We start from the raw sequence: 144179 nt of genomic DNA on the forward strand, positions 1-144179 counted from the left end.
ACATTTTTCTTGGTTGAGATTATTTCCTTTTGAATTTCTGGCCAAATGTAAAATGTTCCTCTTTTGATTCATTTAATAGAGTGAGTGAGGTCTACTCTATATCAAATTAGCATACCCCCCGAGTCCCTTCCCTGTTTCACACTTGGTAGTTTGGTAGATGGGACTACCAGCTCTCTGTAACTTAGAGGGCAACCAGTGGGTCCGTCTCCTCTATACCATGTTTCTTGTAGGATTACAATGTCTGTATTTCCGATTTATTTGGTGAAGTCCAGGTTCCTGATCTTTAGGCCAAGGCAGATGACCTCAGGCCTTGGATATTCCAGGATGAGATTGTGAAGGCTTTGTGTTCCATAAAGTGTCTAATGTTGTTGGTGGTGTGGTTTGGCCTCAGGCCAGTAATTGTGAGCAGAGCCTGCTGAGCATCTGGTACATCCCATTGGCTTGGGCTAGTGTAAGAGTGGGGGTTGGGCCTGTTTGCCTGTTCACGGCCCTCTTTGCGGGAGTGGGGGGAATGGGTTGGGTAGAAGGGGCATAGGTCTGATCTGAGGGGGCCTAAATGGGGTGTGGGCATGGTTGACTTGGGGGGGTGTTAATTGGTTGGGGGGGTCCCGCAGGTCTGGGAGAGTGTCTCGCTGGTCTGTTGCTCTCTCGCTCTCTCTTTCTCTCTCTGTGTGTGTGTGTTTGTGTGTGTGTGGACATTGGCAGGCTATATATCATTTAACATTTCAAGCCACCCTGTAGGCTACTGTAAATTGCAGTGAGATAATATTGCAACTTGATTTGGATGTTTTCAGTGGCCTAGCCATTGGCCTAAACTACACGTTTTTTAGAGCAAGTGCTACCTTGCTTTATCCTGACCTCTGCTGGTTGGTCTTTGCCAATGCCTTCCTAGAAAAGAGAGGTAGGAAGCAATAAGATGTTGATTACAGTTTTGCACAATGTCAAGAAAAATACATTGGCCTTGCAAAATATGTAAGAGTAGGCTATTACTCAATTGTCATTAAGTGATACAAATATTGATAATGTCGTTGTCTTCACTGGGCTTATTGTCAATAAGTCATCCTTCCCATCCATTCATCATTCAGTTTCAATATACTGTATGGTCAGTGTGGTATGCACAAACATGCAGGGATGAAGATTTTTTTTTAAGGGTGTAGATGTGTATTATGTGTCAAAGATGGACTAATGCATGTCAAGTACTTCTGTGTGTAGTTGTTATAGCCTAATATGAATTGGCCTACTGTATTCATACTATAACAACACAGAAGTCCTTGACATGCAGAATACACAATTGAATAAGAGGTCATTGTTGCCACTTGCCAGTTAAAGGTATTAGGCAGATCTACTTGCTTTCAATTACTTTTGCTGAAAGTGGGTCAGTAGACAGTGGTGTAAAGTACTTAAGTAAAAATACTTGAAAGTACTACTTAAGTAGTTTTTTGGGGTAACTGTACTTTACTTTACTATTTATATTTTTGACAACTTTTACTTTTCTTTCACTACATTCCTAAAGACAATTATGTACTTTTTAGGCCATACATTTTCCCTGACACCCAAAAGTACATTACATTTTGAATGCTTAGCAGGACAGGAAAATGGTCTAATTCACACACTTATCAAGAGAACATCCCTGGTCATCCCTACTGCCTCTAATCTGGCGGACTCACTAAACAGTGTGAGTGTTGGAGTGTGCCCCTGGCTATCCATACATTTAAAAAACAATACAATTGTGCCTTCTGGTTTGCTTAATATAAGACATTTGAAATTATTTATACTTTTACTTTGAGTTTTGATACTTAAGTATATTTTAGCAATTACATTTACTTTTGATACTTAAGTATATTTAAAACCAAAATACTTTTAGACTTTTACTCAAGTAGGATTTTACTGGGTGACTTTCACTTTTACTTGAGTAATTTTCTATGAAGGTGTCTTTACTTTTACTCAAGTACACTGCTCAAAAAAATAAAGGGAGCACTTAAACAACACAATGTAACTCCAAGTCAATCACACTTCTGTGAAATCAAACTGTCCACTTAGGAAGCAACACCGATTGACAATAAATGTCACATGCTGTTGTGCAAATGGAATAGACAACAGGTGGAAATTATAGGCAATTAGCAAGACACCCCCAATAAAGGACTGGTTTTGCAGGTGGTGACCACAGACCACTTCTCAGTTCCTATGCTTCCTGGCTGATGTTTTGGTGACTTTTGAATGCTGGCGGTGCTTTCACTCTACTGGTAGCATGAGACGGAGTCTACAACCCACACAAGTGGCTCAGGTAGTGCAGCTCATCCAGGATGGCACATCAATGCGAGCTGTGGCAAGAAGGTTTGCTGTGTCTGTCAGCGTAGTGTCCAGAGCATGGAGGCGCTACCAGGAGACAGGCCAGTACATCAGGAGACGTGGAGGAGGCCGTAGGGAGGGCAACAACCCAGCAGCAGGACTGCTACCTCTGCCTTTGTGCAAGGAGGAGCAGGAGGAGCACTGCCAGAGCCCTGCAAAATGACCTCCAGCAGGCCACAAATGTGCATGTGTCTGCTCAAACGGTCAGAAACAGACTCCATGAGGGTGGTATGAGGGCCCGACGTCCACAGGTGGGGGTTGTGCTTACAGCCCAACACCGTGCAGGACGTTTGGCATTTGCCAGAGAACACCAAGATTGGCAAATTCGCCACTGGCGCCCTGTGCTCTTCACAGATGAAAGCAGGTTCACACTGAGCACATGTGACAGACGTGACAGAGTCTGGAGACGCCGTGGAGAATGTTCTGCTGCCTGCAACATCCTCCAGCATGACCGGTTTGGCGGTGGGTCAGTCATGGTGTGGGGTGGCATTTCTTTGGGGGGCCGCACAGCCCTCCATGTGCTCGCCAGAGGTAGCCTGACTGCCATTAGGTACCGAGATGAGATCCTCAGACCCCTTGTGAGACCATATGCTGGTGCGGTTGGCCCTGGGTTCCTCCTAATGCAAGACAATGCTAGACCTCATGTGGCTGGAGTGTGTCAGCAGTTCCTGCAAGAGGAAGGCATTGATGCTATGGACTGGCCCGCCCGTTCCCCAGACCTGAATCCAATTGAGCACATCTGGGACATCATGTCTCGCTCCATCCACCAACGCCACGTTGCACCACAGACTGTCCAGGAGTTGGCGGATGCTTTAGTCCAGGTCTGGGAGGAGATCCCTCAGGAGACCATCCGCCACCTCATCAGGAGCATGCCCAGGCGTTGTAGGGAGGTCATACAGGCACGTGGAGGCCACACACACTACTGAGCCTCATTTTGACTTGTTTTAAGGACATTACATTACAGTTGGATCAGCCTGTAGTGTGGTTTTCCACTTTAATTTTGAGGGTGACTCCAAATCCAGACCTCCATGGGTTGATAAATTTGATTTCCATTGATAATTTTTGTGTGATTTTGTTGTCAGCACATTCAACTATGTAAAGAAAAAAGTATTTAATAAGATTATTTCATTCATTCAGATCTAGGATGTGTTATTTTAGTGTTCCCTTTATTTTTTTGGTCAATGTATGTACAATTGTGTACTTTTTCCACCACTGTCAGTGGGCCTACTGCCATATTTAAATCAAGTAAGTTGGTAGGCTACAAAAAAAATTCGGAACACACAGATATCAGATAGACAGGAAATATGTAAACACTGCTTATCTGTAAACAAAGTCAATCTCAGATTTTATTTTCTTTCTCACGGATTGAGGGCGGGTCCCCTTTGCGCGTCATCATCAAGCATGCGCGCAAGCTGACAGTACAGACAACATGGCATAACGAAGGAAGCAAGCGTACGAAGAAAAAAAACGGAGGAAGACACAAAAGGAAAAGTTTACTTGAGTCTGAAGAGTGTGTAGCACTTCAAAGTTTATAATGGACCCTCGTTTGAAGTTAGTTCCGCGGTTTTGATAGGGACATTTCACCCTGGAGTGCGTCTCTAGAAACGTATTGGTGCAGAGAGGAGCGAATGTTGATACAGGTAAGATAATTGACCTAAGCTAAATATTAGCTCGCGAGCTAGCTATCTTAGTTCATTAGTTAGCGAGCAATCTGCTAACGTTACTCATTAGCTAGGAGGCAGCCTGTTGTTTTGACTGGAACAAAACTGCACATTAATCTGGCAACGCAACAAGTACCTCCGGTACGCCTTTTCAACCGGGTAGGACTCGAACTCATGTAAACTATTTTGAGCATGGCTATGAAAATGATCAGGCATAAAAGTTATCCGTTTAACTTGCGTGCTAGCATCTGATGTAGCCTACATTTAGCCCAGGCTACTGCTAGTTGTCGGGAATGCAGCATAGAAGAGGACACCACTTTTTTTGCACCTTTTGAAGCTTTTTTTGCACGTTAAAATGATGTACGTCCACGTTTTTAAATAACCGAGCAGCGTTCAGTGCAGTACATTATTTGAAAGTTTCAATTTGAGTGTCACGAGTCTTTTACAAAGTTTGGCTATGTTCGAAGAACTTACTACAATGTTATGTTGCAATTTGCCACTTACTTCACGATCCACAAAGTTTGTCTTGCTTTCTACTTTGTTTCCAGTAGGCAGGGCAAACCGGTTTAGGTGATTTCTGGGCCATCATCAAAATAAATAAATCACAGCATGTTTTTGGACTCAATCAACAGTTTATACCTGATTAAGTACAATTCCATTGGAAATTAATGTTTCAAGTTCTGTTTATATTCCTAACACATACGTTAGAAATGATACTGTCGCTGCTTCCTGTTAACAAGACATAATCATAAATTGCCTAAACATCAGACTGTTACTCCATGGTCTCAGTCTAAAAGAAGATGCTGTAAAAAATACACAATAGTCTCTAGGTTGGTTCTGTCGCTTGTATTTTCAATCTCGACGCATTGCATGTGATGCACAATATGTAAACAATAGCCGGGTGTAACCGAACATAGTCAACAGAAGCACGTTTCCTCGCAATCAGCTGGAAGTGTTTGCCATTCGGTCTGTTTGTCACATGTGAATTGCATTAGTATTAAAAATAAAAACCGGAAGTACAAACCGATATACATACCAGGGTCCTGAAAGTTGGGTTAATAACACTACCAGTTGAAATGTTGTCAATGTTTGTGCAGCAGAAGGACAAACCACACAGATAACTGGTATGAAACTATCACAATTCAAAAACGACCACAATTCAAAAACTGTTTTGTCAATCACTCCGACTATCTCGTGGAAATCAATTGCGCAAGAGATGAGGTTGCACGTTCTCAAGCTCAAAAACGACACAGAATCAATTAATAATGTGTAAGTCACTGGTTAGAGGACAATTTGTAGAAGACTGCTAGCTGCGTTTTGAAGTGTTGCATTTTGATTCAAGTGGGTCCAGGGTTCTACACAAACTTTTGACATTTTTCAGTTGGTGGCACCAGCACATTATTTGGTCGCACCAAGTTTTGTATATATTTTTATAAATAATTGATAACCTGGCCTGTGTCCCATAATGTGCCTGCATTTCATACAAAACCAGGCTAATAATGACTAGCCATCTTTTAAATGAGTATGCCAGTGTGTTCTTACGTTAATTTGGATTAGGGTTGGGCGGTATCCAGATTTTCATACCCTGGGATTTACAGTATGACCGGTTTAGTACACAAGGTGGCACCAAAAAGCCCATTTGGCGTCTGTTACCAGAATGGTAACAAAATTAGCACAAGTAATAGCACATTTTCATTAGAGAAAATAAACAAATTGCAAAGACAGGCAATCCAGCTCATAAAGTTTTACATGTATACACTGAACGAAATATAAATACAACATGTAAAGTGTTTGTCCCATGTTTCATGAGCTGAAATAAAAGATCCCAGAAATGTTCCATATATACAAAAAGCTTATTTCTCTCAAATGTTGTGCAGTAATTTGTTTACATCCCTGTTAGTATTTCTCCTTTGCCAAGATAATCAATCCACCTGACAGGTGTGGCATATCAAGAATCTGATTAAACAGCATGATCATTACACAGGTGCACCTTGTCCTGGAGACAATAAAAGACCACTCTAAAATGTGCAGTTTTGTCACACAACACAATGCCACAGATATTACATTTACGTCATTTAGCAGACGCTCTTATCCAGAGCGACTTACAAATTGGTGCATTCACCTTATAGCCAGTGGCATAACCACTTTACAATTGTATATATATTTTTTTTTTTTTTGGGGGGGGTAGAAGGATTACTTTATCCTATCCCAGGTATTCCTTAAAGAGGTGGGGTTTCAAATGTCTCCGGAAGGTGGTGAGTGACTCCGCTGTCCTGGCGTCGTGAGGGAGCTTGTTCCACCATTGGGGTGCCAGAGCAGCGAACAGTTTTGACTGGGCTGAGCGGGAACTATGCTTCCGCAGAGGAAGGGGAGCCAGCAGGCCAGAGGTGGATGAACGCAATGCCCTCGTTTGGGTGTAGGGACTGATCAGAGCCTGAAGGTACGGAGGTGCCGTTCCCCTCACAGCTCCATAGGCAAGCACCATGGTCTTGTAACAGTTGCGAGCTTCAACTGGAAGCCAGTGGAGTGTGCGGAGGAGCGGGGTGACGTGAGAGAACTTGGGAAGGTTGAACACCAGACGGGCTGCAGCATTCTGGATGAGTTGTAGGGGTTTAATGGCACAGGCAGGAGCCCAGCCAACAGCGAGTTGCAGTAATCCAGACGGGGAGATGACAAGTGCCTGGATTAGGACCTGTGCCGCTTCCTGTGTAAGGTAGGGTCGTACTCTCCGAATGTTGTAGAGCATGAACCTACAGGATCGGGTCACCGCCTTGATGTTAGCGGAGAAGCGACAGGGTGTTGTCCAGGGTCACGCCAAGGCTCTTCGCACTCTGGGAGGAGGACACAACGGAGTTGTCAACCGTGATGGCGAGATCATGGAACGGGCAGTCCTTCCCCGGGAGGAAGAGCAGCTCCGTCTTGCCAAGGTTCAGCTTGAAGTGGTGATCCGTCATCCATACTGATATGTCTGCCAGACATGCAGAGATGCGATTCGCCACCTGGTTATCAGAAGGGGGAAAGGGAGAAGATTAGTTGTGTATCGTCAGCGTAGCAATGATAGGAGAGGCCATGTGAGGATATGACAGAGCCAAGTGACTTGGTGTATAGCGAGAATAGGAGAGGGCCTAGAACTGAGCCCTGGGGACACCAGTGGTGAGAGCACGTGGTGCGGAGACAGCTTCTCGCCACGCCACTTGGTAGGAGCGACCGGTCAGGTAGGACGCAATCCAAGAGTGAGCCGCGCCAGAGATGCCCAGCTCGGAGAGGGTGGAGAGGAGGATCTGATGGTTCACAGTATCAAAGGCAGCAGACAGGTCTAGAAGGACAAGAGCAGAGGAGAGAGTTAGCTTTAGCAGTGCGGAGAGCCTCCGTGACACAGAGAAGAGCAGTCTCAGTTGAATGACCAGTCTTGAAACCTAACTGGTTTGGATCAAGAAGGTCATTCTGAGAGAGATAGCAAGAGAGTTGGCTAAAGACGGCACGCTCAATAGTTTTGGAAAGAAAAGAAAGAAGGGATACTGGTCTGTAGTTGTTGACATCAGAGGGATCGAGTGTTGGTTTTTTGAGAAGGGGTGCAACTCTCGCTCTCTTGAAGACGGAAGGGACATAGCCAGCGGTCAAGGATGAGTTGATCAGCGAGGTGAGGTAGGGGAGATGGTCTGGAGAAGAGAGGAGGGGATAGGGTCAAGCGGGCAGGTTGTTGGGCGGCCTGCAGTCACAAGTCGCAAGATTTTATCTGGAGAGAGAGGGGAGAAAGAAGTCAAAGCATAGGGTAGGGCAGTGTGAGCAGGACCAGCAGTGTCATTTGTCTTAACAAACGAGGATCGGATGTCGTCAACCTTCTTTTCAAAGTGGTTGACGAAGTCATCCACAGAGGGGGATTCAGCAGGGGAGGAGAATGTGGCAAAGAGCTTCCTAGGGGTTAGAGCCAGATGCTTGGAATTTAGAGTGGTAGAAAGTGGCCTTAGCAGCAGAAACAGATGAAGAAAATGTAGAGAGGAGGGAGTGAAAAGATGCCAGGTCCGCAGGGAGTCTAGTTTTCTTCCATTTCCGCTCAGCTGCCCGGAGCTCTGTTCTGTGAGCTCGCAATGAGTCATCAAGCCACGGAGCTGGAGGGAGGACCGAGCCGGCCGGGAGGATAGGGGACATAGAGAGTCAAAGGATGCAGAAAGGGAGGAGAGGAGGGTTGAGGAGGCAGAATCAGGAGATTGGAGGGAGAAGGATTGAGCAGAGGGAAGCGATGATAGGATGGAAGAGGAGAGAGTAGCGGGAGAGAGAGAGCGAAGGTTGCGGCGGCGCATTACCATCTGTGTAGGGGCAGAGTGAGTAGTGTTGGAGGAGAGCGAGAGAGAAAAGGATACAAAGTAGTGGTCGGAGACATGGAGGGGAGTTGCAGTGAGATTAGTAGAAGAACAGCATCTAGTAAAGATGAGGTCAAGCATATTGCCTGCCTTGTGAGTAGGGGGGGACGGTGAGAGGGTGAGGTCAAAGAGGAGAGGAGTGGAAAGAAGAAGGCAGAGAGAAATGAGTCAAATGTAGACGTAGGGAGGTTGAAATCCCCCAGAACTGTGAGGGGTGAGCCATCCTCAGGAAAGGAACTTATCAAGGCGTCAAGCTCATTGATGAACTCTCCAAGGGAACCTGGAGGGCGATAGATGACAAGGATATTAAGCTTAAATGGGCTAGTGACTGTGACAGCATGGAATTCAAATGAGGAGATAGACAGATGGGTTAGGGGAAAAATTGAGAATGTCCACTTGGTAGAGATGAGGATTCCTGTGCCACCACCCCGCTGACCAGATGCTCTCGGGGTATGCGAGAACACATGGTCAGACAAGGAGAGAGCAGTAGGAGTAGCAGTGTTTTCAGTGGTAATCCATGTTTCCGTCAGCGCCAAGAAGTCGAGGGACTGGAGGGTAGCATAGGCTGGGATTAAGTCTGCCTTGTTGGCAGCAGAACGGCAGTTCCAGAGGCTGCCTGAGACCTGGAACTCCAGGTGGGTGGTGCGTGCAGGGACCACCAGGTTAGAGAGGCAGCAGCCACGCGGTGTGAGGCGTTTGTGTAGCCTGTGCGGAGAGGAGAGAACAGGGATAGGCAGAGGCATAGTTGACAGGCTGCAGCAAATGGCTACAATAATGCAGAGGAGATCGGAATGAAATGAACTAAACATCTGGGAAAGGAGAGGCGAGGCCTCCCTCACCACAACTCCCAAATATAACTCTCCCAACTTCCACTTTAGAAATTATAATTGTTGTAAACTACAGCGGTTCAATGTTTCTAGGAATAGACTCTAACTTACTTTATTCAGCTAGCTAACTTGGTACACTATTCTTCCATGGAAAACCGCCCAGGGCACCGTATCCTATGACGCCATAGCTAACTAGCATGCTAGCATCCAATAACACACGGTTTAGCACCAATACTTGGTTACAACAAACTACCGATAGTGTGTTAACACACTAAACAGATAATTCGTGTCCGTGTCTAGTTCCTTTCATAACGCAGCAATAATTAAACGTTGGCTAGCTAGCACAAAGTCAGTCATGCTAGCTACACAAGTGGACTACACATCTAGAATGTTCAGAAAGGGAAGCTTTATGTTGCAAAATTCTCATTGACTAAAATTATATTGTATTTAGCTGCTACAGTGCTGGTAGTGTTGGCTAGCTAGCAATGGCTGTGGTGTTGACTTTGTTTGAAAAACGGCGTCGCTGCGAACGAATGTAGCTGGCTAAAATGATATTGTATTTAGTTGCTACAGTGCTGCTAGCTGGTAGTGTTGGCTAGCTAGCAATGGCTGCTGTGTTGACTTTGTTTGAAAAACGGCGTCGCTGCGAACGAATGTAGCTGGCTAAAATTATATTGTATTTAGTTGCTACAGGACTGCTAGCTGGTAGCGTTGGCTAGCTAGCAATGGCTGCGGTGTTGACTTTGTTTGAAAAACGGCGTCGCTGCGAACGAATGTAGCTGGCTAAAAGGATATTGTATTTAGTTGCTACAGTACTGCTAGCTGGTAGTGTTGGCTAGCTAGCAATGGCTGCGGTGTTGACTTTGTTTGAAAAACGGCGTCGCTGCGAACGAATGTAGCTGGCTAGCTAACCTCGATAGTTTCTCTATACTACACCTTTATCTTTGATACAAATACAACTATGTAGCTAGCTAACATTACACTAATCAAATCGTTCCATTGTAATGTAATGTGTCATATTACCTGCGGAGCGAAGTACAGCATGACTACTCACCTCGCCATCCTCATCATGACCTCATCATGAGATATCTCAAGTTTTGAGGGAGGGTGCAATTGGCATGCTGACTGCAGGAATGTCCACCAGAGCTGTTGCCAGAAAATGGAATGTTCATTTCTCTACCATAAGCCGCCTCCAGTACGTCCAACCGGCCTCACAACCGCATGTAATGTAACTGTGACCAACAGATGCATATTTGTATGTCATGTAAAATCCATAGACTAGGGCCTAATTTATTTATTTAAATTGACTGATTTCCTTATGAACTGTAACTCAGTAAAATCTTTGAAGTTGCTGCATGTTGAGTTTATATTTTTGGTCAGTATGGGTAGGAGCTACCGAATGTCATTTTTGGTGAGTTTGGACATTTTACAAGCAGATGTGCAAATGAACTAAGTTTGGACGCATGCTTGTCTGAAGGAAGAGCAGTACTGGCTCTCCAGCAGCATGTCTATACGCTGTGTCTGTGTGGAGTCTGAAGTCGCTAGGGCAACAGGCCAGCCTGCTCAGAGAAGAGGGGGGATGATCAGACTGGCTGAGAACGGAGAGGATGAAAAAACACAAGGAAATCAAGAAGTCAGTGGCAGCTGTACAAATAACTCATCCAAAGGGATTTGACTTCTCAAACACGGCAGAAAGCGAACACAATATGATGCCCTGTCACCTTATTAATTCAGCCACTTACTTAGAAAGCAAGTTAAACTTAGGGGCCGTGTTAACACAGAGTTCTGGGTTTTTCACGCAGGAAAAAAAGAACGCATAAATAGCTTGCTGTGTTTTGTAAACACAGATCTAAAATGCTTCTTATTGTAATTTCTGCTCTGCATCAGACTAATATTGTGCTTCAGCTGCACTTCTAAACTCGGATGAGAATTCACGAACGGGCATTCTATCAGCAGACAGCGCTCTAACTGATGTGTAGCTTCTTTTCTCTGGTACTTTTCTTGGTTTCTCCTGTAAAATGAAGATTAACTTCAAGCAAAACATTAGCAAATGTAGCTGGCTACGTTCTTTCTATGATAGGCCTAAACATTGGAAATATGTCCATGCATTGTTTTTGCAAAACATACCTTGCTTTTTCATTGTAAGTTTGTCTACTGTGGCTGCTAGCCAAATAGCGTTGCACTTCTGTTGTCATCTGATGAAAATGAAGCTACTTTTGGCCAAATGTGTATTTTCTGTGAACGAAAACTATAGTTTCACTTCCCTGATCACTCTATTGAAGCAAAAAAAACACTGACTTTTAAAATAAAACGCAACCCCTGTCAATACACAGCTGGAGGGGCTTTCTCCCTTTGTGCTATTTACAAACAAGTTGACTCCAGGTATTTACTTAAAAAATAGCTACAAATATTAAAATGTTTTGGAAAATCTTCAGAAATACTGTCGTTTCAGTGGTATTGGAAAAACCATTCCGTGGCTACTTATACATTCCCTGGTATACTGTGTATACGGTATACCGCCCAAGCCTAATTTGGATATATTTACTCTAACAGCAAAGAAAAGAGACTGTTAAAATAATGTATTTATTGCAGATTTCAAAGGATTTAGGAGATCAGGTTTTTGCTCTCAAAATCACACTATTTTTAATAGAGCATCCAATTTTGTGGTTTTTCTAAATCCACAACAATGCTTAAACCACGGGGGACTCTTTGAGGTCTGGGAAAAATCAGAGGAATATATATATATATATATATATATATATATATATATATATATATATATATATATTACTACCGTTCAAAAGTTTGGGATCACTTAGAAATGTACTTGTTTTCGAAAGAAAAGCAATTTGATTGTCCATTAAAATAACATAAAATTGATCAGAAATACAGTGTAGACATTGTTAATGTTGTAAATGGCTATTGTAGCTGGAAATGGCTGATAAAAAAAAAAAGGAATATCTACATAGGTGTACAGAGGCCCATTATCAGCAACCATCAGTCCTGTGTTCCAATACCACGTTGTGTTTGCTAATCCAAGTTTATCATTTTAAAAGGCTAATTGATCATTAGAGAACTGGCCAATGAAAGATTAAGATGGGCAGTCTGAGATATGGCTTTTTCTTTGCAACTCTGCCTAGAAGGTCAGCATCCCGGAGTCGCCTCTTCACTGTTGACGTTGAGACTGGTGTTTTGCGTGTACTATTTAATTAAGATGCCAGTTGAGGACCTGTGAGGCGCCTGTTTCTCAAACTAGACGCTCTAATGTATTTGTCCTCTTGCTCAGTTGTGCACCGGGGCCTCCCACTCCTCTTTCTATTCTGGTTAGAGACAGTTTGCGCTGTTCTGTGAAGGGAGTAGTACACAGCGTTGTACGAGTTCTTCAGTTTCTTGGCAATTTCTCGCATGGAATAGCCTTAATTTCTCAGAACAAGAATAGACTGACGAGTTTCAGAAGAAAGTTATTTGTTTCTGGCCATTTTGAGCCTGTAATCAAACCCACAATTGCTGATGCTCCAGATACTCAACTAGTCTCAAGAAGGCCAGTTTTATTGCTTCTTTAATCAGCACAACAGTTTTCAGCTGTGCTAACATAATTGCAAAAGGGTTCAATTAGCCTTTTTAAAATTATAAACTTGGATTAGCAAACACAACGTGCCATTGGAACACAGGACTGATGGTTGCTGATAATGGGCCTCTGTACGCCTATGTAGATATTCCATGAATAATCAGCCGTTTCCAGCTACAATAGCCATTTACAACATTAACAATGTCTACACTGTGTGTCTGATCAATTTGATGTTATTTTAATGGACAAAAAAAATTGCTTTTCTTTCGAAAACAAGGACATTTCTAAGTGACCCCAAACTTTTGAACGGTAGTGTATATTATTTTGTGTACAGTAGTTACCCTTTAATTGAGATGCACACCAGCCAGCCAGTTGTTTGGCTAGTTGTGTTTTTGTAGCACACAATTTTTCTAAACAAATGGCCACTGGATTGATGATGATAATCATTATTTTGCCAGGTAGGCACTGCCTACTTTGTAGTTACCTTTTTAATTTCTTTCCATCTACTTGAAGAAAGTTAGGCTATCATTAGCATCTCTAATGGCTACACAAAATGGTAGACGTATAAGCCCACACAGGGCTCGACGTTCAGGTAAATTTACCAGTGGCACACCGGGCCAGTGCCAACTGAAAGCTACTGGCCCGAATGGGGGAGAAAATACTGGCCTGGGTCAAGCTCTGACAGGAAAGCGAATGATGCGTTCAATAGCAGGAGATGTTCTTTAATTTGCGGGGTGAGCAAGTAGCCTATACAGGGTTCATACAGACATTGGCGAGTCAAATTCAAAGACTTTCCAATAGTTTTTCAAGCACTTAATTGTAATTTAAGGACCTACATTTTATATGTAAAAATGATGCATCAATACTCTAAGAATAGTGCATTTTTTAATAGGCCTACGCAATGGCATTATGCATTGACATTTACATTTTTTAATTCTAAAATGACTAAATAGACAGCATGCTCCCGACACACACACACTAATGAAGTCCTGTCTATGTGGTAGCTAGACAGTCTCGCCATTTTGAGATGTTATTGTAACATGTTTTTAAAGCGAGAAAGCTACCAAAAACCGGGTGTCCTTTGTAATGCACCGCTTTGTATGGAAAACCAAGTTGAAGCCAACATTCAATATTGTTTTGCTCATAATATAACTGCACATGGCTTTTACCGCAACAACATTTTAGCGGCGGGAAACAAACGAAAGCGGCTGCTTATCTCAAACTGATCAGAAATGAAATCGCAGAATCATTTATATTAGAGCAGTAGTACTTCTAAATCGGCTACCATAACTTCAATTACTTTTCAAGGACCAAATAGCCTAGATAAAATGTCAGCTTTTCAAGGTTGGCTATTCCATGATGACTGAATTGCGCGTTCCAAGTATTCAACCAAGACTTTGAACTTTTGAAATACCTGGTTTGCATACCTATTCTTGCCTTAGCATTTACTGGTAGTTATCATAATTTGGAACATCTTTCCTACCCCTACTGGTGATCAGTCTTCGGTAAGCTGCTCCACGCAACAACCAGCTGTTTGAGAGCTGCACGCTTTCTCTGCCTGACAGATTATCTATAGCCCCCATACTCAACTGGGGGTCAATACGGACTGCGGGTCCTGACTACAAAAAATATAATGATAAACTTTTTTGGGGGCGGTGGGGGAACTAGGTCGGGCTTCGACCCCTGGTATCATATCATATAAACACACAAGACAAAACATTTGTGGAAATGAGCTTTAAAACAGAATAAAAAAAATCTCTGCCCCATTCAATATTTGTAGAAACTTTAAAACTGCAACATTTTCTCCGCCAACGACGGGTGTGAACAGTTTGGGGTCGCATGGGTTGCGAGGTGGGGGTATGTTACTACGCCAATAAATGACAATATACATCTGAACCTTTCCCACCTAGGACATTTTTGTGACCGGACCTTCTGAAATAGTAATTGAGTACCCCTGAGTTATGTGTGCAGTGCGCTTGTGATAAATAATCGACATAAAGAACAGCTTTTCTAATCCATCTTATTATTATAATTATCGGGAGGCGAAGGTCGAGTCATGCATCCTCCGAAACATGACCTGCCAAACCGCGTTTCTTAACACCCGCCTGCTTAACCCAGAAGCTAGCCGCACCAATGTGTCGGAGGAAACACCGTTCACCTGACGACCGAGTTCAGCCTGCAGGCGCCCGGCCCGCCACGAGCGCGATGAGCCTTGTAAAGCCCACCCGGCCAAACCCTCCCCTAACCCGAACGACGTTGGGCCAGTTGTGTGCCGCCCTATGGGACTCCCGATCACGGCCGGTTGTGATACAGCCGGGATCGAACACGGGTCTGTAGTGACGCCTCTAGCACTGCGATGCAGTGCCTTAGACCACTGCGCCACTCGGGAGGCCAATCCATCTGTTTTTTTTCGCACTGCCAAGTACGAATCAAACGGTCGGAAATGCGACTGTTTTGGTCGAAGTATCGAACCCTGGGGTTGCCAACGCGGTAAGTGGAAGGCAACACTTTTTGTTAATCACTTCCATAGACATCACACTGAAATCAATAGAACAGGGGGTAAACATTTGTGGTGTAGGTTTGTTTAAACTAACACTATTCAAAGGCCACACAGAAACTTGGAATAACCTATACATGGTTGGTTAGATAACTTTTTTAGAAGGCTTAGGCCTATATCTATATTTTGGAATGGTGGATGTTGATTTTGTGAGGCAGCCATCACGGAAAAGGAAACAACTTTTTCTGTTAACTTCAATGAATCACGACCCGCCATAGGATGTCAACAGTGACAACGGTTGGCTGCTATTTAAGTAATAGTTTGACTGTCAGATCAGGGTATTGGTGTGTGGCCAACGACTTTTATAGAGAGACTGCCCCGATTTATTGGTGCCATTTGAGAAAGAAAATGATAGCTGCATTCTAAGTCCTGTGACCCCCCCAGTGTGCATGATAAAATCAACAGTACAAAACCAAGATATTGATCTTGTCATCGTGTTGGCTATAAACGTTTATACTAACATCACCCAAATTCAATGTGGTCGAAACGTCAGCTTGTGCAATGTAGTAACACGTACTGTCCAGATTATGGAAAATTGTGTAACATAAGTTAATTAGATATGTCAAAATAATTCAATTTCTTAATTTAAGATCATAGTAAATGAAGCAAATTCACAATTTTTCAATAATCACGTTTCATTAGTTTAACAATTTTTAGAGAAATGTAAACGCTTCAGAAAAATCTTTCTGTGTTTTGTAAATGCAGATCTAAAATGCTTATTGTAATTTCTACTCGACATCGACTCATTTTGTGCTTCAGTTCCACTTCTCCACTCAGATGAGAATTCAGCAGACAGTGCTCTGACTGTGTAGCAACTTTTCTCTGGTAAAATGCAAGATTAACTTCAAGTAAAACATTAGATTAGGAAATGTAGCTGGCTACATTCTTTCTATGATAAACATTAGAAGTATGATGCATCGTTCTTGCAAAAAAGACCTTGCTTTTTCATTGCAAGCTTGTTTACTTTTGTGGCTGCTAGCCAAATAGCGTTACACTTCTGATGAAAATGAAGCTATTTTCTGCAGAATATTTGGCACTAATGTATTTTCTGTGAAGGAAATCTATAGTTGCACGCCCCTGATCACTCTATTGTTGCCTGAGGTAAGTAAATATGGGCAGTTATTCTAACAAAGGCGGCGCGTGGGTTTCAAGTTTGGGGAAGGTAATTTTCACCATGGAAATGCACCTTTATAATAAAGCATTCCATGTATCCTCGCATTTGCTGACTTATTTAATATAGCGTACTATTTCTTATGTTATGATTAGATTGGAAGTCATAATTTAGGCTAATATAACTCAATTACTGTTCGCAAAAAAGACTGTTCAATGCAGCGCGTAGTGGCTTGGAGTAGGCTATATCAGCCTGCATTTCTTCTCCTTTATTTGCAGAGGATAAAAAAATAAAAAAAATAAACACTTCATGCAATTCAACTACACTCTATATGACTGGAGACATTAGCAGAATCTTTTTTAATGCGACAAAGATTACTCTGCTGACACTGAAAAATAGATAAATAAAAACGACACCAGATCCGTACAGTGCATTCGTAAAGTATTCAGACCCTTGACTTTTTCCACATTTTGTTACGTTACAGCCTTATTCTAAAATGGATTAAATCGTTTTTTACTCTCATCAATCTACACACAATAACCCATAATGACAAAGCAAAAACAGGTTTTTATAAATTTTTGCAAATGTATTAAAAATAAACGAATCACATTTACATAAGTATTCAGACCCTTTACTCAGTACTTTGTTGAAGCACCTTTTGGCAGCGATTTACAGCTTCGAGTCTTCTTGGGTATGACGCTACAAGCTTGGCACACCTGTATTTGGGGAGTTTCTCCCATTCTTCTCTGCAGATCCTCTCAAGCTCTGTCAGGTTGGATGGGGAGTGTCGCTGCACAGCTATTTTCAGGTCTCTCCAGAGATGTTCGTTCGGGTTCAAGTCCGGACTCTGGCTGGGCCACTCAAGGACATTCAGAGACTTGTCCCAAAGCCACTCCTGTGTGGCCTTGGCTGTGTGCTTAGGGTCATTGTCCTGTTGGAAGGTGAACCTCCAGTCTGAGGTCCTGAGCGCTCTGGAGCAGGTTTTCATCAAGGATATCTCTGTATCCTGACTAGTCTCTCAGTCCCTGCCGCTGAATAATATCCCCTCAGCATGATGCTGCCACCACAATGCTTCACCGTTGGGATTGTGCCAGGTTTCCTCCAGACGTGACGCTTGGCATTCAGGCCAAAGAGTTAAATCTTGGTTTCATCAGACCAGAAAATATTGAGTCCTTTAGGTGCCTTTTAGCGGGCTGTCATGTGCCTTTTTTACTTAGGAGTGGCTGCCGTCTGGCCACTCTACCATAAAGGCCTGATTTGGTGGAGTGCTGCAGAGATTTTTGTCCTTCTGGAAGGTTCTCCCATCTCCACAGAGGAACTCTGGAGCTCTGTCAGAGTGACCATCGGGTTCTTGGTCACCTCCCCGACCAAGGCCCTTCTTCCCCGATTGCTCAGTTTGGCTGGGTGGCCAGCTCTAGGAAGAGTCTTGGTGGTTCAAAACTTCAATTTAAGAATGATGGAGGCCACTGTGTTCTTTGGGACCTTCAATGATGCAAAACTTTTTTTGGTACCCTTACCCAGATCTGTGCCTGGACACAATCCTGTCTCGGAGCTCTACAGACAATTCCTTCGACTTCATGTTTTGGTTTTTGGTCTGACATGCACTGTCAACTGTGGGACCTTATACAGACAGGTGTGTGTGCCTTTCCAAATCATGTCCAATCAATTACATTTACTACAGGTGGACTCCAATCAAGTTGTAGAAACATCTCAAGGATGATCAATGGAAACAGGATGCACCTGAGCGCAATTTCGAGTCTCATAGCAAAGGGTCTGAATACTTATGTAAATAAGGTATTTCTGTTTTATTTTTAATAAATTTGCAAAAATGTCTAAACCTTGTTTGCGCTTTGTCATTATGGGGTATTGTGTATAGATTGAGGAGAAACATTTATTTAATCCATTTTAGAATAAGGCTGTAACGTAACAAAATGTGGAAAAAGTCAAGTTGTTTGAATACTTTCCGAATGCACTGTATATTAGGCCTACGAAAAGGGGTGAGACAAATACAATATGACGTCCATCTAACCTGGAGGAGGAAATTATTTTTCAAAAACAAACAAGTGGCACTGACCCAATGATAAAGACAGTGAATATGCACACTTACCGGGGATATGGCCGATGTTCTCTGCTGGTACTTTTCGCTCAATTAAGTTGAGAATTTGTATAACTAAAAGACAGATTGGAGTCTTTTCATTGTCTTCTCTTTACAGCAATATCTATTTGTTTTCCAAACTGTTTTTCCACGGTTGTATTTTTTAATACTGCGATATGCCTGACTGGGTCTCAGATTTTCACTGACAGTTGCAAATAATCTATTTGCCACGCGCTCTGCCCAAATTACGGGCCCTTCCGACCGTAGGTTATGCGATTTTAAAAACAATCCAGAAAAGAAAAAAGTGAATAATCCTCTGTGGCCAAATCATGCTTTCTTGTGTAGTAGCCTATTTTGAATTATTTGTATTTCTTTATAGACAGGAGTAAGCTAATTAGGCTATAATTTTGGCAATTTACTTATGGGAAAGCTTCCCCTAGCCTTATTGACGCACCGCCTATGTATTCTAACATCTTCAAATTGCTCATCGGAATTCGGTAAGAATGATGCATGCCGTTGCATGTTCTCTTACCATGGATTACCATAAACTAAATTAGATTTCTGTCATTCTGAGAACCGTAGGTGGACACCCTAATCAGCTTACTCACTATGGGTACGGTACATTTCTTAAATATCCTGTAAATTAAAATGCTGCCTTTCAAATGTCCGGCACCACATTTTTCTAACGGAAACTCTGTTACAGTGGCATAGTAGGAAAATAATAGATTATGTATACAAAGGAAGATACAGAGGAAGATTTTAATACTCAAATTTGGCAGCTGACCATTGTGGTTGTAAACATCTTCAGGTTAGTACATCTAATGTACGTTGAGGGCATTCCACTTCTAGGGTCAATATAGGCTAGTTAAGTCTGTTATTTTTCTGCTCAATTGCCTTGCTCACTGTTCAACATCAAGCACTTCTAGTCTTGCATTGTGTAGCCCAGTGTTTCCCAACAAAACTCCCAGCTGGCCATTCCACATATTTGTTCAATTCTACCACAGGCACACCTGATTCATACTGACTAGTTGAATCAGGTGTGCTGGTGGTGGAAAAGAACATGTATGGAATGTAGCTCAGTTGGTAGAGCATGGCGCTTGCAACGCCAGGGTTGTGGGTTCGTTTCCCATGAGGGGCCAGTATGAAAAATGTATGCACTCACTAACTGTATACTCTGGATAAGAGCATCTGCTAAATGACTAAAATGTAAAATGTAAAAAATGAATGTCTGGGGGGCCAAATAAGTAATAGTCCCTCCAATGTTGCACTTCTCTGCGCCATCTGGTAACTTTGGTGGTCACCTCAACAGCCACACCTTCTCCTGTCTGGCCTATTTTGGTGAACACAGACACCCACAAGCTATTCAGGGTATAATGTTTATTGCATTAAGTTCTTTCCATTTTTATACATTTTACATTTTAGTCATTTAGCAGACGTTCTTATCCAGAGCGACTTACAGTTAGTGAGTGCATACATGTTTTCATACTTATAGATGACTACTTTATATTATCATGACATGTTTCTGGTGTATTACATTGACTCCTGTTGAAACCCCCACCAGTGATGGTGAGAAATTAAAATGTTAGCATTGTTAAGCCATAGGCTTATATCTTGACAAATGGGCTCAGTTATAGAAATGACTATTATGCACTTTGGTACCCCACAATTGAGTTGACTGGGTGGGAGGACTTTCAGGGTTTTGTCTCCGAGATATCTTTAGCTCTGAAATTGAACATCGTCAATTAAACATTCTTCCCACACACATGGGAGAATGTATGTGTGAACATTTTACTAAGGACAACAACACCACCAGTGAGAGAGGGGGGACCAGGCCAGCCAACAACGGTACCCTGGCTGCCAACGTCTGGCTTCCCCTGGCTCTTTCACAAACATCCTTCATTTGCATGAAAAAACCTGCATTCAGAAACACTTTTTCCTTTTCCCCTCTTTCTCTTTTCTTTCTGGTGATACAGGGCATCTATTCAGATCTAGAGAGAAGGATAGAGAGAGCAGGCAGTAGAAAGAACAGCAAAGCGAACATTGAAGAGTAGCTATGATTTAACACTAACAAGAAGCTCATTCAGATGTCTTCATTTCTTAGCTGTTGAATTGAGATGGTTAAGAACTCTCTTCTACAATGGTACTGTGGTGATGTGAATAAAAGATGGAGGAGACAGGGAAGAATCTCAGCTGACCTTCAAGAAGGAAGCATTTAATATACCACACTAAAATTGTGAATCAAAATTAGGAATCACATACAATTGGACGCGACCCACTAATGTCATATTGACTGCTCATGGATTTCACTTGATCTCAATAGGCTACCTAGCCTATTATTGAAAATGTTTGTCTGGGAGCATTTACACGCCCAGTTCTAGACAATTACTCAAAGCCCTTTTTTATTTAGTAAATCAATAATTTTGCATCTCAACATTGTAGAACATCTGTCTATCAGTCTATAACAATATCAGCCTATAAACACAACACCGACATAGCTAATGTCCTTTGGTGTAGTAGACTACTAGTACTATTTTCTGCTTGGTTGTAATATGAGCTCCTCCTGACACGAACAGACTCCTGAATCCAGTTCCTGCTGTGAAGGCTGGGACGTCCACTGTTTTCTCTGTGCTCCTCCACTCACATGATGGGGATCTATTGAGTGGAGCATGGGGCTGCTATTGTTATGGAATTACATCTCATAGTGTAATGGGTTTGACTTCCAGGCTAGCGGCATCCTTCCAGGCAGTCAGTCAGTCGAGGCATTTACTCTCACTCCCATACCCAAAGATTTAGGGTATGTGAAATTTTTATTGGATATATATTTATCTACTCAGTTGTCAATTGTTCACATTTTGAAACGTGTTATGGTATAAATTCTGGTATATTTTGAATAAAGGCCTACTGAACCCCATTGTCTTACATCAGATAGCGTGATGATTCCGCCAGCACTGTCTGTTGAGGGACGAGCGTCGCATGGGCGTGACGCCACCTGTCGGAAGACCATGACTGAACCCATTAGTGATTACGGAGGACTCCCCTAGAGTAGAATTGACCCTTCAAATGAAAATTGTTTTATCTATAATTGACCCAACCTCAGACAACATTTTTTCCGGGAGAAAATCCCCCCACAATGATCTCAAACTGTGGTTTTAATACACAATAAAAAAATTAACAGACTACCCCTTGCTAAACAGGAGACTCTCGGGTATGTTGTGGTGGACTGTCATAACAATTGCTTCATGGCTAAATTGCGTTTTTAGTGTGGCTAGCCACTGGATGGCTCTGAATGCACTGTCAGCGTGCAGTCAAAGCTACTAACTGGTTTTGGAGCTAATAAAGTCTTGTTCACGCTGGCAGTTAGAAGTGACTCAAATCATAAAAAAAAATATTGCATATCCAATTAGAATCTGATATTTTTCCTGCAGTCTGAACAGCCAAAAAGCACATCGACTCTGATATTTCAAGCCACATTTTTAAAAATCGGATACAAATCTGATTCCTAGCATTGTGACTTGTCTGAACTGTCAAATCTGATTTATTTGCTCAAGTGGTTTTTAGACTTATTTGGCATATCTTGTTGCTTGCTAGCTACTCTGACAGTTTGACAAAAACATGTGGTAGCTAACTACCTTGTTAAGTTACAAACAAATGAGTGAATGTGCTAGCAGGCTAGCTAGTTGACTGCTGTGGCTAGCCAAAAAGGACTCTTTTTTTAAAGTTGGAACATCTTCTCCTTTGAGGCTTTAATAAAAGTGTTCTTACACTATGATTTCAAACATTCAAAGCAATGGGAGACTTCCATGGCAAGCATTGCCAGTCACCTTAGCTTACTACACAACTTGAGTGCGAGGAAGCACGAGCACCACCAGCAATCAACCTTTTCTTGGCCAGGGACCCCCTCCCAGGAAAACCTGCGACCCAAGAACCCCCCATCATACGTTAGCCAATTGTTTCTTTCACGTCTTCATCAGGTGAATAATGGCAAGGAAAAGTAATCAACATTTTAAAATGAATGGATTTGGTAGATAGTTTTCCATTATTTTGACCTCTCCACATTATAAATAGCCTATTAGCTAGAAAGGTAACTCCAAACTAGTGTTGTCAAGATACCATAATTTTGACTCCGATGCCAGGTTTAGTATCATGATACTCAATACCATCACTACTAGCTACCAAAATACCACGTCAAAAAAAGGCGTATTAGTCAAAGGTACAGAATGGTACTTGATGCAGACAGATCTTTTGAGTTCAGTGTCATTACATTTGAAATGTTTGATTTGAGTGTATGCATTAATGAATCAATCATACAATCAGTTTGACTTTGCTAAAAAAATATCTAACTACATAACAATAGTAATAATTTGTTTTAATGGTAAATCTCTATTGATTAAACTGGGTAAATCAAAATGTAGCCTAGGCCTATTTCCAATACAAGTGAATGCATATTCAATAGGAGTGTGTGCATGAATTGAGTTATTGAGCTTGTTTTGGCTGATTTTCATTGTACTGTTCAACAACATTTGCATAGAAGAAGCAATCTCTTATTTTATTGAAGTACACACTGTCTCTTTTATGACCCATAACGTCATTCACAGTCAGTTCGCGGCTCGAGCAACGATGATCTTGACTGGGAGAGACGTGAGGCGGGGGGAGATGAAGTGAATGAATAATGTTTTTGGTGACATTCAGCTTTTGTAATCAGCAATATTTTGCATGATGGTTTGCATATCACAAACAAGGTACTAGGGTAGTGAATTTATGTTGGCTTCAACTATAAGCTACCAAGGAAAGTTAGCCTACAAAGCTGGAAGCTACCAGTATTTTCTTGCATTATAACGTTTTCTAGCCTGTACTGGACATTGTTTTGGGAACAGTAATTAAGTTTCAACATTTGCCGTGTTGCATTATTCAAGTGTGTTAACTTCTGTGCAGCATAAGTGGTGATGTCACCCAGATTCCCAGTGAGTTCAGTGGTTCCTCATGGTAGGCTAGAGCTAGCACTGAGTAAGTGGAGCAGGCACAGTGTTCTCGCGCTATAAGGAGACATCAGCATAGACAGACTTGATCCTTACGTGAGACACGTTTGACAGAAGTACAGAAAGTGAAAAGAATTCTAGTATCGAACAGTTTTTCATGTTCTAGCATTGAAACAGTACCGAAGTTTCGGTATACCGTGCAACACTACTCCAAACACATTTTCGCTAAGAGCAGCTGTTTAGCTGATAAACAAAGGTTCGCAATGCTTTGGCAAACATGTATGTCCAAGTAAAAATAACCTGCCAGCCACACTTGCAGCACTGGTAGCCTACTCGCGGGTACTTTTGCAAATCCTATGTAAGATACTCCAGTGAGTGTAATTTGCTTAATATTAGGAGTTAAGAAAAAACATTGAAATAAAAAATTAAAACATCTGCAGACCTCGGGTTTAATACCCCTGGCCTACGCCACTGCGCACACACACCCGCCATTACCATGACAACTAGCGTAGCCATGTCAGCAAAAGACAACAGTCTGAACACCCATCAGATTTGGTCACTTATAACTTGCTTTTCGGACAGTCAGTATTCCAAAAACCAAACTGATTTGAGCATTAAGGCAGTGTGAACAAATCTCTAGTGCTCTCAAATCGTATCCTGATGTCAACAGCAGATGAATTATATTCATAAGCTAACTTAGCTAGCTAACACACATTTGGAGAAAACTAGTTTATATTAGCTAGATAGCATTAGCATCGGTTTTAATGGTGGCCAGTTTAGCTAGCTAACCCAGCTAGCAAACAATGGAACAAAAGTATAATTTCAGATTAGCAAAGTAATCCAACAGCAAGTACCCCTGGTGTACTGATTAAAATATTTAGCCATATGTTTTTTTTTGTTGATAACCTCAGTTTTTGCCACTGGTGTAATTAGCTTCCTTGCATTTGAAACGTGAGCTTGTCCAAGGCTGGTCAGACTCGTGCCTGGTTAGTAACAGTTGCTATCCAACGGAGCGTTGCGATTGGTTGCCCAAATTTCAGGGGTTGGGTTTAGCGAAGGGTCAATTGTGGGTTCTTTTCAGTTTCTTTTGGGTCTTTGGCTATTCTATACATTTCTCCCTTTGTGATTCAACGTTGCCGATTTGGATTTTTTTTTTTGGGGGGGGAACACTAGGCTAATTTGTTTAAACAGGATTGTTTTCATGTTCATGATGAGATCCTTTCTGTCTCTAAATTAACAGGATCATGTCTAAGCTAATAGTCCATCTCCTATTAGCTTAGGGAGGGTTAACCCAATTGTGCAGGTTGTTAAATCATTGTTTGATTTTGGTCCTGTGTGTGTGTTTGCCCCATATTTGTGTTTGTCATTATTGATTCTCTGAGGGTTGGTTTTGTGCTACTGTCAGTGTGCATTGGTTCCCCCTGCTCCCCTCCTAACCTCCGCCCTGGTCAGTGGTGTGACCTTCAGGGCTCTCTGACCTGCCATTCCAACCCCCCTCATCACACCCAGTCAACCTGCTCCCTCCCTGGTCTCCTGTCCGGTGCCTGGGGCTACCACCAGCACCACTCACAAAAAGAGCCCTAATTGAGTCGGCCGGGAGAAGCAGCTGTGCCATAGAGCTGGAAGGCAGCCAGACAGCATCGGTCACTGCGGAACCAACCACGGAAACAGCAGAACAGGGCTGTCCCTGGTCTCGCTGCCAGGTGATTGGCTGTACCTGGTGATCATGTGACCAGGTGCTGGCTGGATGTGCTTTCAACATCTGACACAGTTGAGAGGGAGATGGGATGGAGACTGTCACTGCTACCGAAATGGGGTAAGGTTTTCCTTTCTTTTTTCTTTTTTTTTTAAAGACCCCCCTCTTCCTTTCTACGATGGACAAAAAATGGAGAAACGTTTTTTTTTATTCTGTCTGTTAATGGGGATTAGGGGCAGGCAGGGAGCTCCTAGCGGGAATAATGGTGTGTTTGTGTGAATAGCGAGGCATAGCCACTAAGCCTTTTGTTTTGATGGTTGGTTGGTGGGAGCGTGAGAGGCAGAGAGTGAGGGAGGCAGGGAGAGAGAGGAGGAGAAGGACAGGGAGGGTGTGGGGGATGTGCATTCATTGCATCGATCTTCTCTACTCTCACTTTATCATCACTGCAAGGGCTGTGTAAAAAAGGGCTGCATTGTGCTTGAGGAGGAAAGAAAAAAAGGATTGGGAAAATGCCATGAAGCAGTGAAGGAGAACCTGCTCATGGCCAAATGCCCAAAATGTCAGTGCTGCTGGTGTGTGTGGTGTACTAAGATGGTGGAGGAGAAGAGAGTGGGCTGGTCCTTAGGATTCTGCTGGTTAGCCTAGTTACTGGTTATGCTCAAACAAAGCAGACTTGTCATTGTGGGTGTGTGATGCTGTCTTTCTCTGGATGCTGTAGGGTTGCTATGGGGTTAGTCTGTCGGTGGTTGTGTTGTCTTAGTCTGTGTTGACATCGCCATTCGTTAATCCCTGGTTGTATTGTGCAGTGTAGCGCCGGGTTAGTTGGGCTAAGTGTAGGCTAACGCCACTAAGTGGCTGCCTACTGTTTCTTTGTGGTGTCAAGGGAAGGGTATTTGACGCTCTGCAGCTGACTGCAGGATTTTTCTGGTCTAGCTATCTGCTGAGGGGGTATCCATCCATACAGTGTCCCACACACACATCCTCACCCACATACACACACCCTCACCCACATACACACCCTCACCCACATGCGCACATGCAGAAAACCTTATCCATCCAGTGCAGTGCTACATTCACTGCCAGTGTCAGGCGAAAGGGAAATGTGAGCTCCTGCCTGGTTGTTTTATCGTGTCAAGATGGAATCCTCATTTGGAGAGAGGAAGACATTTACACGGTGGGTAGGATGCAGAGGCTCTGAATTGTTAACCATTATTGATGGACTGACACAATGATGATCTTTCTTTTTCATTATTCATTATAATGCACCAGCAAGCATCAACCGGTAAAATTGATGATTTTAGAATTTGCTCAATTTAAGCAGTGGATGCATTTTGAGAACATTGATGCAATATTCATGAGGTAGAAAGAGGCAGTCCTCTTCTTCCTCAGCCGCCTCTCTGTTTGTTCTTTCATTCGTTCTTTCTCCCCTTTTGCTTCTCCTCGCTCACACCCCCCTTAAACCCTTTGTAGGCTAAATTTGACAGGTTTATATGGTAGTGCTATTAGCGGTTTGCTTTGTTCAATGTTGTTGCTTTGTTTTCTCTATCTAGAGATATGACTGGTTTTTAGTGGGCTGAATTCTGTGGGGGTATAGATAAGTATGCAGAGGGAGTGGACATGGTAAGATTATATATATATATTTTTTTTTTACCTACATGCTTTGTGTGTATTGTGCAGATTGGCATTAGTCTACATTGTATTTGTCGGTTAGATTAGTCGTAAAAAAAGATTAGCAGTGTTTTCATCCATGGCCTAGCCTAGAGTTTAATGCACACTATTTTCACCTAGAAGGGAGATCAATGTAGCCTACTAGCCTAATTCAAATATCAGTGCATTAGCCTAATATCTGGAGGAAATGAATTACTTAATCTTGAGAGGCTATTACACTGTACATTATGGGGCTGTACAGGAGAAGTAGACTAATATGGAAGTAGTGCGATGATGGAGATGCAGATGGGCCTAATTTGATAATTTGATTAGGAACTGATGTGGATGTTGACGTAATTGCTAATGCAATTATGGACCTGGGAAAAGGAAAGGGTGATACCTAGCTAGTCAGTTGCACAACTGAATGCATTCAACTGAAATCTATCTTCCACATAGAGGCTTGTGTAATTTCTATTACAATTTGTGTAATTATCTGTCAGGAAGGTAGGCTATCTATAACACCATCAGCCATATTCACTATAATACAATAGTTTTAATGTTGATACGACACTGGGGTGCAGTGAAACAATCATCCCAGCATTGCAACCTCATCATCCCAGCACCCTTCAGAGTCAGCAGTATACTGGCTGTTAAATTATGGCGATGATAAGTGCTCTCTCTATTTTATGGCGAAGGCTGGAATTGAATCTCCAAAATGGCCGCCAATTGAACTACCTCAGTCTGCATCTGCAAACAGGGGCATGTCTTTTGGCTCACCTGCAGTTCTCCCCTGTATTGTAAATGCATGAAGTGGCAGTGTATCAATAAAAATAAATGGCCCTCCCCCGATCCAGTTTTGGTGATGGTGTAGATTTACACGTTGTTTTGGTTACCCCTGCGCATCAGCCAGTGCATTGACAGAATTCACAGGATGGTTCAGGAATGTTGAATATTAGGCTTAGGTGGTTCTGGAATGCTCCTGAGTGTTCTTCTCTGCTCATCCTGTGTATAGGATCCATCCTAGTGAGGGCAATATTGACATTTTGGGACAGACTCACTGCCCAATCAACCCAGTCTAATTGACTCATTGAATTCAGTTGGATCAGCATTGGAATTGCTTGTCTAGAACTTTGGCAAACAAATACTTTTAGCCTAGGCAACCAGAACAATGTTGCAACCAATGCCATGGTTCAGAATTACTAATAGGGCACTGTGAAGTTGATTTGATTAGTCAATGTCGACCAGTGGATAATATAGGCCACTGTGTGGGCTAGTTAGTTAGGTCTATGCTATATGCTCACAGATAAAGCCTTCTGCCACACAGAACTGGCAAAGGTAGAGATCCCAAAAGGCCTACATGCCAAGGCCATTGCTGATATTTAACATGTCACTAATAATTTAGTAACAGAGTGATACATTTTTCCACCGCAGTGATCTAGTTACTACTCGCCCGCTTGCTGCTTCCCTCCACCCTCTCCATAATGGATGATCTAAAAATACAAACTTTTCCTCAGCAAGACGCGTGAGCCCCCCTCTGTCGTGTAGAGTTGTCTTCACATGGCAGTATGGGGCTGTTTGGTGCGTGAGTAATGGTGTTCCCTTGGCTGCCCGACCCATCTTCTGTCTTCTAGAACTCCTCTTCTCAGCTGATATCCGCAAGAGCGAGGTTAACACATTAATAAGCCTGCCTTAAACGTGGCCTAGTTGGAATGCACTGTATGGTATGTGGTCCTTAGTCAGATACATCAAGTGTATAGCCCACATATTGGCCCTAAATTGCAGAGATTTTGATGTCAGTGGACATGGCCTATGTCGTATGGAATATCAATATCGTGTTGTAGACTGTGCTTAATCTGTTTATCGTTATATTATATATGTTTTCTATTTGATTAGGTAGTACTGCTTATGGCCATGTACATTGAGAATGGAGTGGATGGCATGTCTGTGGTAGTTGGCAATGAACCACTTGACAGGTGGGATGGCACCATTCTGCTCTGGCTGCTGCTGCTCTTCCCATCAGTGTCTGCCTGTGGATTGGGCTTCCTTTGCAGTGAAGATTATCAGTTGAAATAATTTGACCTTTTATCTTCTTTCGTTATATCCTCTTTCTATTCGTGTGTCTAAGCAATATTGTTTTAGAATACATTTAGCTAAAAGTTAGCCTAATAACAAACCTACTACTGTACAATTTAAGGTGAAAGCCAGAATTATCATAATTATGTTCACTTCCATCAAGTTTCATTTGTTCAAAATACAAAAAATACAAAATCCTAGAAGAAAAAACCGACACTGCTTGCAAAATCTGCCCGGGCGTGAATTATTCATAAGCCTAGTGTGTTAAAACCGGTGTGTGTGAAAATTGCTCTTATCCCAAAGCTATATAAATAATTTATGGTTCTGATTCTCTAGATCTGACCCTACTTTCTCAGAAATTTTTAATTGAATCTTGCGTAATGACTTTTAATTTAATACGATCCACTGCTCTCTTACTCTGAGCCTTCTATGACCCACGTGCTTGGGCCCTCAAGCAACTGGCCCTGTCAAGGCTAGCCTAAGTCCTGCCTGTGTAGCAGAAAAAGTTTTAAATTATCATCTAGGCTAACCATTGCTGAACATGTATTTTCCATGGAGCCATCAATGTAATGGTGATAGTGAATGTATCAAGGATTTAATAACCTATTTTCTCTTATGAGTTGGATATTAATTGACTTTACATGTCATGATCACTTACTCACCACTGACTGTAATGTAATTTTACCCATCAATCAAAATGTAGGCCTAATGGATTAATGACGATTAGGCAACGTCTGTTTTATGGGCAATTTTCCAGTGATAGGCGGAGCTGAAAAAACCTTAACGGTCGTAATGTGTCCTCTTAGGTCAAGAGGTAGTCCAAGATGGCTGCAGCGTCTTATGATCAGCTGCTGAAGCAAGTGGAGGTACTGAAGATGGAGAACTCCAACCTTCGACAAGAGCTTGAGGACAACTCGAACCACTTGACCAAACTGGAGACTGAAGCCTCCAATATGAAGGTAAAAGGCAGAAAACAGATTTTCTATTATTTACTAAGAAACCAGGTTTGTTCATTATGGCACAGTGTAGCAAACAGGCTTTTCTTATTGGATAAGTACAGATGGTAGGCTCTCTCCCCGTTCCACTCCTTTTCTAAGCTTTCCCTTCCGTTTCATGCCTACTGAACACAACCCAGCTTTTCCTAGTACCTAGGGCCCTAAAAAATATGCGTTGCGGAGAATGCAGACGGAATCACGGAATCCAGACATTAAAACGGAATTCAACACTATTCAAAAATGTATTGAACTTAGTAGGAAATCAACTAAATCTATTGAATTTATTCGAAAATGCATTAATTTGCGCAAGTGAATCATAAGACATGAAGGAACAAAATCCATCAATGATTCAAATTGTCTTGCAACTTTCTGAAACGGCATAGGAATGCCCGTCTGTGTGTGTGGCGCGACGTATGCCTACACTTTGTGTAGCTGTTAACGATGATGCTAATGATAACCTTCTTCTGGTAGAGATGGAAAGGCTTTCCCTATCTGGCAGAATGATATGATTATTTGCATCAATCCAGTGGCCATTTTTTTTGCAAACTCTGCAATCACATGAGTGCAGCAGCAATACCGGCCTCTTCCTGGTGCTCACTTGCATTAAAGGCTAACTTCACCCAAAAATTGACATTTCAAAAAAAATAATCCCAGACCTCAATTTTTCTCCTGATGTGGTTTAAACATTGATGTGGACTTAACATCTAATGTAATCGTTTTTCTATAAATAAATTAAAAAGTGTGTTTTGAGAGTGAAAACATGGGGAAACTGATATCTGGAAAAAGAAAACAGAATTAGGAAAAAAGCTTTTAGGGCCCTACGTACCCCAATGCTTGAATTGTGCCCTTTTGTTTTGGCACGTCCTGAAAACCGTAAAACGCTAAAGCAGCAACCTTTTAGAGTCCATTGTGCTCATGTTTGATCTGGTGTCTGTTATGGTGTTAGTCAATGGCATGGCTCTATGTTTTTTTATGTTTTATCCCTTAGGAGCTTTTGGGGATTTTATTTGCCTTACATGTCATTTTGAGGGTAGAGAGGGTTGAATTTGACATGCATCTGCCAACCAATCGAAAACCAGATGTCACAGACATAACCAATCAGCCTATAGCTAGCTATCTTGATTTTTATGTATTCTATAAATAAGCTTTGCTGTATAATTTAAAGGTAAAATACACTGCATTTCAAACAGTCAGCAATAATCTAATGAATTCAGGGCTTGTGAAATTATACTTAGGCTAAGTATAAGCCTTCCACAACCATAAAACCCACTAATAATTACATTATTTTATCAAAATAGTTTAATCTGCTTTTTTGCACTAATCACTGATCTGGCTTTCAAATCTATGAAAATGCCCTTTTGTTTACAAATTTAGCCACAACCATGCATAATGCACATTCACTAATAATGACTAACTTCTTATAGCAGGCATTATAGAAAATGAACACAGGTCTCATGAACAATCTCAAGCACAAGCCCACGTGCTAGTGAGTAGCCAGCTGATCTTTATATTTAAAGTCTAGCCAACTTGGATCTATTTGCTAGCTAACAAGGTTGAACAGTTTAATTGATATAAACACACCCTTCTGTCCATCTCCAACTGTTTGAACAGTATGCTAGCCAGTCCACTTTGTTCAGATGTTGAAATCAAGTGGCCTACCTTATTCTCAGAATGAGAACGAGTTGCCAATTCCTTATATAATAGTTGTTTTATGCTCATTGCACATTTGTAAAACAGACAAGACAGCTAGTCTGTGGCTAAAATGCTGCTAGCGGTACGTGCTACTGCAATACCAAGCGCAACAGAAACTGAGCATTCATTTTCCAGAATCTATGTTCATTGATGCTCCCCTTTTAGTAGGGTCTGCTCTTCGTGCAATTTGAGGAGTTGAAACATAAAAGGTTGTTGTTTAGAAAAGGTTAACCTCTCCTCTATTACAGTAAAATGTCTCAATGTGTTTCAGTGTCCATATGATGGATTCTGTTGGACCAAACAGCAAATAGCGAGTTGAAACCGCTTGTTGTGAGAAAGGAAGATGTGATCTTTAATCTTTGTTCTTGTGGCAAGGTGAGGGGCTTGGTGTCTGTGTGGGCGTGGGAAGTTGCACAGAAGGAGCGAAGGAGACGAGACCAAAAAGACATGAGAACAAGCGGACATAAAAGCTCAAAAACAAAAATACAAAAAAACTTTATTATTGCGATACAGGCATTTGGAATATTGTGCAAAAACATACATTCAAATGAATTGAATTAATTCTATGTATTGCCCAACCCTACTTACTAGCTGTCAAATCTTTGTTTTCTCCGCCCTTGTTTAATCAATTCCTCTGAAAGCTCATTGGAGGTCCAAGGGAGGGACCGTTGATCCTCTCCTCCAATGCACTTTGAGAGGTTTTGAGGAAAGATTTGGTTATTAACACTTTCAGACACAGCCTAAGTCTGTGTTCATGAGAGGAGCTGTCATCCTGGGCTAGGCTGCTGAATGTCTCACACACTCACACAGACAGAGGGGTTGGATGTGCCAGCCTGCTTGGTTACGTAATTGGATGATGTGACCTGGCAGGCTGAGGATACAGGAGGTGATTTAACTCCCAGGGCTTTTCTCTTCTCACAGGAACATTTTGGTTCTCAACAGTCTTTGTCAATGTCTTCTACCCCACAATGCACCCCTGGGTAGTCAGGGGTGCCACCTCACATTAGTGAGCGCTACTCTCTTACGTGTGGCAGTGAATGTAGTTGGGAAACACACTCCAATATACTTCTCGTCTCCTGATCATGAATTTGTAAGAAAGAGGGGCAGTGAAATGAAAACAAGAGAAGGAAAGTGGATGTGATGATGGTTTAGTTGCTGAAATTGTACCAAGGGCCATTTTGTTTCTCAGGTTAAAAACTCAAAGCTTTACTGACCCTGTTTTTCCACACAAGAATATTGAGCCTATTATAGGGCAGCTACATGATAAGAATGGGGGATATACTCCCCCTGTTCATGTGTGTGGCCTGTAACGCTTATCTCAATGTTCTATATAAAGACACAATACTGTGTATAGGCCTGCTAGTTTACAGACATTTAGTCTGGGCATTATGTAAATGTTGTCTAATGTAACAGTAACCCAAAATGACCGCACATTCACTGCCGCCATATTTTCTTGGATGCAAACAGCCGGCAGTAGAAGATTAGTCCATGCATTATTCATCCTAGCCAATTTACACGCTAGTAGCCTGGGAGCCAATATAATGAATCTAGCCACCCAGTCCCTTCAGCAGGGAGGAGAGGGAGCTTATGAGGATCTAAACCGTCTTTATCTTCCGACTTCCCCCACCCATTTTATTTTCTTAGGGTGCGTCCCAAATGGCACCCTATATGGTGCGCTACTATGGTCCCTGTCAAAAGTAGTGCACTACAGTGCCTTCTGAAAAGTATTTACACCCCTTGACTTTTCCACATTATGTTGTGTTTCAGCCTGAATTTTAAATTGATTCAATTGAGACTTTGTGTCACTGTCCCACACACAATACCCCATAATGTCAAAGTGCAATTAGCTATGTTTTTACACATTTTTACAATTAATTAAAAGTGAAATGATTAAATGTCTTGAGTCTAAGTGTTCAACCCTTTTATTATGGCAAGCCTAAATGTGCTCAAGTCCCATAATAAGTTGCATGGACTCACTCTGTGTGGGAATAATAGTGTTTAACATGATTTTTGAATGACCACCTCATCTCTGTACCCCACACATACAATTATCTGTAAGGTCCCTCAGTCGAGTAGTGAATTTCAAACCCGATTCAACCACAAAGACCAGGGACGTTTTCCAATGCCTTACAAAGAAGGGCACCTATTGGTAGATGGGTACAAATAAAATAAAAAAGCAGACATTGAAAATCCCTTTGAGCATGGTGAAGTTATTAATTACACTTTGAATGGTGTATCAATACACCCAGTCACTTCAAAGATAGATACAGGTGTACTTTCTAACTCCGTTACTGGAGAGGAAGGAAACGGCTCAGGGATTTCACTATGAGGCCAATGGTGACTTTAAAACAGTTGCAGAGTTTAATGGCTGTGACAGGAGAAAATTGAAGATGGATCACTCCACAATACTAACCTCTAATGAGAGTGAAAAGAAGGAAGCCTTTACAGAATAAAAAATATTCCAAAACATGCATCCCTTATGCAGTAAGGCACTAAAGTAAAACTGCAAAAAATGTAGTAAAGAAATTAACTTTGTCTGAATACAAAGTGCTATGTTTGGGGCAAATCTAACAACGCATTACTGAGTACCACTCATATTTTCAAGCATGGTAGTGGCCGCATCATGTTGTTTTGGTATTTTATTAGGATCCCCATTTAGCTGTTGCAAAAGCAGCAGCTACTCTTCCTGGGGTCCACACAAAACATGAAATAATACAGAACATTAATAGACAACAGCTCAAGTACAGAACTACATACAGTTTCTATTTATTTTTTTGTTGCAAAAGGCACACGTAGCCTACATATCAATACATATACACAAACTATCTAGGTCGAATAGGGGAGAGGCATTGTGCCATGAGGTGTTGCTTTATCTGTTTTTTGAAGCCAGGTTTGCTGTTCACATGAGCAATATAAGATGGAACTGAGTTCCATGCAATAATGGCTCTATGTAATACTGTACGCTTTCTTGAATTTGTTCTGGATTTAGGGACTTTGAAAAGACCCCTGGTGGCATGTTATGGGTATGCTTGTCATCGGCAAGGACTATGGAGTTTTTTTAGGATAAAAAAAACAAAACAGAATAGAGCTAAGCATAGGCAAAATCCTAGAGGAAAACCTGGTTGTCTGCTTTCCAACAGACACTGGGAGACTAATTCACCTTTCAGCAGGACAATACCCTAAAACACAAGGCCAAATATACACTGGATTTGCTTACCAAGATGACGTTGAATGTTCCTGAGTGGCCTAGTTACAGTTTTGACTTAAATCGGCTTGAAAATCTATGGCAAGACTTGAAAATGGCTGTCTAGCAATGATCAACAACCAATTTGACAGTTTGAATAATTTCTTTAAGAATGTGCTAATATTTTACAAGCCAGGTGTGCAAAGCTCTTAGACTTGCCCAGAAAGACTCACAGCTGTAATCGCTGCCAAAGGTGGTTCTAATACACTTGTGTCAATTCGATTTCTGTGTTTCATTTTCAATACATTTGGCAACAATTCTAAAAACATGCTTACACTTTGTCATTATGGGGCGTTGTGTGTAGATTGGTCCCCCAATTATTATTTTTTAAATTCCTTTTCAATTCATGCTGTAATACAACAAAATGTGGAATAAGTCCAGGGGTATTAATTATTTATTTCTGAAGGCATAGGGTGCCATTTGGGACGTAGACTCAATGTGAATGAAAGAGAATTTGGCTGTGCAGACAGATACCAACTAGCCAGCTAACCAGCCAGCCCCTCCATCTCTTTCTTACCCCAGAGGCAGGCAGCGCTCCCTGGGTTGGCTTCAGTATGTCAGTGCCTCCCTGGAGGATGGATGGTGCTATACCATGCATGCTAATGAGGAGATGGCTGGCTAGGGGGGCTCCCTACTCCCTAGCCCATGAAGTAGAGTATCTTAAATAAGACATCGGTCTTATCTCCCCCCTTCCCCAACAAAAATAAAACCCTTGCGCTTGTCTTTTCCTGCTTGCACTGACTTTGCTGATAAAGTCTTTGTTACTTACTGTGATATGTGGTTGTCTCTCCTAGCTATCTTAAGATGAATGCACTAACTGCAAGTCACTCTGGATATGAGCGTCTGCTAAATTACTGAAATGTAAGTAAAGTCAAGACTGCATATCCTTTCCTGAATCCCAAATCAACCCCTAGCCTCTACCATTTGTGTTGATCTGGCAGAATGGTAGTAGGCTGGTAGCTCCTATCTTGCCCTCTGATAGACTATGTGGAATTGTTGCCATATTGCTTACACCAATCTAATCCTCTCTGATCTAATCAAATGCCCAGGGCATGCAGGCTAAGGTTTGATTTGTTATTCAGTGTGAGAGCTCACTGCTTTTGTAGAGCTTTTTTCCGATGTAGCCTTTTCATTTCCTGGTAATAACACAGTGTACGGACTCACAGCATCACAGCATGTAGGGACTTGCTTAGGTATATTTTTGGTGCAAGCTTAGTCAGTCATTAGCTATTAGTCATTGATGGGGAGAGTCTTACAGTATGTGTCATCAGTCTTACTCACAGTATCTGAAACTGTCTACACACTTTCCAGTATTTTTGGAGCTGGTTCGGGTTTGAGTGAGGGGCTCTGCGCTGCCCTTAGCTGGGGAGAGTCTTCCTTTGTTAGTCTTCCAACACTGTTGACACATCCTTTATCTCAGTAGGTTTGGAGCTGAGTTTGGGGTTTGCCTCAGTCTCACTTTTGGGTGAATGTGAGGCAAGGGGTCTGCCGGCTCTACCCTTAGCTAAGTAGCAGTGCTGAATGTGCCACTCTAACTATTAACAATGCACTCAATCAGCTCTGCCTCTGCGTAGTCTGTGTCTGCTCTGGCTCAAATGGAAAATCCTGCCAACTCAGTGAATTTAGTAAGCCTAGGGCTATGCTACCTGCTACTCTGCAAACAGATATTTCACACTTGAGGGGGGGTGGCGCACCCCTTTGTGTAGCTGCAGATACAGAATCAGCCTGGGTTTGGCTTAGGGATTTTAAGGAGATATCAAATAAATAAGAAAATGTGTTAAAAAACAGAAATGTTCAAGTTTTAGTAATTGTCACAGTTGAGCTATGCTCTCCGTTCCATGATCTAAAGATATTATGAATAACCAGACATTGATACTGTAAACGGTTAATGAGTCACATTTTATTAGTTGTATAATGTGGATAGCAATGTCCTCATCAACAGTAAAAGATAAGAAATGTTATTTTATGGTCGCACCCCGACAGTTGGTTTAAGTGCGCAAAACCTTTTATTTTGTTAGAGCTCTATTGTGATTCAGTTCAGTTTGTGCCTGTTGCAACTTCCAGTTTTTATTGTCCCCCACGATGAAATCAGGGAAGGGACTGTGGATCTGTCTCCATCCGCTAGTATGTTCGTATGTTTGTTTGTCACCTACGATATCTCAGACCACACTGGCCCGATTTTTGATGAAACTTGGGTAAATGATGCTTCTTACCGTAGAGATCCGGCATTTACAAAATGACCCTGATTGGCCCAAGGGGGGTGCTGCAGAATTCGTGGGAGATATGTTTACTGTTGCCTTGTTTTCTTTTGTAAATACTTGTACAGTTTTCACCGGCTTATTCTTCACTTGATAGTAAAAATCCTTACTCTGGCAAGAACAAACACACCATCGTATGCCTCCTCACTGTAAAATCTAACCACTGGGCCAACTTCACAATAATCTTTGCACTTGGTGCCACAGCAGCATTCATTGTGTTGACCTGTATTGTTTTTATTTCCTTCCTGGACTATATAGCGCCATAGTGTGTGTGCCTTAGAGAGAGCAGCCTACTGCATCCTGCTTACTAAATAGTTTTTAGCCTAATACTTGGCCTAGTCTGAAGTAAATTAAGTGTTTTGTTGGTTAACGGTAGCCTAAGTAGTAAAATCACAGTGACTGTAGTGCAAGGATTCTGCAGGTCCTAAATAGGGGGAAGGGTTATCATTTGCAACCAAGTGAAGTATTATGCCTATCTTGTAGTAATATGACCTCCATAGTATTCCTTACTGGGTAGAACCACTGTTGAGATAATACATAATTAGATAATTGAAGGGGTGGATAATGTTTATGACTAATGGATGAGATTACAAACAGTCTGCCTTTTCCCCTGTGGTAATCAGTCTCATATTCATCAGAAACAATATCTTCCTCTCTGGCACGTTTAGAGCACGCTTGCACACACACAGACACTGCTGCTTCTGAGACGCTCCCTTCCCTCTGCACCTCAAGGAAGGCAGGACGTCTTTTTTTTAGTGTCTCTCCTTTCCACACATTGTATCTGATGAATGCGCCTCTCTCATTTCCGTCCTCCAGCCATTTCCTCTCTCCTCAGGGCTCAGGGGCCGCGTCCCAAAAGGCACCCTATTCCCTTTAGAGTGCACTACTTTTGACCAGGGCCAATAGGGCTCTGGTCAAAAGTAGTGCACTATATAGGGAATAAGGTGCCATTTGGGATGCGGACAGGCTCACAGATGCAGGGAGACAAGAGGCGAGCACAAACACCACACTCTTCATCATTGAGCACAGAGCAGGCTTCCTCTCTTTCCTACCCACCAAGCCAATTACACACAGCAAAACGAGCTCCATTTTAGTTAGATAATTATGTTTACAAACACTCAAGCACTCACTCAATTTGAACTTATCTTATGCAGCCTACTTAACATACGCTTTAGATAAGTACTACACCTCTAACAATCTTCAATCATGTCATCCTGTGTGTGTAAAGGAATTATATGAAGTGAATATGTGTCCTTTAGTAGTGGTTTCTTTGCAGCAATTCGACCATGAAGGCCTGATTCACACAGTCCCCTCTGAACAGTTGATGTTGAGATGTGTCTGTGACTTGAACTCTGTGAAGCATTTATTTTGCCTGCAATTTCTGAGGCTGGTAACTCTAATGAACTTATCCTCTGCAGAAGAGGTAAATCTGGGTCTTCCATTCCTGTGGCGGTCCTCCTGAGAGCCCGTTTCATCATAGCGCATGATGGTTTTTGCGACTGCACTAGAAGAAACTTTAAAAGTTCTTGAAATGTTCCGTGTTGACTGACCTTCATGTCTTAAAGTAATGATGGACTGTCGTTTCTCTTTGCTTATTTGAGCTGTTCTTGCCATAATATGGACTTGGTCTTTTACCAAATAGGGCTATCTTCTGTATACCTCCCCTACCTCATTTCTGGTCTACCTTAATCATAAAATTACACAAAACAAATCTATGGTGATGTTGGTCTCTTAAGTATAGTAGTTAGGATACTTCACTCATTAGTCTCGTAATCTAATCCCACCACCCTCCACGCCTGCCTTCCATGACAACATCAATGCTTGTTTTTTCCATATTGTGCATCATATGTCGTGATATTTTTTTACATCTCATTCTCAAGGACATTTACAGTCCGTATAGTACAAAAGCAGGACATGGCCTAGCCCCTCTCTCCCACCAAGACACATGCACTCTCCCTCCCCCACCCAGGCTCACATGCCAACCAACAACCAAACCCCAGGGCCTTGTGGGAGCCCAGCTCAGATGAAACGAGAGCCTGATGATAGACACCCCGGCGTGCTGGGCTCTGGCTCTGCAGATGGGTACTTTTAAAGCATCGATTTCCATTACTGGGAGTATAGGGTGACTTTTTTAAAAGCCTGTGTGTAGTGTGTGTGTGTGTTGTAGAGGGAATGCTGCAGCACTAATCACTCTGCAGGGATGCCCTCGTCATATTCTAGCCGGTCTCTCTGTTGGATTTACTTATTGTGTGCAAGAAGGGTTGGGCGGTATCCAGATTTTCATACCTTCATACCGTTCCTGTACCATTCCGGGGTATACGGTATTACCGGCAGTGTAATGAAGGGGCGCTATTTCATTCCAAATGTTAAGAAATAAACCTTGACGTACAAAACAAATGTAGGCAGCAGGGATCTTGATCCAGGAGGGGATTGATTGTCTCTGCTGTAACCAAGAAGCTTAATCTTGCAAGCTAGCCACTTAGCTAGCAAGTTAGCAAGCCCTGAGCTGGAGTTAATTTATTTGGCACATTTTAGATAGGCCTATAATAGCTTTAGTGTACTTGTGCTTGCCTTGCAGTAATGATTAGCCTGTCGTCAACTTAATTTAATCTCAATGACCCGGTGGTTATTTAAGCAATAAGACCTGAGGAGGTGTGGTATATGGCCAATATACCACAGCTAAGGGGTGTTCTTAGCCACGACGCAACGCATTGCATCATGCCTAAGAACAGCCCTTAGCCGTGGTATATTGGCCATATACCACAAACCCCCAAGGTGCCTTATTGCTATTATGAACTGGATATCAACGTAATTAGAGCTGTAAAAATAAATGTTTTGTCGTACCCGTGGTATACGGTCTGATATACCACAGCTGCCAGCCAATCAGCATTCAGGGCTCGAACAGCCCAGTTTATAAAATTTTTTTGGGACACATGTATTTGAGCTAAATTCCAACCATATTCATTGATAAAGGTAACCCAATTTAACAAATCACACCAAAAAATAAATACTCTGAAAATGTTATGCAATTAAAATAAACAAAAATGCGTTTTCCTTATGCGGAAAAAGTTAGTACACCAGTAACTTTACCATCACATTTAATGGCTAAAATTCGAATCAGGTGCACCAAAACAGGTGCAAATTATTTGGAAAATCATTAGAGAAACGTAGGAGGGTCCAGCCTTCCATAAAGATTAGAAACTTGGTCTGGTTAGGTCTTAACCATATGGGGTGTGGTAACACATCATGCCAAGATCAAAAGACCTACCCGAGGCCCTCAGAAGAAAGATTATTGAGTCTGGGTGGGGTTAAAATCCAGACCACTGGCAATCTACCTAGGACAGGTCGTCCCACCAAATTCAGCCAAAGAGCTGAAGAACCCCAGGTTAACATCAAGGGATCTACAGGCCTCTCTTGCCACAATCAATGTCGAAGTACATGAGTCAACTGTCAGAAAGAGACTGCACAAACTTGGCCTACATGGGAGGTCAGGAAGGAAGAAGCCTCTGCTCTCAAAAAATAATATCAAGACACGACGGACGTTTGCCAGACAACACCTGGGTGAAGACCAAAACTACTGGAACAATGTGCTCTGGACAGATGAGTCAAAGTTGGAGTTGTTTGGTCGCAATGCCAGACTCCGTGTTTGGTGAAAATTAAACACTGCCTCTGAACAGAAGAACCTCATACCAACTGTAAAGCATGGAGGCGGTGGCATTATGGTTTGGGGCTGCCTCAGGGCCAACATGCCATCATTGAGTCAACCATGAATTCTATATTGTACCAGAGAATTCTTGAGGAGAATGTGAGGCTGTCAAAAAGCGGAAGCTGAACTGAACATGGATCTTGCAACAGGACAATGATCCAAAACACAAAAGCAAAGCTACAACAGAATGGCTCAAAAATAAGAAATGGAGGGTTATGGAATGGCCGAGTCAAAGCCCAGATCTCAATCCTATCGAAATGCTGTGGGAGACTTGAAGCGGGCCGTGCATGCAAGAAAGCCCTCGAACATGACACAGTTGAAGCAGTACTGTAAAGAAGAGTGGGCAAAAATTCCTCCCAGTCGATGTAAGAGACTGATAGATACTTACAAGAAATGTCTACATAAAAACATTTCAGCCAAAGGGGGCAACACAAGCTATTGAAGCTAGGGGTGTACTTATTTTTTCCGCACTATGGAATTGCATTTCTGTAGATTTTTGATGAATAAATGATTTCAAAGTATAATTTTTCAGTGTAATTTGTTAAATTAGGTTACCTTTATCTGTCAATAGTGTTGAAGTGAAGATTACATATCCATCTGTCCAAATATGTTTTTAAAAAAAGACAACTTTCCAGGGGGTGTACTTACTTTTTTTCCCACTGTACAGTCATATGAAAAAGTATTGTCAGCCACCAATTGTGCAAGTTCTCCCACTTAAAAAGATGAGAGAGGCCTGTAATTTTCATCATAGGTACACGTCAACTATGACAGACAAAATGAGATTTTTTTTCTCCAGAAAATCACATTGTAGGATTTTTTATGAATTTATTTGCAAATTATGGTGGAAAAAGTATTTGGTCAATAACAAAAGTTTCTCAATACTTTGTTATATACCCTTTGTTGGCAATGACACAGGTCAAACGTTTTCTGTAAGTCTTCACAAGGTTTTCACACACTGTTGCTGGTATTTTGGCCCATTCCTCCATGCAGATCTCCTCTAGAGCAGTGATGTTTTGGGACTGTCGCTGGGCAACACAGACTTTCAACTCCCTCCAAAGATTTTCTATGGGGTTGAGATCTGGAGACTGGCTAGGCCACTCCAGGACCTTGAAATGCTTCTTACGAAGCCACTCCTTCGTTTCCCGGGCGGTGTGTTTGGGATCATTGTCATGCTGAAAGACCCAGCCAAGTTTCATCTTCAATGCCCTTGCTGATGGAAGGAGGTTTTCACTCAAAATCTCACGATACATGGCCCCATTCATTCTTTCCTTTACACGGATCAGTCGTCCTGGTCCCTTTGCAGAAAAACAGCCCCAAAGCATGATGTTTCCACCCCCATGCTTCACAGTAGGTATGGTGTTCTTTGGATGCAACTCAGCATTCTTAGTCCTCCAAACACGACGAGTTGAGTTATTACCAAAAAGTTCTATTTTGGTTTCATCTGACCATATGACATTCTCCCAATCCTCTTCTGGATCATCAAATGCACTCTAGCAAACTTCAGATGGGTCTGGACATGTACTGGCTTAAGCAGGGGGACACGTCTGGCACTGCAGGATTTGAGTCCCTGGCGGCGTAGTGTGTTACTGATGGTAGGCTTTGTTACTTTGGTCCCAGCTCTCTGCAGGTCATTCACTAGGTCCCCCCGTGTGGTTCTGGGATTTTTGCTCACCGTTCTTGTGATCATTTTGACCCCACGGGGTGAGATCTTGCGTGGAGCCCCAGATCGAGGGAGATTATCAGTGGTCTTGTATGTCTTCCATTTCCTAATAATTGCTCCCACAGTTGATTTCTTCAAACCAAGCTGCTTACCTATTGCAGATTCAGTCTTCCCAGCCTGGTGCAGGTCTACAATTTTGTTTCTGGTGTCCTTTGACAGCTCTTTGGTCTTGGCCATAGTGGAGTTTGGAGTGTGACTGTTTGAGGTTGTGGACAGGTGTCTTTTATACTGATAACAACTTCAAACAGGTGCCATTAATACAGGTAACGAGTGGAGGACAGAGGAGCCTCTTAAAGAAGAAGTTACAGGTCTGTGAGAGCCAGAAATCTTGCTTGTTTGTTATTGACCAAATACTTATTTTCCACCATCATTTGCAAATAAATTCATTAAAAATCCTACAATGTGATTTTCTGGATTTTTTTTCCTCCATTTGTCTGACATAGTTGACGTGTACCTATGATGAAAATTACAGGCCTCTCTCATCTTTTTAAGTGGGAGAACTTGCACAATTGGTGGCTGACTAAATACTTTTTTTCCCCACTGTATATGGATTCTCCTCTTGGTCTTTCATTTACGGTCAGCTAGTAGTCAGCTGTGTTCTCTTCTATTCACATGTTAGCAACAACATGTTTGTCACCCCTGATGGTCTGGATAGTGGTTCTGCTAGGAACTGCTGTGACTCAGAATAGAATGAAGGGCTCTTTATCATATGATCCCAGCCTGATAATGCAGCCATTGTTTGGTGCATCTGGACATCTCACACACTCTCCAGAGAGAGAGAGAGAGAGAGAACGCAACACACAGCCCGGTGTGTGTGTGTGTGTGTGTGTTTTTAGTTTTCTGCCATCGTTGGGCTCCAAACAAGCCCAGCCCTCCTGTCTGACCCTCTTTCAGCCCGCTCCTCGACGCATGAGCTAGGGTCAGAGGTCAAGGGGTAGAGGTCAGCGGACACTGACCCTCAGGGTCATCCGTTGGGAGTAAACCCTTCAATGTAATGCAGCTGGATGGATGTAGCCTCTGTGGCCTCTATCTGCTCTCTGGCTAGAGACAACCAGGATGGAAGGAAAGCCCTGTTTCCTGAGGGGGAGCCGCGTTGTCACCCGACATTATGTTGTCAGACATCGCTCCTCTGCTCTGATGCTTCGCTCTCTCCTCAGACTCACCGCAGGTCAGGAAACTACTCTTTCTCTTCCACTTACAAAATGGCATAACAATCTACCAAACTATAAAGAATCATTCAACCTGGAAAGAAATGTGTAGTAACTTTTTAATGACCTGCAACACAAAATTGCAGTTAATACAATATAAGGTCCAAACTGTAGTACGGACATGATCGTATCCAGCCTCTCGTTCGTTACGCTGTATGATTCTGATTATAGGCCTAGTTGTTTTAACACTGGACTTATTATTCTCCTCTTTAGGTTCATTGTGGTAAGTCCTCCTGTAGCAAGGGAGTTTCAATAGGCTAATCAAGTTCATGATCTTTTTCCAGTCATGTTATGTAGAGCCGAGCAGTTAACTGATTTCTACATTTATGCAAACAGATTATGGACAGGACACGTACTCTAACAAACCCTGGCTTAGAGCGTTCTAGATCTGTAGATCTTTATAATGAGGTGTAGGCTACATTAGGTTGTGGGTTCAGAGTTCAGTTTTACAACTTTTTATTTGTGGATGTAGGCCTGCAGCAAACAATGCATTGCTTGTCGGCTACTGTATGTCTGAGTTTGTTGGCCTGTAATGTAAAAAGACTAGAGACTGAGATGCACAAAAAAAAACAGTGCTCAAACTGACCTACAGGATGGCAGAAAATGTCACAAGTTGACTAAAGAGTAGAGTACACAGACAAATATCAGTCGAAAGAGAAGCATCCTCCCTTCAGTTCAATGCCACTATGGCATCAAAGGCTAATTTCTTAGAAAGCCATTAGTGGCATGCTCTTTAACCAATTCATTAGACCCATCCTTATCCAAGAAGAGTCATTTGTTTCTGAATAGCGACCACTTTGCTATGAAGTAACCCGCTCGTTGATGCTACTGTTGCACTGTTGTTCTTCTAAAGAGGAACGCTCTTCCTCAAAGCCCTGACATTATTAGATGTGTCGCTCTGTTAACCTGATCGTGATGTTGGCTACCAAAGGTCCATTCATGTTCAGCTGGACAACATCTAATGACACACTGGCTGTAGAAAAGTGACTTCTAACAGTGTGATCAATGGCTGCTCACCTCATTCCACAGCTTGGGTGAGATCAAATAGGAAAAAGGCTTAGATTAAAGAACTAACTGGAGCCAGTCTGTAGGACTTCAGAGCTGAGGGATAAAGCGGGGGGAAGCTATTTGATGGCACTTCAAAGCCAGCAAATTGATGTTTTCCTCCTCTCTCTGTTCCACCCTGTCCTTCAGGCAGGATCACAAACCACCGGCTCCTTATCTCTGGGATGAGATAGTGGGGGGTTGAGCCAAAAATAATATTTTGCACTGCAGTGAGTCAGGTTGTGGTTTTGCTTGATGTTTTTCAGGTGTGAAATAACTTTGACTTTGTTTTTGAGTCAGATGTTGACTATCCCCCCCCAAACAAAAAATGTGTGTTCCTGAACTCAAAGAACATTGCTGTTCTTTCCTGCTTTGGAAATATGTATGTGTACATATCACCTAGATAGCGGTCATATAAGCCTACAAGATGTTGTTCAGTGCTCTTCTTCGTGGTTGTGTGTTTACAAACAATACATTTAAAACACATTTGTTTTTTCTTTTGTTTCAGGAGGTGCTGAAACACCTACAGGGAAGCATTGAAGAAGACTCTACCGATTCATCCGAACAAATCAATCTCCTAGAAAGACTGAAAGGTAAGCTTCTCAGTCAGAGCCAGACCAATTGTAGGCTATGTAGGACTATTGTTGCACACACGAGGTGGCAGAATTGGCTCACTGAAACACAAAGATTCCATAAAATAACCTACATTTTATGTTCCTTCCTCCTGTAGAAATTAGCCTGGATCCTAACAGTTACCCAGGTGTGAAGCTGAGACCTAAGCCGCCCTCCATGCAGGGCTCAGGCTCTGGGCGGTCAGGGGACAGCAGTCCCAGTCCCAGTCCTAGCCCAATGGGCTCCTTGGGCTCCTTCCCCAGGAGAGGGGTGTCCAATGGGGGCCAAGACAGTGCTGGCTACCTGGAAGAGCTGGAGAAGGAGAGGTGAGCTTCTATGCTTGTATTATAACACATTTCAACATTCGTCTATATACTGATTTTACTGGAACAGTAATATATTCACAGAATGTCTCGATCAGGTTCTAACTGATGGCTTCCTCTTGCATATGATGTATTTTCACATTTGTTTATACGTACGAGTAAAGCATTCTTGGCTATACACTCTGATTTACTGCAACAATATTCACGGGGGGCCAGTATGAAAAAATAAAATAAAAAATTTATACACTAACTGTACGTCGCTCTGGATAAGAGCGTCTGCTAAATGACAAAAAAATAAATAAAAAATACACTAAAAAAAAGAGTGGTTTGCCTCTCTCCCAGCCAAATCACATTATGAGTACAATGGTGCAGCCTGAGGGCTTCCATCACACAGTATCAAATCACATTTTATTTGTCACGTGCCGAAAACAACAGTGAAATACTTACTTACAAGCCCTTAACTAACAATGCAGTTCTAAGAAAAATAAATGTTAAGTAAAAAAGATAATTAACAAATAATTAAAGAGCAGCAGTAAAATAACAGTAGCGAGCCTATATACAGGGGGTACCGGTACAGAGTCAATGTGCGGGTGCACAGGTTAGTCGAGGTAATTGAGGTAATATGTACATGTAGGTAGAAGTAAAGTGACTAAGCATAGACAATAAACAGAGAGTAGCAGCAGCGTAAAAAGAGGGGGTGGGGGGGACAATACAAATAGTCCGGGTAGTCATTTGATTAGCTGTTCAGGAGTCTTATGGCTTGGGGGTAGAAGCTGTTAAGACGCTTTTTGGAACTAGACTTGGCGCTCCGGTACCGCTTGCCGTGCGGTAGCAGAGAGAACAGTCTATGACTAGGGTGGCTGGAGTCTGTGGCAATTTTTAGGGCCTTCCTCTGACACCGCCTGATATAGAGGTCCTATCATGCTGACATTGTTAGGTTGCAAAATCTATTCCCGGCATTAGTCACAGACAGGATGCATTTTTACTTTACTCTTATTCAGGACACCCTCCCTGTTTTATTCTGGTATGTCAATGCTGTATATGTGTCTTTTGAATTAGGTCTTTAATTGGTGTGTTTAAATTTGGTCGGATTTCTGTCAGTGTTTTGTCTCTGATTGGTGCAGTGTTTTGTATCTTGGGTGTCTGATAGGTGTGCTTGTCTCTGTCCTGTCAGGTCATTACTGATGGCGGAGCTGGAGAAAGAGGAGAAGGAGAAAGACTGGTATTATGCACAGCTGCAGAACCTCACCAAGAGGATCGATAGCCTACCACTGACTGAGAATGTAAGTGTTTATTTGTCGTCCAGCGTTGTTGGGGTACTCTAGTCAAAAGCGATGCAGAAATTGTATGTATAATCTGACGAAGATGAGGCGGTGGTCAATGGGTCTCCTCTCTGCATTAGATATTAGAATCGCCCCATTGCATCACGACTGATGGCTGTTTTGTTGTTCCTGTTTGCTGTTGCAGCAATTCTCCCTGCAGACGGATATGACCCGTAGGCAACTGGAGTATGAGGCAAGGCAAATCAGAGCCGCCATGGAGGAACAGCTGGGAACCTGCCAGGATATGGAGAAGAGGGCACAGGTGAGGAGAGAGGGATGAGATGAATGGATACAGTGAAAGAGAGAGCAGGTACAGAAAGGGCAGAATATGGGTTGAGTCATTGAGGATACACATAACACACACACACACACACACACACACACACACACACACACACACACACACAGGAAAAACAGAATGGTCAGACAGGATACTGACTACTGTAAGTAGGATGAGATGATGTAGGCGGGTGGGGGGCTGGGCATTAGTAAGTTGACTTAATTCAACAACTTCTGTCTCTGCCTCTACGAATGCTTTTATTCAGTCAGTGTTACATCATTGAAATATTTCCTCCTCTCTGAGTGATCGCTTCCTGTAAATGTCCTGCTGTACATCAGGTGAGGGTGGCTCGCATTCAGCAGATAGAGAAGGACATGCTGAAGGTCCGACAGTACTTACAGTCCCAGTCTGCAGAACCAGAGGTATGTCATACACCAGCCTCAGACATAATATACTAGAATGACAAGAACATGCATGGAGAGCATGTTCTAGAACCAGAGAAGGTGTCGCCAGAAACAAGAGGACAAAATATCTCGGTAATTACATTTAGGGCTGGTTTCCTGGACCCAGATTAGGCTTAGTCCTGGAGAAAAAAAATATTTGAAAGGATGTTTTAGTCAAGGACATGCATAATCTGGGTTTGGGAAATCAGCCCTAAATGTATTTACCGTGAGATATTCTGTCCCCTGTTGTTTCTGGCAGCACTTTCTCTGTATTCTGGCTACTGCCTGGCTTGTGTGGACATCTCCACATACATTCTGTGGTCACAGTTTTGTTGGCTTTTAGTCATGTAAATAACCTAAAGCTGCTTACATCTGAGTGTCATACCATATCGGAGTCAGCCATCCCATTTTCTGATATTTATTTAATCCTCCATGTTGTACTGGTGGTAGCTACCCGCTTCTCTATGCAGTGAGATGTGTAGCCTATGGCCTACATCACTGCATTACAGAGAAACAACTCATGGACATGGACTAGTGTACAATAATGCTTTGTTACTGATTCGATGTGTCGGTTATCTGAACTGAACACACTGTCCTTTCATCCAATCAATTTGCAGTGTTCTGCTCATCTCCTAAACAAGAGCAGCATTTATTTACTGTGGCTCCTAAGAACACTAGATTGCTGGAAGGTACTCTAGAATGCAGAGTTCCATTCAGCATTCCACTTTATCTCACTTCTGACCCTGATTCTGGGGGGTGAAATCAACCATAGGCTTTCTCTTGTTCTCTCTCCCCGTGTTAAATATTAAAAAGAGAGCTGGGTCTATTTTCCATCCAATTTCAATGGAAGACTTCAGCACTGGACACATTAGCTGACCTAGTGACTGAGCATGTGTGCAGTCAGTCAGTCAACCAGTGACCCACCTTCTGCTCCTGTTGGATGCAGGCAAGCCATAAGGTCTTGGTGTGCGTCAGTGTGCATGAATACCATATCCAAGCCAGTGCACTCATGCATGTGTGATTTTGTGTTTATTTGGTGGCCCATACAGTGTGTGTTTATGTCTGTTGGTAATTGTGCATGTTGTTGGTGTGTGTACACTACAGTCCCTCACCCTGCATGTGTGCTGGCTCTCATGTGATCCCCCGCTTCATGAGTGGATTAATCTCATTGGACACATTTAATTTCACTCCCCCCTTTGACTGTAATCCTGCAGACTGAGCGACAGTTGATGTAGGTCAGGAATGAGGAATCCTGATGCTCCTGCAGCTGCTCTAGCTAGCTTAGTGACTGAACACTCTATCCATCTCTCTCTCCATCGTTCTCTCTGAGTCTCACACCCACTCTCAATCCTTCTCACTCTGTCTTGCTCTCCCACTCTCAATCTCCTTCGGTCTTCCTCCTTCTCTCACTCCCCCTCCTACTGTCTTGCACGCTCTCTCACTCCCTTTCCTTCCTTTCCCTCTCTCTGCCTGGTGAATGATTTATCCCTCTCTCTGCCTTTTCTTCCCTCCTTCCAGGTGACTGGTTCTGTATCCTCGCTCTCTGTTGACTAGTTCCTCTCGTCCCTCATTTAGCCTGCTACATGAATGGTTTTCTCCTCTCCTCTGGAGGTCTGACCCTTCTATCCGTCTTTCTTTCCCGCCCACAGAGCAAGCATGACCAGGCTGGCCAGAGTGAAGGACCCCAGGCTTCAGGGGACAGTGGTGGGCCAAGTGCTGGGTGTTCTCAGGTAAGACTGTCTTACCTTCCATTCATACCTGATCGAAAACAATCAGCATTTTTGAAGGGACCATTATCAGAACATAATGAGTAGTAATTTGGGATACAAGGAGATTTGTAGACTGATTCTGCACAGCCTGACTGCAATGTAGTCAATCTCAAACACACAGTGCTTGCAAGCCCAGAGATTTGTAGTTAACGTTTGATGGATTCATTTGATTCCTTTACTCCTATTATGCTCCTGAAAATCTCTTCCTCCATTGGACTGACTGGCAGTGTTGGTTAGGGGAGTTCAGCTGAGCAGTCGTGAGCTGCCTTTTTGGCTTTGCTTAGAGCCTAGACTTTCCTGTTAATGCTAATGATTTGTCTTACTTCAGAGTAGGTTTTATCCCTGAGGCTTGAGGTTAAAGCATTAATGCAGGGGTTACCAAACCCTTTTGACACGACCCCATTTTGAGATCTGAAAATTCTTGTGACCCCAACCATTTTTTAAATGTAATTAACAGCCAATGTTTACGTTTTTCAGTGGGGCTATGGCGGTCAATTGCAAAACATTCTAACACTATTTCTGATTCTATTCTCAACTAACTAGGGCTGACCCCAATTAGTCAACTGGTCGATTGTTTGGTCTATAGGCTGTTGGTCGACCGAGATTGTTTTCGTCGCGCAGTAGAAAAAATCTAATCCATTTCGGAGGCCTAGACTAAAAGGCAATTCATGCTTGATCTGAAAATGTAGTATAGGCTCCATATGGAGGGTGTGACACAATTGCGGAGCCTCAGGAGGCATCCAGACGCCAACTCGAGCTCAATACCGCATCACCATGCACCTCCCAAATGTTGTAACAATGCGAAGGGCTCTGTATAGCTCCGCGTTGACATGATTGGCTAACGGTAGGTGGGGGCGGTACATCCTGTATAAACAGAAACTCACTTCCTTGACAACTTCCTTCACAACAGCTCTGCACTGCTTTGTGAAGCGCAAGATGTATGAATGCCCTGACCTGCAGAGGCCTTATCACTGTAAATTCTGCATGGCCAATGCAGACGTCAGATTGACCATGCGGTGCACAGATGCACAATGTACTTCTCTCTCCAGGAATGCGCTCTCCCCGCCAATTTGTGCATTGTTTCATAACTTCATTGTGTGAATTGTTTGCGTTTGATTGTTAGTGTAGGATACATCACTTCTCCATTACATACAGTGGGGAGAACAAGTATTTGATACACTGCCGATTTTGCAGGTTTTCCTACTTACAAAGCATGTAGAGGTCTGTAATTTTTATCATAGGTACACTTCAACTGTGAGAGACGGAATCTAAAACAAAAATCCAGAAAATCACATTGTATGATTTTTAAGTAATTAATTTGCATTTTATTGCATGACATAAGTATTTGATACCTCAGAAAAGCAGAACTTAATATTTGGTACAGAAACCTTTGTTTGCAATTACAGAGATCATACGTTTCCTGTAGGTCTTGACCAGGTTTGCACACACTGCAGCAGGGATTTTGGCCCACTCCTCCATACAGACCTTCTCCAGATCCTTCAGGTTTCGGGGCTGTCGCTGGGCAATACGGACTTTCAGCTCCCTCCAAAGATTTTCTACTGGGTTCAGGTCTGGAGACTGGCTAGGCCACTCCAGGACCTTGAGATGCTTCTTACGGAGCCACTCCTTAGTTGCCCTGGCTGTGTGTTTCGGGTCGTTGTCATGCTGGAAGATCCAGCCATTACCCATCTTCAATGGTCTTACTGAGGGAAGGAGGTTGTTGGCCAAGATCTCGTGATACATGGCCCCATCCATCCTCCCCTCAATACGGTGCAGTCGTCCTGTCCCCTTTGCAGAAAAGCATCCCCAAAGAATGATGTTTCCACCTCCATGCTTCACGGTTGGGATGGTGTTCTTGGGGTTGTACTCATCCTTCTTCTTCCTCCAAACACGGCGAGTGGAGTTTAGACCAAAAAGCTCTACTTTTGTCTCATCAGACCACATGTGACCTTCTCCCATTCCTCCTCTGGATCATCGATGGTCATTGGCAAACTTCAGACGGGCCTGGACATGCGCTGGCTTGAGCAGGGGGACCTTGCGTGCGCTGCAGGATTTTAATCCATGACGGCGTAGTGTGTTACTAATGGTTTTCTTTGAGACTGTGGTCCCTGCTCTCTTCAGGTCATTGACCAGGTCCTGCCATGTAGTTCTGGGCTGATCCCTCATCTTCCTCATGATCATTGATGCCCCACGAGGTGAGATCTTGCATGGAGCCCCACAGACCGAGGGTGATTGACCGTCATCTTGAACTTCAATTTTCTAATAATTGCGCCAACAGTTGTTGCCTTCTCACCAAGCTGCTTGCCTATTGTCCTGTAGCCCTTCCAAGCCTTGTGCAGGTCTACAATTGTATCCATGATGTCCTTACACAGTTCTCTGGTCTTGGCCATTGTGGAGAGGTTGGAGTCTGTTTGATTGAGTGCATGGACAGGTGTCTTTTATACAGGTAACGAGTTCAAACAGGTGCAGTTAATACAGGTAATGAGTGGAGAACAGGAGGGTTTCTTAAAGAAAAAATAACAGGTCTGTGAGAGCTGGAATTCTTACTGGTTGGTAGGTGATCAAATACTTATGTCATGCAATAAAATGCAAATGAATTACTTAAAAATCATACAATGTGATTTTCTGGATTGTTGTTTTAGATTCCGTCTCTCACAGTTGAAGTGTACCTATTATAAAAATTACAGACCTCTACATGCTTTGTAAGTAGGAAAACCTGCAAAATCGGCAGTGTATCAATTACTTGTTCTCCCCACTGTATATCACCAGTAGTACATTTACCGTTAATTTCTAATCTACAATGTTTGCTTGGTTATGGTAATTGCTGTTAATGCATTCAGTATATTAGTATTCAAGTCTTACTGTTCTCATTGTCGGAGTGGACACATTGTTTGCAGAGCGCACAACCTATGCTACACTTGTGAGAAACAAGTTTTGGTTTATTTCATTTCATTTAAGAGTTTTGTCAATTTAGTCATTGTCTTTTGTTTGCAGCGCTCCTGTCAATGTTGAGTAAGGACGCACACCTGATTATGCATATAAGTATATATGCCTATAAGCTACTAGGCCTGCGCGGAAATGTAGGCATATAAATGTGCCCATTTGGGGATCTGAAAGTATTTCTGATTGGCTTAACGCACCACCACTAATGAGCTGTGGAGCTTCTCAAAGTAATGCTTTCTTCACTTCAAACAGCAAGCAAACAGTCTGTTTTTACATCCATTGAGAATGACAATAGTTTCTCAATGTAGGCTATTTGAAAAATCTTTCCAGCTCTCTCCCTTTCGATAACCACTCAGCATGAAAGGGAAAAATGTCATGCTCTGATCCAGTGGAAACGTCATAAAATAGGCCTACCTGATTACTTCTTATCAGTGCTTGACTTGGACTGAAATAGGTTCTGGTACTCATTTTGGGTGCTGCTACTGTTTTTATATTTAGGTGCAGGACCACCACAATACTTTTGAGCTAATATTCTATAAGAGGAATAGGAGCTCATGCAGTAGAAAGTGGCAGGTGCCGGTACTCAGCTCCAGTGAGCTCCTGCCCAAGTCAAGCACTGCTTCTTATCCCTTGCGCAAATAGCCTACATCTGTGTCTGTCCCGAGCTCACTGGCGAGGGAAACTATGAGGGCCCAGAATATTTTATACAATGTTGAAAGTTCGCTAGCGCAAGCTTCCAGCTGGACCCAAGTTAGGCTAATAGTTGGTACAATGTTTCAAGTTCATTGCAGACAGGCCATGCATAGCCAATGTGATTTTTTTATCAGGATATTTTCTACCTGCAGGCTGAAATGTTTTTATTTGTTGGATTTATGTAGGCTATTTTTACATAGTTGGCAATGGCAATATACGTTTATTTTTAGGTTTATCATTTTCATTTAGATTTGGATAGAATTTTGATTAACCACATGACAATGATTTTGAGATATGAATACGTTATTATAAATGAAATGAAACTGTTCCACGAAAATGTGCATATGAAAACCATAACTGGCACGCAGATCGGTATAAATGGTAAGATAAATTGGCATTCCACATTAAGGTTGCCGACTCCTCGTGTAGCCTATTACCGGCAACTTCAGGAGAGTAACGACAGAATCTGCAAAATCCAGCAGGAGGGGGAGGAGAATGGTTAGGTCAGGTTAAGGTTTTTTTCTTCCTCTAGATCTCTGGCTCCCTATTGAGTCATTTGTCTTATTTCATCAAACAGTAAGCTTAAAGCATCAGACAAGCTCAATGCATATAGTTGATTTTATTAAAACACATAGGGTGTGTCTATATATGGAAAAATACACGTTTAATAATGTCGACCAATCGATTGATCGACATAAGACGACTATCGGTCGACCAAGATTTTTTTTTTTGTCGGGGACAGCCCTACAACTCACCATCATACTTTTAATATGGGGCTATGAGAGTCAATTGCAAATTAGTCTGACATAATTTATCTTATCTCACCACCACTAACGAGATGGGTGTGCTTGATGCATGTTGTGTCGGAGCTTACAAAAAGTCGGGGCGTGGTCGACAGTGTGCACCTCATCTCTCCTATCACATCCAACCTGGATCGATATATATATATTTTTTATGCAGACGAGAGCACTGAATCAGTTTACCGTGAGTTTTAATGCTCGGAGAGAGACGTCAGTATTTTGTTTAAGTCAGGAACCAAAACTCCTCCATAGTGACTAAGGTTGAATATTTTCCCGGTATTTTACAAATGTTCAATTTTGAGAATAAATCACTTTTCTCCCGGGTAACCCGGTATTTCCCGCCAAAACCGGAAGTGTCATTCAAAAGTATTATAAAGCATATAAATAAGCCAATGTCTGGATTTGATTAGAGCTTTGGTTGAAAATTCAAGCCTGATGCAACCTGAGCCTGATTTAAATACATTTTATGCTCTGGATAAGAGCGTCTGCTAAATGATGTAAATGTAAATGAGCCCAAGCCCAAATGATTGTGCCGTTATCCAATACAAAGGCTATATGATATATAGGCTACTGCATATTATGCACAACAGAAAAACATAAAAGCACATGGATGTAGCTATGCACTCTTGGGTAAATAAATTAAACAAGCTCCAGTAGGCTAATCTTTTTGAGTGTGAACTGTGTTACTGTATTGTTATGCTGTTATATACGGACTGGAATTACACATCTTGTTCAAACCATGATAATGCAGCACAGGCGGCCTACAAAATTACTAGTATAGGCTAGCGAATTTGATTACAAATTTTCATAATTTTCACCCTAATGTTATTCGTTTACCACCTCTTTCTCTCTCTATTGTTGCTTCAGTCCTTGCTTTCAATGGTTATAATTAATATGTTTAGATGTCCTTATCTATCTGCAGGTTAGCTAATGTTAGCTAGATTTCTAGAAAATAAAAACAATATACACTACCGGTCAAAGGTTTTAGAACATCTACTCATTCAAGGGTTTTTATTTATTTGTACTATTTTCTACATTGTAGAATAATACTGAAGACATCAAAACTATGAAATAACACATATGGAATCATGTAGTAACCAAAAAAGTGTTAAACAAATCAAAATATATTTTTTATTTGAGTTTCTTCAAATAGCCACGATGACAGCTTTGCACACTCTTGGCATTCTCTCAACCAGAGTAGGTGAACGGATGATCTCCATATGTGTGGTTCCCACCGTGAAGCATGGAGGAGGTGGTGTGGGGGTGCTTTGCTGGTGACACTGTCAGTGATTTTATTTAGAATTCAAGGCACACCAGCATGGCTAATTGATCATTAGAAAACTATTTTGCAAAATTGTTGTGCTGATTAAAGAAGCAATAAAACTGGCCTTCTTGAGACTAGTTGAGTATCTGGAGCATCAGCAATTGCGGGTTCGATTACAGGCTCAAAATGGCCAGAAACAAATAACTTTCTTCTGAAACTCGTCAGTCTATTCTTGTTCTGAGAAATGAAGGCTATTCCATGCGAGAAATTGCCAAGAAACTGAAGATCTCGTACAACGCTGTGTACTACTCCCTTCACAGAACAGCGCAAACTGGCTCTAACCAGAATAGAAAGAGGAGTGGGAGGCCCCGGTGCACAACTGAGCAAGAGGACAAATACATTAGTGTCTAGTTTGAGAAACAGGAGCCTCAACTGGCAGCTTCATTAAATAGTACCTGCAAAACACCAGTCTCAACGTCAACAGTGAAGAGGCGACTCCGGGATGCTGACCTTCTAGGCAGAGTCGCAAAGAAAAAGCCATATCTCAGACTGCCCATCTTAATATTTTATTTTTATTGGCCAGTCTGAGATATGGCTTTTTCTTTGCAACTCTGCCTAGAAGGTCAGCATCCCGGAGTCGCCTCTTCATGAGCATAAGGAGGGGAGTTTTTGAGTCTTTCAGTCAGTTTACTCTTGATTGCTAGCTATAGCATCAATTCTTAGTTTTGCAGTGTTATCTGACAAAGGTATTGATGTGAGTTTCTGTGCCTCTGCCTCCCCACACATTGTTTTCACCATATCAATTGCGGCCGGTAATATCAAAGTCTCTGCAGTAGTGTGTGGTTTCATAGTGTAGCGGGCTTAGCCATTCACTGTGGGAATGATTCAAGTGTAATGGTCAAGTGCGGCCTTTTCCCAAGATCTAAGGGTGCTCTCTGGTTTAATTTGAACTTTTAGATTAGAAGAATTTTCATTAGTTTTTTTTTCTTCCATGATTTGGGATATTCTCCCACGACCCCATTTTTATATCAGGGGTCGCGATCCTTAGTTTGGGAACCACTGTGTTAATGGTTAATTTTACCATTTTAAAAATTTAATGTAGTCTGACTTCACTCGATTCTTAGCAGATTAAGTGAGGTTGCTGGGAATGTTCTATGGAACGAAACTGGCACACACTGTGACACACTAATGGCTTTGATGAGAAAGGCAAAGATGTTCTAGGAAATTGCTAGCAAGCGACACTAATATGAATCAATAAATTATTGAAAAATGTGTTTAAAATGTTTTTTTGTTTGTTTGTTTTTTAGGGTTCAAGCAGTCGCCTGGATCACGACTCTGCCAGTGAAATAAGTTTGGGTGTGGGTAGTTACTCTGTGCCCCGCCGACTGACCAGTCACCTGGGCACCAAGGTAACCAGAGATTCGAATACACCTCAGGTTGATATAAACTCAGCAAAAAAAGAAACATCCCTTTTTCAGGACCCTGTCTTTCAACGATAATTCGTAAAAATCCACAGATCTTCATTGTAAAGGGTTTAAACACTGTTTCCCATGCTTGTTCAATGAACCATAAACAATTAATGAACATGCACCTGTGGAATGGTCGTTAAGACACTAACAGCTTACAGACAGTAGGCAATTAAGGTCACAGTAATGAAAACTTAGGACACTAAAGAGGCCTTCCTACTGACTCTGAAAAACACCAAAAGAAAGATGCCCAGGGTCCCTGCTCATCTGCGTGAACGTGCCTTAGGCATGCTGCAAGGAGGCATGAGGACTGCAGATGTGGCCAGGTACAATAAATTGCAATGTCCGTACTGTGAGACGCCTAAGACAGCGCTACAGGGAGACAGGACGGACAGTTGATCGTCCTTGCAGTGACAGACCACGTGTAACAACACCTGCACAGGATCAGTACATCCAAACGTCACACCTGCGGGACAGGTACAGGATGGCAACAACAACTGCCCGAGTTACACCAGAAATGCACAATCCCTCCATCAGTGCTCAGACTGTCCGCAATAGGCTGAGAGAGGCTGGACTGAGGGCTTGTAGGCCTGTTTTAAGGCAGGTCCTCACCAGACATTACCAGCAACAATGTCGCCTATGGGCACAAACCCACCATTGCGGGACCAGACAGGACTGGCAAAAAGTGCTCTTCACTGACGAGTCGCGGTTTTGTCTCACCAGGGGTGATGGTCGGATTTGCGTTTTATAAATATAATATAATAATAATAATAATAATATTATAATAATATAATAATCTCAATCCCATTGAGCACGTCTGGGACCTGTTGGATCGGAGGGTGAGGGCTAGGGCCATTCCCCCCAGAAATGTCCGGAAACTTGCAGGTGCCTTGGTGGAAGAGTGGGGTAACATCTCACAGCAAGAACTGGCAAATCTGATGCAGTCCTTGAGGAGGAGATGCACTGCAGTACTTAATACAGCTGGTGGCCACAACAGATACTGACTTTTGATTTTGACGCCCCTTTGTTGAGGGACACATTATTCAATTTCTGTTAGTCACATATCTGTGGAACTTGTTCAGTTTATGTCTCAGTTGTTGAATCTTTCTATGTTCAAACAAATATTTATACATGTTAAGTTTGCTGAAAATAAACACAGTTGACAGTGAGGACGTTTCTTTTTTTGCTGAGTTTAGTTCTACTGTTATGAAACAGCCCCCGTTAAAAACAAACCACATGATCTGCCTGCATGTCCAAACCGGAAATGTTATCTATACTGAACAAAAATATAAACGCAATATATAACAATTTCAACAATTACAGTTCATATGAGGAAATTGGTCAATTGAAATACATTCATTTGGCCCTAATCTATGGATATCACATGACTGGGCCTTGCAATGTGCCTCAAGATCTTGTCACAGTATTTTTGTGCGTTCAATTTGCTATTGATAAATTGCAATTGTGTTCGTTGTCCGTAGCTTATGCCTGCCCATACCACAACCCTACTGCCACCATGGGGTACGCTGTTCACAACGTTCACAATCCGCAAATTGCTCACCCACACGACCCCATACGCGTGGTCTGCGGTTGTGAGGCTGGTTGGATGTACTACCAAATTCTCTAAAACGATGTTGGAGATGGATTATGGTAGAGAAATGAACATTCAATTATTTGGCAACAGCTCTTTTGGACATTCCTATAGGCAGCATGCCAATTGTACGCTCCCTCAAAACTTGAGACATCTGTGGCATTGTGTTGTGTGACAAAAATAATTTAGAGTGGCCTTTTATTGTCCCCGGCACAAGGTGCATCTGTGTAATAATCATGCTATTTAATCATCTTCTTTATATTTCACACCTGTCAGATGGATGGATTATCTTGGCAAAGAGAAATGCTCACTAACAGGGATGTAAACACATTTTTGCACAGAATTAGAGAGAAATAAGCTTTTTGTGCTTATGGAATATTTCTGGGATCTTTTATTTCAGCTCATAAAACATGGGACCAACACTTTACATGTTGTGTTTTATATTTTTGTTCAGTGTAGTTGAGCAATTTCATTAAAATTATACTTTTTTTTAACAGAAGTAGCTCACATAAATGAGATTGCATCCCAAGTGGGTACAATGTAATCAATTTCAATATGAATAACTTGTTTCGACCTATAAATCATCAGTGTGTCTTCTACAATATAGTTGTTCTCACAGTCGACCTTCTTACCCTACAGGTGGAGATGGTATATTCCCTTCTCTCTATGCTGGGGACCCACGATAAAGATGACATGTCTCGCACTCTGCTGGCCATGTCCAGCTCCCAGGACAGCTGCATTGCCATGCGTCAGTCTGGCTGCCTTCCCTTACTCATCCAGCTCCTCCATGGCAACGACAAGGTTTGAAATTTTTTTATTTTTGGGGGTAACTTTGTCTTTTATCATTAGTTATTTGTTTTACCATCAAGGATCACTTTGGAAATAAGTGTTTTAATTAATACTTTCAAGTGAGATCCTCTGGGATCAAATGGTATGTATGTATTATAATTCTTTACCCCAAATAAAAGTATATTCTATACAATTCAATTCAAGGACTCTGTGCTGCTGGGGAACTCGCGGGGAAGCAAGGAGGCCCGGGCGAGAGCCAGCGCCGCCCTCCATAACATTATCCACTCCCAGCCTGATGATAAGAGGGGTCGCAGGGAGATCAGAGTGCTGCACCTCCTGGAGCAGATCAGAGTCTACTGTGAGACCTGCTGGGAGTGGCAGGAGAGCCATGAGCGAGGAGTGGACCAGGACAAAAACCCCAGTGAGGCTGGCTCTGTGTTTACTGTATTGTGTTGTATTGATTTTGTGTATCTAGTCTTGATGTGTTGATGTATGTATTGCTGACCTCGCAAAAATAATTTATATTAAATATTATATTAAATAAAATATTGTGTTGTGTAGATGAACTGTGTTGATTTGGTTAGTGTATGGACATTTGGATGGGTAATGGATTTTTTACCTAATGGTGTGTATGTGAACCCCAGTGCCCTCTCCCGTGGAGCATCAGATATGCCCAGCGGTGTGTGTTCTTATGAAGCTGTCCTTTGACGAAGAGCACAGGCACGCAATGAATGAGCTCGGTAAGCATTCACCAAATGCACTTTATTTTTACTTTGACTAATTAACCAGTTTAATCATCTCCACTCAGTTACAATTGCCACTGCTTTCCAGGCAGTTATCTTTAAAGATAACACATAAATCCTTATTTGATAGATTTAATATTTCATAACATTCTCATCGCCAAGCAACCATAACAGAACGGCGCTACTTAAAGGCATCATGTTAGAGAAATAATTGATGTATTCATCACTGTAAAGATGTAGGCTCTTATGCAATGTCCTCAATTATGTGCGTTGCATAGGACGACATATAGTAGAACATTCATGGGGCAGACTCATGAAATGATTGATTGGCATTTCTCCTGCTATTTTGTGTGTTCCCAGGGGGCCTGCAGGCTATAGGGGAGCTGCTCCAAGTGGACTGTGAAATCTATGGCCTCACTAGCGATCACTACAGCGTCACTCTGAGGAGATATGCTGGCATGGCCCTCACCAACCTCACCTTTGGGGATGTTGCCAATAAGGTGCGCTTCTTCAGACTATGTAGCCTAACCTCAGATATAGATTGATTGTGTGTGGAATTGTGACAGAACGTTTTGGGATATCTACCTTATGGCTGGTTCCCCATGTCCAGATTAAGCCTATTTCTAGAGTAAAAACAACTTTGAATCTCCATTGAGCATGCTTATTAGTCTAGGAGTAGGCTCAATCTGAGTCCGGTAACCCTTCCCATATTTGTGCTTACACCTGAGAGTAAGAGTGTCTTAAAGGATAATCTTGTTGAAAAAGTATGGCTTCAACTTAATAATAAGAATCTTTCTGTGTCTTCAATCCTCAGGCCACACTGTGTTCCATGAAGGGATGCATGAGGGCCATGGTGGCTCAGCTGAAGTCTGAGAGTGAGGATCTACAGCAGGTGATTGCCAGTGTGTTGAGGAACTTGTCCTGGCGTGCGGATGTGAACAGTAAGAAGACCCTCCGCGAGGTGGGCAGCGTCAGGGCTCTGATGGAGTGTGCATTGGAGGTACAGAAGGTGAGACACGTCATGAATACACTTTCAATTAAAGGTCACCTTATAAGCATCCACAATGGTTACTTTGATACAAATACATAATTAGGAGCACATCATGTAGAAATATTTGAATGAAATGTCCAATAGGAATTTTATCAAGATATTTGCCTAAAGATGTATTCAATGGCTAACAAAGTTTGTCCTCTTTCCCTTTTATAGGAGTCTACTCTGAAGAGTGTCCTCAGTGCCCTGTGGAACCTGTCAGCTCACTGCACTGAAAACAAAGCTGATATCTGTGCTGTTGAGGGGGCTTTGGCCTTCCTGGTTAGCACTCTGACGTACCGAAGCCAAACCAATACCCTCGCCATCATCGAAAGTGGAGGAGGCATCTTGCGCAACGTGTCTAGTCTCATTGCTACAAATGAAGATCACAGGTATGTTATCTAAAATCAAAAGTGATTAACTATAGTATTATGCTGTTAAATATTATAATTGTTTTATATTGTACTGTATCCCCAGTAGTAATTCTTACACTTGAAAGCTGACAAGACCATATGTTTCCTTCTCTGTCTGTAGGCAAATCCTGAGAGAGAACAGCTGTCTTCAGACACTTCTGCAGCACCTGAAGTCTCACAGCCTGACTATCGTGAGCAACGCGTGCGGCACTCTGTGGAACCTCTCTGCCCGCAACGCAAAGGACCAGGAGGCCTTGTGGGACATGGGTGCTGTGAGCATGCTGAAGAACCTAATCCACTCCAAACACAAGATGATCGCCATGGGCAGCGCTGCAGCACTGAGGAACCTCATGGCCAACAGGCCAGCCAAATATAAGGACGCCAACATCATGTCGCCTGGATCCAGCCTGCCCTCTCTTCACGTCAGGAAACAGAAAGCCTTGATCGAGGAACTGGACTCTCAGCAACTCTCTGAGACATTTGACAACATTGACAATTTAAGCCCCAAGGCGTCCCACAGGGGTAAACCAAGCAGGCACAAGCAGAATGTCTATAGTGATTACGATGGTGTCTCTAGATCGGATGGGTTTAGCCCCAACAGTGTGCCTGTGCGCTCCCCTTACGTGAACACACCAGTTCTGTCAAGCCCGTCACCCAGAGAGAACCCAAGGGGGAACATAGATAGTGTTAGGGCTGAGAGGGATCGAAGCCAGGACAGAGACAGACTGAGGGGTGCACCCGGGGGTTTCCACCCAGATCATGACTCTAAGAGAATGCAGATGCCTGCCACAACAGCAGCTCAGATCGCCATGGTGATGGAGGAGGTGAAAAGCATTCACTTACTGACTGGTCTGGATGACCGGTCACCAGAGAGCCCTAATCAAGACCCTCACCGTACCACTGCAGCACATGGTCATTCAAATATACACCCCTCCACTAAGCCCGATCACTCGGGCAGAACTTGTCCAATGCCCAAGTTAGAATACAGGGCGTCCAACGACAGTCTCAACAGTGTCAATAGCACTGACGGTTATGGCAAAAGAGGCCAGATGAAGCCATCTGTGGACACGTACTCTGAGGATGATGAGGGGAAGTGTTGCGTCTATAGAAAATATCCTGCAGACCTCGCTCATAAAATCCACAATGCAAACCACATGGAAGATGATGATGGAGAAGTTGACACACCCATCAATTACAGCCTAAAGTATTCTGACGAGCAGCTGAACTCTGGTCGGCAAAGTCCAAGCCAAAATGAAAGGTGGGCAAGGCCTAAGCACATGGAGGAGGAGATGAAACGGACAGATCAGAGGTCTGTGCGATCTCAAAGCCCAGGCTACCCCATGTACACGGAGGGCAACTGTGAGGGCAAGGAAAAACTGAAGTACAAACCCAGGTTTGTGCAAACAGAAATGCCACAGGGATTCAGATCAAGGAACACCAACCAACATCAACAAGATCAAAGCAATGCTGGCCCCACTCAAGGAATTAACAAAAAGATGAACAACCAGACTATGTGCCAGTCTGTGGATGATTACGGTGATGACAAACCAACCAATTATAATGAGCGATACTCAGAGGAAGAACAACAAGATGAGCAGCCGACCAACTACAGCATGAAGTACAACGAGGAACATCATGCAGAACAACCCATTGATTACAGTCTGAAATACTCAGACTCCTCCTCCCAAAAATCCATGTTTAGTCATTCAAAGTCATCCTCCACTCAAAGCTCAGTGAAAGAGCATCTGAGCCAAGATGGTTCCACATCATCCGTGACATCCATAAAGAATGCAGGAAGACAAATGCAGCTACATCCCTCCTCAGCTCAAACGAGATCAGGGCCAACTCGGCCAGGCCAGAAGAACACAATATGCAAACCCCCTACCGTCAATCAAGAGACACTACAAACGTACTGCGTTGAGGACACACCCATCTGTTTCTCAAGAGGTAGCTCTCTGTCATCCTTGTCCTCAGAGGAGGATGAAATGGAGGGCTGCAAGAGGAATGTAAATGCTGCTAGTAACTACCCAACTCTTCCCATCTCTGAGAAAGATTCCACTGGCGGTCAAACACAAGAACAACGCACGACCGAGAGCCAGTCATCTGTGCAGTATGTCCGAATGAAGCCTCCAAGGAATAGTCAAGTTCATGGAGATGGATCCAGACATCACAAAGCTGAGTTTTCATCTGGAGCCAAATCACCATCCAAAAGTGGCGCACAGACCCCCAAAAGCCCCCCAGAACACTATGCGCAGGAGACACCCCTCATGTTCAGCAGATGCACATCTGTAAGCTCTCTTGACAGCTTTGAGAGCCATTCCATCGCTAGCTCTATACAGAGTGAATTGTGTAGCGGGATGCCCAGTGGAATAATCAGCCCAAGCGATCTGCCCGACAGCCCTGGTCAGACCATGCCTCCGAGCCGAAGCAAAACACCACCACCCCCACAACATCAACATCCACCCCCAATGAAACACAAAAAGGTGCCTCCTCCGCCTCCTCCTAGGGCAGATATGGCTCCAAGGCATGCTGCCGTACACACTGCTGTCCAGAAAGTCCAGGTGCTTCCGGATAATGATGCCCTCCTACACTTTGCGACAGAGAGTACCCCAGAAGGATTCTCTTGCGCATCCAGCCTCAGTGCTTTAAGCTTAGATGAACCTTACATTCAGAAAGATAATGAGCTCAAGATCATGCCTCCTGTTCACGAAGACGACCAGGGAAATGAGGCTGAACATGAGAATGATGACACTACAGAACCCCCAAGCCAAGAGAAGCGTTCACCTGGAGAGACGGAAAAAGACATTTTGGATGATTCAGATGATGACGATATAGAAATACTGGAGGCTTGCATAAACTCAGCCATGCCAACAAAGTCATCAAGAAAACCCAAAAAGCAATCACCTTCCAACACTACTTCTAGAATACCACCACCTACTGCCCGTAAACCAAGCCAACTTCCTGTGTACAAATTACTCCCTTCACAAACCCGAGGACAACAGAAGACTGTGAACTTTGCCCATGGAGAGGACATGCCTAGGGTTTACTGTGTAGAGGGAACACCTATCAATTTCTCAACGGCCACATCTCTCAGCGACCTAACCATTGATTCACCCCCTAATGAGCTGGCCAATGCTGAAAGCTGTGCTCCTCCTCGTGCAGAAGTATCATCCAGTCAAAGAAGGGACACTATTCCAGAAGGTAAAAGTACAGAGGAAAAAGATGCAGGTGTTACTTCCTCCTCCACACAAGCTGCCGCAACAGAAAATGAAGGGGATGATATTTTAGCAGAGTGTATCAGTTCAGCCATGCCAAAAGGTAAAATCCACAAGCCCTTTAGAATACAGAAAATGTACGATCAACCACCGCATCCGTCAGCTTCTCCTGTTAGCCTAGTCCAGCAGGAGGTTGAAAAGAAGCCCACTTCCCCTGTTAAACCAATGCCACAGAGTAGTGAGTACAGAGCTAGGATGATTAAGAAACCCCAGCCTCCATTCAACTTTTCTTCATACTCTGATAAAAACAAAGAAACCAAAATGCAAGAGCCAAAAATGGCATCCAGAGATTTCACAGATAAGCCACCAAATGCAGAGGAGGGGCCACGGCCAGGGTTTGCTTTTGACTCACCACAGCATTACACACCAATAGAGGGTACACCCTATTGCTTCTCACGCAATGATTCACTGAGTTCATTGGACTTTGAGGATGATGAACCTGACCTCGCCAAGGAAAAGGCAGAACTCAGAAAAGACAAAGACCAGAGAAAAGCTTCAACAAAAAACAGTGGAAAGCCATCCTTAAGGGCAAACAGGTCAAATTTACCACAGACTGCTCCAACAAAACCTCTGCAACAGAAGCAGGCAGTATTTCCACAAGCATCCAAAGAAAACATGGGGCCAGTGCCAGATGAGAAGCAGAAGTTTTCCATTGAAGACACACCAATGTGTTTCTCTAGAAACTCATCTCTCAGCTCGTTAAGTGACATTGACCAAGAAAACAACAACAAAGACCTCCAGCCAAAAGAAGAGGAGGATGTAACTCAGGTGGAAGCTCCTGTAAGACCACAAGTCTCTGGTTACACACCAAAAGCCTTTCATGTTGAAGATACCCCTGTGTGTTTTTCAAGAAACAGTTCACTCAGCTCACTAAGCATTGATTCAGAAGATGACCTTCTACAAGAGTGCATCAGTTCAGCCATGCCAAAAAAGAAAAAACAGACAGCGAGAAATAAAGGGGGGAATGACCAAGGAGATGCCACTGAGGAGAAAAGTATGGATGGCATTTTAGCCGAGGAGCCAGATCTCATATTAGATCTCACTGATACACATAGTCCAGTTTCTGAACAAGCCTTATCGCCAGACTCTGAGTCATTTGATTGGAAGGCCATCCAAGAGGGTGCCAATTCCATCGTCAGCAGTTTGCACCAGGCAGCTGCTAGCCTCTCTAGACAAGGCTCATCTGACTCTGACTCAATCCTCTCCCTCAAATCTGGAATATCCCTTGGGTCTCCCTTTCACTTACCCTTAAATTCAGAGGATAATAAATCTGCATCCGACAAAGCAGGACGCCCACGGATATTAAAACCTGGTGAAAAGAGCACTTTAGAAGCCAAAAAGAAAGAAAAGGAAGAGGAAGCAGCAAAAGCTCTTAAAGGGGGCAAGAAAGTCTACAAAAGTCTCATAACAGGAAAACCACGCGCTATCACTGAGACCCCAGCCTCGTTACAGCAGAGGCAGACGGCCCCTACTGTTCCGATCTCTCGTGGGAGGACAATGATCCATGTCCCTGGTGTTAGAAGCAGTTCTCCAAGCACTAGCCCAGTCCAAAAGAAGCCTCCAGCCCGCGGTCCAGCCTCAGTCTCAAAAATCCCCCCCACCCAAGGGCAGTGTTCCAGTAATTCACACAGAAGCATCAAACCACCTGCTAAATCTGACCCTAGTCCTGCCAGGGATCAGCCTGGATCTCAATCGGGATCAAGTAAAGCTTCGTCACGATCTGGATCCAGAGACTCCACACCATCCAGGCCAGCTCAGCAGTCCTTGACCACCAGACCCATGCAGTCACCTGGTCGCACCTCTGTGTCACCTGGAAGAAATGGTCTGGGCTCCTCTAACAAATTATCCCAAATACCTCGCACTGCTTCTCCAAGCACATCGTCAACCAAGTCTTCTTGTTCTGGCAGGATGTCCTACACCTCCCCTGGAAGACAGATGGGTCAGCAAACGCCACCCAAGCAGACTGGCTTAACTAGAAGCACTAGCGGAATCCCTAGGAGTGAATCTGCCTCAAAGAGTCTAAATCAGTGTGGAGTTGCTGGCACTTCTAAGAAGCAAGATTTGTCCAGGATGTCATCCACAAAGTCAAGTGGAAGTGAGTCAGACCGGTCGGAGAAACCTGCCCTAGTTCGCCAGTCTACGTTCATCAAAGAGGCCCCTAGTCCAACACTGAAGAGGAAATTGGAAGAGTCTGCCTCGTTCGAGTCTCTGTCCCCCTCTTCTACCAGCCAGTCTCAAACGCCTGTATCAAGCCCGTCTTTGCCAGATATGTCGTTGACTCTGCCCTATCAAGGAAGTCAGGGAAGCAACTGGAAAAAGTCCCCTCAGAGTCAAAATTCCTCCGAAAATGAGGATGGGAAACCTCAAAGGGGAGTGAAACACGACATCTCCAGATCCCATTCAGAAAGCCCCTCCAGGCTCCCTAATCTTAACAGGACAGGGACATGGAAGAGGGAGAACAGCAAACACTCCTCCTCTCTCCCAAGGGTTGGCACCTGGAAGAGAACTGGCAGCTCCTCTTCCATCCTCTCTGCCTCCTCTGAGTCAAGTGAAAAGGGCAAAAGTGAGGATGAACGACAACCACTAAGGTCCCCACACGGCAAAGATGGAAACCCTTTAAAAGGAACATGGAGGAAGATGAAGGACAGTGAAATCTCGCAGTCAGAAGGCCACGATTCTTCCTCCATGGACTCTAACACCATGGCCATGGGGCACCAAATGAGCCCTGCAGTGTCCAAGACTGAAGATGTATGGGTGAGGATTGAGGACTGTCCCATTAACAGCCCGAGGTCTGTAAAATCTCCAACAGCAAACACACCTCCAGTAATCGACAGTGTACTAGTCAAAATGCCCTCTGTTGATCTCTTGACAAGTGAAACCCATCCCAAACAGTGCAAAACTGAAAGTGTAAATGCTCGTAGGCTAGGTTCAGAGACTAATTTAAACTTGTTTAGGAGCAGTGAGAGTCTTGATAAGAAAGGGCCAGACCTCAAGCCTGCTCAGAGCATCATCCCAGAGGCCCATGAACTGCCTGTTGCTGAACGCACCCCTTTTAGCTCCTCCAACTCTAGCAAACATAGCTCACCTAGTGGTGCTGTGGCTGCCAGAGTTAGCCCTTTCAATTACACTCCTAGCCCCAGGAAGAGCAGTGCTGACAGTGCCACACCACCACGACCCTCACAGATACCAACACCTATCAGTGTCACCAACAGTGCAAAAAAGAGAGAATCTAAAGGAGAAAGTGCTGGAGAAAGTGGGTCCTATATTGTAACCTCAGTTTAAGTCCCTTGAGGCTAGATTACACAGACACACACCCATGACCTATGGGAAATGCTTTGACCATACCTAGTGACCTCTGCTGTAAAGAATTATTAAAACAAACACAAAGCAAAGATCATGGATTCGTCACAACTTTTGGTGTAAAAAACAAACATGTAAATAGTAGTGAGTTACTAGAGGGTTATTGTAGTTGATGCCTAGCCTAATTGCTGGGCTCTGTTTCTTTGCTGGTAGGAATGTGGCTGGGACACTTGGTTATCAGAGAGAGAGAGGGAGACCTCTGAAGGATAATGTATGTGAATTTGTACTGTACAGATTTTAATTATGTATTTAATTTAAACCCCTGTAAAGATCCTGAATCTTGTCCGACTTGACCAAGATAATCACTTAAAGTTGCATATTTGGGTTGTTAAAACGATTAAAGATGGACTTTAATGCTACTCCATTATTTTATTTTTTATGAAGCCTACATTTCAGTCAGAAAGAAAATGAATTCTCATTTTTACTACTGCAAATGTATTATAAACTTCCCTTCCTTGCATGACCTGATGGTTTGTTTCCTGAAGTAAAGATGAACATTTGTGGTCACGTGTTGGTAGCTGTAGTGTAACATTTTACACTATTTTATGTGTGCTCTGAAAGTAAAGGAATTAACCGCAAGTTAACCTTAACAAAACTTTTCGAATTAGAAATATTTACATTGGAAAATAGATTATATAAGAGAGTAGATAGATACATTGCTCTGCTGTTTGTTGTTTAATTGTTATCAGGTGAGTTGGATGCTTTTTAACTAAGAGACTATCTCAGAAGGACTGATTGAACACTTTGAACAAAATAAATTATTACTGTAGGTTTTTGGTGTTGGTATATACATTTTTTTAAAAGCTCATTTTACTTTCCCCTGTAATCACTGTAATGCTAAAGCACATAATCAGAGGAGATGTACTATTTTGTTTAGCCAAAAAATTACACTGTGTGAATGACTGTTCATGTTTTTTATTTCTCATGCAATAAAGTAGTGGTTGGATATTCAAAGGAAAAAAGTCAATTTACAAATTGTAAATCAAAATAATAAACGTTAACATTTTTGGTGCAAAAATAGTGTCCAGTGTTACTGAACAGTGGAATGGTTGTGTTTATCAAGCTCTGATAATTTAGTATCCATCTTGAAGATATTTTGGTATTGAATGGAATTTAAGATTTGCTTGCAGTGAATGATTATGAACACAAGTGTCCTTATTGCAGCTATGGTTTGATATACATTGCATTCGGAAAGTATTCAGACCCCTTGACTTTTTACACATTTGGTTATGTTACAGCCTTATTCTAAAAAAGGTAAATTTTTTTATCCCTCAATCTGCACACAATAACCCATAATGACAAACCAAAAACAGGTTTTTAGAAATGTTTGCTAATTTATTAAAAATAAAAAACTGATATCACATTTACGTAAGTATTCAGACCCTTTACTGAGTACTTTGTTGAAGCACCTTTGGCAGCGATTACAGCCTCAAGTCTTCTTTGGTATGACGCTACAAGTTTGGCACACCTGTATTTAGGGAGTTTCTCCTATTCTTTGCAGAGCCTTTCAAGCTCTGTCAGGTTGGATGGGAGCGTTGCTCCACAGCTATTGTCAGGTCCAGGCTCTGGCTGGGCCACTCAAGGACATTCAGAGACTTGTCCCGAAGCCACTCCTGCATTGTCTTGGCTGTGTGCTTAGGGTCATTGTCCTGTTGGAAGGTGAACCTTCGCCCCAGTCTGAGGTCCTGAGCGCTCTGGAGTAGGTTTTCATCAAGGAACTCTCTGTACTTTGCTCCGTTCATCTTTGCCTCGATCCTGACTAGTCTCCCAGTCCCTGCCGCTGAAAAACATCCCCACAGCATGATGCTGCCACCACCATGCTTCACCGTAGGGATGGTGCCAGGTTTCCTCCAGACTTGACGCTTGGCATTGTCCAAATAGTTCAATCTTGGTTTCATCAGACCAGAGAATCTTGTTTCTCATGGTCTGAGAGTCCTTTAGGTGCCTTTTGGCAAACTCCAAGCGGGCTGTCATGTGCCTTTTACTGAGGAGTGGCTTCCGTCTGGCAACTCCACCATAAAGGCCTGATTGGTGGAGTGCTGCAGAGATGGTTGTCCTTCTGGAAGGTTCTCCCATCTCCACAGAGGAACTCTGGAGCTCTGTCAGAGTGACCATTGGGTTCTTGGCCACCTCCCTGACCAAGACCCTTCTCCACCGATTGCTCAGTTTGGCTGGGCGGCCAGCTCTAGGAAGAGTCTTGGTGGTTCCAGACTTCTTCCATTTAAGAATGATGGAGGCCACTGTGTTCTTGGGGACCTTCAATGCTGCAGACATTTTTTGGTACCCTTCCCCAGATCTGTGCCTCGACACAATCCTGTCTCAGAGCTCTATGGACAATTCCTTCAACCTCATGGCTTGGTTTTTGCTCTGACATGCACTGTCAACCGTGGGACCTTATATAGACAGGTGTGTGCCTTTCCAAATCATGCCCAATCAAATGAATTTACCACAGATGGACTCAATCAAGTTGTAGAAACATCTCAAGGATAATCAATGAAAACAGGATGCAACTGAGCTCAATTTCGAGTGTCATAGCAAAGGGTCTGAATACTTAGGTAAATAAGGTGTGTGTATATATATATATATAAAAAAAATTAGCAAACATTTCTAAAAACGTGTTTTTGTGTTGTCATTATGGGGTATTGTGTGTAGATTGCTGAGAATGTAATTATTTTTTTCATCCTTTTTAAAATAAGGCTGTAAGGTAACAAAGTGGAAAAAGTCAAGGGGTCTGAATACTTTATGAAGGCACTGTACAAGCAAAGGGGATATGGGCATTTATTCATAACACCAATACATAAACATTTCTTGACAGTTGTATGTGTTGCAATAACTGTCATCCGATCAACGTTTATATACCCCCATATCACACACTAACAAACAATTAATTAATTGGTGAGAGAGGTCTCATCACTTTCATTTGTAACACTTGTAGCTTTAGAATCGCGGCAAAGTTGGTTTCTGTTTCAATTCAGTCGTGTTCGCGTGGGTCAACCAAAATCACTCTAATGTGCCTCCCACAATACAGGTGATGGCTGCATGGTGCAGTTGGTGAGAAGTACTGCAGCGACTTAAAGCTGAGAGGAAGAGGAATTCACAACTCGGAGGAAAATCTGTCTCCCTCCAGCAGGTGGCGTTTTCTCGTTATTTCGCCACCAAGCGAGGAGTTTTTGTATGGAGGTCAGAGTGTCAAATTTAGTCAACAAAAAATGAATGGCTTATTTGCTACGTGAGGTTTAATTGATCGAATAGAAGTTTCGTAATGCTTAAGTTGTACTTATATAAGTAGGACACGTAACATCCCGGCAACTTTGAGAAAAAACACTTTATACCGGAGTCGTCTGCATATTCATGTTATGAGTCTGGTAGCATCTCCTTTGAATACCGGCGGTTGACGTCAATAACTAATCAAATGTAAAAATTATAATTACAATAATGAGATGTATCCACCAATCCAAAGAAAAGATAGGCGGGAGCTAGACAGCCAACCGTGTTGCTTTGTTGACAACGACTCCCATTGTTAGGGCGGAGAGACGTGTATCTTGTCGGTATATCCGTAATCTTTGCTTAAAGGCAACCATCAAAAGCTGCATGCCCTTTGATCACATGGTTTTTGTAAAGTAGTCAAGGTTCCTGTCGCTGTAGTTTCCACTAGTTACCACAGCCACAAAGTCAGAATATCACCATATCGTAAATATGAATGAAAACAACAAATTGCTTTTTAGTCTTAACTTAAGGTCAGGGTTAGTCATAAGGTTAGCAGTGTGGTTAAGGATAGGGTTGCGGTTAAGGTTTAACGTCAGATTTTGGAAGAAAGGCGGGTTTATGAATTTGGCTGCGTTAACTAGTGACGACCTATCTGTGGCTGTTGTAACTAGTGACGACCCAGTACTGTCTTTGCAGTTAACTTCAACCTAGCTTCCTTTTCCGCTGAAAACCGGATGTGGGAACTCAATAAGGTTTAGCCACAATAGGGGCATTTTGCGGATCATCTTCAAAATAAAAGTCCCGCATTGAAAGTGATTCAAAATGATTGAAATTTTTATTTTAGTCATTTAGCAGACGCTCTTATCCAGAGCGACTTCGAGTTAGTGAGTGCATACATTTTCATACTGGACCCCCGTGGGAAATAGTGGAATCATGCCCTATTTGGACTAGATAATGCTAAAAAGGCCGGAATGTTGTTATAAAAATTAAACAAAAGACAATAATTAGTTAATTTGACACACAAAAAATAAAAATCTTGAAATCGCACTGTGGATGTATTAGACTTTAGGATTGCGTGGAGGGCCTAACCTATGGATGTTGCACCCATGAAATTAGGTATCAGCCTACTTACTCAGTGACACTCACAGAACACAACTGTGTAAAGTATACACAAATATTAGCATCTTAGCTCTTATAACAGGATTTTTACTGTGGGAAATCACCTTTCCAGTCAGTCTATTGTGTGTATTGGACATTCATATTGCACTGTGCAGCCTAACCTATGGAATGGCTGAATAGTGAGGTGATTTCCCACAGTTAAAGTTCCCAAATATGAGCTACAACGCTAATATTTGTGTAAACTCTTCAGAATTTTAATCTGTGGGTGTCACCAAGTAGGCTGATACCCCAATTCATGGACCCAAGATACATAAGGCTGTACAGTGCATATAAGTATGCCCCCACAGGAGGCTGCTGAGGGAGAACGGCTCATAATAATAAATAATAATTTATTATTATTTTATAATAATGGCCGGAGGGGAGTAAATTGAATGGCATCAAACACATGGAAACCATATGTTTGATGTATTTGACACAATTCCACTCCAGCCATTACCACGAGCCCGTTCTCCCCAATTAAGGTGCCACCATCCTCCTGTGGACTGTGGCCCCAATGCAATTCTAAAGTGTAATACATCCACAGTGCAATTTCAACAAATTAACTAAATATTGTCTTTTGTTGAATTTATATAACATTCCGACCTTATTTAGCATTATCTAGTCCAAATATGGCATGATTCCACTATTTGTATCCGTTTGAATCGCTTTCAATTAGGAGCTTTTATTTTGAAGGCAAGGCGCAAATTCCACTATTGTGGCTAGCTTTATACAGGTCCCAGCTAGCGAGCTAGGAAGCTAACGCGAACTCTGTGCTAGTGTGTTCTGAGAAAATGTCTCCGCTAAGTGATAATCCAGCTGAAAAAGAAAGGTAGGTAATATTAGATGCATATCTCTTGTTTTTCCATGAAACGTTTGTGAATAGAAGTCCTAACGTTACCTGTGAACAGAAAAACAAGCGAAGAGAAGACAGCCATATGTGTTAGCTAAATTAGTTAGCTCACACTAGCTAGCGTGCCAACGAAAATCGGTAGCCAACATTGAAGTTAGTTGGCTAGCCATTTTCTTTGTCGTTACAAATGAAAAGACGTATGAACTTGTAATTGTATTGTTGGATGCAGTTGAGGCGGCAGTAGCGTTTGTTAGCTAGCTGTTGCTATTCACGTGACGTGTGCAACCCTACTTGAGTGCACTGAATCCAGATGAAATGAGCTAGATAGCAAATTTAGCAGCTGGCCAATTAGATAGCCATCAAGTTATGAATAGCTAGTTACCTAACATGTTCTTCCTGATTTACTCTGTTGCAGGTTTATCTGCATATACCCTTCCTATGTAAACAGTAAGAAGACCCTAGCAGAGGGGAGACGGATACCTGCTGAAAAGGTAAACCAAATCTGCAACATTGTTCTAATTTATTTGGTTCAATGCATGGTGGACCACTTGCTATTGCCGATCTATCTTGGTAAATTGACACATACACACCACTATGGTCTACCTTTACCACAAGTATACACTTCTTGATACTGATTCATTATAGCCTATGTCAGCCAAACTCAATTGGTGGTCCGGATCCAGAGAAGGGTCAATCCGGACCCGACAACATCGCATTTTGTTATATAAAAGTAAATACATTATTTTTAAACGGCTTTTAAAAAATCAACGGGCGCAGTGGCCTCTTTAACTCAGCGGTCTCTTTAACTCAGCGGCCTCTCGCTCTCTCTCGAAGCAACGCCCACCTCTACTAGTGCCCTTTCTAATCCAATCGCGTGGTTATATGCAAATATAAGAGGCCGCGTTTTACCCTATCACATTAATCAAAATATCCTTAGCGGAACCTTGGGACAAACAGGCAGAAATATTTGGCCGCGGTTCAACTGTAAATATCACAGAAAGAAGGAGCTTAGTTACCAGTATCTTTGTTAATATGGCTTGTTCAAAAAAATGAAAAGTTTACTCTGAAAAACCGTATGTTCAAAGACGAGTGGACGGAACAGTATTTATTTATTCTCCCCGCAACTAGCACAAAACCAATTTGCCTGATATGCATTGAGTCCGTAGCTCTCGTGAAAAGTGCCAATGTTAAGCGCCATTATGACACCAGGCATAGTAAATTCGATCAGACGTATCCCCTGAACACGGAGGTGAGAACAAACAAGATTAACCAACTCAAATCCCAATAAGTCCTTTAAGATTCCCTGACAGCCCAATAACGTGCAATGGCGTGTTCACTGAGGATAGCTTGGGTTTTGGGAAAACACACACAAAATAAAAGCTTTTTCAGACGCTGAGATGGTAAAATAGTGCATGTGTGAAGTTGCTGACACCTTGCTTGAAGCTAAACAAAAAGATGAGCTCAGGGAAGAAAATGTGGCTTTGAAGGAGCAGGTTGGTGATTGTGGCCCTGTCACTTTCTGGGGAAAGATGGTGCCTGCAGCTGATGTCCCTGTTCTCAAGAAACTGGCACTATACATCCTGACCATGTTTGGCTCCACATAACAGCTGTGAATCAGCCTTCTCCACAATTAACTTTTTAATTAAGTTTTAATTAATTCTTAGTCTCATTTAATGTATTTAATGTACATTTTATAAAAAACATGTTTTCTAAGTCGTAGACGACTATGTTTGTTACTACACTGTACCACAGCGCCGATAATGGACATTTGTGTCACTGGACCTTCTCTAATAGTAGTTGAGTACCCCTGGCCTATGTCCTCAAGAGTGTGTTGAGGGATAAGGCTGACATCTTGGTTTTCCGCTCTGTACTCAACCAGGCAGTGGAGAATCCTACTTGTGCTGAGATCCGTGATGTGTTGACAGCAGCGGGGGCAAATGTTCTTGTGGAGGTAATGACCAATATTACATCAATAATGGATTGCAAAGCTACATATGGTGCTTTACATAGGAGGGGAACTCTTCATTCATTACCATTGTGTAGCTCGCACCTAGGTGATTCGACAACAGCCATTTTCCATCGTCAAACACGTCACCATAAGTTAGGGGTATGGCATTGCCTGATTATAAGTCTCTAATTGTTGTTCAATTGACCAACCACAGAACAAGATGTACTCCAGAGAGTGGAACAGAGACGTGACATTCAGAGGAAGAGTACGTGTTCAGTTAAAGCAGGAGGATGGAACTCTCTGCTCAGACAAGTTTGCATCACGTGAGTTTGTGAAGGGGAGGAGCAATGGCCTATGGTTCAAATTAGCCAAACTGGAAGCAATGCAGTCTGTTTTCATCATCAACCGGTCTCACAACGCACAGTTGTGTGTGTGACACCATTTACTTTTTTTTTTATGCTTTGCTTTCCTTCTGATTGTCCCTAAAGGTAAAGACGTGATGATCTACTGTGCTGAGATGATCCCCAAACTGAAGACCAGGACCCAGAAGGGTGCAGGGGCAGACTCAGGCTCCCAGCAAGGGGAGGGCAGCAAGAAAAGCAAGAAGAAGAGGAAGTAGAGGCCCTGTCCAGTCACACAAAGGTCCCCATATTACTGTTCAGTTTACTGTAAGAAACCAAGCAAGGAAGGAAGTCTGTCACAAGGAACTGGCAAGTGTCAAACAGAAAGAGTGAGAAAATACAAATTTATGTGAGGTAATTATTTTGTATAGGCCCGTATGTATGATGCTATGATGTGATATGCCATCAGTCACATGTAAACATGTATATTTTGTGAATGTTATGTATACATCAAAGTATTCTGTTTCAATTGCTGATTGACTGCCCTGTGGTCTTAGGGAAATGAAAGTCAAATAAACAATGATTGCTTCCACTTTGTTCTGACAGTGAGAATCAATTGTATTATTCTAGTCAAGCTATTATGACACTTAACTTTTTCTTTTACCCATCCCTTATTTGCATTATTATTTTTTTTACAGATATTTCTTTCCTCATCTGTGTCTATATAAAATAAATAAATGACTTGAGGTCACACATACAAAGCATGTCAAATGTTTTCACTTGTTTCAATTTATTTAGGCAGGTTTCATGCTTAGTTTTTAACTATACTGAACAAAAATATAAACGCAACATGCAAAAATGTCATTGCTTTTCCTGAGTTATATTTCATATGAGGAAATTGGTCAATTCAAATAAATTCATTAGGCGCTAATCTATGGATTTCACATGACTGGGAGTAAGATATGCATCGGTTGGTCAAACATACTTAAAAAAAAAAAATAGGCCTCACAATGGGTCTTGGGATCTCGTCACTGTATTTTTGTGCATTCAAATTGCCATTGATAAAATGCAATTGTGTCCGTAGCTTATGCCTGCCCATATACCCCACTGCCATCATGGGGCACTATTCACAACATTGACATTAGCAAACCGCTCGCCCACATGACACCATACACATGGTCTGCGGTTTTGAGGCTGGTTGGACGTTCTACCAAATTAATTAAAGCGACGTTGGAGGCGGCTTATAGTAGAGAAATGAACATTAAATTATCTGGCAACAGCTCTGGGTGACATTCCTGCAGTCAGCATGCCAATTGCACGCTCCCTCAACTTGAGGCATCTATGTCATTGTGTTGTGTGACAAACCTGCACATTTTATAGTGGCCTTTTATTGTCCCCAGCACAAGGTGCACCTGTGTAATGATTATGCTGTTTAGTCAGCTTCTTCATATGCCACACCCGTCAGGTGGATGGATTATCTTGGCAAATGAGAAATGTTCACTAACAGGGATGTAAACAAATATGTGCACAAAACTTGAGAGAAATAAGCTTTTTGTGCTTATGGAACATTTCTGGGATCTTTTATTTCAGCTCATGAAACATGGGACCAACACTTTACATGTTGCGTTCATATTTTTGTTCAGTGTATAATGTAATGAATTGAGATTCAATGTTTTGTTCAGTAAACACCATAGACCTACATCTATCCAGTGTTTCTGCTTTTATTTGATGATGACACGGCAGTGCTTATTCTAATAATAATATGCCATTTAGCAGACGCTTTTATCCAAAGCGACTTACAGTCATGCGTGCATTCATTTTTTGTGTGTACGTGTGGTCCCGGGGATCGAACCCACTACCTTGGCGTTACAAGCGCCGTGCTCTACCAGCTGAGCTACAGAGGACCATTCTAAGATTGTGCAGAGTTGTCTCTAATATATGTGGTTAGATTTGGGGTATTTTCTTGAGTAATAATTTGCCTACTGGTTATTGGATAGCTGGTGTCAATAGTTGCTCATGTAGTTTCCTGTGGGTTTGTCTCAGTTCTCTGTTGTGCGTTAACCCTGTGGTAACGTTTAGAAAGGAGAGCTCAACGATAATGTAAGGTTGCAAGTTTTCAGTATAATTTTTGGTGAACTCTTGCGTTGCACCTGTTAAGTTATTAACTTAAGTGGAAAATACTGAGGTATTGTGATAATATTTTAAGACAATTGTTTTGCACATAAAATGTAAAGGCCTTAAAAGCCACAGGTTCTGCTAAATTATATATTGCATTGTGACAAGTAATATACAAACTAACAAACAACATTCCGAATGTATTGTAGATTGAACAGTTTCAATTCTAATTCAGTTAATTTAGTCTCAGATGGTATATAGACAGTATGAATGTGGCCCTCAATCATGAATGATTATTAGTGACATCACAGGCAACACCTTTGTCATCTGGATAGCTAGAGTCAAGATGAAGAGGACAGTCAACACCATCTGGTTTGTTAACCTGGCTGTGGCTGACCTGCTCTGCTGTGTCTCCATCCCTTTCTCTATGGCTGAAATCATACTGAACCACCACTGGCCCTATGGAAAGGCTATGTGCAAGGTTCTCCCTAACGTCGTCGTCCTCAACATGTTCGCCAGGGTCTTCACTCTGGTCCTTATCAGTTTGGACCGCTTTGCCCTGGTCATCCTGCCTGTCTGGGCCCAGAACCACCGGAGCCTCACCCTGGCCTGGCTGCTGTGTGGTCTGGCCTGGGTACTGGCCCTGCTCCTCAGCCTCCCCTCTATGATCTACAGAGGAATAGTAGTCCTTGGAGATATGAACACGACACTGTGCACCTATCACCACCTACTAGACGAAACTGAGGGCAACCAGTCGGCCATTACAGCTATCAAAGCCACCCACGTCACCAGGCTAGTGCTCGGCTTCCTCGTCCCCTGTTGGTCATCGCTGTCTGCTACCTGCTCATCGGCAGGAGGGTGAGCAGTGGCCGCTTTAAATCCCATAGGTCCTTCCGGATCATATTGGGTGTTGTGGCTGTGTTCTTTATGTGCTGGCTGCCGTATCACATCATAGGGCTGGGGCTGGTGATGGAGTATGGAGGGGAGGCCTCGGAAGACATGGCCCAGGCTCTGGAACCCCTGGCCATCTCTCTGGCTTACGTCAACAGCTGCCTCAACCCTCTTCTGTATGTCTTCATGGGTCAGGACTTCAAGGAGAGGGCCAGGGTGTCTCTTAGGAAAATATTTGAGAATGTATTCAGCAAGGATGTGACAATGCGTTCCTCTGTGTACTCTAAAGGACAGTCAGCTGTCACGGTCCACAAACTCATCTGAGGCTCATGTCTAAGTCAGACAAAAAATAAAAGGAAACACTCTTGTGTCATAGTTACACATTATGTAGATGAAAAAGCATGTGTTGGTGTTTTCTGACTGGTTGAGGTACTAAATGAGCATAATCTCATTAAGAAGCAATTAAGAAATTAGACATTGACCAAAACAAAAGATGATTTGAAGTGCCATAATATGGACTTGGTCTTTTACCAAATATATCTATCTTCTGTATACCACCCCTACCTTGTCAAAACACAACTGATTGGCAAAACACAACTGATTCCACAAATTAACTTTTAACAAGGCACACCTGTTAATTGAAATGCATTCCAGGTGACTACCTCATGAAGCTGGTTAAGAGAATGCCAAGCGTGTGCAAAGCTGTCATCAAGGCAAAGGGTGGCTACTTTGAAGAATCTCAAATATAAAATATATTTTGATTTGTTTAACACTTTTTTGGTTACTACATGATTCCATATGTGTTATTTCATAGTTTTGATGTCTTCACTATTATTCTACAATGTACAAAATAGTAAAAATTAAGAAAAACCCTTGAATGAGTAGGTGTGTCCAAACATTTGACTGGTACTGTATGTAAATGAGATATTTCTGTATTTCAATTTTAAAAAATGTGCAAAACTTAAGAAAAACATGTTTTCACTTTGTCATTATGGGGTATTGTGTGTAGATGGGTGAGATAGAGAAATCAATTTAATCCATTTTGAATTCAGGCTGTAACACAACAAAATGTGGAATAAGTCAAGAGGTATGAATACTTTCTCAAGGCACTGTAGATGACCAGCAGGGTCAAATAATAATCACTGTGGTTATAGAGGGTGCAACACGTCAGCACCTCAGGAGTAAATTACTCTGTAATGTTCTACTCCGTAATGTTATACTGTACCATCTCCCAATCTTGTACATTTTGTCAAATCATTTCTATTTTGATCCTTGGCCATTGATAATGTATGATTTTACACTTCTCAAACACAGTCACATGATGCTGTATACCAGATATTTTAGTTTATTCTAATTAAATTCTTTTTTTTGTAAGAAAAAGCTAACAGCACTCCCTTGCATAGCTTATCTTAACATCAATACATAAGTAGACACCCTAAACACGTTGACATAGTGTCAATTCAAAGCACAATTCTATAATAATAAATAATAATAATATGCCATTTAGCAGACGCTTTTATCCAAAGCGACTTACAGTCATGCGTGCATACATTTTTTGTGTATGGGTGGTCCCGGGGATCGAACCCACTACCTTGGCGTTACAAGCGCCGTGCTCTACCAGCTGAGCTATAGAGGACCACATATTCTCGTTAAACTGATGACTGAGAGACTAACTTCTCCTCTCAGATAAAGGAACTAGGCCTATAACTAGGGCTTAACACATTTCTCAGAAACCTCGGAAACTGTCCACATGCATTTTGTCTTTATTCAAATGAGTGGTTTAAATTTCACACACTTTCTGCTCTCTCTATGTTGCCACTGGGTCTGGAGTTGAATTTTACACAGAATAATAGAATATTCATGCAAATGAATTATGTTAAACATTATGAAATTCTATCTATATTCAGGCCCGGAAATTGGGACAATTACACATTTCTATGGTTTCTCTATACTTTCCATACTTTTCTTTCTTGAAAAAACATACCATATTCTGTCAATCTTCATCATGTCTCCTCCCGATCACATTGTATATTCCTCCAACACTCCGAACAAAGTTAAACAACAACAAATTACCCCACCTGTCACCATGACTGTCACTCTGACATACAGTCAAGTCTTCACATACGCCCCTGTACTTATTTTACTTTAAAACAGATGGTCGCCTCAAGACTACGACATGAGTGTTAATGACAAAGTCTGTACAGCATGGCTCTGCAACTAATCATTCGGTGACATCCCATCCATCTGACTTTTTGCCGTACCGTCTCCCTCACAAGAAGTAAAAATCACTTCAGGTATAGTATTTCACCTCAATCTATTGTCTTCATGTCATCATCTAAAATGGAGAAGTTAGTCCTAGTTAACCCTCTATCATTAGTCAGGGTACCAGTCTTTTTAGCTAATATTCCACTCCTTGTCACTCCTGTAAATTTCCAAAGATTGTCTTTGGCAAATGACAGGAGTTGCAATGAGTGGAATGTAATAGCTGAACAGAGATGGCAACCAGGCTAATCTACGTATCATGCCCTCAGTCAGATGGTTTAAAATGATGTAGATTCTAGAATGTAGATTAGAAGGTCATTGACTGGGTATCTTGAAGGCCTGTTGGGGTATCTTGAAGGCCTGTTGGGTCATCTTGGCCCTTCTGATGTGATTCTCTTCGAAACGCTCCAGCTGCTGGTTCTGATGCTTCAGCCTCCTGAGCCACTCCTCCCGCAGCCTGTTGGAAGGATGATGAACATTACCATCTCTACTTCATAGAGAATCAATCTGATAAAATAATTGACAGTGTGATACATGGAGGACTTGCAATTACAGCATAACATCTATGTAGAATACAACACCAAAACCTATCATGGCTCTATGAAGTGCATTTTCTTATCACCATGTCTAATATTTACACATCTCTTTAGGAGTAAAATATGTTTTCCTCAGCCTTTTTAATGTCCTGCAGCAATGGTCCTTTAACGCAAAGATGACTTTAATAACTAACGCATTGATTTACTAATTAACATAGTGTCACCTCCACTGGTCTCCCTGTCACTCACATAAACAAGATGTTACCATGACACATGATCCTATTCAAACCTACAACATGTCCATCAACAAGCACCAAGGGGAATGTTAATAATAAGGATTCCTGGTATTTCAGGCCTCGCGGCTGGCCACATGACACAGATGCCACATTTCGCAATGCTAATCATATCTCTAATGATCAGACAGGGGTTCAAATACTATTTGAAATAATCTCAAGTACTTAATGGACCACCTATAGAGCCATTTTCTGTTTACCATCAAATGTCATGCTCATCATAACATCAAAATGCTCCTTAGCAGGATGCTGATGTTGGGACTTTGACAAACTGAACAGTGAGTGAGTGATGACCAAGAAAACACACAAGATTGTTGGCTATAACTATGTTCAACAAGTATATTAACCTTCTTGCTTTATCTAACTCTATTTGTGATATTTTACCTTGCCACACTGGCTTGCTAGCTGCGATCTGCAATGTTGTAGACGATAACCATCTGATTACGTGTTCATTATTGCACAAGCTGCATTTGAAGTTGCATGTGATCGTATCCACTGCTAGGTAAACAACAAGGTTTCTGATGACAAACTGTGCAACTTCTCATGGCGTGGCTGGGAAATGGGTCTATAGAATGGTCCCAAAACGGCAAACTCCGCACACCTGGCACTCCAGGCAGGCTAGAGCAAATGCTCAAAGTATTTTGAACCCAGGTCTGAACACAATACACCAGTGCCTCAGCATTAGGCCTAATGCTGGTAGTGGAGTTATGAGACATACAGTATTTCCTGACCTCTCCACCTTTCTTTCACTCATCCCTCTCTCCCTCCCTCCATCCTCCCCTCGCTGGCAGCAATTACCTTTGCAGTCAGCTATTTCATTTTGTAACGAAGGGGATTTGTGCATCACACAGATACACATATTAATACAGGGAGGATCAGCCTTTAAAGCCCATTGTGTTATTCTGTGTGTGAACAATCAATAGGGCTGCTTTAGAGAGCTCATCCCAGCTGTTCCAAAGGAAACACATTCTGCTCACATTGATTAGTCACAGGACCAAAGAGGAAGGATTAGGGTGCATTTATAACACTCTACGTTCTAATCCCTACTGACCTTACTGCAGCGGCAGAGCACAGCACACTGCCTGACTGCCTGTCTCCCTGCCTGCCTGCCTACCTACCTGACTGCCTGCATATCTTCCTTCTTGTCTCCCTGCCTGTTTGCCTGCCTGTCTGTAGATAAGCTCTGTAGCCTACCCGCCTCAGCCTGCCATCGATTAGAACTCATTTGCATGTAATTTATGCTTCAAGGGTGCAAGGCGTGTTGTCTTGGTTACTGTGGGTTAAGTTCTGAGCAGCATCTCAAGAACAGATGCTCATTATGAGGAGATTGGTTCTGATATTAGACTAGTTCCTGTCCTATGCAGAATTTACTTATAGGCTACCAAACCAACAGGCTGTGTTGCAGTAAAGAAACACTGTAGAAAATCCACTTTTCTACAGCACTATTCTTCATAACAGTGATGGTATACAGTGGGGAAAAAAGTATTTAGTCAGCCACCAATTGTGCAAGTTCTCCCACTTAAAAAGATGAGAGAGGCCTGTAATTTTCATCATAGGTACACGTCAACTATGACAGACAAAATGAGGAAAAAAAATCCAGAAAATCACATTGTAGGATTTTTAATGAATTTATTTGCAAATTATGGTGGAAAATAAGTATTTGGTCAATAACAAAAGTTTCTCAATACTTTGTTATATACCCTTTGTTGGCAATGACACAGGTCAAACATTTTCTGTAAGTCTTCACAAGGTTTTCACACACTGTTGCTGGTATTTTGGCCCATTCCTCCATGCAGATCTCCTCTAGAGCAGTGATGTTTTGGGGCTGTCGCTGGGCAACACGGACTTTCAACTCCCTCCAAAGATTTTCTATGGGGTTGAGATCTGGAGACTGGCTAGGCCACTCCAGGACCTTGAAATGCTTCTTACGAAGCCACTCCTTCGTTGCCCGGGCGGTGTGTTTGGGATCATTGTCATGCTGAAAGACCCAGCCACGTTTCATCTTCAATGCCCTTGCTGATGGAAGGAGGTTTTCACTCAAAATCTCACGATACATGGCCCCATTCATTCTTTCCTTTACACAGATCAGTCGTCCTGGTCCCTTTGCAGAAAAACAGCCCCAAAGCATGATGTTTCCATCCCCATGCTTCACAGTAGTTTTTTTTATTTTTTTTATTTCACCTTTATTTAACCAGGTAAACCAGTTGAGAACAAGTTCTCATTTACAACTGCGACCTGGCCAAGATAAAGCATAGCAGTGCGATAAAAACAAACACAGAGTTACATATGGGGTAAAACAAAACAAAGTCAAAAATACAACAGAAATACATATAATATACAGTGTGCAAATTTAGCAAGTTATGGAGGTAGGCAATAAAATAGGCTATAGTGCAAAATAATTACAATTAGTATTAACACTGGAATGATAGATGTGCAAGAGATGATGTGCAAATAGAGATACTGGGGTACAAATGAGCAAAATAGATAACAATATAGGGATGAGGTAGTTGGGCGGGCTAATTTCAGATGGGCTGTGTACAGGTGCAGTGATCGGTAAGGTGCTCTGACAACTGATGCTTAAAGTTAGTGAGGGAGATAAGTGTCTCCAGCTTCAGAGATTTTTGCAATTTGTTCCAGTCATTGGCAGCAGAGAACTGGAAGGAATTGCGGCCAAAGGAGGTGTTGGCTTTGGGGATGACCAGTGAGATATACCCGCTGGAGCGCAGACTACGGGTGGGTGTTGCTATGGTGACCAATGAGCTAAGATAAGGCGGGGATTTGCCTAGCAGTGATTTATAGATGGCCTGGAGCCAGTGGGTTTGGCGACGAATATGTAGTGAGGACCAGCCAACAAGAGCGTACAGGTCACAGTGGTGGGTATTATATGGGGCTTTGAAAACAAAACGGATGGCACTGTGATAGACTACATCCAATTTGCTGAGTAGAGTGTTGGAGGCTATTTTGTAAATGACATCGCCGAAGTCAAGGATCGGTAGGATAGTCAGTTTTACGAGGGCATGTTTGGCAGCATGAGTGAAGGAGGCTTTGTTGCGAAATAGGAAACCGATTCTAGATTTAGGTATGGTGTTCTTTGGATGCAACTCAGCATTATTTGTCCTCCAAACACGACGAGTTGAGTTTTTACCAAAAAGTTCTATTTTGGTTTCATCTGACCATATGACATTCTCCCAATCCTCTTCTGGATCATCCAAATGCACTCTAGCAAACTTCAGACGGGCCTGGACATGTACTGGCTTAAGCAGGGGGACACGTCTCGCACTGCAGGATTTGAGTCCCTGGCGGCGTAGTGTGTTACTGATGGTAGGCTTTGTTACTTTGGTCCCAGCTCTCTGCAGGTCATTCACTAGGTCCCACCGTGTGGTTCTGGGATTTTTGCTCACCGTTCTTGTGATCATTTTGACCCCACGGGGTGAGATCTTGCGTGGAGCCCCAGATGGAGGGAGATTATCAGTGGTCTTGTATGTCTTCCATTTCCTAATAATTGCTCCCACAGTTGATTTCTTCAAACCAAGCTGCTTACCTATTGCAGATTCAGTCTACCCAGCCTGGTGCAGGTCTACAATTTTGTTTCTGGTGTCCTTTGACAACTCTTTGGTCTTGGCCATAGTGGAGTTTGGAGTGTGACTGTTTGAGGTTGTGGACAGGTGTCTTTTATACTGATAACAAGTTCAAACAGGTGCCATTAATACAGGTAACGAGTGGAGGACATAGGAGCCTCTTAAAGAAGAAGTTACAGGTCTGTGAGAGCCAGAAATCTTGCTTGTTTGTAGGTGACCAAATACTTATTTTCCACCATAATTTGCAAATAAGTTCATTAAAAATCCTACAATGTGATTTTCAGATTTTTTTTTTCTCAATTTGTCTGTCATAGTTGACGTGTACCTATGATGAAAATTACAGGCCTCTCTCATCTTTTTAAGTGGGAGAACTTGCACAATTGGTGGCTGACTAAATACTTTTTTCCCCCACTGTATAGTTGATAAGGCAGTGTGGCTATTGACAGAGATACTTATTTTGACAAAGCACTGCTCTTCATTCTGGATTCCTCATTCCCCATCATATCGCTGTGACTTTCGATTTTCTCCTCCCAGTATTTCTTTAGCTTGTGTTTATCATGGATCCGAGCCAAGCTCATGTTCTGAAAGAAAGGAAGGAAGGAAGGAAGGAAGGAAGGAAGGAAGGAAGGAAGGAAGGAAGGAAGGAAGGAAGGAAGGAAGGAAGGAAGGAAGGAAGGAAGGAAGGAAGGAAGGAAGGAAGGAAGGAAGGAGTAATTTCAATTCAGGATAACATTTTAGCCTGAAACTCAGGCAAATGTTTATCGTTACAATTTTAATGTAAGTATTGATATCTGTGTTAATACAGGGAGTGTGTTCTAAATATTACCACTGTGCACTACCTGGTCTCTATTGATTTTATTACTCTTTAATGGAGTCTCTGCTCCCTCATGGTGAGTGTAGGAACATGCTCACTAAATAGTTCATGAGGTACAAACAAACACACACATCGCTGGGAGTTGAGAAACACTTGACAGAGAAACACTTCACAGCTCAGAAACACAGAGAGACAGAAAGACGGGAGACTTACTGCCAAGGTTGGATCAGTGTCCTCTCCTCTCTCTGATGATGAGGGTCTGCGGTGCTGCTATCAGTCTGAAACAGTAGTACACACACTCCCTCTACTCTCTCTCTCTCTCTCTCTCTCTCTCTCTCTCTCTCTCTCTCTCTCTCTCTCTCTCTCTCTCTCTCTCTCTCTCTCTCTCTCTCTCTCTCTCTCTCTCTCTCTCTCTCTCTCTCTCTCTCTCTCTCTCTCTCTCTCTCTCTCTCTCTCTCTCTCTCTCTCTCTCTCTCTCTCTCTCCCTCTCCTCCCATGGCTGTCTGTGTATTTCTGAAACAATGACACTGGTCAGCCCCCCTGTCCCATTCCGTTCCACTCTGCCAGCGTCGGGACACATTGCTAACAGAGGCAAAAAGGAATTCCACAATTCCCACTCAGACAGTGGGCGTTATGCTCCACACACAAACAGTCTGGTCCATCCGATGACACTGGGCTTAATACAAACCCACCCCAGTGCCGTGGGGCAAGCAGGTGCTTAACCAGGGCTTAGCCAGCCTCCACACCCCCAATGGCCTGAAGAGACCAGGGACAGAGGGACAGCTAATACCCAGGACTGCTGGGGCATGATTAGACATTTTAACTAGAAAAATATTAAATGCGCACATCCAGTGTTTCAAAGCAGAAACACCTGATTAACCTGCTCTCTCACCACCACCTCAACATTTTACATGCTACCTATTCACAGGGATGGGGCTGTTGTGGAGGCCACACAAAGGTGGGTTCTAAAATGTGCAGGCCTGAACTACTGAATTGTCAATTTGGTGGCTGTGCCTGCTCGAAGGGAAAGAAATTGAAAAAGTATGAATATCTGCAGTTTTTATGGTGTCCAACACTTCCCATGTACGGTCGTGGTCAAACGTTTTGAGAATGACACAATATTGGTCTTCACAAAGTTCGCTGCTTCAGTGTTATGAGATATTTTTGTCAATGCAATGATGACGGCACGTGTTTCCTTGCAGGTGTTCGTTGTTTGCAGTAATTTGATGTTGTAATATCGCAAACAGACGTGGCAGTTTCACCATTAAGGATTCCAGCTTTAAGTGTTTACTTCTTGAACCCACCCAACACAGATCTGGTAGCAAACCCCCATCTCAACTACTCAGCCGTTAACCCTTCAATCCAAGTCTACAACCACACAACTGACCACTTTCCCAGGCTCGATTGCTACCTCATATAGCGAGCCGGCTGGTGGACAAGATTACCATACCCCCACCATCACAGGAGGTTGGTGGTCCCTTAATTGGGGAGGATGGGCTCATGGTAATGGCTGGAGCGGAATTAGTGGAATGGTATCAAACACATGGTTGCTATGTGTTTGATACCGGTCCAATTGCTCTATCCAGACATTATTATCAGCCATCCTCCCCTCAGCATCCTCCACTGACCACCATGTAACAGCAGCACAGGGTGTTAAGGATCTGGGTGTGCCACCACCACAGGGCTCCTCTCTTTTCTCATGTGGGTGTTTGTGTTAACAATGTTTGTTATCTGAGTCTGGCGGACAGGACAGGGAAGACACCCATAAGGCTTGATTTGATTAAGGTTTGATATGCCAGTATTTTGGCTGGGCAGCTGCCAACCTGGATTTGGCCAAAAGTCGATGGGGTGTGAGACAGTGCGATGTGTGTGGGAGAGGCTGTCTGGTGTGTGTGTGATTAGGGGTTGCGTTTGTGTGTGTGAGGTCATATGAGTGATGGGGTTTTACATCTGATCTTTATATACTTATCATCATTACTAATCAATGCTAAGCTCTACGGGAAAGGGTGAAGAGTGGAAGGGTAGAATGGGGGATGCGTTGTGGCGGAGTAGGGTGCAGAGTGTGACTGAGAAAGTATTGCGTTAGAGTGTTAGCAGTATAGTTAAATAAAGCCGAGCTTTACAACACATTAAAAAATGTTTCAGGCACTGTGATGACCTACAGTATAAGGACTGTTTCAATGTGATGAAAGTTTCATAATGCTGACTCAGAATGTAAGTGATTTTGTGATTGGACCCAGAGCCCTGTAAGCTTGTACAACCATCCGGTATTCTCGCAAGCTTACAATCAGTTTAGTAATTACGAGGCTGAGAGCCCTGAGCTCAAGACAACAAACCAACAGCTAGAAGCAATATGGGCATAACCCCGAACATGCGCACACAAACGCACACACACACACACATGCGCACACGCACGCACACACACACAGTAATTTTCTTGCTATTCCCAGGCCCTTGGCTATACCTGCAGTACAGCCATAAATGCAGATATCGGCAGATCTACGTGCGTGCACGCATGTGGGTGGAGTGGGATTTTTGGTGTATTGGATACCGTTTGGTAACTTGGTATTAGCCTCGCCAGTCCCACTCCCAATGGGGCAATAACAACGTTTTTATTCTTGTCTTTTCATTTTGTGAATGCAAGGAAAAGTTGCCTTCCCTGGCTAGATTTCTCTGGCATCCTGACTAGCTGGCTTTAGCCTGGCTAAAAACATAGCAGGCTAGCTAGCCTTCTTAGTTTCCCTCATATCCATGTGAAATAATCAGATTTATAATTAAAAAGATATGCCCTGACAAATATTATTGTACTTGCCGGTGAAACCTAAAACATTATCCCAGTTTGATATGCTGCTTGTGTATCATGTTTTGGTCACAGAGGGAAAAAAGCACATGGCTATTTTGGCTACAGCAGGTTCTACCATTTCACATTAGCCTGTAATCACTAGTTACACTATATATACAAAAGTATGTGGACACCTTGTATTAAATGCATTCTGAAGAAAACTGTGTGATGTAGGCTCCACTAAATATGAAATGCGTTATGAAGAAAATCATGTAGGTCTACTGTTGCCTACACAAGAAAAGGGCCTTTCTGACTATAAGTGCACCAGTCTCCCAAAGTATTAAGTGAAAACAGAAAACATTATTTGCATTAATAAAAAATAAAAATAAACCTATGGCTACTATTATGCACTACATTGCCTTCAAATTAGTGGATTAAGCTATTTTAGCCACACCCATTGCTGACAGGTGTATAAAATTGAGCACACAGCCATGCAATCTCCATAGACAAACATTGACAGTAGAATAGCCTTACTGAAGAGCTCAGTGACTTTCAACATGGCACCGTCATAAGATGCCACCTTTCCAACAAGTCAGTTCATCAAATGAATGCCCTAATAGAGCTGCCCCGGTCAACTGTAAGTGATGTGAAGTGGAAACGTCTAGGAGCAACAACGGCTCAGCCGCGAAGTGGTAGGCCACACAAGCTCACAGAACAGGGCCGCCGAGTGCTGAAGTGCGTAGCGCGTAAAAATGTCCTCGGTTGCAACACTCACTACAGAGTTCCTATCTGCCTCTGGAAGCAACGTCAGCACATTCGTCAGGAGTTTCATGAAATGGGTTTCCATGACCGAACAGCCACACATAAGCCTATGATCACCATGCGCAGTGGTGTAAAGCTTGCCGCCATTAGACTCTGGTGGAGTGGAAACGCGTTCTCTGGAGTGATGAATCACGCTTCACCATCTGGCAGTCCGACGGATTAATCTGGGTTTGGCGGATGCCAGGAGAACGCTACCTGCCCTCATGCATAGTGCCAACTGTACAGTTTGGTGTAGGAATAATGGTCTGGGGCTGTTTTTCATGGTTCGGGCTAGGCCCCTTAGTTCCAGTGAAGGGAAATCTTAACGCTACAGCATACAATGACATTCTAGACAATTATGTGCTTCCAACTTTGTTGCAACAGTTTGGGGAAGGCCCTTTCCTGTTTCAGCATGACAATGCCCCCGTGAACAAAGCGAGGTCCATACAGAAATGGTTTGTCGAGATCTGAGTGGAAGAACTTGACTGGCCTGCACAGAACCCTGACCTCAACCCCATCAAACACCTTTGGGATGAATTGGAACGCCGACTGCGAGCCAGACCTAATTGCCCAAGATCAGTGCCCGAAGTCACTAATGCTCTTGTGGCTGAATGGAAGCAGGTCCCTGCAGCAATATTCCAACATCTAGTGGAAAGGCTGTTAAAGCAGCAAAGGGGGGACCATCTCCACATTAAAGCCCATTATTTTGGAATGAGATGTTCGACGAGCAGGTGTCCACATACTTTTGGTAATGTAGTGTATTTACTTCTAAACAAAATAACTTTTTGGGTGGATTCTTGTTGTTTGGTTTACTGTTTGAACAGTCGCTGAGATTATTTTTGGTTATCAATGCAAAACACGCTACTTTCATGAATAGCCTTCATAGCCTACAGATCAGAACAAGGAACTAAGCGACAACACTGCCCCACGGCTGCTCAAGGAATGATACGGTGTGTCTCAATTTACAGGTGTTAAAAAATTATGTAGAATGCCGGAGCATATTTTGTGACAACAACGACATTGCAACACTCCGACTCTTGTGTCTGCATAGAGTGTGAAGCAAGATGAAAGGAGAGAGCTATTGTGTTTAAGTGCAGCCTGATCACTGCAGGGTGCTAAGGGCCTGGCAGGAGCCACTTCTCTGGGTTTACAGGCTGTGAATTTCATTGCTGCCCTATAAAGCAGCCTCTGGCAATCAGGAAGGGCAGTGAGAAGGATCCAGGAGGAAAGAGTGAGAGAGAGAGTGTAGGAGAGAGAGAGACAGAGAGACTTAAAGATGCACTATACAGAAATCGCTCTGCCATTTCCTGGTTGCAAAAAAAATAGTTTGCCTAATTTCAGTTTATGTGACAAAACGTGTAGATAATCATCGTAGCATCTAAACCGCTGTGAAATCTATTAAAAATATTGTATTTCAGCTGTTTGATGCTGGTGTACGAAACCGAAAGAACCATAGAAATAGTGCACATAGAAAAGATCTACCGCTTCTGAGACTTGCTTTCAATGAGAATGACATATCTATAACTCACATATCTATGTGAATTTGGTTGGGTGTCCCAAAAAGCAAAAAGTTACATATTGCAGGTTTAAGGATCCCACACACCAGTAAGATTGTCAAACGTTTGCTTGCGGAGAGTACTTATAACCTCTGAACAGTGTCTGCAGTCAATCTCTTTTGTGTCCACACCGCACAGACTTTGAAGCCATCAGCCTTGTTAAAATATTCCAAACCACAAGGTGGCAGTAGCGTTGCATTCTTAAGCTTAGTTTGGCAACACTAGTACTTCTGCATTTTGCTTTGTAGGTATCCAATGTTAGCTAGCTAGCTAGCTGCGCAAATGTTGCTATTGTTGTAGAAAGCCCATGTTGATACTAGCCAGATGGCCAGAGCTAAATAACTAGCTAGCAAGATGATGAAGAAACAATTTAATTCACTCCATAATCCCAAACTGCCAGTGCCATCCCATAGCCAATGTTGTTGCTAGCTAGCTAATGTTAACTAAACCAACATATTTTCCCCTTTTTGTTGTCACTCATGTTGGTTCCCCCACGTGGAGGTTCGTGCTCTCTGATTGGCTCAAAGTCACTTTGTCGGCCACTGAGGAGCATTGCTATTCTACAAGTAGAAAGGGAAGGTTAGTCGGTACCAGGTACATATTTTGTTTTAGCAAGAGAAGGAACGGCCTCCTACTGTGATAAGTACCTATTGGCAATCTATCGGCTGTCAGATTCTCTGTTTCATGCTTTAGATAGAGAGAGAGCGCAAGAGAAAGAGTAGACCCAACCTGCCCCATCTGCCGCCCACTGGCCAAGCTCTCACACACGGATGACATTGGACACTGGCCCTAACGAAGACGGATGACAGCAACTCCCCAGGGATTTAACAGTCAGTCTTGTTAACGGGATACATTCATCCATGTTGATGTGGCGGTCTGAGGGGTCTCTAAGCCAGGCAGTGACTCTAAATGGGGTTGGAAGAGGGAAGGAAATGCCTTATGAATTGTTTTGTGTGTATATACATTTAATACAGACACTTACACACGTGCATGTGCAAGCATGCATGCACACACACTCAACACACATATACAAACACACGCACCAACTCCATTACTCTTCCTGTGATGAGCCATAGAGGTGAGAGTGGGGTTGTATGTCACTCTGCAACAGGAAATAAACGGTGGATGACTTCATGGAAATTCCCATGGTGCAGTAGTGAAAGAATATATATATATTAACCCCGTGATGGGCTGTCTGCTGGGACGACAGGGCTGATGGGACAGGCTGATTATCAGAGGGCTGGATATCATCACCCTCATTACTCCCTTTCACTGCTACTGTTTGTCAAATACTAACATACAGAGACTACACACACACAGACAAAGCCCTGTCTGGGCCCAAAGCTGCACAGATATCACACCACACTAACCAACAGAGAAAAGGCTTGCATAGAGGTTACTAAAGGAAGTTCCCAGCTAACAACAAACGTTCCCAAATCTTTAGAGAATGTTCCCTTTACCTAACTGTTTTCACAGGAATGTTCCAGTGACGTGCAAGGACTGTTTCCAAGAGACCATTCCGTTAACTTTCAGAAAACGGGACATAGGAATGTTCTTGCAAAGTTCCCATGAAACGTGTCAAGAACATTAATATCTTATATTCTGAGAACATGGCAACCATGTTCTGTGTATGTTTGGTGGGACATTGATGGAATATTGTCCTTACCCTCAGAAAACTGGACACAGGAATGTTCTTTCAACATTCTAATGAAACGTGTCTTGAACATTAATCTAGGATATTCTGAGAACATGGCAACCACGTTCTGGGTATGTTCTGTTTGACATTTGTTCTCCTAACTCTAATGCCAAAACATGTTAAAGAGGTTCTCAGGAGGTTTTTGCTAACGTACATAGAATGTTGCCCTAACTAACAGAAAACTGGACACTCAAACATCTGGGGAACATTACGGGTAACATTACAAAAACGTTCTCTTTCCCTAGAATTGTTAGCTGAGTTGAGGGAGAGAAAAAGAGGGTATGGAAAGTATTAAGAGATTGCACATTAGGGTGGGCAGCAGAAAAGAGAGAGAGAGAGATAGGGAGAGGGAGAGAAGGACAGGGAAAAGGGGAGGACAGTATGTGTGTGTGTGTGTGTGTGTGTGTGTGTGTGTGTGTGTGTGTGTGTGTGTGTGTGTGTGTGTGTGTGTGTGTGTGTGTGTGTGTGTGTGTGTGTGTGTGTGTGTGTGTGTGTGTGTGTGTGTGTATGTATGTACAGTGCTATGAAAAAGTATTTGCCCCCTTTCTAATTTTCTCTACTTTTGCATATTTGTGATACTGAATGTTATCAGATCTTCAACCAAAACCTAATATTAGATAAGTGAACAAATAACAATTACATATTTATTTCATAAACAAAGTTATGCAACACCCAATTCTCCTGTGTGAAAAAGTAAACTCTGTATTCCACAGTAAGAACATCATATCAAAGGTCAAGCATGGTGGTGGTGGTGTGATGGTTTGGGGATGCTTTGCTTTCTCAGGACCTGGACGACTTGCCTTAATAGAAGGAACCATGAATTCTGCTCTGTATCAGAGAATTCTACAGGGGAATGTCAGACCATCCGTCTGTGAGCTGAAGCTGAAGCGCAGCTGGGTCATGCAGCAAGACAATGATCCAAAACACACAATCAAGTCTACATGAAAATTGCTAAAAAGCAACACATTTGAAGTTTTGGAATGGCCTAGTCAAAGTCCAGACCTAATCCCAATTGAGATGTTGTGGCAGGACTTGAAACGAGCAGTTCATGCTTGAAAACCCACACGTCACTGAGTTAAAGCAGTTCTGCATGGAAGAGTGGGCCAAAATTCATCCACAGCGACGTGAGAGACTGATCAACAACTACAGGAAGCATTTGGTTGGAGTCATTGCAGCTAAAGGTGGCACAACCAGTTATTGAGTGTAAGGGGGCAATTACTTTTTCACACAGGGGAATTGGGTGTTGCATAACTTTGTTTATGAAATAAATATGTAATTGTTGTGTTATTTGTTCACTTATCTAATATTAGGTTTTGGTTGAAGATCTGATAACATTCAGTATCACAAATATGCAAATGAAGAGAAAATTAGAAAGGGGGCAAATACTTTTTTATAGCACTGTATGTGGGTGTGTTTGTCTGTGTGTCTGTGTGTCTGTGTGTCTGTGTGTCTGTATGTCTGTGTCTGTGTGTCTTCTGGGTGAAAGTGCCCTTGCAGTGAAAGTCAACACTGATGACAGGGCAGGATGCCTGGTGGCTAAGGACTGATAATAGTTAGAATCAGACTGCCCTGATGGCTCCCTGTTTGGGGCAAGAGGGATTCACTCTGGATTTCTCCACTTTAATGTCACACACACACACACACACACACACACACACACACACACACACACACACACACACACACACACACACATACTGAAGAGTAACAGTTAATCAGAGAGAGTGCTGTGAGCTGTCATTACATTAAAGTCAACTAAGTTGTTCGAATGGAATTTAAATAAAAATGGATTATCATAATATCGGCTGGGAAATTGCTTCATCTAATTACACAAACCATTACTGCCAACCTGTGGAATTCTAACAACATAATTTCTCTCCACTTATGTAAATATCTGCAGTTGTCCATAATGGTCACTCTTCCCAAGCCTGTTAGACCCAGGCATGCAGTCCCAAAGGTACCTACCCGAGCAGATAAAGACACTAAACTGTTCTCTCACCACAGGGTGGCAATGTAGAGCTGTTAACTCTTCTTCCCTATACAGCCTGTTTCCTGCTTCCTGTTTTAAAACTTGTGCTATAACCATAGACAATGATAAAGGACTTCCACTATGCTTCCGCCATTTTAAAGTAGTCAAAGTAGTCAACTGGGTGGGGAGTCCTATGGGTTGTAACCTTAATGGCTATGCTGTCACAGACACTTTAATGGCGCAGATATTACTCCTATATCTATCTCTATGGCTGTAACTTGCATGTTGGTCAGGAGTTGTGATTTGGTCAATCATGACCAAAACCACCTGCCACCTGAAGAGCTTCTTCCCTCGCGCTGTGTCCCTCACCAACCAGCCACCTGGTCCACAGTGATCTGATTTTGATTGTGTGTCCCACTTGGATTTTGATCAATGCTGTGCCCAATACAGATTTGTGATGATCAGGTGGAGTTAGGTGCATGGAATAACTATGGTAAGTGTTTGAAATACCAGGTTAAATTAAACCGAAATAAACAGTTCGTTCCATTTTCATATAATCATCTTTGAACTGACAGTGAATCTATTTCTTATTTTATGAAGTTTTACCACCATATATTTTACCACCAGATTTAACTACATGTCAATGTCAACATCTCCTCATCCCAAGTCTCCCTTCCTTCCTTAACCTTGACTCTAGGGCACATTCAGCAGGACGCAATGTTTTGTTACTTTCAGATAGAAATATGCTATGTAGAACAAACATGCCTCTCTGACATGTAGAATACATAATCAACTTGGCTCTATTCATAGCATTTCTATCTGCAACGTTTCAAAACTTTTTCATACTGAACATGGCCCTGGTGTTCTGTATGCATTTTCTGCTGTTATTTCTGCTATGCCAGTGGTAAAAGTGCTGTGCTTTGATGATGTATAAAGTTATTCCACTATAAAGAGCTGCCACTTTCTCTCCCGTCTCAGAACACTTCAAAACCAAGCGTGGAAAGCACAGCTCTCTCTCACATCCATCTGAAGGGAAGCAGAGCTGTGTGAGGAGAGGGGGAAATATAACGTTAGGCTATAAGTGCCACCACACGTTATAGATATGTTCATCATTTAACCATAAACCAACTTGGATAGAAGATCCTAACAGAGCTCAGGCTATACAGTATATCAGCTCACTGAATAAAAACATTAAACGCGTTTTACTGCTAAGAGTGAATTGCTCTATCTCTCTCTCTCTCTCTCTCTCTCTCTCTCTCTCTCTCTCTCTCTCTCTCTCTCTCTCTCTCTCTCTCTCTCTCTCTCTCTCTCTCTCTCTCTCTCTCTCTCTGTGTGTGTATCAAGTTTCAATGTCACACGCATAAGTAAAATGAAATGCCAACAATTCAGTAATCAATAACAATGTAATAGAAAAAATAACATAAGGTAGAACAAAAACACGAGAAAATAAAAATAAGAAATAAGAAGAACACGAGAAAGTACAGGAAGTAAGCACACTGTATACAGGGTCAGTCAGTTCCAGTGCCATATTTACAATGTGCAGGGATACTGGAGTGATAGAGGTAGATATGTATAGGGGTAAGGTGACTAGGCAACAGGATATATGATAAACAGAGTAGCAGCAGCGTATATGATCATTGTATGTGAGTGGGTGTGTGTAAAGTCAGTATAAATGTAAGTGCGTATTACAGTATGTGTGTGTGATCAAATGATGGAGTGAGTGCTTGTGTGTGTTGGAGTGTCAGTGTGCGTGAGTGTGTAGGGCCCTGAGAGTGTACAATGAGTCAACTCAAGGGTCAACTCTGATAGTCAGTGTAGCCATTTTGCTAGCTATTTAGTTAGCTATTTAGCAATCTTATGGCTTGGGGATAGAAGCTGTTCAGGAGACTGTTGTCAGACTTGATGCACCAGTACCGCTTGCCGTACGGAAGCAGAGAGAACAGTGAGAGTGTGTGTGTGCGCGCATTTGTGTGTGTGTGTTTCATGTGTATGTCTCAGAAGGCATGTGTTCAAAGTCCCATTGCACCAAAACAAGATTTAGAAGCCATGATATAGGCCTACTTGACCACTATTAGTAAGAGTTGTGCCAGACCTGACAGGTATTTTTAATTTTTTTTATGTCATTTAGCAGACGCTCTTATCCAGAGCGACTTACAGTTAGTGAGTGCATACATTATTTTTATTTTACATACTGGCCCCCCGTGGGAATCGAACCCAAACACCATGCTCTACCAACTGAGCTACATCCCTGCCGGCCATTCCCTCCCCTACCGTGGACGACGCTGGGCCAATTGTGCGCCGCCCCATGGTTCTCCCGGTCGCGGCCGGCTACGACAGAGCCTGGATTCAAACCAGGATCTCTAGTGGCACAGCTAGCACTGCGATGCAGTGCCTTAGACCACTGCGCCACTCGGGAGGTATTGTCTGCTAGGTGGCAGTATAACGTCTGCACAGCTGACTGGGTTTGTTAAGCCAAGCCACTGACTATCACGTAGGAATCATACATCAAACACTGCAAGCATGAGTCTGCCTTTACCTTCATCTCTCATAGACATGACCGATTATAGACCATTTTTAGACAAACACTTGGCATGATGAAGTGATATAGCTTGGTCAGAATATAATGTGTATTTTCATATCCTTTTTGATAGTGTGCCCCTTTCCTCTTAGACCATTCATCTACTGTATGGAACTCTAGCAATGCTTTTTAGAATGTGAGTTAAGCCACTTGATATTGTGACAAATGGCTTCACCTCAATGTGTTACTGGCAGTGTGTGATGAATGTTGGGGTCCAGAAGTGGAAGCTGGAAATGAAATACAGTAATAGTCTACCTACCTGAATGTCCAGCCTGGTCTCATAGACTAGAAGTAACATATTCAAATGCGTATGACATGCTATGTTTGGTATGGTTACTTAAGGCAAAAATGAAAGGAGGGTGATTGGTCAGGGTGGATGGGGTGGCCATATCAAATCAAATCAAATCAAATCAAATCAAATTGTATTGGTCACATGCGCCGAATACAACAGGTGCAGACATTACAGTGAAATGCTTACTTACAGCCCTTAACCAACAGTGCATTTATTTTTAACTAAAAAAGTTAAAATAAAACAACAACAAAAAAAGTGACAGTAGGGAGGCTATATATACAGGGGGGTACCGTTGCAGAGTCAATGTGCGGGGGCACCGGCTAGTTGAGGTAGTTGAGGTAATATGTACATGTGGGTAGAGTTAAAGTGACTATGCATAAATAATTAACAGAGTAGCAGCAGCGTAAAAAGGATGGGGTGGGGGGGCAGTGCAAATAGTCCGGGTAGCCATGATTAGCTGTTCAGGAGTCTTATGGCTTGGGGGTAGAAGCTGTTGAGAAGTCTTTTGGACCTAGACTTGGCACTCCGGTACCGTTTGCCGTGCAGTAGCAGGGAGAACAGTCTATGACTAGGGTGGCTGGAGTCTTTGACAATTTTGAGGGCCTTCCTCTGACACCGCCTGGTATAGAGGTCCTGGATGGCAGGAAGCTTGGCCCCAGTGATGTACTGGGCCATACGCACTACCCTCTGTAGTGCCTTGCGGTCGGAGGCCAAGCAGTTGCCATACCAGGCGGTGATGCAACCAGTCAGGATGCTCTCGATAGTGCAGCTGTAGAATTTTTTGAGGATCTGAGGACCCATGCCAAATCTTTTCAGTCTCCTGAGGGGGAATAGGCTGTGTCGTGCCCTCTTCATGACTGTCTTGGTGTGTTTGGACCATGATAGTTCGTTGGTGATGTGGACACCAAGGAACTTGAAGCTCTCAACCTGTTCCACTACAGCCCCGTCGATGAGAATGGGGGCGTGCTCAGTCCTCTTTTTTTTCCTGTAGTCCACAATCATCTCCTTTGTCTTGGTCCCGTTGAGGGAGAGGTTGTTGTCCTGGCACCCCACGGCCAGGTCTCTGACCTCCTCCCTATAGGCTGTCTCATCGTTGTCGGTGATCAGGCCTACCGCTGTTGTGTCGTCGGCAAACTTAATGATGGTGTTGGAGTCGTGCCTGGCCATGCAGTCATGGGTGAACAGAGAGTACAGGAGGGGACTGAGCACGCACCCCTGAGGGGCCCCCGTGTTGAGGATCAGTGTGGCAGATGTGTTGTTACCTACCCTTACCACCTGGGGGCGGCCCGTCAGGAAGTCCAGGATCTAGTTGCAGAGGGAGGTGTTTAGTCCCAGGATCCTAAGCTTAGTGATGAGCTTAGAGGGCACTATGGTGTTGAATGCTGAGCTGTAGTCAATGAATAGCATTCTCACGTAGGTGTTCCTCTTGTCCAGGTGGGAAAGGGCAGTGTGGAGTGCAATAGAGATTGCATCATCTGTGGATCTGTTGGGGCGGTATGCAAATTGGAGTGGGTCTAGGATTTCTGGGATTATGCTGTTGATGTGAGCCATGACCAGCCTTTCAAAGCACTTCATGGCTACAGACGTCAGTGCTACGGGTCGGTGGTCATTTAGGCAGGTTATCTTAGAGTCCTTGGGCACGGGGACTATGGTGGTCTGCTTGAAACATGTTGGTATTACAGACTCAGTCAGGGACATGTTGAAAATGTCAGTGAAGACACTTGCCAGTTGGTCAGCACATGCTCGGAGTACACGTCCTGGTAATCCATCTGGCCCTGCGGCCTTGTGAATGTTGACCTGCTTAAAAGTCTTACTCACATCGGCTACGGAGAGCGTGATCACATAGTCATCCGGAACAGCTGGTGCTCTCATGCATGTTTCAGTGTTGCTTGCCTCAAGCGAGCATAGAAGTGGTTTAGCCTCGTCTGGTAGGCTTGTGTCACTGGGCAGCTCGCGGCTGTGCTTCCCTTTGTAGTCTGTAATAGTTTTCAAGCCCTGCCACATCCGACGAGCGTCAGAGCCAGTGTAGTACGATTCAATCTTAGTCCTGTATTGACTCTTTGCCTGTTTGATGGTTCGTCGGAGGTCATAGTGGGATTTCTTATAAGCGTCCGGGTTAGAGTCCCGTTCCTTGAAAGCGGCAGCTCTACCCTTTAGCTCAGTGCGGATGTTTCCTGTAATCCATGGCTTCTGGTTGGGGTATGTACGTACGGTCACTGTGGGGGACGACATCATCGATGCACTTATTGATGAAGCCAGTGACTGATGTGGTGTACTCCTCAATGCTGTCTGAAGAATCCCCGGAACATGTTCCAGTCTGTGCTAGCAAAACAGTCCTGTAGCTTAGCATCTGCGTCATCTGACCACTTTTTTATTAACCGAGTCACTGGTGCTTCCTGCTTTAGTTTTTGCTTATAAGCAGGAATCAGGAGGATAGAGTTATGGTCAGATTTGCCAAATGGAGGGCGAGGGAGAGCTTTGTATGCATCTCTGTGTGTGGAGTAAAGGTGGTCTAGAGTTTTTTTTCCTCTGGTTGCACATTTAACATGCTGGTAGAAATTAGGTAGAACGGATTTAAGTTTCCCTGCATTAAAGTCCCCGGCCACTAGGAGCGCTGCATCTGGATGAGCGTTTTCCTGTTGATTTATGGCCTTGTACAACTCCTTCAGTGCAATCTTAATGCCAGCATTGGTTTGTGGTGGTAAATAGACAGCTATGAAAACGTGAACATCTAGCAACCCAAAGGTTAAGTGTTAAAATCTCATCACAGACAACTAAAGGCTAATTTGCAACTACTTGCTACTTTTCAACTACTTAGCATGTTAGCTAACCCTAACTCCAACTTCAACCCTTTAACCTAACTCCTAACTCTATCCTTAACCTTAACCTTAACCCTAACCTTAACCCCTAACCCTAACCCCTAGCCTAGCTAACGTTTGCCACCTAGCTAACATTAGTGTTAGCCACCTAGTTAATGTTAGCCACAACAAATTGGAATTCGTAACATACTGTATGATACATTGCAATTCGTTGCAATTCGTTGTAATTCGGAACATACTGTATCATACGAAATGGATGATGGACATCCACAAATTAAAAAATACCATACCAAACGTAACATATCATACTAATTTGAGTGTCCCGTTTATATGTTACATCTACCCCTGAGTCCAGGTTGGAATGTCCAGAAGACAAGAATAGCTTGGTGCAACTGATTTGAGAGAGGACTTCACTGTGAGTTTTGTTCCACACCGCGTCAGCAATTGTAGGCAATGTCATTGTGCCATGGAACCTGCGCACATCGACAGAGCTAAAATCAAAGATTTTACACCAGTGTCATATCTATGGCTCTGTTTTACATCGTTTTACACACATGGGCAGTAGGGTAATAGGCTAAGTAACTGAATGAGACTGTATACTGCTGTTGATGAGTGTAGAGAACCCTAACCTGAGCCATTAATAGAGTTTGGTATTCCATTCTGATGTGTAATTTCCTTTTTAACAGCCATAAAGGATGAAGGCTGAGCTGCAGGTTAGAAGAGAGGGGGAGTGTAATACATGTGTTGTGGAGAATATCACAAGGAGATGGGAGTACAGGTTAGTGTGTCATTTAGTAAAATATCTTGTGGAATATGACTTACAGTAGGACCATAGTAAGCATGTACGTTGTCTAATAATTGTCATAACATAACTGTAATGCATTACTGCTATATCACAGATACTACAGGAAGGAGGGCGAGGGGGATTGGTGGGTCCATCAGGCACAGTGAAGTGTTTGGGGAATAGGAGTGTGTGTGTATGTGTGTGTCTGTGTGTGTGTCTGTCTGTTTGCATGTGTGTGAACTGGAGGGGTTTGGGATGCTGTGATCCATGGGCTTTGAGATTGAGTGTATTAATGATAGCTGAACTATATTGACTCACAGGTGGCCAGGGGAGCATGTGTGCCAATGTGTGTGTGTGTGTGTGTGTGTGTGTGTGTGTGTGTGTGTGTGTGTGTGTGTGTGTGTGTGTGTGTGTGTGTGTGTGTGTGTGTGTGTGTGTGTGTGTGTGTGTGTGTGTGTGTGTGTGTGTGTGTGTGTGTGTGTGTGTGTGTTTGTGTGTGTATGTGTGTGTGTTTGTGTATGTCTAAGGGGGCTTATTGACTACTTGGTTTGCAGTGTAGATGGATTTTAGAGAAAGAGAGAGAGTGTGTGGGGGAGAGAGAGAGAGAAGGAGAGAGAGAGAGAGAGAGAGAGAGAGAGAGAGAGAGAGAGAGAGAGAGAGAGAGAGAGAGAGAGAGAGAAAGAGAGAGATAAAGAGAGAGAGGGGGAAGAGACTAATAAATATTTCCTTTCATAGAGAGTGGGGATTGATAAGGTTTCTATCGCAGTGTGTATCTTTCCATTACTGGAAGTTTATCCAAGGTTTTGCAGAGTGAGCTCAATTCCCTATTGGCCGGGAAAGGATTTTGCAAGGCTTTTTAGCTCTGTCTGACTCTGAACAGAGCTGTTTGTCCAATAAGTATAGCAGTGTTTCTCACAAAACAAACCAGTCAAATTGTCAGATTTGATTCTGGAGGTCAATCGTTTTTGATCGTGAACTGCAACATGTAGTTGTTTTGTGTTGCTTTGTAAGTTCTTTGTGAATGAGACCCAAGCTAATGAAGTTATTTATCCTCCAGATATAAAATACTGCTTAAATCAGATCAGGCTAATGCTACTGTAGCCTCATTTACTGTATGACCCTCTGTTCCTATCGAGAGCATAATATTTCTCAATTCAAGCACCTAATTTTGGATCCAGAAAAGAGAAACGGTTAATCTTTATTCAATATTCATTTCTAAATGCAACTACCCTGAAATAAAGTGTAGTATTAATCCTTAGAAAGCTGTTGCAGTCATTGGTCCCTTAGTGTCTGGGTTAGATTAGATACTGTATGGTACTTACTGGGAGAGGAGTGTGTGTGCTCAGCCCTTTCTGTCCTGCTGTCTTCTCTGTAAAATCCCTTATCGATGGCTCTCAGGTTTTGGGAGGAAAAATGAAACTCTCTGTCCTGAATAAGCAACTCACACTGGTGTGTGTGTGGATCTGTGATGTGTGTGTGTGTGTGTGTGTGTGCGTGATGCGCGTGGTGTGTGTGCGTGCGTGCATGTGTGTGGGTATTGCTGTGTGTGCGCGTGTGTATGTGGAGGGGTACAGGGAGAGAGAGAGAGCGAGAGAGAGAAAGAGAGAGAGAGAGAGAGAAAGAGGAATTTCAAGACAGATTTCAGGTGATGTTCTTATATGTTGTAAGAAGTTGGTTCTCCACGGCAAACAGAACTGATGCATCCATGTGACAGCTGTAGAGCTCTACCAAAATAGTTCAATGACACAGCCACACCTCTTGGTGGCAGTGTGGAGTTACTCTCCTCTTGTACACTGCTCCTGTATCCCTGAGGGTGACACTATATGCTGCTGTCACTGGTTGAGGTGTAGCAGCCTGGCAAACTTGACCTAAAGTCTCCAGTTAGAACAAACCACCTAAACACCTGTTAAATGTCTGTCCTAAATGACACATATGGAAGTACTGGCTTTTTGGGGCTGGGACAAAACAACTACAACAACCTGTCACCTGACCTGAGTAAATATCAACAATGTGCCCCCAGTCAGGGCAGCCAGGTCACCCGCGATAGACGTCAGTATTCGACGTCCATCCATGTCTGAGGACGTCGGGAGATGACGTGGAAACTGGCCACTAGAGGCAACAGTGAGTGCCGTTACCTTCAAGTAGGTTTCGGTTTTGCTAGGGTGTTGTGGACGGGCGTAAGCAGCTGCCTCTGATTCCAAAGGTTGCAAGTCTTTTATATTTTTGTTTTAAGCCAATCCCAAACCTTAACCCTTACCGTAGCCATTCGGAGTTAATGCCTAACCTTAAGAATTTTGAGTTAAAGCCTGAACTTAACCTTAAACACTTTGAAATTTGACATTTGGAACAACTTCGAAATGTGACATTTGAGAAACATGGATGAACGTCTAATTCTGACATGAGACGGTGAGAGCTGGTAGGTCAGGGACCCTGTGTGTATTGTGTGTGTGTGTGTGTGTGTGTGTGTGTGTGTGTGTGTGCGCCTGCGTGCCTGCATGTGTGTGTGTGTGTGTGTAAATATCAACATCCCCCCAGCCAGCCAGCCAGTCTGCAGTGGGTTCACAGAGAGAGGTCTGATTGATTCACCCCTGCCAGGCATTGAAATATTACATAATCATGATTGGCATTCACGCTCAATTAGTTTTATGGTGGTGTTGCCAATTAGTTTGATTACTGTGATGACCTTATGTCAATTGTTCCTTCGCAGGCTGCGTTGCTACTGGTTGGTAAGACCTAAGTGGTTTAACGGTCTGGAACACACATCCACATCAATCAACTTCATTATGTCAATACTGCATTTATATTTGTGTGTGTCTTATGTACTGTTTATGTATCTATCTGCATGATTGTAATTTGTTATGGGGGGGGATAAAGTTACCCTATTTATATTGTAATGTATATGAGCCTCATGAGCCTCATATCTATATTAAAATAGAAACAGGGTCACTTAATACTCTGACTGTTCCTCTCCTATTGGAATGTAATGTCTTGAGGTGTTACTAATTTATCTGTGGGGATTCTTATCCTCAATGGACATGACTTGTTGTGACATCACACACCTTTACACAGCATGGCTCCTGCTCTCTATCAAAGTTGTGCACATTTTTCTGCCTACCTCCTCCATGTTAATGGAAAGAGTTTTGTATGTGTGTTTGTGTTTGTGAGTGTGACGTGTGTGTGGGGGTGTGTATGTTTGTGCTTGCATGTGTGCGTATATGTGTGCCTGTAACTCTGTGTGCATGCCTGCGTGCGCGAGTTTGTGGTCTTGCGAGCATATGTGTGTACGCCCGTGTGTGTGTGTCTCGGGGGAGAGGGAGAGAGAAGGGAATGGATTAAAGCGTGGTGCATGAATAGATTTTTATGCATCAAAGTGTCTGACGGGTGTCTCCACTCCAGAGGTCAGATCAATTTGTTACCGTGGTAACTGCTGAGAGGGTCTTGCTTTCACCCCGGCGCCTTGAGCATGTTCAGTAGTCTCACACCGCCTCGCGCCATGGAGTGCCGGTATTCTCTGCTTTGATGGTGCAATTAGCCTGGCTGGGTGACACCTGTGTGGGGTAAACCAAATGGCACCGGCAGCTTAGTGGAGGATCTATCAGGGCATTGGATCTATCAGGGCATCAACATACAGTCAAACTGTGAAGTCTGCATGGGATCTAGGCATCACTATGGAGTCAAGCCCTATCTGTCTCAGGGGAGATGGATGGAGATGCTGCCACACAGTGATTGATAGTAACTGAGCTGCATGGGAGCAGTTAGTTAGAGCATATGTGACCTGGAACTCATAAAGTCTTATGTGATCCGTGGAGGCAAATATTATAGGTTGAGGATTGAAATACTGATTGTTCTTTACCACTGGATTGTTCACAGTGACGACAGCGGTGGCATTTGAAATACTTAGAGCTTGTATAGTATCAGCGTGCTGTTTACTGTACTTTCAACTGTCAGCAGTATACATGTACATTCCTGTCATTACTGTCATGCAGTGAGGGAAAAAAAGTAGTTGATCCCCTGCTGATTTTGTACGTTTGCCCACTGACAAAGAAATTATCAGTCTATAATTTTAATGGTAGGTTTATTTGAACAATGAGAGACAGAATAACAACAAAAAAATCCAGAAAAATGCATGTCAAAAATGTTATAAATTGATTTGCATTTTAATGAGGGAAATAAGTATTTGACCCCTCTGCAAAACATGACTTAGTACTTGGTGGCAAAACCCTTGTTGGCAATCACAGAGGTCAGACGTTTCTTGTAGTTGGCCACCAGGTTTGCACACATCTCAGGAGGGATTTTGTTCCACTTCTCTTTGCAGATCTTCTCCAAGTCATTAAGGTTTTGAGGCTGACATTTGGCAACTCGAACCTTCAGCTCGCTCCACAGATTTTCTATGGGATTAAGGTCTGGAGACTGGCTAGGCCACTCCAGGACCTTAATGTGCTTCTTCTTGAGCCACTCCTTTGTTGCCTTGGCCGTGTGTTTTGGGTCATTGTCATGCTGGAATACCCATCCACGACCCATTTTCAATGCCCTGGCTGAAGGAAGGAGGTTCTCACCGAAGATTTGACGGTACATGGCCCCGTCCATCGTCCCTTTGATGCGGTGAAGTTGTCCTATCCCCTTAGCAGAAAAACACCCCCAAAGCATAATGTTTCCACCTCCATGTTTGACGGTGGGGATGGTGTTCTTGGGGTCATAGGCAGCATTCCTCCTCCTCCAAACACAGCGAGTTGAGTTGATGCCAAAAGCTCCATTTTGGTCTCATCTGACCACAACACTTTCACCCAGTTCTCCTCTGAATCATTCGGATGTTCATTGGCAAACGTCAGACGGGCATGTATATGTGCTTTCTTGAGTAGGGGGACATTGCGGGCGCTGCTGGATTTCAGTCCTTCACGTCGTAGTGTGTTACCAATTGTTTTCTTGGTGACTATGGTCCCAGCTGCCTTGAGATCATTGACAAGATCCTCCCGTGTAGTTCTGCACTGATTCCTCACCGTTCTCATGATCATTGCAACTCCACGGGGTGAGATCTTGCATGGAGCCCCAGGCCGAGGGAGATTGACAGTTCTTTTGTGTTTCTTCCATTTGCGAATAATCGCACCAACTGTTGTCACCTTGTCACCAAGCTGCTTGGCGATGGTCTTGTAGCCCATTCCAGCCTTGTGTAGGTCTACAATCTTGTCCCTGACATACTTAGAGAGCTCTTTGATCTTGGCCATGGTGGAGAGTTTGGAATCTGATTGATTGATTGCTTCTGTGGACAGGTGTCTTTTATACAGGTAACAAACTGAGATTAGGAGCACTCCCTTTAAGAGTGTGCTCCTAATCTCAGCTCGTTACCTGTATAAAAGACACCTAGGAGACAGAAATCTTTCTGATTGAGAGGGGGTCAAATACTTATTTCCCTCATTAAAATGCAATTCAATTTATAACATTTTTTACATGCGTTTTTCTGCATTTTTTTGTTGTTATTCTGTCTCTCACTGTTCAAATAAACCTACCATTAAAATGATAGACTGATCATTTCTTTGACAGTAGGCAAACGTACAAAATCAGCAGATACCTTTTTCCCTCACTGTAAAAGCAAGATAAAAGTGGTTAACAGTCACAGGGTTATTCTTTCCTTGCAGACAAGCAGGGATCTTTTCACTGTCACTGTTGGAGCTCAATTTGACTAGAGTGGATGGTCTAGAATGAGACCTATTGTGTCTAGAATTAGTCTATCCCTCTTACAGCACTCACAGGTGAGAGTATACCGCTTCTTACACTTGGTTTCAATAAGAATGACAGATCTATAACTCACAGTTCTATGTGTATTATGTCGGGTTGCCCAAAAAGTGACACATTGCAGCTTCAAGCCTTGAGACAATTGGATTGTGTATGTCAAAATCAAATCAAATCAAATTTTATTTGTCACATGCGCCGAATACAACAGGTGTAGACCTTACCGTGAAATTCTTACTTACAAGCCCTTAACCAACAATGCAGTTTTAAGAAAATAGAGTTAGGTTTTTACTAAATAAACTAAAGTAAAAAATAAATTATAAAATAACACTATAAAATAACAATAATGATGCTATATACAGGAGGTAACGGTACCGAGTCAATGTGCGGGGGTAATTTGTACATGTAGGTAGGGGTAAAGTGACTATGCATAGATAATAAACAGCGAGTAGCAGCAGTGTAAAAACAAAGGGGGTGGGGGGTGTCAATGCAAATAGTCCGGGTGGCCATTTGATACATTTTTCAGCAGTCTTATGGCTTGGGGGTAGAAGCTGTTAAGGAGCCTTTTGGACCTAGACTTGGCACTCTGGTACCGCTTGCCGTGCGGTAGCAGAGAGAACTGTCTATGATTTGGGTGACTGGAGTCTTTGACAATTTTTTGGGCCTTCCTCTGTCACGCCTAGTATATAGGTCCTGGATGGCAGGAAGGTTGGCCCCAGTGATGTACTGGGCTGTACGCACTACCCTGTAGTGCCTTACGGTCGGATGCCAAGCAGTTGCCATACCAGGCGGTGATGCAACCGGTCAGGATGGTGCAGCTGTAGAACGTTTTGAGGATCTGGGGACCCATGCCAAATATTTTCAGTCTCCTGAGGGGGAAAAGGCGTTGTTGTGCCCTCTTCACGACTGTCTTGGTGTATTTGGACCATGATAGTTTGTTGGTGATGTGGACACCTAGGAACTCTAGAAACTCTCGACCCGCTCCATCACAGCCCCGTTGATGTGAATGGGGGTGTGTTCGGCCCTCCTTTTCCTGTAGTCCACATTTATCTCCTTTGTCTTGATCACATTGAGGGATAGGTTGTTATCCTGGCAACACACTGCCAGGTCTCTGACCTCCTCTCTATAGGCTGTCTCATTGTTGTCGGTGATCAGGCCTACCACCGTTGTGTCGTCGGCAAACTTAATGATGGTGTTGGAGTCGTGTTTGGCCACACAGTCATGGGTGAACAGGGAGTACACGAGGGGACTAAGCACGCACCACTGAGGGGCCCCCGTGTTGAGGATCAGCGTGCCAGATGTGTTGTTACCTACCCTTACCACCTGGGGGCGGCCCGTCAGGAAGTCCAGGATCCAGTTGCAGAGGGAGGTGTTTAGTCCCAGAGCCCTTAGCTTAGTGATGAGCTTTGTGGGCACTATAGTGTTGAACGCTGAGCTGTACTCAATGAACAGCATTCTCACATAGGTCTCCCTTTTGTCCAGGTGGGAAAGGGCAGTATGGAGGGCGATTGAGATTGCGTCATCTGTGGCTCTGTTGGGGCGGTATGCGAATTGGAGTGGGTCTAGGGTTTCCGGGTTGATGGTGTTGATGTGAGCCATGACCAGCCTTTCAAAGCACTTCATGGCTACCGACGTGAGTGCTATGGGGCGGTAGTCATTTAGGCAGGTTACCTTCGCTTTCTTGGGCACAGGGACTATGGTGGTCTGTATGTGTGTCATTCAGAGGGTGAATGGGAAAGACAAAATATTTAAGTGCCTTTGAACGGGATATGGTAGCAGGTGCCAGGCGCACCGGTTTGTCTCAAGATCTGCAATGCTGCTGGGTTTTTCACGCTCAACAGTTTCCCGTTTGCATTGAGAATGGTCCACCACCTAAAGGACATCCAGGTGGGGGGGGCGTGCAACTCAATATTAGGAAGGTGTTTCTAATGTTTGGTATACTCAGTGTATACAGCCTACCAATTCATGTCATGCAAACGAGAGCCATTGACATTGAGGCAGAAATTGACATTCTGCTGCACATTTTGATCCTATAATGAGATGTTGAGATGAGTCCCTCTGGAGGCCTAGCTGTGCCATGGGTTATTTCTTAAATTGCACCCTATTTCCTATATGCCCACTATCAGCCCAGGTCAAAAGCAGTGCACTACATAGGGAAGAGGGTTCCATTTGGGATGCAGATTTCCTCCCTGTGGTATCCTGACAGTTCACTGCCAGCTAATTGCCAGCTAATTTATGCTGCTTTGACATATGGATATGGATTGGAAGCTTTCACATGTTCTTATCTGCTAGTCTCTCTCTCTCTCTCTCTCTCTCTCTCTCTCTCTCTCTCTCTCTCTCTCTCTCTCTCTCTCTCTCTCTCTCTCTCTCTCTCTCTCTCTCTCTCTCTCTCTCTCTCTCTCTCTCTCTCTATATATATATATATATATATAAATATATATATATGCAGGAGCCACAATGTCAGCTTTTTAGAGCAAATAGTTATGCAGCAAGTTGTTAGTCATTCATTATTAAATGCTTTTAAACCCCCAGCATCCTAGTCAGGATTATTTTACTATCAGTGTCATCATTAGAACATTCTCACCCAGAGTGTCTTCTTGTATGGAGAATGTTTTACATCTCCATCACTCTATTCTATTCTTCTCTCTCACTGAATCACTCACTCACTCACTCACTCACTCACTCACTCACTCACTCACTCACTCACTCACTCACTCACTCACTCACTCACTCACTCACTCACTCACTCACTCACTCACTTTAATAATGGGGCTACAAAGGAATAATAAACTGAACATTAAGAGGGCACTCCATAAGAGGGCAATTATTTGCCAAAGATCTGAGCTTTCCTCTGATTGTTTTATGTTTGTGGTAAAGAGTGATTCAGGGCCGACCTTTGTCTCCTAGCGGCGATGAGGCAGAGTGTCTTGGGTAAGAGGTGACCTTTGCAGAACAAATTGTAGCGTCTCAGCAGTGTGAGCTGAGAGCATTCTTGGGTGCCTGATGCCTTCCTCGGCTGTGGTGTGTGAGTGTGTGTCTGAGGTGTGTGTCTGTTGTGTGTGTGTGTGTGTGTGTGTGTGTGTGTGTGTGTGTGTGTGTGTGTGTGTGTGTGTGTGTGTGTGTGTGCGTTGGTGTGTGTTTGTCTGAGGAGTGTGTGTGTATGTGTGTGCCCTCAGATCCTCAAAAAGTTCTACAGCTGCACCATTGAGAGCATCTTGACTGGCTGCATCACCACTTGGTATGGCAACTGCTTGGCATCCGACCACAAGGCACCACAGATGGTAGTGCGTATGGCCCTGTACATCACTGGGGCCGAGCTCAATGTCATCCAGGACCTCTATACCAGGCGGTGTCAGAGAAAGTCCCTAAAAATTGTCAAAGACTCCAGCCATCCAATTCATAGACTGTTCTCTCTGCTACCGCAAGGCAAGTGGTACCAATGCACCAAGTCTGGAACCAACAGGACCCTGAACAGCTTCTACCCCCAAAACATAAAACTGCTAAATAGTTAACCAAATAGTTACCTGCATTGACCCTTTTTGCACAAACTATTTTGAGTCATCACATACGTTGCTTCTACTGTTTACTATCTATCCTGTTGCCTAGTCACTTTACCCTTACCTATACAGTGAGGGAAAAAAGTATTTGATCCCCTGCTGATTTTGTACGTTTGCCCACTGTCAAAGAAATGATCAGTCTATAATTTTAATGGTAGGTTTATTTGAATAGTGAGAGACAGAATAACAACAACAAAATCCAGAAAAACGCATGTCAAAAATGTCATAAATTGATTTGCATTTTAATGAGGGAAATATGTATTTGACCCCCTCTCAATCAGAAAGATTTCTGTCTCCCAGGTGTCTTTTATACAGGTAACGAGCTGAGATTAGGAGCACACTCTTAAAGGGAGTGCTCCTAATCTCAGCTTGTTACCTGTATAAAAGACACCTGTCCACAGAAGCAATCAATCAATCAGATTCCAAACTCTCCACCATGGCCAAGACCAAAGAGCTCTCCAAGGATGTCAGGGACAAGATTGTAGACCTACACAAGGCTGGAATGGGCTACAAGACCATCGCCAAGCAGCTTGGTGAGAAGGTGACAACAGTTGGTGCGATTATTCGCAAATGGAAGAAACACAAAAGAACTGTCAATCTCCCTCGGCCTGGGGCTCCATGCAAGATCTCACCTCGTAGATTTGCAATGATCATGAGAACGTTGAGGAATCAGCCCAGAACTACACAGGAGGATCTTGTCAATGATCTCAAGGCAGCTGGGACCATAGTCACCAAGAAAACAATTGGTAACACACTACGCTGTGAAGGACTGAAATCCTGCAGCGCCCGCAAGGTCCCCCTGCTCAAGAAAGCACATATACAGGCCCGTCTGAAGTTTGCCAAAGAACATCTGAATGATTCAGAGGAGAACTGGGTGAAAGTGTTGTGGTCAGATGAGACCAAAATCGAGCTCTTTGGCATCAACTTAACTCGCCGTGTTTGGAGGAGGAGGAATGCTGCCTATGACCCCAAGAACACCATCCCCACCGTCAAACATGGAGGTGGAAACATTATGCTTTGGGGGTGTTTTTCTGCTAAGGGGACAGGACAACTTCATCGCATCAAAGGGACGATGGACGGGGCCATGTACCGTCAAATCTTGGGTGAGAACCTCCTTCCCTCAGCCAGGGCATTGAAAATGGGTCGTGGATGGGTGTTCCAGCATGACAATGACCCAAAACACACAGTCAAGGCAACAAAGGAGTGGCTCAAGAAGAAGCACATTAAGGTCCTGGAGTGGCCTAGCCAGTCTCCAGACCTTAATCCCATAGAAAATCTGTGGAGGGAGCTGAAGGTTCGAATTGCCAAACGTCAGCCTCGAAACCTTAATGACTTGGAGAAGATCTGCAAAGAGGAGTGGGACAAAATCCCTCCTGAGATGTGTGCAAACCTGGTGGCCAACTACAAGAAACGTCTGACCTCTGTGATTGCCAACAAGGGTTTTGCCACCAAGTACTAAATCATGTTTTGCAGAGGGGTCAAATAATTATTTCCCTCATTAAAATGTAAATCAATTTATAACATTTTTGACATGCGTTTTCTGGATTTTTTTGCTGTTATTCTGTCTCACTGTTCAAATAAACCTACCATTCAAATTATAGACTGATCATTTCTTTGTCAGTGGGCAAACGTACAGAATCAGCAGGGGATCAAATACTTTTTTCCCTCACTGTATGTACTGTACATACAGTATTTACCTCAATTACCTCATTCCCCTGCACACCGATTCAGTACTGGTACCCCATGTATTTAGCCAAGTTGTTGTTACTCATGTTATTATTATTTATTTATTAAATATTTGTGTCTCTGCATTGTTGGGAAGTGCCCGTAAGTAAGCATTTCACTGTTACTCTACACCTGTTTACGAATCATGTGACAAATAACATTTGATTTGATTTGAAGTGTGTGTGTGTGTCTGAGGAGTGTGCGTGTGTTCCGAAATCCCTCTTTCAGATTAATTCCAAAAGCTCTCTATATTTACTTTTCATGTGGTTGTAAGTATTGTATACACATACAGCAGGTGAATGTGAGAGTTTCTTTGTCTTGAGCTCTAACTCTCCGTCACCAGCAGCAGTCTGTTCCCTTCCCACCAGTTTAAAGTCGAAACCCCACAGCGCTTCTATCTTCCTAACATCCACATTCTCTCTCTCTCTCTCTCTCTCTCTCTCTCTCTCTCTCTCTCTCTCTCTCGCTCTCTCTCTCTCTCTCTCTCTCTCTCGCTCTCTCTCTCTCACTCTCTCTCGCTCTCGCTCTCTCTCTCTCGCTCTCTCTCCCTCTCTCTCTTTCTCTCTCTTTTTTTCTCTATTTTCCTCCTCTCTTTCTCTCTCTATATTCCCTCTTTCTCTTTCTCTCTTTCTGTCTCTCTCTGTCTCTCTCTTTCTCTCTTTCTGTCTTTCTCTGTGTTTCTCTGTCTTTCTCTGTCTCTCCTTCCCTTCCTCTCTCTCACTTGGGGGTCCACATTGAAAAAAAAATGTTGATTCAACGTACAATTGTAAGGCAACCAGATGCAATAGGATTGTGAGTTTGCTCAACTGGTTGCTTTACAATTGTATGTTGAATCAAGTGTTGTTTTGTTTTTTACAGTGCGTCCGGTCCAGTGATGGGTTTTATCAGGGATTTTATGTGGCTGCAGGCTGGGTAACATTTTCCTGTGAGTCACACACAGTCCTAGGCTAGCATGGTGGGCTGGATGCGACCCAAGGCTGCCTCCAATGCGATACTGGGTCTGATGGGTAGTGTTGTGGCGTGGAGGCATGGTGCGGACTCACAGAGGAGCCTGAGACATGTCTCTAATTGCTCTCTGTGGAAGAACAGCCTCCTCAGCCACACTAATGAGAGTCTAGGGAGTCAGATGCCTCCTGATGTCGGATGCCTTCTGAAGCACAAAGAACAAATATTCTAATGTCTCCAAAAAGAACCAGAAAACACACTTAAAGTGAGTGGGGTCCATTCCTGGGACCCATTACGGGAGCTCTTACTGTGTCAATAATTGTAAGATCGGTTTCTGGGGCAGCTTTTCATCAGATCCTGTAATCAGTCAAGTATGCATAGTCACTTTGGGTGGGTACTACTCTTCTCTTAACTGCTTGATTTGCATTTGCTGTTTATCCATGAACTTTTTTGCTTCTTTGAGGATTTGGCATTTCACTTTTCATATTGTTTAGGCAATCAATCACACAGACATATTCATTGTTAGAACACAGACGCTGAGGTGCTTCTTAGCGAGGAGGTAGAGTATTCAATGTTTCAGATGCAGCAAACTCAAACTTCCTAATGAGTTCTGAAAAATAATTAGACAGGAACGTCTGACAACCACTTCAAACACTAACTGCCCTAATTATTACATTTGTTAGCAGAGAGACTTCAGGTGTTTTTTTCTTTCTTGTCTCATTTGAATTTTTGTCTGAATAGCGACGGCTTGACAGTGTTAATTGTGATTGAAGATACCGATTCTGTTCAAGGCTGATGTCAGACCGATGTCAGGAAGCAGACAGTCAGATTAAGCTTTCAACTCCCGACACAAAACAGAACTTTCAGTTGTCATGTAATCAAATCACATTCTATTTGTATCTCTTTTGCAAAGCCCTATTTCTTGTACACTTCACAATGGAACCAGGTCTGCAATCCTTAAAGTAAACCAAGGACTAGAGAGGACAGGCAGCATCCTCTGAGGATAAACTCAGTTTGATAGTTGTATGCTTTTAATGGTCAGATGATAAATTGTCCGTTCAGGGACTGTCTGACTGTTTGCACTTTTGTCAGTTGATGGAAATGTAGTGTTTGGGTGGTTCCAATGGCACCTGTAATGCATTTTAGAGTTGAACTAAGGAGAGATTTAAAACCATGACAGTGTTTGAGGTGAATAGGGAGGACGTTGAGGAGGATGGGTGTGATAGGTGATTTGAAGGAGTCAGGCGCAGGAGGGTAAATCACAGAATACAGAGTTTATTCCGTAGTACAGAGTTACGCTGGATTACGTCAAACAGTCCAGGGCGCAAAACAGGCGCACTGGAACAAAACAGGCACACGGGGAAAATATACCCCGGCAATACAAAATACGTAGCTCAACCGAGCTTCTCTCTCCTCACATTAAACAATCACCCACAAGGACAAGGGGGGGCAGAGGGAACACTTATACACATACTAATGAGGGGATATGAACCAGGTGTGTGTAATAGACAAGACAAAACAAATGGAATGATGAGATATAGAGCGGCAGTGGCTAGAAGGCCGGTGACGCCGAACGCCGAAGCCTGCCTGAACAAGAGAGGAGGCAGCTTCGGAGGAAGTCGTGACAATGGGACATTGTGTCATGTCTACAGTCCTAGACGGCGGAGGGTACGTTAGTCTGGCTTGTTGCCCTCTAGACCGCTGAGGCTAAAATCGTACATGTGTATTCTATTCTACCCATTGAGAGTATTCCGTTCAAACAAGTCCATTCTTTTTGGAGGATTATATTCTGACTGTTCTGATGCTGTCCATTTTATCAATATATTCAGCTCTAAGTGTGCTGTCCATTCCAGTCAGGGTGTTATGTCCTAACAGAGCTGTCTAATCTCATTGTAGTTCTGAAGCTACAGACCTGGACTGCAGCCCAGACAGAGAGCTGGCTGGCTGGCTGGCTGGCTGGCTGGCTGGCTGGCTGGCTGGCTGGCGGTCAGACAAACAGTCTCTCTCTCCAGCCAGGAGACTGCATCCATTCCCATTCTGTCTCTGTGCTCAACCTCTCTCTCTCCTCTCCTGATCAGTCAGCAACTTACCCGCCCCACACACCATTCCAGCATGCCTTCACTGTCCTTACAGGCCGAATAACCCCTCATACTTCACCGAAGGACGCCAAGTTTAGAAACACAGGCAAGAGTCTTTATGAGTCAGTAAAGTCAAAACTTGCTCCTGAACAGATGCCATAGGTAGCTTATCTGGGGAAGGGAAATGTTGTGTTGTGATGCAGAAACCACTGTGATTGTGAGGAAGCTTCTTCATATAAAATAACTCCATCCAGACCCCTGGAGACCAGTGTTTATACCACACACTCAGGGAGATTTGTACAGTCGAGGACCAAAATAAGTACTTTAAATTACCATGCAAATCATATTCAGATAGAAGAAGAGCCATCAAATCAAATTGTATTTGTCACATGATCCGAATACAACAGGGGTAGACCTTACAGTGAAATGCTTACTTACAAGCCCTTAACCAACAATGCAGTTTTAAGAAAAATAAGTGTTCAGTAAAAAATAGATAAGTACAAAATACAAATACAAATAATTAAAGAGCAGCAGTAAAATAACAGTAGCGAGGCTATATACAGGGGGTACTGGTAATTGAGGTAATATGTACAGTACCCGTCAAAAGTTTGGACACACCTACTCATTCAAGGGATTTTCTTTATTTTTACTATTTTCTACATTGTAGAATAACACATCATGTAGTAACCAAAAAAGGTTTAAACAAATCAAAATATATTTTATATTTTTGATTCTTCAAATAGCCACCCTTTGCCTTGATGACAGCTTTGCACAATCTTGGCATTCTCTCAACCAGCTTCATGAGGTAGTCACCTGGAATGCATTTCAATTGACAGGTGTGCCTTCTTAGAAGTTAATTTTTGGATGCGTCTGAGCCAATCAGTTGAGTTGTGAAAAGGTAGGGGGGTATACAGAAGATAGCCCTATTTGGTAAAATACCAAGTCCATATTATGGCAAGAACAGCTCAAATAAGCAAAGAGAAACGACAGTCCATCATTACTTTAAGACATGAACATCAGTCAATAAAGAACATTTCAAGAACTTTGAACATTTCTTCAAGTGCATTCGCAAAAACCATCAAGCGCTATGTTGAAACTGGCTCTCATGAGGACCGCGACATTAATGGAAGACCCAGAGTTAACTCCGCTGCAGAGGATAAGTTCATTAGAGTTACCAGCCTCAGAAATTGCAGCACAAATAAATGCTTCACACAGTTCAAGTAACAGACACATCTCAACATCAACTGTTCAGAGGGGACTGTGTGAATCAGGCCTTCATGGTCGAATTTCTGCAAAGAAACCACTATTAAAGGACACCAATAATAAGAAGAGACCTGCTTGGGCCAAAAAACACGAGCAATGGACATTAGACAGGAAATTTGTCCTTTGGTCTGGAGTCCAAATTTGAGATTTTGGGATCCAACCGTTGTGTCTTTGTGAGACGCGGTGTGGGTGAACAGATGATCGCCGCATGTGTATTTCCCACCGTAAAGCATGGAGGAGGTGGTGTTATGGTGTGGGGGTGCTTTGCTGGTGACAATGTCTGTGATTTATTTCGAATTCAAGGCACACTTAACCAGCATGTTTACTACAGCATTTTACAGTGATACACCATCCCATCTGGTTTGGGCTTAGTGGGATTATCATTTGTTTTTCAACAGGACAATGACCCAACACACCTCCAGGCTGTGTAAGGGCTATTTTACCAAGAGGGAGAGTGATGGAGTGCTGCATCAGATGACCTGACCTCCACAATCACCTGACCTCAACCCAATTGAGATGGTTTGGGATGAGTCGGACCGCAGAGTGAAGGAAAAGTAGCCAACAAGTGCTCAGCATATGTGGGAACTCCCTCAAGACTGTTGGAAAAGCTTTCCAATTGAAGCTGGTTGAGAAAAGAGTGTGCAAAGCTGTCATCAAGGCAAAGGGTGGCTATTTGAAGATTCTCAAATATAAAATATACTTTGATTTGTTTAACACTTTATTGTTTACTACATGATTCCATATGTGTTATTTCATAGTTTTGATGTATGACGACCCTCACACTCTAACTGCCGAATTCTCTCTTTGTTCTTGTTTTCCTTAATAGGATGTCAGTGGGCGGAGCCGGGAGGGTCGTCAGAGAAATGGGACACACCTGGTCTCGGGTGTGTCCCAGGGATAAATACACCTTTCCTCCATTAATTGGGGAGACTCTCTCCATGCAGACACACTGTATTTTTGGTTGTGGCATTTTGTGGCTTGTTTGTTTTGGCACCTCTCAACACTCCTCATATCATATGTATGCACGCATCCACTCACTTACACTACTGATTACTGACTACACACACCATTGTTAATTGTATATAGTTTACTTTAGTTAATAAATATATTTTTGTTATTCCTTGATCTCAGCGTTGTCTCCCTCTTTGTTACGGACTACGAGCCGGTTCGTGACAGATGTCTTCACTATTATTCTACAATGTAAAAACAAAGAAAAACCCTTGAATTTGTAGGTGTGTCCAAACTTTTGACTGGTAGTGTGCATGTAGGTAGAGTTAAAGTGACTATGCATAGATAATAAACAAAGAGTAGCCGCAGCGTACAAGAGGGGGTGGGGGGAAACAATGCAAATAGTCTGGGTAGCCATTTGATTAGCTGTTCAGGAGTCTTATGGCTTGGGGGTAGAAGCTGTTAAGAAGCCTTTTGGATCTAGACTTGGTGCTCCGGTAGCAGAGAGAACAGTTTATGACTAGGGTGGCTGGAGTCTTTGACAATTTTTAGGGCCTTCCTCTGACACCGCCTGGTATAGAGGTCCTGGATGGCAGGAAGCTTGGCCCCTGTGTTGTACTGGGCCGTACGCACTACCCTCTGTAGTGCCTTGTGGTCGGAGGCTGAGCAGTTGCCATACCAGGCGGTGATGCAACCAGTCAGGATGCTCTCGATGGTGCAGCTATAGAACCTTTTGAGGATCTGAGGACCCATGCCAAATCTTTTCAGTCTCCTGAGGGGGAATAGGCTTTGTCGTGCCCTCTTCACGACTGTCTTGGTGTGTTTGGACCATGATAGTTTGTTGGTGATGTGGACACCAAGGAACTTGAAGCTCTCATCCTGCTCCACTACAGCCCTGTCGATGAGAATGGGGGCGTGCTCGGTCCTCTTTTTCCTGTAGTCCACAATCATCTCCTTTGTCTTGATCATGTTGAGGGAGAGGTTGTTATTCTGGCACCACAAGGCCAGGTCTCTGACCTCCTCCCTATAGGCTGTCTCATCGTTGTCGGTGATCAGTTCTACCACTGTTGTGTCGTCGGCAAACTTAATGATGGTGTTGGAGTCGTGCCTGGCCATGCAGTCATTGGTGAACAGGGAGTACAGGAGGGGACTGAGCACGCACCCCTGAGTGGCCCCCGTGTTGAGGATCAGCGTGGCAGATGTGTTGTTACCTACCCTTACCACCTCGGGGCGGCCCGTCAAGATGTCCAGGATCCAGTTGCAGAGGGAGGGTTTTAATCGCAGGGTCCTTAGCTTAGTGATGAGCTTTGAGGGCACGTAGGTGTTCCTTTTGTCCAGGTAGGAAAGGGCAGTGTGGAGTGCAATAGAGATTGCATCATCTGTGGATCTGTTGGGGCGGTATGCAAATTGGAGTGGGTCTAGGTTTTCTGGGATAATGGTGTTGATGTGAGCCATGACTAGCCTTTCAAAGCACTTCATGGCTACAGACGTGAGTGCTACGGGTCGTTAATCATTTAGGTAGGTTACCTTAGTGTTCTTGGGCACAGAGACTATGGTGGTCTGCTTGAAACATGTTGGTATTACAGACTCAGTCAGGGACAGGTTGAAAATGTCAGTGTCTTCATTGCATGCTTGGAGTACACGTCCTGGTAATCCATCTGGCCCTGCGGCCTTGTGAATGTTGAGCTGTTTAAAGGTCTGACTCACATCGGCTACAGAGAGCGTGATCACGCAGTCGTCCGGAACAGCTGATGCTCTCATGCATGCTTCAGTGTTGCTTGCCTCGAAGAGAGCATAGAAGTAATTTAGCTCACCTGGTAGGCTTGTGTCACTGGGCAGCTCGCGGCTGTGCTTCCCTTTGTAGTCTGTAATAGTTTGCAAGCCCTGCTACATCTGATGAGCATTGGAGCCGGTGTAGTACGATTCAATCTTAGTCCTGTATTGACACTTTGCCTGTTTGATGGTTCGTCGGAGGGCATAGCGGGATTTCTTATAAGCGTCCGGGTTAGAGTCCCGCTCTTTGAAAGCGGCAGCTCACCCTTTAGCTCAGTGCGGATGTTGCCTGTAATCCATGGCTTCTGGTTGGGGTATGTACGTACGGTCACTGTGGGGACGATGTCATCGATGCACTTATTGATGAAGCCAGTGACTGATGTGTTGTACTCCTCAATGCCATCGGAAGAATCCCGGAACATATTCCAGTCTTTGCTAGCAAAACAGTCCTGTAGCTAAGCATCTGCGTCATCTGACCACTTCTTTATTGACCGAGTTACTTGTGCTTCCTGCTTTAGTTTTTGCTTGTAAGCAGGAATCAGGAGGATAGAGTTATGGTCAGATTTGCCAATGAAGGGCGAGGGAGAGCTTTGTATGTGTCTCTGTGTGTGGAGTAAAGGTGGTCTACAGTTTTTTTCCTCTGGTTGCACATGTAATATGCTGGTAGAAATTAGGTAAAACGGATTTAAATTTCCCTGCATTAAAGTTCCCAGCCACTAGGAGCGCCGCCTCTGGATGAGCATTCTTCTGTTTGCTTATGGCCTTATACAGGTCATTGAGTGCAGTCTTAGTGCCAGCATCGGTTTGTGGTGGTAAATAGACAGCTACGAAAAATATAAATGAATACTCTCTTGGTAAACAGTGTGTTCTACAGCTTATCATGAGATACTCGAGCAAAACCTTGAGACTTTCTTAATATTAGATTTCGTGCACCAGCTGTTGTTTACAAATATACACAGACCGCCACACCTTGTCTTACCGGAGGCAGCTGTTCAATCTTGCTGATGCAGCGTATATCCCGCCAGCTGTATGTTGTCTATGTCGTCGTTCAGCCACGACTCGGTGGAACATAAGATATTGTCCCGTTGGTAGGATATCCGTGATCGTAGTTCATCTATTTTTTTATCCAATGATTGTAGGTTGGCTAATAGGACTGATTGTAGAGGCAGATTACCCACTCGCCATCAGATCCTTACAAGGCACCCCGACCTACGTCCCTGATATCTCTGTCTCTTTCTCATGCGAATGACAGGGCTTTGGGCCTTGTCTGGTGTCTGAAGAACATCCTTCGCTTCCGACTCGATAAATAAAAAATCTCCATCCAGTACGAGGTGAGTAATCTCTGTCCTGATATACAGAAGCTCTTTTCGGTCATAAGAGACAGTGGCAGAAACATTATGTACAAAATAAGTTACAAATAATGCGGAAAAACACAAAACAATAGCATAATTGGTTAGGAGCCCGTAAAACGGCAGCCATTTCCTCCGGCGCTATTCTTCCACCATAAGACAGTTTTAAAACACTTACTCTTCTGCATATTTCCCTCTCTTTACTACACATATGTATCTGAGTAGCAGTGGGACTGGGTACAGAACAGTGAAGGCTCCTCAGAGGAGGAAGGGGAGGACCATCCTCCTCAGTGAATTTCAGAGATTATTTTTTTGTCAAACATTACAAGGTTTTCCTTTTTAGATAAAACTATACTAAATATATTCACATGCCACCAAATAATTTATTAAAACACACTATTTTTCAATGAAGGTCTGCAGTTGCCTCAACAGCACTCTCTAGGGTAGCACCATGGTTTAGCCGGAGGACAGCTAGTTTGTGTCCTCCTCTGTTACATTGACTTCAATACAAAACCTATGTGGCTCGTGGTTCTCATCCCTTTCCATAGACTTACACAGTAATTATGACAACTTCCGGAGGACGTCCTCCAACCTATCAGAGCTCTTGCAGCATGAACTGATATGTTGTCCACCCAGTCAAAGGATCAGAGAATGAATCTAGAACTGAAAGCAAAAGCTGAATCTAGCTAGCACTGCAGGGCATAAAATGTGGTGAGTAGTTGACTCAAAGATTGAGAGACAATAGCTGAAAAGTTTTGAACAAATGTATTTATTCTAAAATGGGAGAGAGTGAGAGAGGGAGAGCGAGAGAGAGAGAGAGAGAGAGAGAGAGAGAGAGAGAGAGAGAGAGAGAGAGAGCGAGAGAGTTAGCTATATTTCATTGTATTTTCTTTCACTTACTTAGCTAGCGAATGCAGCTAGCTACTTTAGCTTACTCAAACACCTGGCTCAAACAGATAGGGATGCTATGTTAGCTAGCTTGCTATAGCTATCCAACACTGGAACTCTTCTAAGTCAAGGTAAACTTTTGGTTTTATCAATTTATTGCCACTGGTGCCTGCCGGTGTAACTGCTAAACTGCTTGCTGATTGTAGCGGGTTTACTAATGCGTTAGTTTTAGTAGCTATGTTGATTATGACGTTGAGAGGAGAGGAGGAGAGCACATAGATGTTAGAAGGAATTATACAATGATCAAAGGGATCATACTGTTTGTATGTGGCTGCTATGAAAGTGAACTGTGTTTGTGTGTGATCAGGGGTGTATTCATTCCACCTATTCTTCTGAAAAACGTTTCTTAAATGGAAGCAAACGGAACGACACGGGGATAAACATACCCAAATGTGTCCAATAGAAACTCCCGTTTGCAACTGTTGGACTAATGATTACACCCTAGACCAGCTAGATGCAGGCAAGACTGTGCAAGGTGGTATTGAATGTGTCACTGTCTGTCACCTTGATTACTCAAATTTCTCTCAACCTGTGCACCTACGTTGTAAACTTTAATTCATAGGCTAGGTTGTAGCAACCTCATGATGGGTATAGGGAATTGTATTATATTGAGCCTGGTGAATGGAATATGAATGACTGTCATCCAATATGCTGTAATAGAAATAAGGCCATGCTCATAAAAAGAAATCATCTTCCATAATCTTAAACGGCAGCGACCGCTTCTGGTACAGAATGCCTATAGGTTGTGTCTTGACAACCCCTCCAGAAAAACAGTGGTTTAATTTTAATTTTATTGAACCTTTATTTAACTAGGCAAGTTAACCTCTACGGGATCGGTGTCCCGTATACGGGACGGTTGAGCTAACGTGCGCTAATGTGATTAGCATGACTGTTGTAAGTAACAGCAAACTTTCCAGGACATAGACATGTCTTATATGGGCAGAAAGCTTCAATTCTTGTTAATCTAACTGCACTGTCCAATTTACAGTAGCTATTACAGTGATAAAATACCATGCTATTGTTTGAGGAGAGTGTGCAACAACAAAAAACCTATCACGCCAACTGGTTTGATACATTCACCTCTGAAGGTAAACAATGTACTTACTTTCAGTAATCTTGCTCTGATTTGTCATCCTAAGGGTCCCAGAGATAGAATGTAGCATAGTTTTGTTTGATAAAATAAATGTTTATATTCAAATGTGGGAACTGGGTTGTAATGTTTGAACCCCTGCTGTCTTTGGCTCCGCACCCACCCCGCCCGGCCATCTAGATGTGTGAAAGTTAGTGTATAATCATGTATGACATTCCTGGGAGTGTGTAAACGTACATTTTGTATTACCATATCATTTTTTTGTATTTCTCTATAGTTATGTACTTGAAAATGTATCAATTGACCAATTCGGCACATTTGGGCAGAATTTATACAAAATAGTCCAGTATTCCAATGCATCAATGGATCACTTTGAAACTTTGCAAACACACTTCTGCCATCTAGTGGCCAAAATCTAAATTGCGCCTAAACTGCAATATTATATTGTGGCCTTTCTCTTGCATTTCTCTCTTGTAAGATGATGAAAAAAAGAAAAAAAAGAAAAGGCATGTTTTTCTGTTTGTATTACCTTTTACCAGATCTAATGTGTTATATTTTCCTATATCAATTTCACATTTCCACAAACTTCAAAGTGTTTCCTTTCAAATGGTATCAAGAATATTCATATCCTTGCTTCAGGTCATGCGCTACAGGCAGTTAGATTTTGGTATGTCATTTTAGGCGAGAATTGAAATAAAGGGTCCAATCCTTAAGGGGTTAATTACGAACAAATTGGTTGATTCATGCATGCATGAGTCTCATTGGGAAGCGTTTGATTAATATTGGTGTCCACAACCATAGTTTTTCAGTGTTTTAGGGGTCATTTCTTATCTTGTAGGACTCTACACTGAATCACAAGGGCGTATCGAGGACAACTGAACTCTCTGTGACACTTCCATAACTCACAACCAGCCACCAGATTAGTGACCAGACCTCAGAAATCTAAAAAATATAAACATGCCGTTATTTGTTATGTACATTTACTCCGAGATGTGGTAAAAACAGTAGGCTATATCCTTTGTATGTGTAGTTTGACACAATTTTATTGAGGAAGCTACACTGATCTTGTTGTTTAGTGTAAACTTTACAATAATATTTTTATGTTCTAGGCAGGTTTGTGACAAGTGCTGATGTAAAAAGCTCTTTATAAAATACATTTGATTGATGGATTGATGGTTACACAATCAGAAGTGACAAGACATGTTAGTCATAGAAAAGGTCTCGGACCTAAGCATTGACACAATAAACAACGTGTGGAGGTAATTATGGTGTGTTATTATGGAGTGTATAGAGTTAATATTATCATGTTTGAGGGAGTTATCTTTTTTCATCATGGGGTCATTGAAGTCATGATGAATGAGCGTTTGATAGGGACCTTTAAACTGAAACGACAGATTTGCTTCTGTTTGCTTTTCATTATTAGACAGTCAAATTGACAGGCCCTGGGATTAGACTGGCAAGTAAATGGCATTAATTTAATTGCCGCCTGTATTCAATCTAGAATGAGATAAACATAATTACAAGGTGAACTATCTGCCCTGGCATGTGTCAGTGTGCTTAAGTGTGGACTCTTATCTTGGCTGTATCAATGACAGGACAAGAAACAAACATGAATGGCCGTATCCGAAATCTGTCTTGCCTACTACTTACTTAAACTGCATACTGTGTACTAATCGTACTACATACTATTTAGAATGTACTGTTTAGTAAAAACTAATGCAGTAAGCAACAATTATCAACATACTAGGCTCTTCAATATTTAGAATGCCTCATCTAAATTTCACATACTGTAAAACGTTCTATTTTCGCATTCCCAAAATGCCTACTATTTAGAACGCAAGTACCGGTATTCGGGCATGGCCTTTATACAGGTAAACTATCAGCCCTGATTGTGTCAGTGTGCTTGGTTGTATTATCGATGGACAAAGAAATAAACTTTTGGCAATTCAACTGTATCAGGATAGATTAGAGTTAGATCTCTGCTCATTCTTTTCCCTCTTCTCAATTTTTTGAATCCCAGCCCCCGTCCCCGCAGGAGACCTTTTGCCTTTTGGTAGGCCGTCATTGTAAATAAGGATTTGTTCTTAACTGACTTGCCTAGTTAAATAAAGGTTAAATAAAATAAAAACTCTTTATCCACAATATAGCAGGGGGTGTAAAGCCATAACACGTACATTTTTACAGCAGCAGACTATGATCGATAATGTCAAAAGCCGGACTGAAGTCTAACAAAACAGCCCCCACAATCTTTGTATCATCAATTTCTCTCAGCCAATCACCAGTAATTTGTGTAAGTGCTGTGCTTGTTGAATGTCCTTCCCTATAAGTGTGCTGAAAGTCTGTTGTCAATTTGTTTACTGTAAAATAGCATTGTATTTGGTCAAACACATTTTCTCCAAAAGTTTACTAAGGGTTGGTAACAGGTTGATTGGTCGGCTATTTGAGCCAGTAAAGGGGGCTTTACTATTCTTGGGTAGGGGAATGACTTTTGCTTCCTTCCAGGCCTGAGGGCACACACTTTCTAGTAGGCTTAGATTGAAGATATGGCAAATAGGTGTGGCAATATCGTCCGAATTATCCTCAGTAATTTTACATCCAAGTTGTCAGATCCCAATGGCTTGTCATTGTTGATAGACAACAATAATTTTTCACAAATTGGTCTTAAGAGAGGTCAAATGTTAATGGATACACATAGATCCTATTTGGCTTGATGGACAAAGAAACTCCTCTTTGCAGATCTTCTCCAAGTCATTAAGGTTTCGAGGCTGACGTTTGGCAACTCGAACCTTCAGCTCCCTCCACAGATTTTCTATGGGATTAAGGTCTGGAGACTGGCTAGGCCACTCCAGGACCTTAATGTGCTTCTTCTTGAGCCACTCCTTTGTTGCCTTGACTGTGTGTTTTGGGTCATTGTTATGATGGAAAAGCCATCCACGACCCATTTTCAATGCCCTGGCTGAGGGAAGGAGGTTCTCACCCAAGATTTGATGGTACATGGCCCTGTCCATCATCCCTTTGATGCGGTGAAGTTGTCCTGTCCCCTTAGCAGAAAAACACCCCCAAAGCATAATGTTTCCACCTCCATGTTTGACGGTGGGGATGGTGTTGTTGGGGTCATAGGCAGCATTCCTCCTCCTCCAAACATGGCGAGTTGAGTTGATGCCAAAGAGCTCGATTTTGGTCTCATCTGACCACAACACTTTCACCCAGTTCTCCTCTGAATCATTCAGATGTTCATTGGCAAACGTCAGACGGGCTTGTATATGTGCTTTCTTGAGCAGGGGGAACTTGCGGGCGCTGCAGGATTTCAGTCCTTCACGGCGTAGTGTGTTACCAATTGTTTTCTTGGTGACTATGGTCCCAGCTGCCTTGAGATCATTGACAAGATCCTCCCGTGTAGTTCTGGGCTGATTCCTCACCGTTCTCATGATCATTGCAACTCCACGAGGTGAGATCTTGCATGGAGCCCCAGGCCGATGGAGATTGACAGTTCTTTTGTGTTTCTTCCATTTGCGAATAATCGCACCAACTGTTGTCACCTTCTCACCAAGCTGCTTGGCGATGGTCTTGTAGCCCATTCCAGCCTTGTGTAGGTCTACAATCTTGTCCCTGACATCCTTGGAGAGCTCTTTGGTCTTGGCCATGGTGGAGAGTTTGGAATCTGATTGATTGATTGCTTCTGTGGACAGGTGTCTTTTATACAGGTAACAAGCTGAGATTAGGAGCACTCCCTTTAAGAGTGTGCTCCTAATCTCAGCTCGTTATCTGTATAAAAGACACCTGGGAGCCAGAAATCTTTCTGATTGAGAGGGGGTCAAATACTGTTATTCTGTCTCTCACTGTTCAAATAAACCTACCATTAAAATTATAGACTGATCATTTCATTGTCAGTGGGCAAATTTGCAAAATCAGCAGGGGATCAAATACTTTTTTCCTCACTGTATTTAGCATGTATCGTTTAGTAAAAAGTGTGCAGTATGCCACAGCCACAACGCAGTAGCAGCTCCTGACTGGCTGAGTAGATGGGGCGGGGACGAGTGCTCAGTACAGGACAGTACAGTAGAGTTCAGCACAGTAGAGTACAGTAGATTACAGTACAGTACATTGTAGTGTACTCAACTATAGTGTGCTCTACTGTGTAATGTACTGAACTCTACTGTACTGTGCTGTACTTGTCTTTACTGTACTGTACTGTACTCTGCTGTACTGTACCGTGCCGTCCAAACTTGTGATCTCAACTGTGGTTTGTGACTACTATGATTTGGTAATGGTATTTCAAGTTTTAATCACTTAACAATTAATAAACAAAATGTATATCAGTAAAAACACTATAACTAATTGATAGCTTTACCTGTACTTGTTACCTCTGTGAACTTTCATTGGGAGAGAATTTAGAAAATATCTTGTGGGTTTTTGGTAACTGAATTTTGAAGGCACAAGGCAATGTTTCTTAAACTTACAGAAGGCAGAACTATTTCTCCAAAACGAAACGTAAGTGTTGATATTAGTTGGCAGGTTTTTTTTTACTTCAACATGATTGTGATTTGATATATTTCTAATACCTTTTAAGACTTTCTGGTAGATGTTTTCTAAGAGCCCTTTTCCATCTGTTTGACCAGAAATCAAAGCCTTTGCTTATTCCACATTTCTAGGATGAAAAATTGTTGAAATATTTATAAACAGTGTCTTCATCAAGTATTCACACCCCTTGACTTTTTCCACATTTCGTTGTATTACAGCCTGAATTTAAAATGCATTAAATTGAGATTTTACACTGGCCTACACACAATACCCCATAATGTCAAAGTGGAATTAAAAATGAAAAGCCCGAAATGTCTTGAGTCAAGTATTCAACCCCTTTGTTATGGCAAGCCTAAATAAGTTCAGGAGTAAAAATGTGCTCAACAAGTCACATAATAAGTTGCATTGATAATAATAGTGTTTAACATGATTTTTGAATGACTACCTCATGTCTGTACCCCACACATTCAATTATCTGTAAGGTCCCTCAGTCGAGCAGTGAATTTGAAACACATATTCAACCACAAAGATCAGAAAGGTTTTCCAATGCCTCGCAAAGAAGAGCACCTATTAGTAGATGGATAACGAAAAAAGAACCAGACATTGAATATCCCTTTGAGCATGGTGAAGTTATTAATTACACTTTGGATGGTATATCAATACACCATGTCACTACATATATACAGGAGTCCTTCCTAACTCAGTTGCCGGAAAATGGAAACTGCTCAGGGACTTCACCATGAGGCCAAAGGTGACATTTACAGAGTTTAATGGCTGTGATAGGAGAAAACTGAGGACTACTGTCACGCCCTGACTCAGGGGACTCTTATATGTTGAGTCAGGGTGTGTGTATTCTTTGTTTGTATATATTCTATGCTGTATATCTAGCATGTGTGGATCCATGTTGGCCGGTGTAGTTCCCAATCAGAGGCAGCTGTCGCTTGTTGTCTCTGATTGGGGACAATACTTAAGCAGCCTATTGGTGTCACGATCGTTTAATGACTGGTTGAACCAAGGCGCAGCGTGATAAGCGTACATGTTTATTTAAGTACTGAACACACGACAAAACAACAAAACAAACGATATGTGAAGTCTCAAGGTAGACACTACAAACCTATACAGAACAAGATCCCACAACTAACAGGTGCCAACAAGCTGTCTAAGTATGGTCCCCAATCAGAGACAACGAGCTACAGCTGCCTCTGATTGGGAACCACCCTGGCCAACATAGATCTAAACGATCTAGAACTAAACATAGAAAAACACAACATAACACGGAATATACACACCCTGACTCAACAAATAAACGTCCCCTGAGTCAGGGCGTGACAGTACCCCCCCAAAGGTGCGGACTCCGACCGCGCCACATAAACATAACAGGGTAGGGGCCGGTTGGGCATTCCGCCTCGGAGGCGGATCCGGCTCCGGGCGTGACCACCACTTTCTCTCCACCTCCCTGTTGCGCCCCTGGTCTGGTCTGGCACCACTGACTGGAGCTGGACCCGATGACGGTGGATCGAACTGTACAGGCTCCGGACTGGAGCCGCTGACCGGAGCTGGACTGGGCACCGGTGGAGCGGACTTCTCTGGCTCCGGAGTGGAGCGGCTGACCGGAGCTGGACTGGACCCCGGTGGAGCGGATTGCTCTGGCTCCGGAGTGGATCCGCTGACTGGAGTTGGACTGGACCCCGGTGGAGCGGATTGCTCTGGCTCCGGAGTGGAACAGGCACGGGCCATGCCGGACTGGACACACGCACCACTGGCTTGGTGCGGGGAGCAGGATGGGCCGGACCGGGCTGACGACGCGCACCACTGGCTTGGTGCGGGGAGCAGGAACGGGCCGGACCGGGCTGACGACGCGCACCACTGGCTTGGAGCGAGGGACAGGAACAGGCCGGACCGGGCTGGCGACGCACACCACTGGCTTGGCGCGAGGGACAGGAACAGGCCGGACCGGGCTGGCGACGCGCACCACTTGCTTGGTGCGAGGGACAGGAACAGGCCGGGCTGGACTGGGAACACGCACCACTGGCTTGGTGCGGGGAGCAGGAACGGGCCGGGCCGGACTGGGAACACGCACCACTGGCTTGGTGCGGGGAGCAGGAACGGGCCGGGCCGGACTGTGGAGGCGGACTGGAGGTCTGGAGCGGAGAGCTGACACAACCCGTCCTGGCTGAATGCCTACTTCCACACAATATGTGTGAGGCATTAGCACAGGACGTACGGGGCTGTGCACTCGTACTGGCGATACAGCACGTAGCACCAGCGCAGGATATACGGGACCGAGGAGGCGTACTGGAGACCACGAGCGTTGAGCCAGCACACCCCGTCCTGGCTGAATGCCCATCTTCGCACGACACGTGCGTGGTGCTAGCACAGGACGTACAGGACTGTGCCGGAACACTCGCGGCACAGTACGTGGCTCCGCATAACACGGAGCCTGCCCAGTCACACGCTTCCTAGCATGAGTACGGGGAGTTGGCTCTGCTCTAACACTAGGCTCCGCCAACCACCCTTTTAGCCCCCCAAAAATGTTTTCTTGGGAGTGTCTCTCGGGCTTCCTCCTCGGCCGGCACCCTCTGCGTTGCCGCTGCTCCTCTCTATAGCGTGCCTCCACAGTCTCCTCCCAAGGACGGCGATCCATTCTGGCCTGAATCTCCTCCCAAGTCCAGGATCCCTTCCTGTCCAGGATCTCCTCCCAGGTCCAGCCTGTCTGTTCCTGGACACGCTGCTTGGTCCTCATTTGGTGGGATCTTCTGTCACGATCGTTTAAAGATTTGTGGAACCAAGGCGCAGCGTGATAAGCATTCATGTTTATTTAAGTACTGAACACACGACAAAACAACAAAACAAACGATACGTGAAGTCTCAAGGTACACACTACAAACCTATACAGAACAAGATCCCACAACTAACAGGTGCCAACAAGCTGTCTAAGTATGGTCCCCAATCAGAGACAACGAGCTACAGCTGCCTCTGATTGGGAACCACCCTGGCCAACATAGATCTAAACAATCTAGAACTAAACATAGAAAAACACAACATAACATGGAATATACACACCCTGACTCAACAAATAAACGTCCCCTGAGTCAGGGCGTGACAATTGGCACAGTCTAGTTGTGGGATCTTGTTCCGGTTAAGGTATGTTGTGTGTGCTACCTTGGACTTCACGTTTCGTTTCCTTTGTTGTTTTGTCGTGTGTTTAACAGTTAAAATAAACATGTACGCATATCACGCTGCGCCTTGGTCTGTCCCGTCATTAAACGAACGTGACAGAAGATCCCACCAAACAAGGACCAAGCAGCGTGCTGAGAAGGAGCAAATGCCTGGGACTCAACAGGAGGTTACGTTAGTAGATGTCCTCCTTGGTTGAGCGAGAATTATGGAGGAGGAGGCCGTCCGTTATCGGAAAGCGATGAAGGAGGATGCCCAGGTAGGAGAGGAGAAACGGCGCCAACAGTGCCGACGACGGAGACCCGAGAGGCAACCCCAAGAACATTTTGGGGGGGGGGCCACACGGTGTGGACGACGAGGCAGCAGGAGGCCGTTAAAGGGCGGATCTGCAGGTTAGGAGAGGAGGCCACCATGTTACGGGGGCTATTGGTTCAGAGGGAGCAGGAGTTATTCGGTCAGAGGGAGGCGCTACAGGAGGCTAAAAGGGAGAAGGAAAGAGTAGAGGCACGGCGAGAGGAGCTGGTTAGGCAGCAGAAGGAGCGGGGGTTAATAAAGGAACCCAGTCCTGCTCCTCGCGCCAAGCAAGTGGTGCGTGTCGCCAGTCCGGTCCGGCCCGTTCCTGCCCCTCGCACCAAGCCTGTGGTGCGCGTCGCCAGTCCGGCCCGGCCCGTTCCTGCCCCTCGCACCAAGCCAGTGGTGCGCGTCGCCAGCACGGCCCGGCCCAATCCTGCTCCTCGCACCAAGCCAGTGGTGCGCGTCACCAGCACGGCCCGGCCCGTTCCTGCTCCTCGCACCAAGCCAGTGGTGCGCGTCGCCAGCCCGGCCCGGCCCGTTCCTGCTCCTCGCACCAAGCCAGTGGTGCGCGTCGCCAGTCCGGCCCGGCCCGTTCCTGTACCTCGCACCAAGCCAGTGGTGCGTGTTCCTAGTCCGGTCCGGCCCGTGCCTGCTCCTCGCACCAGACCAGTGGTGCGTTTGTCCAGTCCGGCACGGTCCGTGCCCGTTCCACCGGTGCCTGGTCCGGCACCGGTCAGCTGCTCCACTCCGGAGCCAGAGCAGTCCGCTCCACCGGTGCCTGATCCAGTGCCGGTCAGCTGTTCCACTCTGGAGCCAGAGCAGTCCGCTCCACCGGTTCCTGATCCAGCTCCGGTCAGCTGCGCAACTCCGGAGCCAGAGCAGTCCGCTCCACCGGGGTGTAGTCCAGCTCCGGTCAGCGGCTCCACTCCGGAGCCAGAGCAGTCCGCTCCACCGGTGCCTGATCCAGCTCCGGTCAGCGGCTCCACTCCGGAGCCAGAGCAGTCTGCTCCACCGGTGCCTAGTCCAGCTCCGGTCAGCGGCTCCAGTCCAGACCATGACGTCAGCCCCTCTCCAGGTTCGGGGTCTCCCACACCAAGGTCCAGACAGGGCCTGGCGTATCGTGGGAGGAAGGAGAGGGGAAGTAGCGCGCCGAGGTCCAGACCCCGAGCCGGAGGTTGTCACGCCCCGAGCCGGATCCGCCTCCGAGGCGGAATTTCCACCCGGCCCCTACCCTGTTATGTTTATGTAGTGCGGTCGGAGTCCGCACCTTTGGGGGGGGGGGGGGTACTGTCACGCCCTGACTCAGGTGACTCTTATATGTTGAGTCAGGGTGTGTGTATTCTTTGTTTGTATATATTCTATGTTGTACATCTAGCATGTGTGGATCTATGTTGGCCGGTGTGGTTCCCAATCAGAGGCAGCTGTCGCTCGTTGTCTCTGATTGGGGACCATACTTAAGCAGCCTATTGGCACAGTCTAGTTGTGGGATCTTGTTCCGGTTAAGGTATGTTGTGTGTGCTACCTTGGACTTCACGTTTCATTTCCTTTGTTGTTTTGTCGTGTGTTTAACAGTTAAAATAAACAGGTACGCATATCACGCTGCGCCTTGGTCTGTCCCGTCATGACAACTGATCAACAACATTGTAGTTACTCCACAATACTAACCTAAATGACTAATTGAAAAGAAGGAAGACTGTGCATAATAAAAATATTCCAAAACATGCATCCTGTTTGCAACAAGGCACTTAAGCAATACTGCAAAAACTGTGGCAAAGAAATACACTTTTTGTCGTGAATACAAAGCGTTATGTTTGGGTCAAATCCAACACAACACATCACTGAGTACCACTCTTCATATTTTCAAGCATGGTGTTGGCTGCATCATGTTATGGGTATGCTTGTCATCGGCAAGGACTAGGGAGTTTCTTAGGATAAAAAGAAAGGGAATACAGCTATAAGCACAGGCAAAATCCTAGAAGAAAACCTGGTTCAGTCTGCTTTCCAACAGACACTGGGAGATGAATTCACCTTTCAGCAGGAAAATAACCTAAAACACAAGGCCAAATAGCTGCTTACCAAGACAAAATTGAATGCTCCTGAGTGGCCTACTTACAGTTTTTACTTAACTCGGCTTGAAAATCTATGGCAAGACTTGAAAATGGCTGTCTAACAATGATCAACAATCAACTTAAAAGAGATTGAAGAAATTAAAAAAGAATAATGGGCAAGTATTGTACAATCCAGGTGTGCAAAGCTCTTAGAGACTTACCCAAAAAGAATCACAGCCGTAATCGCTGCCAAATATGTTTCTACAAAGTATTGACTCAGGGGTGTGAATACTTATGTGAATTCGATATTTCCATATTTCATTTTCAATAAATGTGCAAACATTTCTAAAAACACGTTTTCACTATGTCATTATGGGATATTGTGTGTAGATGGGTGAGAATAAATAAATATCTATTTAATCAATTTTGAATTCAGGCTGTAACACAACAAAATGTGGAACAAGTCAAGAGGTATGAATACCTTCTGAAGGCCCTGTATATACTGGTGCATCAAAATAATGTTTACATTTTGTAATTCAGTAATTGTTTGTTGTTGTCCCGCTTTACCAACCTTACTGTAGCTAGCTAAAGTAAGACAGCATGGAGTAGCTATAGTGGGACACCATTTTGTTTCCGAAGCATGTGACAAATACAATTTGATTTGATTTGACACACACACACGTGATACACACACATACAGTTCCAGTCAAAAGTTTGGACACACCTACTAATTCCAGGGTTTTTCTTTATTTTTACTATTTTATACATTGTAAGCATGCCAAGAGTGTGCAAAGCTGTCATCAAGGTGGCTATTTGAAGAATCTCAAATATAAAATATATTTTGATTTATTTAACACTTTTTTGGTTACTACATGATTCCATATGTGTTATTTCACAGTTATGATGTCTTTACTATTATTCTACAATGTAAAAAATAGTAAAAATAAAGAAAAACCCTTGAATGAGTAGGTGTGTCCAAACTGTTGACTGGTAGTGTACATATTATGAAGCCATTCCTACTGAAGTAACACCCAAGCAGTGAGGATAGGATAGTAAGACATTCTGCTCTGCAACCTCAGTGTGGATGATCCAAAACCACAGGAAACATTTTATGCTTGGCTGAACCTGAGGTGAAACATCAACCTTGATTTCGCCACATGCCTTGTTCTATAGGATACTGTAGCAGTCCCTTGCTATACAGCTGCTATTATTGAGTGAAGTTGAATGTCCTATAACGTACTGTACAGTGACTTTTAAGCACATTTTGTTGTGCTTGTTCAATACAAAGGCTTGTCATACACGAAGAATAGTCATTATGTTTCTTTGCAATAAACCGAGATTGATTGCTGGCAAACCTCTCTAGCTGTTCAATGGATTTCAAATAATGCCAATTTGTTTGGAGGTTCTGCATGAAAGAGCCACACCACTGAGGGACAAACATACAGCAAATCTATGGAATTTATATCCAAATAAATGTATTAATGGTTTTAGGGACTTTGGAAATGTGCTTGAGAGAGATGGTAATCTTCTAATGTTGTATGGATGGATAGCTAGCTAGCTAGCTTCTTAATTAAGCTTTTAATTAAAATATTGGCTTGATATCATATGTATGTGGAATGGCAAGAATATTAAGCTCTATTCAAGTATAAATCCATGGAATCAAACAATTATTATTCTCTCCCCGAAGAAAGAAAACAATTATCAGCTTGAATGTTTTTCACTCAGGCTACCAATTATGTTTAATTGAAAGGAAAATCAATGTGTACAGAGATAGTATAGGGGAGATAATTTAAAGACTTAACTATCAAGAATAGTCTCTCTAGGAATGTATATATTTTTATGAAGCAAAGAGGATCTGCTAGTAAACAACACAGCTTGCATCCCAAATGGCACCTTATTCCCTATATAGTGCACTACTTGTGACCATAGCACTATGGACCCTGGTCAAAAGTAGTGCACTAAAGGGTATAGGTGCCATTTGGGACACATGCACAGTATACCAATAATTCCATGTGGTGTTTTTTATTTTATTACTGGGCTTTTACAAACCATATCAGTCTACTGGCAATGTACACTTCATATAAAAAAGAATGTGGACACCCCTTCAAATTAGTGGATTCGGTTATTTCAGCCACACCCGTTGCTGACAGGTGTATAAAATCGAGCACACGGCCATGCAATCTCCATAGACAAACATTGGCAGTAAAATGGCATTACTGAAGAGCTCAGTGACTTTCAATGTAGCACTGTCATAGGATGCCACCTTTCCAACAAGTCAGTACGTCAAATTCCTGCCCTGCTAGAGCTGCCCCGGTCAACTGTAAGTGCTGTTATTGTGAAGTGGAAACATCTAGGAGCAACAATGGCTCAGCCGCGAAGTTGTAGGCCACACAAGCTCACAGAACGGGACCGCCGAGTGCTGAAGCGCGTAAAAATCGCCTGTCCTCGGTTGCAACACTCACTACCGAGTTCCAAACTGCCTCTGGAAGCAATGTCAGCACAGGAACTGTTCGTCGGGAGCTTCATGAAATGGGTTTCCATGGCAGAGCAGCCGCACACAAGCCTAAGATCACCATACGCAATGCCAAGAGTCGGCTGGAGTGGTGTAAAGCTCACCGCCATTGATCTCTGGAGATGTGGAAACACATTCCCTGGAGTGATGAATCACTCTTCACCATCTGGCAATCCGACGGACAAATCTGGGTTTGTCGGATGCCAAGAGAACGCTACCTGCCCCAATGCATAGTGCCAACTGTAAAGTTTGGTGGAGGAGGAATAATGGTCTGGGGCTGTTTTTCATTGTTCTGGCTAGGCCCCTTAGTTCCAGTGAAGGGAAAACTTAACTCTACAGCATACAATGACATTCTAAACGATTCTGTGCTTCCAACTTTGTGTTAACAGTTTGGGGAAGGCCCTTTCCTGTTTCAGCATGACAATGCCCCTGTGCACAAAGCGAGGTCCATACAGAAATGGTTTGTCAAGATCGGTGTGGAAGAACTTGACTGGCCTGCACAGAGCCGTGACCTCAACCTCATCGAACATCTAGTGGAAAGCCTTCCCAGAAGAGTGGAGGCTGTTATAGCAGCAAAGGGGTGACCACCTCCATATTAATGCCCATGGTTTTGGAATGAGATGTTCGACGAGCAGGTGTCCGCACACTTTTGGTCATGTAGATTTACTCAGGTGACTAGAAAGGGCAAAAAGAAATGTAGCATTTGAGAGAGGCCATAGTATTCTTACTACTTGTTCTTAAATAATTTATTTGTGTAGATCGGAATGAAGGTCATTGGTGTTTTGGGCATGGTGGTGTGGACAGGTGGACAGAGAACCAGAGCTCTGAGCAGGACCAGTGGGTTGTGAGAGCAGTTCCCACCCAGGTAGATTGCTGTCTGCAGATTTACCTGGTGGCCATCATGGAATACAATACAGTACATATACAAAACGACTTCACGTAGAACCAAATAAACATCACTGCGCTTGATTAACAGTTCCTCTTGCTCGGTTACCAGGGCCGGAGTTATAGGCGGGCCCTAGGGGGCCTGGCCCGCCCTAGCGTACCTCCTTGTCCGTCCAAATAAAATGTTGAAAAATGTATAGTTTATTTGACCGAGACGCACGCCGACAGAAAGACACATCGATCTCAGATAAAGCATCCGAGCGAGCAAAACAGCGCCCCTCTGTCTCCATATGTGTTGACCATGTATCTGATGCTGTCTGGACAAAAGGAGTATGGCATGTCATACTTTTTGTGGCCATATAGCATCAGATACATAGGCTACATATAGTAAGACAGAGGGGCGCTGTTTCGTTTACTAGTTTCAGCATAGAGGAAGAGGCGACGCGAGAGGGCTCATTCTCGCCAAAGCGTTTCTATGGGCATTATATGCAGACCTAAGCTTTGCCACACAGATAGAACAATGAGACAGATATTTCACAGGATGTATAAATGTGAAGCATCCGCTTGGCGTTTCCACTCACTACCAAATATGGTAGTGAGAGGAAGCCCACTTGCGGGCAGTGGGAGAAGATGGAACGAGATGGATTTTGACCGACATTCTACACATTTTCTCATCGAAGAAACATTTGCTCTCAATACAGTTATCTGTTCCCAAAACTAGAATCTGCTATGAACAGAGTGGACTAAGTTTTGTTGACTTCACCCTTCGCAAAAGTTTTTAAAAATCGTGCTGTGTAGAAGGAGTGCAAAGGCAAATTGAGTTATTGCACACGCGCACTCACAGAGTAGGCGTTCCCTAATGGGAATATGCAGATGCATGCTAGAACGCGCCAATAGGATCTCGCTAGCGCGTGCTTGGCTCTGCCAACCTCCTTGCTTGTTCTGCCCACTATGACTCATTTGTTCCCATTGGAAACGACAGGCAGTGGTCTATCTTGGTTTAGTTATAAATCTTTGCTTGTCACCTGCATTCCCGCCTTTGGGACAATGACTAACATTGTTAGGGCAGAGACATGACCATCTCCTTATGCAGATCTCTGGATTCAGCCACTTGCGAATTAGATAGGAAAGTTGGCGGGTGCACAGTGCACTCTTTGGATGCTGGCTTCCCCTAAAGTAAATTCATGTTTTGTCAAAATTATATATAAATAAAATCAATCAAAATACTTTACCAGAGAGGTTGACTTAGCCATGGAGGATATTTAGCTTCTTTTTTTTTTTTAAGCGTTGGATTGTTTGAAAATCACAAGTGCATGCTTATTTGGGAAGCCAGCAATTTGGGCTGATTATTGAGTTGCAGCTGTCAATGAAAAGCATCTAAAATGTGTGAAAATAATGAGTATCATTTAAAATGTTGAGACAAGAAGAAGGGGTGTGTGGTGAAGATATGGGCGTCTCTCTCCAGAATGCATGCACTCAGCTCTCCAGAATGTGCTCCGCTGTCTCCTGCCAATTCTTGCACATTCATTGTTTCATTGTGTGAATTGATTGCCTTTTGATTCATTGTTTATTTTTAAATAAATTCCCCATTACATGTGTAACCAGTAGGCCTAGTAAATTTACCGTTAATAGGCCAACCTGCTGAGTTGATACAATGTTGCACTTCACTAGCGATAGCTCAAGACAGATAGAAAGGGAGGCAGACAGGCGGAGTAGAGAGATGAATACGATTGAAAGAACCTGCATTTTCATCAGGATATTTTCAACGGTTTTTATTTGTCTGCTTTAGGCCTATATATTTTACTTAGTTGACGACGGAAGTTATAGGCCTACTGATGCATTGGCCTATAGCCTAGGCCAGGGTTTCCCAAACTTGGTCCTCGGAACCCCAAGGGGTGCACGTTTTGGTTTTTGCCCTAGCACTACACAGCTGATTCATATAATCAACTAATCATCAAGCTTTGATTTTGACAATTTTAATTCAGATTTCTATGATTAACCATGTGACAATCAATTTGAGAAACATATTATTGAAATGAAACTTTTCCACGAAAATGAGCATATAAAATAATCATAACTAGCACACAGGTAGAAATGGTAGGATAAATTGTAAACTTCCTCAAACTTGAAACTCACGAGCTGCCTATGGTCTTTACTATTACACCCATTAATAAGATTATTGCACGTACAAGCGTGAAAAAACTGGGCCACCTATAGAAATCAAATGCCCGTCTAACTGATTCGTTCTGGTGGTGGCCCTGTCGCTTACACGTCCACTACTGGGAGTGATCTTGCAACCTCTGTCTCCCAGACACATAATGACTGATAATGACTTTAGCCAGCTACACCACTGAAAACCCATCGGTTACACGTGTTACGTCTTACATTATACCACCCAAACACATTAAAGGTAGCGTGTTCGTAGGTCAAAATAATTATTTTAGGTGAGTCATTGGTCCTCTGTAGCTCAGCTGGTAGAGCACGGCGCTTGTAACGCCAAGGTAGTGGGTTCGATCCCCGGGACCACCCATACACAAAAAAAAAATGTATGCACGCATGACTGTAAGTCGCTTTGGATAAAAGCGTCTGCTAAATGGCATATTTTTTTATTTCATTGATAGGCATGCTTTCTAAAGGCTACATGGGGTTTTGGCTGGGGGTGTGAGACCTCGCTCTCTCCCTCTAACCCTCTATCTCTCCCCAATCTCTCTCTCTCTCTCTCTCTCTCTCTCTCTCTCTCTCTCTCTCTCTCTCTCTCTCTCTCTCTCTCTCTCTCTCTCTCTCTCTCTCTCTCTCTCTCTCTCTCTCTCTCTCTCTCTCTCTCTCTCTCTCTCTCTCTCTCTCTCTCTCTCTCTCTCTCTCTCTCTCTCTCTCTCTCTCTCTCTCTCTCTCTCTCTCTCTCTCTCTCTCTCCGTTGAACAGTCCCCACAGAGCAGGGCTATTTGGAGATGAGCCCGGCTGGGCCTCGGCCTCCTCAGTGAACTTATCAGCTCACTCACATTATTCTTTCTTATGTGTTTAGCTGTCATCAGCCCAAAAACACTCTTTCTCTCCAACAGAACAGGGACTATCAGGAATGAAGAGATAAACGGCAGGGAGTGTCTGCACAGGAGCAGAGCAGAGAGGGAGAGAGGAAGATTGAGGGACCACATCCACGTCTGAGATATACAGCAGCATTTTGAATGATTTCTCAGCCCACTATTTTGACACTGCATCCTGAATGTGAAAGGGTTTATGAATTATGCATTGGTTCTTATAACTCCATTAGGCTTTATACACTGCTCAAAAAAATAAAGGGAACACTAAAATAACACATCCTAGATCTGAATGAATGAAATAATCTTATTAAATACTTTTTTCTTTACATAGTTGAATGTGCTGACAACAAAATCACACAAAAATTATCAATGGAAATCAAATGTATCAACCCATGGAGGTCTGGATTTGGAGTCACCCTCAAAATTAAAGTGGAAAACCACACTACAGGCTGATCCAACTTTGATGTAATGTCCTTAAAACAAGTCAAAATGAGGCTCAGTAGTGTGTGTGGCCTCCACATGCCTGTATGACCTCCCTACAATGCCTGGGCATGCTCCTGATGAGGTGGCGGATGGTCTCCTGAGGGATCTCCTCCCAGACCTGGACTAAAGCATCCGCCAACTCCTGGACAGTCTGTGGTGCAATGGAGGATGGAGCGAGACATGATGTCCCAGATGTGCTCAATTGGATTCAGGTCTGGGGAACGGGCGGTCCATAGCATCAATGCCTTCCTCTTGCAGGAACTGCTGACACACTCCAGCCACATGAGGTCTAGCATTGTCTTGCATTAGGAGGAACCCAGGGCCAACCGCACCAGCATATGGTCTCACAAGGGGTCTGAGGATCTCATCTCGGTACCTAATGGCAGTCAGGCTACCTCTGGCGAGCACATGGAGGGCTGTGCGGCCCCCCAAAGAAATGCCACCCCACACCATGACTGACCCACCGCCAAACCGGTCATGCTGGAGGAAGTTGCAGGCAGCAGAACGTTCTCCACGGCGTCTCCAGACTCTGGTACGTCTGTCACATGTGCTCAGTGTGAACCTGCTTTCATCTGTGAAGAGCACAGGGCACCAGTGGCGAATTTGCCAATCTTGGTGTTCTCTGGCAAATGCCAAACGTCCTGCACGGTGTTGGGCTGTAAGCACAACCCCCACCTGTGGACGTCGGGCCCTCATACCACCCTCATGGAGTCTGTTTCTGACCGTTTGAGCAGACACATGCACATTTGTGGCCTGCTGGAGGTCATTTTGCAGGGCTCTGGCAGTGCTCCTCCTGCTCCTCCTTGCACAAAGGCGGAGGTAGCTGTCCTGCTGCTGGGTTGTTGCCCTCATACGGCCTCCTCCACGTCTCCTGATGTACTGGCCTGTCTCCTGGTAGCGCCTCCATGCTCTGGACACTATGCTGACAGACACAGCAAACCTTCTTGCCACAGCTCGCATTGATGTGCCATCCTGGATGAGCTGCACTACCTGAGCCACTTGTGTGGGTTGTAGACTCCGTCTCATGCTACCACTAGAGTGAAAGCACCGCCAGCATTCAAAAGTGACCAAAACATCAGCCAGGAAGCATAGGAACTGAGAAGTGGTCTGTGGTCACCACCTGCAAAACCAGTCCTTTATTGGGGGTGTCTTGCTAATTGCCTATAATTTCCACCTGTTGTCTATTCCATTTGCACAACAGCATGTGACATTTATTGTCAATCAGTGTTGCTTCCTAAGTGGACAGTTTGATTTCACAGAAGTGTGATTGACTTGGAGTTACATTGTGTTGTTTAAGTGTTCCCTTTATTTTTTTGAGCAGTGTATATTCAACTTTAACTTTAATTTCAACTTGAAATTATGTATTTTAATGTCGCTTTAAAGGAGCATTCATCATGTTCAGATTATGGTGCTACAGGCTTTTTATTTCCAAGTAGGGCTTTTTAGCAGGGAGAAAACACTCTAGGGACTCAGCAATGGATTCGAGCTAAATGGATCCACAAAAGGTAACAGAATTTAAAATTGTCACAATAATCCTTTTGAAGATGGTTATTGTGGGGTGCGAGTGTTATCAGTTTTGTACCATTATACACTCTTTGGCATGCTGCGGAAAATAAAATGTAGATACACACAAAAGCTCAGGTGCCATTATAAACAGCTCAGGTGCCATTATATATTTGAGTCATACCAGCATAGAAAGATGTATCTTGTTGTGGCATCTTTGGCATCTTTCTGTCCTGCAGAAGTCAGCACTTTTTAAAAAAAAGATGTATAAATGGTATAGCCTCATACATTTTCACTGCTATTATACTTTATTCAATTGTCCATTTCATAGGTAATTTACAACTGATTTAGAAAAGGATATGCTGTATACTGTATATTCATTGATATGAGAAATGATGCATCCATTTCGTAGACAAACATTCAACTCTAAACTTCGGCTATTCACAGTCAGTATTCAATTGCAAACCCATCCACAAACCAACACTAGCGGTATTTCCCAAGGACTCCCTGGAAAACAGTGTAATTGTTACTGAGTGGACTATCCTGGCTAAAAAAATAAAATAAATGGATCGCTATATGATATATGATATAATCAATTCATGGTGCTCTTATTGATTTTATAATAAGCTGACTGGAGTCAAAAACCACAATAACAAACCGCAAATAACTCTGGGTAATTAGAGACAATTAGACTCCCCCATGCAGCTCCTGATCCCGTTGGACACTGAGACATTAATCACCATTAGTCTTCACACACACACACACCATCCCTAGCCTCCGTGGCCCGCGCCTGTATCAACCCCTGACCTCTCATGTAACTATGTAATACCACGCAACACTGGAGCGTCATGATGAATATCATATCACGCAGAGCGTTATACACTGTCAGAGCTTCAGAATGTTACCAAGTAGGCCATAGACTGTCAAAAACTAGCTGTCATAAACTCAAAGAATGATCGCGTTATTTACAAAAGCCTGACGGTTGGTTGCGTCCAAATATATGTCCTTTATGATGATCTGTTTTTAGAAGCATAAATATGTGTGAAAGATTGCACAATTCATTAACCAATTTTTAAGCCTAATCCTACTTTCTGTTGCACTGTATGATGCTGAAGAAGTGGTTTTCTAGTTTAAAGGACTGTTTTTCTAGTTTGTCTTATTCATTTAACGCCCATGTTTCTATCCCAGATGATGGGTATATCTTATTATAGTACTATTTTCCTTCTATACATAGCCCCAAGACTCAACTATCCTGCTGAGCCTGTATTGGGGGCAACACCATCAGGAAAGACTGCAGCCTAGCGCCCCGTACACACTCAGGTTGCACAACTGATATACAACACATTTGACACCACGGTTGTAAATACAATATATATTTTTGTGATACAACAGAGAGTTTGTCTGCAGAAAAATGGTTACACAACCATTGCGTGGTGTCTCGATCAGCCGTTGTGTAAAAACATTTGTGATACTCTCCGTTGTATTGAAACAGTTGTGTCAAATGTGTTGTACATTAGTTGTACAAACTGAGTGTGTATGGGGGGGGCGAAACGCACACAACAGGCAGGAAAGCTGTGGCATTTATAGCAAGGTATAAGTAAAACAGCAAACAATGGAGCTCAGACAGTTTTCTTTTCACACTAGCCCACTCAAGTGATCGTTGGCAGTTGGCAATAACGCAAGTAGTGGAGCGAAATCAATGGGTCTGTGTTACAGAAATGCTCAACTCTCTCCAGCAGCAATTCTAAAGACAGAGGAGGGGAAATACAAAAGATGAGACCAACAATACAAGGCTGCTTTAGATTAAACCAGCTATCCCGTCTTTTGGTAATTTCTTGTGGTTAAATTGATATATTTCTAGAGGGATATACGAGAGATCACCATGATGTTACAATAGCAAGCAAATTTTGTTCCGGGTGGAGAAAGTTGCATTCTGTGTATCGTTCTCTGCATGGTTTTGATCTGTATTTACAAATCAGTAATCACATAAAGGTCTCGATATTTCCTCTGTCATGGTTAAAGACATGGCCCTGTCTGATCATTTCTGTGTCTTTTTTGAATCACTTATCACCCCAAATGTTCCAGTAAACTCAGTTTCTGTTAAGAAAATGTACATTAATGAGAGTACCAATGCTCAGTTTATGGAAGCCATAGCTATCTCTCCAATAATAAGTGCTGAGTCAGTTGATGTACTCCTGGATCATTTTAATGCCAAAATATTGAATGTCATGGATCGTGTTGCCCCGGTAAAGGTAAAGAAAACTATGAGCAAACAGAAAACACCATGGAGAACCACCATGATGGTAAGCGCCCTGAAAAGAGAATGTAGGAAATCGGAACGTAAGTGGAGGAAAACGAAACTTCAAATTCACTATGACATCTATAAACAAAGCCTTGGTAGCTTCAACAATGAGTTACGCAGGGCCAGACAGCAACATTTATCGGGAATGATCAACAAGAATATCAACAATACCCGCACTCTATTTGTCATGGTCGACAAGCTTACAAACCCAATAAAGCAGATACCATCAGAACTTATGTCCACTGTGAAATGTAATGAATAAGCGTGTTTCTTTAGTGAAAAAATTATAAGTATAAGACGGACCATCAAAACTGCTCAGTCTAAAAAGGACTCTGTACCGTCACCACGACCACCAAGACATTACTTGGTTATTACGTCGCATTTTAATACAATTGATCAAAAATCCCTAGAAGAAACAGTTCGACTGTCACGAGTTACAAAGCCAGAACCCAGAAGCAGACCAGGACAAGGTAAGTTCAAACGAAGGTGAGTGTTTATTTACAAATTCAAGGGTGATGCTGAATAATCCAGGGAACAGAGCGGGCGGCGTTGATTAGTTGTTGGGGGTGCAGTGGTTGATCCCATCATGGCTCGGCAGCCGCCGACCACCAGGCAGAGGTTGGATGAAGGTTCCGGACGAGTGACTGCAGATGGAACAAAACGGAGGTAAGTAAACAACAAACCAACAAGGTGCAAAAACAACAAAACTAACGCTAGAGGCTCTAAGACTGATACTCTGGTAAACCTACTGTTCATGGCTAACGATCCGGCAGGGAATGGATGTTAGGCCAGAGCCTAAGAAGGGTGATGATCAGGACCAGGTGTGCAGATTGCTGATG

The 144179-nt window shown here is 43.3% G+C and overlaps 2 protein-coding genes and 1 pseudogene across 7 annotated transcripts; all 3 read left to right on the forward strand.

The window, feature by feature from the left end:
- Positions 1-3794: 3794 nt before the first annotated feature.
- On the forward strand, positions 3795-68548 carry LOC121582828 (adenomatous polyposis coli protein-like). Of its 6 annotated transcripts, none has more exons than XM_041898952.2 (16): positions 3795-3989; positions 29728-29880; positions 45297-45381; positions 45519-45726; positions 46898-47006; positions 47191-47307; positions 47664-47747; positions 49418-49498; positions 56545-56646; positions 58934-59095; positions 59288-59504; positions 59728-59823; positions 60187-60326; positions 60641-60835; positions 61034-61248; positions 61391-68548. In XM_041898952.2, exons 2-16 carry the CDS (start codon positions 29746-29748, stop codon positions 67824-67826), a joined length of 8382 nt encoding a protein of 2793 aa, XP_041754886.2. In that variant the 5' UTR covers positions 3795-3989; positions 29728-29745; the 3' UTR covers positions 67827-68548. The 6 variants fall into 6 exon arrangements, with proteins under 6 accessions (XP_041754886.2, XP_041754890.2, XP_041754889.2 ...); XM_041898950.2 differs by lacking the exon at positions 3795-3989 and adding an exon at positions 25275-25321; XM_041898951.2 differs by lacking the exon at positions 3795-3989 and adding an exon at positions 26249-26375.
- Positions 68549-72981: 4433 nt separating this feature from the next.
- srp19 (signal recognition particle 19) lies at positions 72982-76172 on the forward strand. The gene is made up of 5 exons (XM_041898957.2): positions 72982-73098; positions 73535-73610; positions 74999-75070; positions 75282-75390; positions 75556-76172. Exons 1-5 carry the CDS (start codon positions 73061-73063, stop codon positions 75684-75686), a joined length of 426 nt encoding a protein of 141 aa, XP_041754891.1. The 5' UTR covers positions 72982-73060; the 3' UTR covers positions 75687-76172.
- Positions 76173-77812: 1640 nt separating this feature from the next.
- Positions 77813-78919, forward strand: LOC121583549 (annotated as a pseudogene).
- Positions 78920-144179: the final 65260 nt, after the last annotated feature.

This window comes from Coregonus clupeaformis, chromosome 15 (genome assembly GCF_020615455.1).
Source record: "Coregonus clupeaformis isolate EN_2021a chromosome 15, ASM2061545v1, whole genome shotgun sequence".
In the NCBI taxonomy this organism is placed as follows: Eukaryota; Metazoa; Chordata; class Actinopteri; order Salmoniformes; family Salmonidae; genus Coregonus; species Coregonus clupeaformis.

Excerpts from the sequence above, each read along its gene's own strand:
- srp19 (XM_041898957.2), top strand. The coding sequence starts at position 73,061 with ATGTCTCCGCTAAGTGATAATCCAGCTGAAAAAGAAAG. Across the intron at positions 73,099-73,534 it reads AATCCAGCTGAAAAAGAAAG|GTTTATCTGCATATACCCTT; the intron begins GTAGGTAATATT and ends ACTCTGTTGCAG. Across the intron at positions 75,071-75,281 it reads GGGCAAATGTTCTTGTGGAG|AACAAGATGTACTCCAGAGA; the intron begins GTAATGACCAAT and ends GACCAACCACAG.
- LOC121582828 (XM_041898952.2), top strand. The coding sequence starts at position 29,746 with ATGGCTGCAGCGTCTTATGATCAGCTGCTGAAGCAAGTGGAGGTACTG. Across the intron at positions 49,499-56,544 it reads CAAGTGCTGGGTGTTCTCAG|GGTTCAAGCAGTCGCCTGGA; the intron begins GTAAGACTGTCT and ends TTTGTTTTTTAG. Across the intron at positions 59,824-60,186 it reads GCACGCAATGAATGAGCTCG|GGGGCCTGCAGGCTATAGGG; the intron begins GTAAGCATTCAC and ends GTGTGTTCCCAG.